Genomic DNA, 109,793 nt, shown 5'->3' with positions numbered 1-109,793 from the left:
TCAAGTGCCTAGGCGATCACGGCACAGCCGACTGTGTCCGTGACAAGGCCACAGCCACCGAACCACCGAGCTGCATACTGTGTGGTAGCCAGGGTCATCCTGCGAATTATCGCGGTTGTCCCCGGGCTCCACGCACTCAGCCGCGTGCCCCCATCCCCTCTGCCCCCAGGCAGATCAATGCTACTCGCAACTTTGCGGTAGCAAGTGAGGCTCCTAGCCTCCGCCCCAACAGGCCCAATGCTTGGGCTAGGCCTCTGGCCTACACCCAGGCTGCCAGCCTTACTCCCACACCCACCCAAACAGCTGTGGCCCCACCCGCGCTCCAGCAGGCTCCTCAACCCCACCCAGCCCCTAAGGCTACGCCAAAGGCACCTACCCAACAGGCGCCTAACCCAAGTCCCCCTGCCCCTAAGGCACCAGCCCACAAAGTCCCGGCCCCTCAGGCCAAGCCCCAGCCTTCACATTCACCTGCGGCTGACATTAAGTTGGTCAGAGACTTCTTTGGCCAAATTAATGTCGGCGAGATGTTTGTGATCGCCGCAAAACTGCGCGCGACTAATGGCGAAGGCAACATCATGGATAGGTTATCTATCCTCGCCGAACACGTAGACTTTTGCTACGCTATCTCCTCTTTCCACGCTCCGTAATGGCTAATCCCACCGCTAGGATCAAACCCCGGTCAATCACCTTAGCATTTTTCAACGCTAACGGTCTTAGACAGCAAAAGGACGAGGTTACTCAGTTCCTTACCGACCACCAGGTCGACATCTTTCTGGTTCAAGAGACCCTCCTAACACCCTCTATTCGCAATCCTAGGATAGCGAACTACAATATCATTAGACACGATAGGCCCACACGTGGCGGCGGCACGCTTATTTATTATAAGCGTTCTCTGCACTGTGCTTTAGTCGATCCCCCTTCTCTCTCTAACCTAGAAGTCTCACTCTGTCGGCTAGCCATGACCGGACACGAGCCCATCCTCATCGGCTCGGTTTACCTCTCCCCGAACAAGACTCCCTTAAGGAGCGACTTTCAGGCCCTCTTTGCTATGAATAGTGCAGTCATTCTTGGCGGCGACTTTAATAGCAAACACACTCATTGGGGTTGCGTAACATCCACTGCCAATGGCAACATGTTAAGCGAACTCTCTGAGGAACTCATCTTTGACATCTTAGTCCCTATGACGCCCACTCACTATCCTTACAATGTCGAGCATCGGCCCGACATTCTGGACATGGCAATTCTAAAGAATATAGGCCTCCGCCTACACTCTATAGAAACCATGCACGCGCTCACTTCTGACCATCGCCCGGTCGTACTCCAACTAGGCTCTCCTGAGTCTACACCCACTATGAAGACAGTTGTGGACTGGGACAAACTCAAGGTAAAACTTGGGAACTGTCAGAGCCCACAACTGTCCTCAATCCCCGACGATATAGTTTCGCCTCACGAAACTATTCACGCGATCGATGCGCTCACTAGTCACATCTCGGTCGCCATCGGCGACTCGTCTAGGCAAGTGCCTGCGATGGCTAACCACCGTCTCAGGTTGCCGGACGACGCGCGAGAACTATTGAGGGCAAAGAACGCAGCCACTCGCGATTATGACGCTTATCCAACCAAGGAAAACAGAGTCCGCCTACGTTCCTTACAGCGCGCTGTCAAGGCCCGTATCGCGGAACTCCGTAACAATCAGTGGGATGATCTACTTAAAGAAATCTCGCCATCTCACCAAGCCTATTGGAAGTTGACGAGAGCCTTTAAGTCTGACACCGTAGCGTCCACGCCACCGCTTTTACGTCCCGATCAAACGCTTGCGTTTGACGACGACGCCAAAGCCGAATGTCTAGCCGACAGTCTAGAAGCACAGTGCTCCCCCAGTACCCTCCCAGTAGACTCTGCCCACCTCCGCATGGTGGACAGCGAAGTCGAACGTAGAGCCGCCCTCCCTCCGACCACAACCCTAGACCCGACCAACGTCGACGAGGTGCGAACGATAATCAAAGGTTTCCGTCCCAACAAAGCCCCCGGCCCGGACCGTATCTCTAATAGAGTCTTACGCGCCCTGCCCGCCCCCCTAGTATACCTCTTGGTTGCTATTTTCAACGCGGCCATGTCTCACTGCATCTTTCCCGACGCGTGGAAAGAGGCAGAAGTCATTGGCATCCCGAAGCCCGGTAAGAAACTGGCTGACCCCACAAGCTACAGACCCATCAGTCTCTTAAAGACCATGGGTAAGTTATACGAACGTATAATTGTCTCTCGATTAAGAGATTATGTTTTTTCTAATAATCTCTTAATAAACGAACAGTTTGGCTTCCGCGCCTCACATTCCTGCGTACAACAGGTGCACCGCTTAACGGAGCACATACTTAGCGGCCTCACTGCTAAGCCACCCGTAGGGACAGGAGTGCTATTCTTCGACGTAGCGAAGGCATTCGATAAAGTCTGGCACAATGGCTTGATTTACAAGCTTTACGAACTCGGTGTGCCGGACAGTCTCGTGCACATCTTACGTGACTTTTTATCGAATCGCACCTTTCGTTACCGAGTAGATGGCTCCCTCTCCTCCCCCCGCCCCATAAGAGCCGGAGTCCCCCAGGGCTCCGTGCTCTCGCCCATCCTCTTTTCATTGTACGTCAATGACATCCCCAAATATCCGAATACGGATTTAGCCCTGTTTGCGGACGACACCGCACTCTACAAGTCCGGACGTAATCGGAATTACGTCATCTTGGCGCTCCAACGCGCAGTCACACAATTAGGCGAATGGTTCAGGAAGTGGCGTATCGAGGTAAATCCCGAAAAAAGTGCAGCAGTGTACTTTTCTAGGGCTTTGTCTGCGAAACGTCCTCCGGTTCGCACTCGTCCTAATGTCCCCACCCATCTCACCTTATTTGACCAAACTATTCCTTGGAAAAGTGAGGCCAAGTACTTAGGTGTCACTCTCGACCAGAGATTATCGTTCGCTCCGCACCTCAGACGCGTCTTGAGCCGTGCGAACCACTACATCCACCGACTCTACCACCTAGTTGGAAGGAAAAGTAAATTGTCACTTAGAAATAAGTTGACAATTTACAAAACCTGCATCCGTCCAGTGTTGACTTACGCCAGTCCGGTGTTTGCTCACACTTCCTGCACAGACCTTAAGAAATTCCAAACCCTCCAAAACAAATTCTTACGCCGAGCCGCGGATGCCCCGTGGTTCGTGCGTAATACGAATCTCCATAGAGATTTCGAGATCCCATCGATTGATCACTTTATGAAAGAAGCCTCTCGCCGCTACTTTGATAAAGCGATCAACCACAAGAACCCTCTTATCGTTAGCGCCGCCACGTATACACCCCAGAAAGATGTCGCTGCCCAATACCGACGACCTAGGCATGTCCTAGACGACCCGGACGATCCTATTACCGAATTTCTGAACACAGACATCACTGCCTTAAGCACGCCAACTACTCCACAACACAGTAGCTCGTTACACCGTACTCGCCGGCGAGTACGAGGCCCTGCTTTCCATTTCGGACGGTACAGACATGTACCGGGCCGGTTCTCCCCTATCCGTCCCCCGGACACGGCCTGAGCCGAGGTCCGAGCCTACCGTGGCGCCCTCAGGCCGCGTCCGTAGTCCCCTCGATCGGGCCACTAGAGTGAGCCCGCCGTAGGCTGGACTTTGGTCCAACACTGCGGTGGGCAACCCTCTAGTTGGGTTCGCCACTGATCGGGCGCCTTATGCGCTCGATACGGCCCGATCGCGAACGTCGGTCTGCGACCGACGCGGACGAGCCTGGGCTTCGCTTCGCGAAGCCCACACTCGGCCTCGTCGGCACACGCACCGACGATCGCCAAACGGCTAGAGTACCTTCTGTACTCGCCACTCTGCCCGGTGAAGCTGGAAAAGCTCCTCAAGCTACCAGCGCGCGTCCCTTCAAAAAAAAAAAAAAAAAAAAAAAAGTAATAACGCATTACAAACAAATATCTATCAAGGTGAAAAGCGACTACAGTGAAGACAGGCAGGAAAGTAAATCTACTATGAATTTTTTAGACAATTGTAATTAGCGATCAAAAATTATACTACAAGAATAAAAATCTATTCAGAAATTTTGATATCGCGGCGAAATGCGAATAGGTGAAAAGCTACAAGGATTTTTTGATTTCGAGGTATACGACTAACAAACGCTTATTCGGAGGGCTTAACGACAAATCATGTAGGTACTAATAATAATCTTACGCCCGTATTCACAAACGATGCTTGCTAATGTGAAGCAGCAAATCAAACGCACAGCGTTGAATAGAGCTTTGTGATTGGTTCGTGTGGCATTGTGAGACCTCATACTCGTAGTATTGTTTGTGAATACAAGCGTTAGAGCCTCTACAGATTGGCAAAAGTGGAAATTATTGGGAGAAGGCCTATCCTCAGCAGTGGACGTCTATTTAGCTGAAGTGACTAATAATCATTTAAAAATAAATGTTCTTAATAAAAAAAAAGCTATTTTAATGACAGTGTAACCGGGCTTTGTCACCTTTTAGCATCCGGGCATCAAAGATTTTAAAGTTTATCTTATTTGCTGAGTTATCTCGAACACCATCCGTGGCTAACGTTGGCTGCCGTCCACACGTTACAAAATTAAAGACCAACGGGAAAAACATAGAATTTTACCTCACATAATATAAATTATTTGTGTCCGGGCCGCGTAGAAAATACACACACAATTCTAGTAAATTACTCGTAATATAGAAAAAAGTGTAGAGACGATGCTGAGTTGAAAGTTGTAGAAGATGATTTAAAACTCATCGTCATAATTTCCACCACTGCTAAACATAGTCCTCCTCCAATGATTTCTACATCGCCTGATTGGTAGCGGCCTGCATCTAGCGCCTTCTTGCGCGTCAGTCTAACTTGTGAGGTCGTCAGTCTACCTTTGTGGGTGGATGACCCACGTATTTTGCATTTAAAACTAAAATACAGCCATATTGAGGATCTTTCTCATTGAATTTTCTAGTCTAGAAGATTTAGATGATGGTGATATCAGTGAGCGTCTACTTATAGGCTGATAACAATTTGTACAAAAATGATTTCAGTTCAACTCTACAGTCTACACACCGAGGAGTTTCAGTTTATTAGGAATATTCTACGTTTTATTCGTTCACTTCTCTAGACACAATCGTAATAGATTGAAAACATATTTTAGTAACGATCTAGCTTGTTTGCGAAAAGATAATTTTAGATCGTTCAGTGCAATAAATCTAGACCAAATGGTTTGGTAGGCTCTATGTGTTAGGGTTAAAATAATTTACAGCATCTACAATATCTATGTAGAGTCTGAATATCGATAACTGGGACATGGATTGATAATGATTCATATCTTCTTTGACATAATGAGACCAATCAAGAGCTTTTGGCTTCTCTCAATTATTTACGTCATAGTTTTTACGAATTTTGCATTTAATCTAATCTAACATTAATGTGCTCTACATTAATGTTAGGATTAGATTTAAATTAATTTTAGCTGTAAGTCACAAAAAAAAATCAGACTTTCAGTGCGCTGACATTGAGCATGGTTGATAAAAAAAGTTAGCCGCTTTTGACTTCGTCTATCTATTGTTATATTTAAACTCCTCCTCATAATTCTTACAGTTCATATCCCATATAGACTTTTTTTTATGTGACAGGAGGCAAACGAGCAGACGGATCACCTGATGGTAAGTGATTACCGTCGCCCATAGACACCCGCAGACCCAGGGGCGTTACAGGTGCGTTGCCGGCCTTTAAGGTGAAGATACGCTCTCTTCTTGAAAGCTTGATATCAGCTATGTGCTATAATAGAGATATCTAACACCTTAAAAGCGAAATAGGTCACTATTAATTTTAGAACACTGTTCTACACCTACCTTAGATAATGTCGGACAGGCTGAATGGTTTCAGGGTAATTTTCTTAGATTAAACTACTTTATGTTAACTTTAAAAAGCGTTCAGTGAGAAATGAGAGAACTTACTTATGCACTAGCGGCGCCCGCGACTTCGTACACGTGGATCCCGTTTTACCCTATCATGGGTGTCGTTTCGTAAAATCCGTTCTTAGTTAGCACTTAGGTTCTAAAAGGAATCTCAAATCAAAATTTGAGACTCCTAGCACTTGTAGTGTAAAAAATTTCGTGTGATGAGTGAGTCAGTCAATCAGTGACCTTTCGCTTTTATAAATATAGTTGATACGCTTTAGAATGTTATAGATAAAGAAGAAGACTTAAAAAGTACGTAAAACATCAGTCAACTATGATTATGTAAGGCACACTGAAGGCCCTCATAAAATTCCCATCACTCATCATCGCACTCAAACCAATTGCTATTGACGCTGTAGCTAGACACACCTGGTCTCCAAATCCTGGTATATTTAGCCGCATGAGTGGTGGCGGAGTGAGCCAGCTGGAGTGACTCCAGCGCACCTCAATCCATTCATAAACAATCGCATATGAGTGAGTGGTGTGTTTTGACATTACGCTCCGCTTATGACCGTAGCGCTAATGTATAGCGATAGGTGTTTTGAGTGATGTAATAAGTTATGTGATTTCCAATGATGTTCAAAACAAAATAGCTTTTACCGTTGAGAATGTAACGTGCACAGAAAATTTTTAGCTATGAAGATAAACACCTGTTTCATGTGTACTCATAATATGCTAAAATAAGCGTGTGTCTGTGTATAGTTAAGTGTTCACGCCTAGCTGAACTATCGAACCAAATAGCTACGGTGACTGGAAGGCTGAGTTGCACCACCTAACTTTGACCGTAACTATGACGATAACCGGTGTTTTTTGTATGGAGTTTGACATATTTTTGACGTTTGTCAAAGTTAGAGTAAGATGGTGCAACTCAGCCTAAGTGTTTTAACAGTGTTAGCGCTGGATTGAACCTTGAATATCGATAGGATTTTCATTATCATCATCACCAGGTCAATAAGTCTCCACTGTATGAGCACCCTCTATAATTCACCAGGGGAGATAAAAAATTGTCAATTATAAACTTTAACAGGTGAAAGGAAGAAACAAAGTGTTTTTATTACACAGTATGATGAAGACTCTCTGTGACATAGCGAAAACCACACGGGACTTTGAATTACATATGAGATTTGATTTCATTCTTCAGAATTTCGTTTCATTTATTTACTGATATTAAAATAACTTTCTGAATCCACATGATTTATGTTGACGATATTATAGTTTGAAGCATATTTATCTTGTTATTTAAAAATACTTTAATGGAATTTGTAGCAAACAGTTTTTTGTAGGTACAGATTTTAGTCATTAAGAAGTAAACAAAAATATCACTTTTAGAAGAAAACTAAAATAACACTCCAAGGTGATATTATTTACAAATTAAATTAGATCACAAAACTAAACCTTATTAATAGGGTACAATCCTGTAAACGTGTAGCAGAAAGCACCTGGATGCTCCTCGGTAGTTGTGGAAATCCTTGGGCAAGGTCTTTGTCCAGCAGTGGACGTCATTTGACTGAAACGAACGATCGAATCCCGTAAACACTCTATTTTCGGACTCGCAAACATTTTTGCTATCCCATAGGAACCTGAGATCAGCGTGTCGTAGTGTAGTTAACTGACCTGTCAAAGCGTGACTCAGACCCGGGCTACGTCAAGATCCAAAACCACCTCACAACTCCGCTTGCCAAGTCTATTCTTACGAATAACAAATTCCACAACCCGAAAAATCAACCGTGTCAACGGGAGGAAAAGTTCAATTTCTGTTGCTGCTGAAGCCCTGAAAGTTTCAAAGGAATTTGAATTTTGGGTATTCAGTTTTAGAGTATCGATTTGGGTTGGTGGTAGAAGGATATGTTTAAATTGAGCAAGTATCGCCAAACGTCACTTTATAATAGGATGTAATCGAATGTCAAGCGGTGAAAATTCTGGCAAGTTCTGGTTACCTGTGGATCATCCTTCCTACCAAGGTGTGCTGTCAGGCTTCATGAGCCTTCATATGCTTCTGCTTGACTCAATCAAATCTACTACTTAAAGTACCGATGCTTGGAAGTTGATGTCATTATTGATAAATTACTCCCTTTATGTCAGTTACCCCCTCATCAATAATCCCCTATAGCTGAGCTTGGCAATCCTTATGTATGTCTGTTTCTTGTCATAGTTCTTCTTGTATGGTTGAAATTGGATTTTTATAATGACTATGACTCTATTAGTAATAACTATTTAGTATGTAGTGACTTTAATTTATTTTGATAAGAAAAGCATCTAAACTCCGAAATGTTCCATTTAAATAGATGACTATTGTTCCCTGATAGACATTAATGTCTAATCCATGTAAATCTCAACCGAACATAAAAAGTACCAAGGCATTATACGTAGCATTAAAGAAAATGTTTCCAGTAGATACAGATCATTAATGGAAAATGATATAAGTTCTTTTTAGTTCCTTTCTGGAACTTAGATAAGTCTCTAAGCTGAGTATTATTCAATGAACTACAAACTTGGGGACGTATAAAACCATCATAAATGCAAGTTCAACAACATCGACATGCACTATTTAATTTTCTAGGAATATATTTGCAATGTACTATATTAAAATGACATGCCTTAGGAATATTTTCGCAATGTCGCAAAACAATTGACATTTGTTTATTATATACAAATTATTGTGCAATCGGTGTGTAATATGTTTTTTCACCTTCGGAAAGGGACTGTGGACTGTTACTACAAGTTTCATCACTTTTTTTATAGAGTAACCTTGCTCCAAACACTTCCCTATCACTCATCCATTCGACATTCTTATGTAGGTACAGTTTGAAATAAAATTCATTCGTTCGTTCGTTTCAGCCAAATGACGTCCACTGCTGGACAAAGGCCTCCCCGAAGGGTTTCCATAACCACCGGTCCTGCGCTGCTCGCATCCAGCAAATAAAATTCATCATCATCATCATCATTTCAGCCACAGGACGTCCACTGCTGAACATAGGCCTCCCCCAATGACTTCCACATCGCACGGTTGGTAGCGGCCTGCATCCAGCGCCTTCCCGCTACCTTTATCAGGTCGTCGGTCGGACGGATCAGCAAATAAAATTACCATGTCTAAATTAATATATGGTGTCATAAAATAAAATAAAAAATACTAAGACTAAAGTGCTACAACTTCCTTTAGAAAATTATAAACTTATGATACCCTAGATTAAAATTGTTAACTAGATGTGACGTCAGCTTCGTTCGAAAATAGTAGGTACTTATTGAAATAACTTATGATGCTAGTGTCCATAAGTTTGATGTGCCATCGCAGCTTAATCCATACGTCGTTATCTTAAGATTTCATTGTGTGTAAATCTGTCTTTGATCGTTATTCAACTTTATTATGATTCTAAAATACAAGTATTTATAACTTAGCCAACATATCTGATAATGCAGATAAATATAAACTAATTAGTTGCTATTTATTAAGATACATAAGCTGAAACTAATTGCACAGTATTAGCATTCCAATTGTATGCAATATATTTGCTACTCTGAGTTCTTTGCCAAGACCATATTGTGTGCGCGACGGCTGTACTAAACACTTCTGAAATTTACGTTTTCATAGAAACATAGTTAAATTTGCTTGTGATTTCGATAGAGAATTCAGAGTAATTGAAAGTAGAGCACAGTAAAATAAACTGTGATTTAGAATAGACTTCCAGTGACTTGATGTAGTATTTTTATCTAAGTCTCTGAAAATGCCTCATCAATTGGTAATCTTTTGTATAGTAAATAATAACCATCTAGAGGTACAGATACTTATATTCCTTTCGCATAATAGCTTCGAGGTCAGTAATGGATGGATGACCGACCGATATTTTGTGAAAATTATCACAAACACTTCGTTTGTACTTAGATAATGAACAAAATAAAAATTTTCGTCCAACATCTAATTACTCTTACTTCAACCAGCCTAAATGGTAACACTATTTTGAGATATGACGGAATTCACCATATTTGGTTCGGTGTAAGTAAAAAGGAAAACCATGCGTGCATAAACACTTGATACAAGTAATCAGTCTTGACAACACTATCCCATGCCACCTTTAATTCTCTGCCAATCGATCGCTTCAGAAACGGCCAGAACTTGCGCGATCTCAAGAAGGCATAGTACACATCTGTTGACAGACTAAATTGGCATCAGACAAATCGGTTGTGTTATTTCTGTCCCTTTTCGCTAAATATGGCCTGTTGACTGACGAAGACATTACTCTAGATTTAATCGCCATGCCACAGAGTTGTATGTTGTCCGAATGGAATGTGTGGTATGCGGAGGTGAAGTCCAGACGTTTAACGTTGAGTGTTAGATGAATTTGTTGCACATGAGAGCTGTTGTAAAAGTAGACGTGCCTTTTTATATACAGGGTGTTGATTTATATGCAATGATAACAGAGATGATGAGAGAGATAACATTGGTATAAAAATTCACTGTGAGTAGGTATGAGTACATCATTAGTGTCTAAATGTGGTCGGAATTCATGGAGATCGGAGTTAACGTTAACTACTTTTTAACCGACTTCAAAAAAGGAGGAGGTTATAATGCTTTATTTCAGCAGTAATGTTACAACACTTACAACTGTTAAAGTTGTTCGTTAGGCCCAGAACAGACGGTGAAACGCAGCTGCAACGAAACTGCAACTTTGTGATGATTCTGATGAATGAAACTGAAACTTTCAGTTTCAAACTGGTCGCGTCATGTGTGGTCTCTCAACGAACGCTATGGCAGAAACTTAGATGCAACTCAAAAGTAACTAGCAGTTGCAGTTTCGTTGCAGTATCGTTTCACCGTCTGTTCTGGGCCCATTCGATTCTTGAAATATGTAATACTCGTAGCAACCACGTACATTGAAGGCAAGGCTCAACTTCAAAAATAAAGTTTTAACAATACATAAACAACAGAAACTTTGTTTTTGTTTATAGAAACAGCCCTAAAATTATTTCGTATAACATGACAAATCGCTTGATCTTCAGTTGTTTGCGTCTAATTTAACAAGCTTAGGTGAGACGCGAGGTCTTCTTTTCTACATTTTCATTCGCTTCGTCGCGTTAGTTAGGACGTCTTGTAAACGCGCTTAGCGATTAATAATTTATATTTCTTTATTAATTATTCGCACTAGTTTATACTTAGCTAAATATACTACTGTACATATTACATTTCCATTCAATTAATTTCATTTCGTTATGCCCCCAAAATAATTAGTCAAATCAAATCAGTCAGTGCCTAGTCATGTCAGGAATTTATATTGAAATCTTATTCAGACCACTTTGCTAAATGCTAACATAGCTGGGCATTAACTCGTTAATCCGTTAATCGTTAATTAACGAAGTTAACATTTCTATTAACGGATTAACTTTTAAGTTAACTTTAAAAAATGTTAACGGACTCGTTAACTTCCGTTAAATTATCCTAAGTCCGTTAATCGTTAATCCAGTACCTATTATTTACCAAAAAGATACAGCAGGCACGCTGAAAATTACTAGAAAAACGCGTTCTGACAAGTACGTTCGGGCTTCTAGAACTTCCAGAACCCAAAACAACAGTTTTTGTAACCAGAACGAAACGATATAAAAAATGCTATTTATTTACAAGCTTTACATTGACTTCACTTGTTAGTATGGATGGAACAAATCTTACAATTGAATTTAAGACCAGTTCTCCTCAACCGATTGAGCTGAAATTTGGTATACCTACTTATGTAAGAACCATTTGTTGTGGTACCATTGAGCTGGTCTGATGATGGAGCCAGGAGGTGGCCATAGGAACTCCTAAATGAAACGGCGGAATCGTATCGAATTTGGGTTCGTTGGATTTGTCTTTTCAAACACTTTAGTACTAGATGATGTCCAGGGTCCTGATGATGGAGTCAGGAGGTGGCCATAGGAATTCCTAAACGAAATGGTGGAAACTTATCAAGTTTGGGTTTGGTGGATTTGTCTTTTCGAGCACTTTGGTGCTAAATTGTATTGCAATTGAACCAAGGCTCTGAGATTGAGATACTTAGACCAGTGTTTCCCAAACTTATTTTGTCTACTGCCCACTTTGAGAATAAATTCTTTTGAGCGCCCCCATTAAATTTTCAAGAGTCAAATGCTCAGTCGGTGTCTAAGAGACCTCCTAAGTAGATGAAATTACAAATGTCCTACCAAGCCTCTACACAATGCCCCGATTTTTTTCCGGGATCTCTTACCGCCCCCCTTTAAGCCTGCAGCGCCCACAAGGGGGCGTTATCGCCCACTTTGGGAAAGACTGCTATAGACTAAGAGCTGGTGAACGCCAGACCTACGTCATTTTATAAAAGCTGTAAGTTTGTCAGCGTATGCTCCCAATATAGGTTAGAATGTTGGTGGACTATGAAGATTGGGTCATCGTGGCTAAAAAAATTGTCTGGCAAGGTTGTAACTGTCAAAACTGTTGTTGGAACTGTCAAAACTGTCTGACTGATCTCGAAACAACTTCTAATCATTGCCCAAATACATATTATACATAAAAATCAGATTTTATGGTATAACGTAAGTAGAATTACAGTCTATTGAATATACAGAAAAAGCCACCGTAAAAGTTAGGCTTTCGTCATACCATAAAAGCTGATTTTTATATAAAATGTTAGGGCAATAATTAGAAGTAGTTTCCTCATCTGCCAGACAGTTTTGACAGTTCCAACTTCTTGACAGACAGTTTTTTTAGGATAGCTGCCAAAGCCACGATGACCCAAACTTCATGATTCACCAACATTTTATCCTATATTGGGAGCATACGCTGACAAACTTTCAGCTTTTATAAAATGACGTAGGTCTGGCGTTCACTAGCTCTTAGTCTACTACTAAAAAGTGTAAAATAAAGTTATAATAATAAAAAACTTTTTAAAAACAAGCTTTTATTCTGAAATGCAGTTGTTACTAAAACGAAAAAAATAAATTGTATGTAAGGTTCAAATAATTTCGAAAGTTTGTAGCGCAAACATAAATAAAAAGAGGAATAAATTCCATGCGCGATACAAGCTTTCGAAATTATTTGAACCTTACATACAATTATTTTTTTCGTTTTATTATCATGTGTTAACGGATTAACGATTAACGTTAACTTGCGTTAAATATTGCTAAATGTAACGTTTTAACGTTTAACGAAGTTAATTTTTTTATTAACGGTTTAACGATTAACGAAGTTAACTATTTGATTAACGGTGCCCAGCTATGAATGCTAATAACATTTATTTATTTATTTAAACGATGACAGCTGTTAATTAATAGACCCTGAATTATGTCTTGCTATTAAATAAATTCAAAAGAAATTATTGTTTCTAATAATATTCTAAATTATTCCATTATCATTCCTAACATTCATTTTACCCATAATATGCAGAAGGACACGTAATGTGTAACCCTGTAAGAATCAAGAATACAATGGGCACTCGAGTGTGGCTGTTGTAAACTAGATTCTCACGACAAATCGCAGAGAGCTGTTTTGCGAGGCCTATTTACAGAACCAGATACATTTAAGTTGAAAAATCATGAAAAATACATATATTTATTTATTTAGAAACTTATTTCTGACGTCCCAGTATGATATTAACCCTACTGCTGCCTGGGGAGAATATTAGGAACTAGTGCTAAAATGCCCACTGGAATTTTAGTCACTGCTGAACGTCTTTTGTTTAAGATGTTACAGGATATGTACGGGGCAAAGCTGGGTATTGTGACATCTTCCCAATAGTCTTGTTTACCCCCAATTTAAGCGAACAATAAATTCATTGTTCTGGTGTCCATTACAGCGATCGGTAGCGCCGGTCGCGACAGCAGAGCGGACAAATGCGTCTAAATCGGGCGCACGCCCTGCCGGCTATTTCGACCGATCTAAAAATAAAACCCGCGATGTGGGTCGAGATTCCTTTTGCTTTTCTACTTGTCGCACGTGTGTTTCGTAATTGTGCGACTTTTTGGAAGGATGCAGGATTGTAGGTCGAAGGGAGCGCATAGCTGAAATAGCGTTCTCACTGCGTTCAGCTGCTTAGCGGTGAAGCGAGATTGTGATACATTTGGAGGCGGGTTGCAACATCTTACTTTAACTTTAACAAACGTCAAAATACTGTCAAACTCCAAACAAAAAACACCGGTTATAGTTACGGTTAAAGTTAAGTGGTGCAACTAAGAGAGACACAAAAAAGTATACCGTTTTTACAAACTTACAGCCCATGTTCTGTAAGATATTTTAAAAATAATATTACAAAATTCGTGTAAAACAAATAACGAATAGAAAAAAAATATAAATAATTTCATAATTTTTATAGTACTATCAATTTTCATGCCGCAAACTCAACTCACCTTGAGTAAGTTAAAAACTTTTAAAGTTTACATATTTCTTAAACGTTTTCATCACTTTAATAAGGTTAAGAATTTGTTAAGCAAAAGAATGTGTGAATAATAATTATAATTGTAAGATTTTTATCGTTTTATTGTTGCCATCGACTCTATTTTTCCGCAGATCGCGTGATTGTCTCTTTCATTCGATCGAAGTTATTTTGTCTGCAAACACAAAACAGCTGTTCTTACATTGTTTCGTTAACGGCGCTGTAGATGGCGCTAAGACCTATTGTTTTTCAGAATTGGTAAAGAATTCCGCGAATTGATAAAATTTTGGAAATATGGAACCTATGCAGAAATCCTTGATCCTAGGTAATTAATAAGATGTAAAAGCCAAAGCATACGATCCGTTGCGACGCCGCGCCACACCGCAAAGGTGAGACACCACTCCGGCGTCGCACAGACAGCCCACAACGCATCATGTGCTTTGGCTCTAATTTGTCGACTACTTCATCATCATCATTTCAGCCACAGGACGTCCACTGCTGAACATAGGCCTCCCTCAATGACTTCCACATCGCACGGTTGGTAGCGGCCTGCATCCAGCCTCTCTACTACCGACTAATTCGTAGGGTTTGAATTAGATGGACTCTAAACCTACTCTACGTAAAGTGTTGCTAAATAGCCTGTATTAAACAAGATAAGACTCTACCGTGTTTAGCTTGATGTGCTATCGCCCTAACTATCTTGTGCAATCTGACTACAAAAATGAATAAACATACTTACTTAGTAAGTGAGCCTACATGTATTCGAACCCGCGACATTGCAGTTGGGAATAGACAGTCGATTTGTACCTTGTCTTAATTTACATGTAAAAATAGGAGTTATTTGGCGACATACAAAGCATTCAAGAACAGCTGCATCGGATCTGCTGCCGATCTTCTGTATAAGTTTGAGTGTCAAGTGAAAAGCAAGTCCACTAAGAACAATGGGTAAGTAAAACATAGTTGATATTTGGGATAACAGATGGCGCTGTGCTCCATTAGCTCGCGCTAACATTTGTTTTTTTCCTGGCTTTATATACCCCTTGGAAATGTATGCCCACCTAGGCCCAACTAGGTTCAACTATTAGCTTAGCTTGAATCTCAATAAATGATGCTATTGCCTGTAAAATAGCTTTCATTTTCCCATGCACACCTCGCTATCGTAGGGTTGTACAATACATCAAAATTATTACTCAGTAAGAGACGGCAGCTTGTACTGGAAACCACTAACTCGTATTTGTGTTTTCGTACGTTAGTTTCAGCCAAATGATGTCCACTGCTGGACAAAGACCCCAAAGATTTACACAACGACCGGTCCTGCTTTCTGCTGATTTGTGTTTTACGGGGTTTTATTTAACTTTATTTGTCCCCCCGCCCTTTTAAAAACTAAACTGTTGGCTTGAAAAATCTAGAAAAATTTATAATAATACTGCTTTTCATGAACTTTCAAGGAAAACTATAACGGTTTAGATAGTTCAGTTAGTTAGAGTAATAGTCATTTAACTCGTGTATTTATAAAAATTCTTGATTAATAATAATTCCTTAGAAGAAAATATTAAAAGTTATTTTAGATAAAGTAATTGCTTGCTTCTGAAATATATTGTGTTAACGACGGACAACTACGGAACCCTACACTGCGCGTGGCACGACACGACACGCACTTAGTTTGGCAAATTTTTCTTATGAGTAATCCAATCTTTTTAATTGAATTTGTCCCAATATGATTATGACAGCACAAAATCTATGACGCTGACATGATGAGGAAGTCACAAAAAAATTAAAACTGTTTTTGTTTATTGCCTTCTCATTTGTTTTAGAACACGCAAAGCTCAAAACTGCGGGATCTATAAAAACGCCAGTGAACTGGTAACAAACAATTTTATTCCGTCTGAAATAGCCAGCCGAGGTAAACTCGACAATCGGGCATTCTTGGCAGCGGCGAGGCGTTACGGGATTTTTGCATTATGCCCGAAGCCAACAAATTAGCTTGTAATAACGATCAATGAGAATGTTTAGTTACAGCCGTTTTATTATATTGATGGTCTTGGAAACTGAATTTGTAATGAAAAGTATTAGAATTTATATAAATATTATCTAGATTTTTTAAACAGAAAAGTTTTTATTTAATCTAAGGAACTTATATCAGTCATTTTCAGGGTAGGCTTCAGTATGTAAATCTCTGAAATGACTCAGTTCAACTTATCGATAAAATGTTACTTTCATTCAATAATTTTGAAAATTACTACAATCAATATCCAAAGTAACTGACGTAGCCCGCAGAATCTCTAAAATCAAGTGGCAGTGGGCGGGGCACATAGCTCGCAGACCTGATGGCCGCTGGGGCAGAAAAGTTCTCGAGTGGCGACCACGAGCCGGAAGACGTAGACTCCCACTAGGTGGACCGATCTAGTCACGAACTACAATATAGGTAGTTAGGTCACTTTAGGTGTGTTTATGTTTTTGCAACTGCATTTTAAGAGTGACATCTATCGCTGCAGTAATTTATATTGCTATGACGACTGTTTTACAGTGTTGCAGTGACGGATAGACGAGTCGCGCGATTAAGATGATGAATAACATTTTTGGAACATGTTGCCCGTCAATTTTATTGCAAAAAGGCATCAGCCACACCCTGAAAATAACCCATCAAATATTAAGAACTCCAAGCATGTACCATAAAATAAACACTGCACATCTTTGCACAATTATTTTAAGAATCGCGTCCTCGCTAAGGTGTCTGGATAATATAAAACGAAACTTTCAAAATATATTGAGCTGATTCATTACATCCAGTCTAGATGGAGGAAGCGAGACGTAAACAATCGATCGAATGCAATGGAATACAGGTAAGTAGTTCAAACCGCTGCAAATGTTCAGGAAAACGTTGAACTCGAGAAAAAATCACCTTTGTATCAAGCCAGCGATATTTTTGCTGCAAAATATAAAAACTACATAAGAGAGGTATGTACATAAGAGAGTGTTAAGTTTTATAATAATTATGTCATCTTCTATAACTATTAATATTGGTTAACAATACAATTCTATCCATAAGATCAGATTTATAAGACGCTTGAAGCGTCTCACATCACCCTATGTTGGAGTTTTTAAATTTTTGTAGCCCGTCTAGGTTTCCTCCGATTTCTGATGAGTATACTTTAAATAAGTATGACAGTCTCTAAATAACTAATGGACAAAGATGAAATAATTTCATATCGCAATGTTTGATAAACAAGATCTATTTTTAGATGCTCTACCATTTTTTTGCAAAATCAAAATTCACAGTCAAATAAACATATATCTGTAAGCCCCTGAAAATATCACGATCGCGATTAAACATGGCCGGTCAAGGCCAAGATTCCATTTGCCTGGACTCAACAACTGACCAGCCAATCTTGTTTATCTCATCCAAAATAACTAATGACTACAAACGCACCCGTTGATGTCTCCGCCCATTAAACGTCTAGATTTGAATGTACTTCGTCAGCGCCCGATATTGCCGATTCCATATTTCATACGGCCTTAATGAAGGTACCAGACCGCTGGCCACCGTCCAGAGATATGAATGCAAGTGTGGGGGATTCGGTAAATCTACTTTCAGATCGAAAATAATTCTAAGAAACAAAGGTCACTGTTTTTTCAATGCAAAATTAAATGACCCTCCTTCTGGCGCAGTCGGGTAAAAAGTACTTATTCGCAAGCAGAAAAGCACATTAAGTAAGTATATCGAATTCCGAGAAAAGTTTTTAATCTGGCAGCTCTTTATTTGAGCGATGAAAAGTAAGATGAAATGAAAATACAAGTTACAACATCGTGTATTTCATCGCAACATTCATTTTTACCTCTGCCTTTGTTTAAATATACTAACCTAGATTACCTATGAAAAAGATAATAAAATGCGGAATAACCAATAGCTTTTAAAAGCATCAATTAATTTGGATAGTCTCTCACGTTTCCCGCGAGCTTTTACAACCCGGAAGCTGGCGAGCTTACTGACACGCCTTCAGCTACGAATGTGTCATATCGGCCGCCAAAGATTGCACTGATTTGAAGAAATACCATATTCTAAATGAGTTTGGCAGACTGAATCAAGATTAGGGCTTAGTATCAAACAGTCTATTTGCGAATGACCTTCCTCCCGTAAGTTAGATGTCCTTCAATAAGTTCGGAATATTTTCAGGTGTGATATTGCCTTAGTTTTTTCTTAAGTAGTAAACAGGCCATCATCACCACCATTGACACTCCCAATATCTATACAGATAGATGCGTTGCTGTGTGGTTTCAAAGGAAGTCGTACGCTTTATTCTTATTTGGACCCAATTCGTTGATGGCTGATATCACCTAAAATAAACATCTAATTTTAGCCTTCTCAAAAATAATAAGAACGTCAATCGGTCGGTTGAATTGAGTCACGCTCGTCATACCTTTGGCTAAGAAAGTCTGATCAGGGGCCTTAAAACTTAAGTTGAGCTTTTGTACAGAGAAAAGCTCTAAGTTTTTGCTGTAATTGGAGCTCTGACTTATTTAATAAAGTGTTGTGGTGTCAAATGTTTTGTTTTTTGGTTATTCTCTGTTATTATAGCTGTGCCTTACAAATAAATAAATGCACACTAAGCTACTTTTGTAGAGCAACAGTTTCAACATAATGTTAAGTAGGCTTTTCACAACTTACAACCATATTATATATATTATAAAATGCACGGACTTAAAAACTGCTACCATTGCCTATTATGCCTACGCTAATGCTTGGTTGAATTACGGGATCATTCTTTGGGGTAACAGTACGGAAGTAAGTCAGTTATTTATTTTGCAAAAGAGATGCCTTAGAATTATTGTTAACATCACAGATAGGGAAAGTTGCAGACCTCACTTCATAAAGCTAAATATTCTTACACTTGCCTCAATGTACATATTAGAAATTTGTAAATTTCTCAGGAAAAATCTCCATGAATATGCCCAAGCAAAAGAGCTTTATTCACAAGAAAGAAACTTAAGACAGAAATAGACTAGTACAACCTTTTACTAAATTGCATCTAGTTAGCTCAGGCACTTACCATATGTCAATAAAATTATATAAGGGAGAGTCCGCTAATTTGGACCAGTTTTTTTCAATCCCATTTTACACATAGTTTTCTTTTGTTTTTGCTAATGTCCGTGGTATATAATAAAAGATACATTATTCAACTTACTATTTCATAAGTATTAATTAACATGATTGTTGTATATTTAGCACAAATCAACAAAGTACGAGTTCAGAGCTTCGGTCCAATTTAGCCAACCGGTTCGATAATTTGTACCACAGGGTTACTAAATTAGATTTCAATAAATTTCAAGCCTATAAAAAAACTATGGCAAAATATTATACGATACATTCTTAACAAATTAGGAAACGAAAAGGAACAGTAGTTAATAACATAGACAATCGATATTGTTTTACACGTTATCACGATTTTGAGTACAAGTTTTGTAATTCCAATTATCGTAACGCACACTTGTACCTAATCTACTTTGCCAGTCTTTTGCTTTCATTTATTGTTAGTCAAACATAACTACGCTATTATAATTACAAAATATGATTTACTAAAAAAAATTTCAAAATCCTTTGGTAAAGTTCCATACAACTTGATGTGGTACAATTTAGCCGACTAGGTGATAGTGCTTTTAAAAAATCGGTAAAAAATATAGCTTATAAATACCAAAAAATGTTTTAAATAATTGTAATCCACACTAATTTACGCTTCTAAATAATATATTAGAAACACCCTGTGATTCAATTTAACAAAATTACAAACTAAACATGTATTGTCAAAAGTTACTTGAAAACAATGAAAAAATACTTTTCAAAATAAAACACACGTGTTAATTGTCACGGCAAAAACCACATGGCCGATATTAATTGATTTTAGTTGTGTATCGCTGAGTGTTGCAATTACAGACATTCAATAAATACTTTACGAAATATGAGGGTGGTACAATTTACCCGGCGGTACAATATACCGAACTCTCCCCTAATAAGATACCTACGAATATAAAGAATATTGAAAATGATAATTTGTTTGGTAAAGAATTGAAGGAATGGTTACTAAAGAAATGTTTTTACTCTTTGAAAGAATTGTATGATCTCAAAAATTAATTAGAATTTGTACTTACATTTATTAAAATAATTTAGATTAAGCTTAATTAATATTATGTATAATGTTGCCATGCCCTCACAGGGCTCATGTTCTGGGACTATTTTATTTTTAATACCTTGTTTGTACCACATGAAGCAATAAAGATATTATGATAATGATTATTATTATGATTATTTTGTTGGATGTTCTGGTCACGACCGGCAAGTTCGGATACGATATAAAAATAAAGACCGTGACTTTGATTGTTTTACAAATCTCTATTAATTTATGTTGGAAATCAATAAAGTAATCTTATATGTGGTAGAGTCTTGGTAATTCGACCCCTAATTAATCGTTGGCAAAGAGACACATCTCAGACGCCATTTTATTCCCGACACCTGCAATTTAGTTGCATCGCACCTCATCGGCCCAGAGTTGCGTAGCCATCAATTTTCTAGTGCCACCGTGAAGTATAAATCACGGTACTCGGCATATTAACGATATTAACCGCCACTCCATCCTGGAGATGAAGGTGCATTTATTTTAAACACTTCGAAAGTGGTTTATAAAGTTTGGCTATTAATCGATGTCACATAGTGTAGAGTTCGAAACATAAAACGGTCTTTGGTACATTATAAAAGACAGAAAATCAACACTGACACAGTCATGGATTTTCTCGTGTATGATGGTCTAAATATAAGATATATAAATAGAACACACTTTATAGTACACCATACAAGACAAGAAAGGAAAAAATCTCTTTCTAGACAACCTAGAGGACAGTAGATATTTAAGAAAATGAAAATCAATCAATATGAAATTGAATACATACCTAGTTTTAGCTTCCATATTTTCGCAATGCGGACATCCTGAAAGGACGATCATGTTTTCTGAACAATAGACTCACAAAGAATAATAGCGCGTCGTTACAGACTTCCTAAGGCTGAGTTGCAACGCCTAACTTTAACTGTAACTATAACGTTAACCGGTGATTTTGTATGGAGTTTGACAGATTTTTTACGTTGCAACCCCGCCTTAAAGTCGTAGTCATATTATCTCCTTAGTTTAAGCAGTTACTTAATTTACTTAAACTTATGCTAAAACAGAGAAATCTGTAATTTCAGCTTTAGTATTTCAAGTCGCAGTTAAGGATAGGTTTACTTTAGGCATAAAACGTTTTGTGTCAATGTTAGTGGGTATTATAAGTTTTCAAGATACAACATTCCAAAAATATAATTGTAAAATACACTCTTTAATCGCAGCAAACATGTCATACGTTCAATATCAATTCTAGCTCCCAATAACATTTAACTCGAATCAAATATTTATATAATGCCTTTTCAACAACCGATGTATTTCATTTTGCTGGTGCCTAGCTAATATTAACAACATTCTTTGAACTTCACTTATGTTTACACGAATCGTAGCAAAATCAAGAACACCCTGTATACGGTGACTCATGTTTATTTTGCTCCAGCTTCTATAAATAAAGTTGGTATTTTACGAGATACAGGACTGATGAGTTTAAGGGCAGGGATCAGTGTGTTAGTAAGCATCGATTTGGCCGATTTTTATTCGCCTATTCAGTGCATTTGAATATTAAACAAATGTAGAAACTATTTTGAAAATGATGTAGCAAATCACAATTTAATCATACATCCTCATGATGCTGATATTGCTATAGAGCATAGTCTCTTGTCGAGATCGATTAACGACTCTCATCACAGAATAATGTATACTCTCTTCAACACTCGATCCGGAAGTTCTTATTTCGGATCCCAGTTTGATACAATGTGGTTAAGACAACTGTTAAAAGTAAAGGTATAAAGGTTAGCCTTCACCTTCATTCATATCATCACAATACTGATCTTGTCACATCTTCCGGTTCTGCAAATTCAGGAAAAAAAATTAGCGCAAGGTTTTGTATAGAGCAGAAAACTGTATACCAAAGTAGGTTTAACTGAAACCTGAAACATAAAGAATATCCCAATCTATTTACCATCCTGCCAATCACAATCGAAGAATTAATACACTACAATAAGACTACAATTAAGACTTAAGTATTTGTTTATAACTCTTCTTGTGTCATATTAAGATATCTCGTATGATAGAGATATGATCGAGAATGAAAAATCTAAGCACAAAAAATTTAAAGATAACCCACACTTTCAATTTATGCTCTAACACATTAATTTTTAATGTCCTAATAACATCAAACAAAATCTTTAAGTCAAATTCAATTTACCAAATCATCAGAATTAACGTTACCTTCGGCAAATTCAACGAAATCTAAAATATTTGCGTGTTGAAACCATATAATTTCTGTTACTTTTGACATGTTATGACATCTAGAAAATCCCTAGCATTCGGAGTTTAATTAAATAGCAAAATAAATGGGCCATTACAAATAATATTTGTGTCAATCCCGTGAAAAACTATGCGATTCCTGTAGCATTTATATGACATTACTGTAGTGCAGGTAGTCACTTTATTATTATGGAGCACGCTACTAATTTAGATGGAGTGTTGACTAAAGTGCATGCTATTAATAATGCTAAACTGGTGCAAGATACACAAAACTGTGAACATCTAATACCTAGCTAACATGCTAATATAGCAACTCAATTAACTGAAGCTTTGAAAGCTTTGACTGTTCCAGTAACATTCACATCCATAAACATTAGAAATATCCATTGTTTTAACCTTATCGACGTTTTAAGAATTACTATCAGTAGCCAGATCAATTCTTCCATTGATATATCAATCGTTACATAAACAGACCGGTATTTACGAGCATCGTTAAATCGGTTAAAATCTAAACGAGTACTTGACCGGTAAAATGAGGTAAACATCCTCGCAGTAACATTCATCTCGGCATCTAAAAGAGAGCATTAACGTAGCATAAAGGCTTTGAGGTGAAGAAGAGGCTCGCATGGTGGTCGAGCCCAGACTGAAGGAGCTTGAAAGGTTTCCGCGCTTAAATCCGTTCGGGCCTGGTGACGGCGGCCGCTACCGCTGAAGTGAAAGCGAAACTCGTCTGAAAGCGTAACTGTGGCCCAAGCTGGGATCCGCCTAAAATGGGGTGATCCCGAGCGATGGTGTCGTGTTCCGAGTATAAAAGCCGTCGCGGCGCCCCGCCGCCGGTCAGAACGGCTTCAAACGTAAGTAGTCGCACGCGCCGTGCGCCTAGCGTGTCAGTGGCTCGCGAGTGCATCCCTGTGACGTCGGACCCGTCAGCTGATTTACCGATATTGGATTTTGTGTGCTTGTGATCAAGTGAACGTGGTGGTGGTTCTTGGTTTTGACGCAGTTATTGATTTATAGTGTGATGCCGATTGATTGATTTATTTGATGCAAATGATACGTTGTGAACAATTTGATTGTTTTGAATGATAAATTTCAAATTGAAAGGAACAGTTTGATTTTTAACAATAGAAACGAATTTGAAAAGAAATTGACTGAAACTGAAAATGTCTGAAACGTATTTGAAATTGAATTGTAATTGAACAATAATTTGAATTTGAACAATGATTTGAATTTGAACAATGATTTGAATTTGAACAATGATTTGAATTTGAACAATGATTTGAAATTAAACAATAAAATGGAAACAGAAATGCAATCAAGTTAGATAGAAATCATTTGAAAATAAACAGTCTTTTTAAGAATTTTTGTCATAATTTTTAATTATTTCATAATTTACCCGATGATAGATCAATCAATGCAATCGAACTTCCAGACCATCGACCATCACCATAAAAGACAATAAACAATAATCCGGCGTCGGATAAATCGGTTGGCGTGCGTCCAGACCGCATTCCGCGTGACGTAACATCCGCGAAGGGCCGTTCGGGAATAAGCTAATAAAAACGCGCGCGCATAAAACTCCGTTACGCAAACGTGCGCGCGCGCTGGCATCGGTCCCAAAGCGGGCACTACTCGAGTTACAGCCACAAATAGACGCACGCTGGGCGGACAGCTCCGCTCGATTCTTCAGCTCTCCGCAATCCACTAACCGCGCTGTGTTCCGCAGGAAGGCTCCAGGGCTCGTTTTCGTGTCTCGACTAGCCCAAAGTCTCGTTAGCCCTCCGAAATGCCGAAGCCAGTGGTCCAAGATGGAGAGGACCCCGATCCGACCCCATACCTGTTTGTATCTCTAGAACAGAAGCGTATCGACCAGAGCAAGCCTTACGATGGCAAGAAAGCATGCTGGGTGCCGGACGAAAAGGAGGGCTTCCTGCAGGGAGAAATTAAAGCCACCAAGGGCGACCTGGTGACTGTCAACCTACCTGGAGGCGAGGTAATGATAACTACTGGATAAGGCATCTTAAAGTCAATGAACCCAACGAGAGAAAGTTGTTAATTGATAGTGGAAGTACCTATCTACTTCAGAAATTATACAATGATTAAAAGATAATTCTGAAAAGGAAATGACAATCCTAGTAAACAATTTCCACCTGTGTAGTGAGATGTACAAGTCTCATAAGTAAATAGTAAAAAGTGTTATTATTTTAGACGTTAAACTTAAAAGTTATTTCATAAATTATAAATACTCGATAACTTTGAAACTTAACTCGACAGAAGGTCATGGTAGAGTCAATGAAAATAAATGTTAAATTAATAAGACGATCTTTGGGTTCATTGTTGATGATTGATGCACTTCAGTTAATTACAATGGATATTCAAAAATGTAATAGTAATTATAAAAATCAAATTGCAAACAATTACTTTACAACAATTACTGTGATTGATGGAATTAGTTATTAACTTCAACTTTGTTTCAAGCCCATACTTAATCTTTCTATTGAATGAGCAGGAGAAGACATTAAAAAAGGAACTCCTCTCACAAGTAAACCCGCCGAAATTCGAGAAAGTCGAGGACATGGCTGACTTGACATATCTTAACGAAGCCGCTGTACTGCACAACCTCCGACAACGATATTATGCGAAACTGATCTACGTAAGTAGGCGCAAGATGCGCCTTTACCTTTACTATAGTACTAATGTAACTATCTCTCCCACAGACCAAAGACTTCAAGAAGGATCTTGTAGGTCAAGTCAACCCACCTAAGTACGAGAAATGCGAGGACATGTCCAACTTGACATACCTCAACGACGCTTCAGTTTTGTATAACTTGAAGCAGAGATATTACCATAAGCTTATCTACGTAAGTCAGGAGCCGGAGGAGTTGCAGCCTTGGAGTGTGCATGGCCCTCACCTCTCCAATCTCTCAACGCTGTAGACACATTTCTATTGTTGGATAGCAACCAAGTTTTAAAGTGCATTAGCTAGCCATGAACGGCGCAATTCGTCTTGGATTGATGTTTCGATTTGAGTCTAAAAGTAGTACATTGATATGCCAGCCGAATCTATTTCGGAGCGCTATTCTATTTTACTCTGTCCTATTCGATAATCTTTGTTTGTTTTCTGGCTGTATTAATATATTTGGGACAGTAAACACATCTATAATAAAAGTGTCAACGTGGACATAACCGAACTTGAAAGTTGAAACTAGTTGAGTTCCAACATAAATTGGAAATGTGTCTACAAGTGAACCAAGGTCCTGTCTCCCAACTGTGACTAATCCTTCCAAGAGCCGAACTTGAACCCTTTACACAGGACAAGTCGGTGGGAGCATCTGCAAGACGATTCTTCTTCAGATTTCTGCAATTTAGCATTAATTTGTTCTAAGTTCGTTTAGTTTTCTTCGTGTCTAGAATAGATTTCGTTGTTGTGATTTAGCATTCTTGAGGCTTCCTGGTTTCCAGAAAGCAAGGAGTTTTTCTTTCTCTGTCGGAGCACAAAGGTATCATTACTGTACCCTTGCTCTGCGTAATACATTTTTCATAGAGACCATTTTAAGTCTCAAAAATTTTTATGTTTTTGTCAGTAAAATTCTCTGATGGGAATTCATTTTGCACTCATGCTGCTTTTTGTAAACAAAATACTGTTAATTTGTGGCATTTCAATAATTGCATTTTGAGATTGATCAATTACAAAAAAATTGCAGAGAATTTTACTAATTTTATTTGCACAGAGAACAAAAGTATCAATACAATACTATCTCTGTGCATGTGTGTTTTTCTTGGTGATTTGGTTTTACATAGATTTAAATGCCATTATCGTGTCATCCATAATAATCATCCACTTACTTTCGAATCTTGAAGCATCTCTAAAAAGTAAAAAAAAAACTTTTCTTGTCAAGATTTTAAATGTCCCAAATTATTTACACATAATTTAGAATTAAAAACATTAGTAACCTTCTCAGAGTGCACCATGTTCCCCATAATTTCACCAGCAAAATTACAATCACCGTCATCACTTAACCCCACCGTTAACCCTTTCTAATCTCTCTGTTATCACCACAGACGTACTCGGGTCTCTTCTGTGTGGCTATCAACCCTTACAAGAGATTCCCCGTGTACACGTTCCGATGTGCCAAGCTGTACCGAGGCAAGCGTCGTTCGGAAGTACCCCCCCACATTTTCGCCATTTCCGACGGCGCTTACGTCAACATGTTGACCAACCACGAGAATCAATCTATGTTGATTACGTAAGTATTTTCTTTAGAAACCTTTTAGATGATAACTTAGACAAATTCGAGTCAATTTGGCGATTTAAAACATTAAAAAAGTAACTTCCAATAACAATAGAGTCAATAATGCAGATAAAGTTGTGATTGATGAACAAAGTTAAAAAACAAAGAAGATGCTATCGTCAAAAGTAAAAAGACAAATCTCAATCAATCAATCAATCTCATCAAATCAAGGTCAGTTAGAAAACTTCTAGGGTGGACTTTTCAGACTTGTAACGTAAGAAACTCTCTAATTCAACAGCGGTGAGTCTGGTGCCGGAAAGACTGAGAACACGAAGAAGGTAATTGCGTACTTCGCCACCGTGGGTGCTTCCCAGAAGAAGGACCCCAACGCGGAGAAGAAGGGATCCCTGGAAGACCAGGTCGTACAAACTAACCCTGTGCTTGAAGCCTTCGGTAACGCCAAGACTGTGCGTAACGACAACTCCTCCCGTTTCGTAAGTATCCACTTTGCTTATTTTACTTTTACTAACCAATCCAAACTTGAACAAATCTAAAGTTTAGTCTAACATTTACATTTGAAACAAAGGAATTCCAATTTCAATTGATATTTAAAAAGAAAAATCCAGTTTCAATTTATATTAAAACATTGAGTTCCAAATTCAATTTATGTTCAATTTTTTCTCCATAATTTGCGTCTACCTACGAGCATGTCGATCGAGTCTGTGCAAAAATTGTCAATACATTATCTGATCACGCTTTCGTTCTTCCCCAGGGTAAATTCATCCGTATCCACTTCGGCCCCTCTGGTAAACTGGCTGGTGCTGACATTGAGACCTGTAAGTTCCACTTCTGATGTTTGAAAATCATCTGATAGTTCTTCCAGTTTAAGTTCTATAGTCTTAAGTATTCTCTCTTTTCTCCAGATCTGCTTGAGAAGGCCCGTGTCATCTCCCAACAGGCCCTTGAGCGTTCCTACCACATCTTCTACCAGATGATGTCTGGCTCCGTCCCCGGACTTAAGGGTACGTATCAGGGATACACTAGCGAATGGGGCTAGAGGATACATCACAGTATCACATAATACTGAACATGATAACGATGATGATTTTAATGTTAAAGAACTTTTGAAAATATGAATCACCTAATTTTTAATGAGTAACGATCATAACAGATACTCGTATTTCTAGCAATTAAATATTTAATATAAAATTGTACATTATTTTAGATCAATTTTAAAATATTTGGATTTGGATCAGTTCCTTTAATTTTATTGTATTACTTGTTAACTATGTGTAACTAGCTATCCACATCAAATTCTGAAAATAACTTTTATCAATAGAAAAGTCGATAAAATTTAATTCAATGTAGTAGTGAATGTTACGTTTTTGCTAATACCTACATTTTGAAGTTTTTATTTGATGTTGATAGCTTTTTGAAATGTATTTATTTACACTACACTCTACAAGATTTTAAAACCAAATAATAACTTGCATTTCACTATTTAGAGATGTGTTTGCTGTCAAACGACATCTATGACTATTACATCGTATCGCAAGGAAAAACTACCATCCCCAACGTAGACGATGGCGAGGAATGTACCTTGACCGACGTAAGTCCAGCCTTCTTAGAACCGAAGGCACTGTCGGTGTTACCAATATTTGGGCCGCCGCCGCACCGCAAGCAACCGGGCGGCGGTGGCATCTCGCCTAAGAACAGGCCGAGATGACCATAGACTAGTTTTACCTTAGTTTTGTCCTGGATCCATCCAATGTTAGCATGTGTTTTAGTTAGTTACCTAGACTTGAGGCACCAATTATCAAATGTGACTGTGATTGGTGTCCTTTTATAGCCCAGTGCTTTTTATCCAACGACGTCATGGACTACAACATCGTGTCGCAAGGCAAGACTGTCATTCCCGGCGTCGATGACGGCGAGGAAATGAGGCTTACTGACGTGAGTCCAGCATAAGACTACTGGCTCATCTCATTCTTCGATCTGTTCCTTCCACCTTCCATTTTAGCCAACTGTTGCTTGCTGCTTCGCTTGCGGCTGACGGAACTCAGTCTCGCATGTGTATGTCAGATGCTCCTTGGTGTTCACAGAGATGTTGATGCTAAGCAACCGGGTGTCGGACTATCCCCTCATAAGTCAGGGCACGACACGGATACCTGGAGTCAACGACGGCGAAGAGTTCGAACTGACGGTCGTAAGTCACGAACTGCGCATGGAGCGTGCGGTTGATTCAGTTATCCGTAAATTGGTCTGTTTAGTATCAAAAACTCTGACATACACATGTCCGCTCCCTGCTAGTTCACAAAGGCTTTGTGCACAGGTTTTATCACGGATAGTAATAGTTACCCCGATCCAGCACAAGCACACCCACACGACTAAAATGTTGACACGACACGATTTACACACATAGGGCTGTATCGACGGGCCGCAGGAGATTCTTCAAAATTGTAACTGTTAAAATTTGGTTGATCTACAGACATGTGCTTGTTGTCCAACGACATTCACGATTACTATAACGTCGCCCAGGGTAAGATTACCATCCCCAACGTAGATGACGGCGAGGAATGTTTGTTGACCGACGTAAGTGGCTCAGAGGGTTATAGAGGTGTTCGTCATCCCCAAAAACTTGCCCTAGATGGCAGAAGTTTTGTAATTGTCACTCTGTATCGCGAAATACAGAGTTCAAAATTTTAGTTCTACCATTAAAATTGACTTTAATGGAAGGAGTATTAGCGACGATTTGTATAGTCAACGTATCGACACTGCAAAATGAACTTGTGGGCACGTTCGTCTATTAGGATATCACAGTGTATACAGTATACTGTGTACAGTATACTGTCTTGTAGAGTCACACTTTTCCCTACCTTGTGCACCTAGGAAAAAAACATCAAATGCCTAATCTGCTAACGCTGATCAACAATTTATTTTTTGCTAACAAAACTAATGTTATTCGGTAAGTCATCATATTATCACACAGTTTTTTATTTGTTGATTACAATTTGCTCCACTTTTTCACGAACATTTCCTTTTGAATCAATTTTCCTCACATTTTTTACAATAAAAACCAAAATTTGCTGATTTTAAAATGCTTTGTAGTATAAATATTTGTTTAATGTTTATGTATTCTCATCAAATTTTTATCGTACCCTGTTTTTAGTTTTTTATCACTATAAAATCATTTCTATTCAGTTTTCCCGCCAATTTAAAATCAATTTCCCAAACCCATCATATTCGAAGATATTAACGCATTTTTGGTATTATAGCAAGCCTTCGACATTCTGGGTTTCACCCAGGAAGAGAAGGACAACGTATACAAGATCACCGCCGCTGTCATGCACATGGGTTGCATGAAGTTCAAGCAGAGGGGTCGCGAGGAACAGGCTGAGGCTGACGGTACCGAGGTAAATATAAATTTCTATGTCATTTCTCTCAAAAATATGTGAATATCAAAAAGTAGTAAAACATAATCATGCAGGCAATAAAGAAGCTTATGTGAAGGAAATTACTAACAAAAATGTCATTTTCTTTTCTAGGACGGTGAGAGGGTCGCCAAGCTCCTCGGTGTCGACTGCCAGGACTTGTACAAGAACTTGTTGAAGCCCCGCATCAAGGTCGGAAACGAGTTCGTGACCCAGGGTCGTAACAAGGACCAGGTCACCAACTCCGTCGGTGCCCTTTGCAAGGGTATATTCGACAGGCTGTTCAAGTGGCTGGTGAAGAAGTGTAACGAGACCCTAGACACCAAGCAGAAGAGGCAGCACTTCATCGGTGTACTGGATATTGCCGGTTTCGAAATCTTCGACGTGAGTATTCGTGGACATTGGCAACAGATGCCCCCTTAGGCAAGATACAAGACAAAAAATAAAAATTAATAATTTGATCATTGAAAATTTTAATGACTTTAAAATGCTCTGATATACTTTTAGTATCAGAGATTTGGTTAATTTGGTTAAGGGCAGATATTATTATGTGTCAAATACCTAGCTTGTCTTGCATAAAAAAATGAATAATTGATGTTTAAAAATATCGATGGAAGTATAATGAATCTTGCCTAAGGTATCCCACTCTATAAATTGTGTAATACACACATACTGCTTTCCTTGTAATAAACTACTTAGTAAAACAATAAATATTTCTTTATTATCAATTCATTGTTGAAATAAGGACCGGCAGTATGTGTTTTTCTTTGTACAAGTATACGGATTTCATCCAAATCCTTACAGTTAATTGTTACAGTATACTAGAAATAGACTTATAGTATAGAAATAATAGATATAAGACTAGACCAGTAATAGACGGATGACAAAACTGGGAATAGATGATAAGACACTGTGATTTCCTTGATATTAATGCCAATTTGATTTCTTAGTACAATGGGTTTGAGCAACTTTGCATTAACTTCACAAACGAGAAACTCCAACAATTCTTCAATCACCACATGTTTGTGTTGGAGCAAGAAGAGTACACCAGGGAAGGAATTCATTGGGAATTCATTGATTTTGGGATGGACTTGCTCGCCTGCATAGATCTTATTGAGAAGGTATAACTAGGGTCCAAAGCCCTGGGTAGTAAAGTGTCTTTAACCCTCGATGTTCCAGATGTGATTTCTAGTTCATAGTATAGCTATAGCATCCCCGCTGACTAATGGATTATCATAGTATAGAAAGACTGTCGCTAACCGTGTTTCCTTTCATTTATCTCGGCTTCCTATTGTTTAAAAAAGTACAACGGATTCGAGCAACTCTGCATTAACTTCACCAATGAGAAGCTGCAGCAGTTCTTTAACCACCACATGTTCGTACTCGAGCAAGAAGAGTACAAAAAGGAGGGCATCAACTGGACCTTCATCGATTTCGGAATGGACTTGCTCGCTTGTATCGATCTTATCGAGAAGGTAATAGTCGTCGCGATCGTCGGTTTGCGCCCGCCGTCGATGGGGCACGAGGCGGGATTAACGAACTTCAACTTCCGTGCGCAATAGAGACTCGCACGGCCCTCACGTTCAGGAGTTAGGGACTGAACTGCGGAACGAAATCCGCAGCCAGCACAATACCCCTTAGCTTAACCCACCCCGTTAATCTTCCTGCAGTTCAACGGTTTTGAGCAACTCTGCATTAACTTCACCAACGAGAAACTTCAGCAGTTCTTTAACCATCATATGTTCGTACTGGAGCAAGAAGAATACCAGCGCGAAGGCATCGAATGGACATTCATTGACTTTGGCATGGACCTTCAAAATTGCATTGACCTTATTGAAAAGGTAGATGGCGGCAACGCAACTGAGAACGCTTGCAACTCGCCATTATCGGGGCTTTTGAACAACCACTCAAAATTTCCATTGATATCTTTATGGCCTAAATTCAAATTGGAACCACTTTGAAACGTTGTTCAAGGGCTCTTCAATGCTCTGTGTGGTTTTTGTGTGTCTCTATCTTCTTTCTAGTAATATCTCACACACACCAACACGTAAACGACTAGTTTTGTTTAATTAACACGTGTATGTTTTCATGTTTCCTCCAGATGAACGGATTTAATCAGCTATGTATTAATTTTACCAACGAACGATTGCAACAGTACTTTAATCATTTCATGTTCGTGCTAGAACAAGAGGAGTATGAGAGGGAAGGGATCCAATGGACCTTTATAGATTTTGGTATGGATCTTCAACCGACAATAGATTTGATAGAAAAGGTATTAGAAATGTATCGTTTACAGCTTAAAGTTTCGGGCCGCGTATAGTGGAGCTTCGGGCTGCCGTAATGATATGCCGCAAGGTGCTGGCTATGTCCCTCGCTCGCGGTACTGTAATTAAACAGAAACTTGCTTCTACCACACACGCACATATCCAAAACGGCAAGCTAAGCTACTGCCTACAATATCAATAATGTAGATTCAGCCAACTACCGCGCGTTTTGAATAAATTCCTAAATTCACCGCTGTTAGGTCTGCGCACGATTCGCAATGAGGATGCAATATTTTGAAGTACATAAAATAACTTATTTTTGATAACTTTATCTAATACGGTAGACGATAACAGCTTCACTGTGTCTAAATAAAGGTAAATAGGCTTCTAACTCACACCGCAAATATGGTAGGCAAAGCTCACACAATACACATTTATTTTCTGCATGAAGCTTCTATCATCTTTCAGCACAATTACTACTAAACACTATGTAGTTTTAAGTACTTACATAATCGAGCACCGATCTTTTAAACTTTAGTAGCAAAAGTAAATTTAATTGTAATTTTTGTAGCAGTAATTTGTAATAAATTTTAATAGTAATTGTAGTTTGAATATTAATAGTAATTTTGATTAAAATCATAATTTATCTTTTTGAATGAGTTTCAACTTAAAGATAACTTTTTTTGGTATTGAATTAGATAAAAAAGAAACATTAATAAGTAACAAAATAGCAATCAATTTGAGAGTAAGCAAATGTAAATTTAAATTTCAGTAACGTTAGAAAAAAATTGTCAAAAATTCCACCACTTAGGCTGTCCGTGCCGCCCCTTCGCGTCCTAATCTCACCGGTCCGATTTCAGCCTATGGGTATCCTCTCCATCCTTGAGGAAGAGTCTATGTTCCCGAAAGCCACCGATCTAACCTTCGTTGAGAAGTTGAACAACAACCACTTGGGCAAGTCTGCTCCTTACCTGAAGCCCAAGCCCCCCAAGCCCGGTTGCCAGGCCGCTCACTTCGCCATTGGTCACTACGCCGGTAACGTAAGTATCTGACATTTTCTTCTTTGTACATTATGTTGTCTTTTCAATTGGGTGTCTATCACCAAATAACTTGAATAAGCCACGTTTGATACAAAAAGATTAACTCAGTAAAAGATAGTCATTACTCATGTTAAAGCGAGGCTCGCTCGTGTCTAATTTGTCCTTTATTTTCGACGATAGACAAGTCATAGGGTCGCTGATTAACTTGCACCGTGTACCAACTTTGACATATGATTATCTTTGTGAAACAGGTCGGCTACAACATCACTGGATGGCTTGAGAAGAACAAGGACCCCCTTAACGACACCGTCGTCGACCAGTTCAAGAAGGGTCAGAACGCGCTGATCAAGGAGATCTTTGCTGACCACCCTGGTCAGTCTGGTGACGCTGGTGGCGCCGCTGGTGGCAAGGGTACGTTACTTTTGTTTTATATAGTCCCAACTGAAATACTTTTTGTAAGAACTAGAATTTTATATTATTATGATGATACTTTTTGAATTTGTAAAGATTATTTTCAATTTTTAATTAAAATGACAAGCCATTATCTAGATTTATCTGACAAATAGCTCAGGAATTTTGGACTGGAGACGAACACATACCAGGTATCATGAGCTAACTATGTCAGGAAACATATACATACTTAACACAAACTTAAACATTCAATAAAAAGGAAACTACTCCTTAGTAACATTCATTTCAACTCATCGTGGAACTTGACCCAAGAGCACAAAATACTTCAGTGCTCTTGGTCCATTATCACTTATAATCGCTGATACAACATCCAAATCAGCATATACGACTGATATCTTTTTTCCTTTCTCATGCACTTTTTAAAAAAATAGGCGCTGGTGGCAAGCGCGCGAAGGGTTCTGCCTTCCAGACCGTATCATCACTCTACAGGGTAAACTGGAAACTATGTCCACGATTTGCTTCTGTCTTCACGTGGCTTCACACTATCCTATTGTCTTCACGCTTGAGGCTGGTCTCTATAATGGCTCCTGCGTTTACTGTACTATCATTACCATTATCAATATCATCATCTTGACAGAAAGTCAAACATTAGGGGCCAGCCTTTTACGCTCTCACTTTAATCGTCCACGTCTGTGTATGTGTTTCGTTCAGCTCGTCTTCGGCGTCAATGTTTGCAGGTGTTAGCCGCGAAGTCGTCTCGCTGTATCCTTGTGGTGTCATTGTGCCGTCTTTTTTACTAATAAGTGCTTGTTAATGTACCTCCATAGGCGGTCGCGGTAAGAAGGGCGGTGGTTTCGCTACTGTCTCCTCCGCTTACAAGGTTATTAAGAGTATTTATGTAGATTGTTTTTCTGTTATTTTACAAGACGTAGAGCACTACCTGGATGTAGCCTACGCAAGTTGAACTAGACATTGAATTGTTTAATTTGTAGATGTTGAAGAGTAATGTAGAAATGACCTCCTCACATCTGATTTAGTAATTTAATTTAGTGCACTGTATTTTTCCATCGTAGACGCACAGATTACTTGTTGTGTCGATGTAATTATCACCGCTCAGCTGCAAAGGAGTCCTATAAGAAAACTATGTGTTGAATAGGAGGGCGCTGCCTTTGTTGCTGTAGATACAATGCTTTTGTTTTCTGTGTGCTGTATTCGTTAACCGTTGTGGTGTGTATTTGGTTAAAAACGCATCTTACATCAATGTACTTGTCGCAACTTTCATCCCATCGTGTTTTATTTGTTACGTAGACGATCATTTTAGTATTACAGAAATAATCGTCTACTTCAATGTATCTTGAACAAAAGAATACATACTTGAAATTATTAATGAGTGCATTTTGTTTAACAAGAAAATCCTCAAAATTGGTGTCGCTTGCTAATAAACCGTTAACATTCACAGGAACAACTTAACAACTTGATGACAACTCTGAGGTCTACTCAGCCTCACTTCGTGCGTTGTATCATTCCCAACGAGTTGAAACAGCCTGGTGAGTAATAGTTCAAACTTACAGCAAAATCTTCGCGAAAGCTGATCGTCACTTGTCGCACGAGTACATGACGTTTTTCTCCGCCAGGTCTCATCGACTCTCACCTTGTGATGCACCAGCTGACCTGTAACGGTGTGCTTGAGGGTATCCGTATTTGCCGTAAAGGTTTCCCCAACAGGATGGTCTACCCTGACTTCAAGCTCCGGTAAGATTTCATCTGATATTTTATTTTTAACCTTAAAGTAATTTCGAGCAATATTTACGAGGTTGCGACTCACTTATGATGTTTATTTTATCTTCACACCAAATGGATTAAATTTATTTCGATACATCTGGATTCTCGGTAGCTGAGTCAAAACAAAATTCTTTTGCCATGGATATCTGGAGTTTATTCTTAGTGCTGCAGCTGACTCTCTGACGTCATCCCGACACTTATGTCTATGCGTTATGATATGAGTAACATTTTCTAAAATTATTGCTATAAATTCGCACCCACTTGCGTTTGCTCAAGCTACTTTAGATATTAAATATCATGTTTTAGTTTAAGGTGTTTTTTATTTAGGTTTTTTTAAATTAGGTAGTATAATAATAAGTTGTTTCAATAAACAGTTACATGATTCTTGCGCCCGCCATCATGACTGCCGAAAAAGATCCTAAAGAGGCAGCTAGGAAGTGTTTGGAATCAGTACAGCTTGACCCCGAAAGCTATCGTATTGGGCACACCAAGGCAAGATGAGAAACTGATACCATCCTAGAATGGTGTTAGCATGATAGAGTTGTACCTAGTTGGAACATACATACAATCTCTAAGGAAATAGAGTTGTTTTATACCCTTCCAAATTTTTATACCCACCCATTATGACATTTCTCGTACATACATATACGTAGATTTGAAAGTTATTGGTTTGCACCTTTTCCATCAACACGTAGCAGTATTTAGAAAATGTAATGCGTATGTTTTTACCTCTTAGTTTGATCATGTCCAGAAACTTCTAAAACATGAAATTCAAATAATTGAACCTGACTTTGGCGTGGTGTTTTAGATGTTTCTAACAACCCTATATACCCTAGTTAAGATACATGAACAATCGTATCCACTATTTCGACATTCCCTCATTGTGTGTCCATATTATTTGATAATGTAGCTACAAGATCCTCGCCCCTCAAGCCGTCGACAAGGAAAGTGACCCTAAGAAAATCGCCCAAGTTATCCTGGACGCTACGGGTTTGGATGTCGAGTCCTACCGTCTCGGTCACACCAAGGCATGTCTTGTACCTTTCAGTAGATAGAGGATTGGACCACAGCGATCCCAAACACCCGGCGGATTGCAGGCTTTCAAACGCTTAGTCGAATTATAATCAGCACCTTCTAAGACAGGTGTTATAATTTGACCCCATACCCTTAGCCGCTTACCCCGAGCCCCTACGATACTGGCTCCTGTGTGTTTTCCTTTACCTATACACAAACACACACGTACACGATGTTTTTATATTTTGTGTGCTCCCAAACCAGATACAAAATTCTGTGCCCGCAACTGATCAAAGAACCAATTTCGCCTGAGAAAGCCACCGAGAAAATTCTCGAACAAACCGGCTTGGATTCCGAGTCTTTCAGACTTGGAAAGACAAAGGTAGACACAGCATGCTACACACACCCTAACTTCTACAATACTCTCTGTGCATGATTTTAACCCGTGTGTTGTCCTTTCGTGTGAAATATATTTTTATAATTATAAGAATTGTTATGTATGTATGTATTTTTTTAATATTTATTGTATTTATATTATTTAACAAATATTATTTAAAATTATCTTTGAATGTATTAACTGATATGAAAAGTATTTTACTATTCATAAAAATATGCATTTGTGTAAATTGGTGTACGTGGATGTTATAACTTTTGGAATTTCGTTTATCCTCCACGTCTCCGCTTCGGCTAACACTTATCGTATGAGCAGGTGTTCTTCCGCGCTGGTGTCCTGGGTCAGATGGAGGAGCTGCGTGACGACAGGCTGTCCAAGATCGTATCTTGGCTCCAGGCCTACATCCGTGGTTATCTGTCCCGTAAGGAGTACAAGAAGCTGCAGGAACAGAGGTAACTATAAATAAAACTGACTCCAAATTAGGACATGTCCATAAACGATCGAGTCTGACCAAATTTTTTTCTTAGATTGGCTCTCCAAGTTGTCCAGCGCAACTTGCGCAAGTACCTGCAACTCCGCACCTGGCCCTGGTGGAAGTTGTGGCAGAAGGTCAAGCCTCTCCTCAACGTCACCCGTGTCGAGGATGAGATCGCGGTATGTATCTATCAACACACTTATTAAAATGATTAAGCACTCTGACCCAATATTGGTGGATATAGCCGCATGATTCAGCGGAACGCAAATAGCCGACCGCACCCACCTGACGGTTACGTGACACCGAAGCACCTGTCGGAGCCATTTCTGGAATCCACGCCCCGCGCCTGCGCCGCGCTTTTTCCTTACACAATATGGATGCGGGGGCGCCTCTCTGGAGCGCTGGAAATCTCCAGCGCGCTCAGTTGCGGGGCGGTCGGCGGCGCGCGCACCCTTCCTGCTCTCTCGAACGAACCGACCAATACTGTGTTTAATTTTGATTGATGTGAAACTGATTAGTGAACGATGGCTTCGGTGCACGTGTCTGAATGGGCCGGAACGATGGATAAAGGAGAGGATATTTTACAGAAACTGGAGGAGAAGGCAGCGAAGGCCCAGGAGGCTTTCGAGAAGGAGGAGAAACTCCGCAAGGAGCTTGAGGTGCTCAACGCCAAGCTGCTTGAGGAGAAGACCGCTCTGCTGTCCAACCTCGAGGGCGAGAAGGGATCGCTGTCCGAGACCCAGGAGCGTGCCGCCAAGCTCCAGGCGCAGAAGACCGACCTCGAGAACCAACTTAGGGTGAGTAATTATTACATCAAATTAATTATCATCTAATTAATTACTTCTAATTTATATCAAACTTAAAATTTGTACGTGTCATGTCAACTTGAATTTGTCGCTAAATATTTAGCCCTTACTGAAATAGAACCGGAACTAGGTCGCATGCGACTTAAGTGGATAGGTACATATTGCAGCTAATTAATTAACGGTTGTCAAAACGCAATTAATTAAAACGAGTTGGCACAAACCGTGTTAGAAAAACTAAATCCTAACGCTAATATTACTCAAACCAAATATGTTAGCACACCTACAGTGTAGCCGAGCCGGCAACCAGATTCGCCCGTGATGTTTCTTTAAATAAACATAAGTTTGTTTATACGGGAAATAGTTTGAAGTTAAAAATACGCGTTTGCAAGCTGCACGGATTTTATTGCGAATCATTAATGGCAGCTATTATGTGCCGATAGATACGAAGCAGGTATATTTAAACAGATTACACCAATTTTTGTGTAAATATTTTTCAGTTAGCTAATGCACACTTGTCTAATTGTAGGACACCCAGGACCGCCTGACCCAGGAGGAGGATGCCCGCAACCAGCTCTTCCAAGCCAAGAAGAAGTTGGAGCAGGAAGTCTCTGGCCTGAAGAAGGATGTCGAGGACCTCGAACTGTCCGTCCAGAAGTCCGAGCAGGACAAGGCCACCAAGGACCACCAGATCCGCAACTTGAACGACGAGATCGCCCACCAGGACGAGCTCATCAACAAGTTGAACAAGGAGAAGAAGATGCAGGGCGAGTCCAACCAGAAGACCGGCGAGGAGCTCCAGGCCGCCGAAGACAAGGTCAACCACCTCAACAAGGTCAAGCAGAAGCTCGAGCAAACCCTCGACGAGCTCGAGGACTCTCTTGAGCGCGAGAAGAAGCTGCGCGCCGACGTTGAGAAGCAGAGGAGGAAGGTCGAGGGAGACCTCAAGCTCACCCAGGAGGCCGTCGCCGACCTCGAGCGCAACAAGAAGGAACTGGAGCAGACCATCCAGCGCAAGGACAAGGAGATCTCGTCGCTCACCGCCAAGCTGGAGGACGAGCAGTCCCTTGTCAGCAAGCTGCAGAAACAGATCAAGGAACTGCAGGCCCGCATCGAAGAGTTGGAGGAGGAGGTCGAGTCCGAGCGCCAGGCCCGCGCTAAGGCTGAGAAGCAGCGCGCCGACCTCGCCCGCGAGCTCGAGGAGCTGGGTGAGCGCCTTGAGGAAGCCGGCGGTGCCACCTCCGCTCAGATCGAGCTGAACAAGAAGCGCGAGGCTGAGCTGAGCAAGCTGCGCCGCGACCTCGAGGAGGCCAACATCCAGCACGAGTCCACCCTCGCCAACCTCCGCAAGAAGCACAACGATGCCGTCGCCGAGATGGGCGAGCAGCTCGACCAGCTCAACAAGCTCAAGGCCAAGTGAGTATTATACATTTCCCAATAACCTAATTTAGTCGAATCAACAATTTCAGGATATTGCAGACCTATGTCTTTAAATAAAACGCATGTATGCGTTGATGGTTGCTATTTTTAGCATACACCTGAATCATAGTCTTATTCTATCAGATAAAATTTTATATTGACTGTAAATCTCCTTGACTGTTCTTGACGAATTTAAATTCTAATTTCTCGGAGACTATGAGTGGGTAGCTATTACGGGATGTGGAAAAATCTTTATTGAAATATAATGCTAATCCAGGGCTGAGCACGACCGTGCATCTTGCTACAACGAGCTTAACAACACGCGCGCCGCTGTCGATCAAGTGGCAAGGGAAAAGGTAACATGTCCTCCTACGGCATGTGTACCGCCTGGGGTGAACCTTGCATGGGACCTCTTACTACCCAAGACACAACACAAACCACTCCCTGTTCAGGCCCTCGTCACGACGCAACTCAGGCAACATACTAAATTGTTTTAAATTCTATCCATTCAGGGCTGAGAAAGAGCGTTCTCAATACTTTAGCGAAGTCAATGACCTTCGTGCCGGACTCGACCACTTGTCCAACGAAAAGGTACAAAACAAGAAAAAGCTTTGGCGTCAGCCATTGCAGGAACAGATAGCATCGCTTCGCAGCTTTCGCCAATTAGTCGAAAATAAAAATAGACACTCAACATCAAACACATAACTCATCCCAACCATAAAAATCTTAACATTAACCTACAAATTAATTTACTTGAAACAAAAATAGATGAGCTATATTAGCATGGTAGCAATAACGCTTGGACAATAATTGTGTGATATCATTAATTACAAAACAATTGCAAAAAGAAAGCATGACAATTAAATATAACTATCAATTAGAGACTCGAAAAAATAACATTCTCACCAAATTAACAAAACAATATTTAGAATCAAGGAATGTAATTAACAAGTTTTCAATCAACTAATCTTCAAATACACAATCAAATTACAAATTAATTTTACATCATAATCTTCTGATCAAATACTAAAACCTTATTTTCAAATAGGCTGCCCAAGAGAAGATCGTCAAGCAGCTCCAGCACTCTCTCAACGAGGTCCAGAACAAGGCTGATGAAGCCAACCGCACCCTCAACGACCTGGACGCCGCCAAGAAGAAGCTGTCCATTGAGAACTCCGACCTCCTCCGCCAACTGGAGGAGGCTGAGTCCCAGGTTTCGCAGCTGTCCAAGATCAAGGTCTCGCTCACCACCCAATTGGAAGACACCAAGAGGTTGGCCGACGAAGAGGCTAGGGTTAGTATTCAATAATTCAATTCTCATTAATTATGAATTCTCAAATATTTTTCTACACTTACTAGTAAACGGTAAATGTGACCCTCTAAAACCTTTAGCACCAATATACATTCCATTATTTGGTATGGTGTGTATTATTGTTCTCATTCAATCATAGTCTATATTCAGATTTTGTTTGACTTTTGTGTCAACATTCCATAGTGAGAATTACCTAATTAAGAATCACATTTTTAACCAAAACATTTTCTTTTATAGGAACGCGCTACACTTCTTGGCAAGTTCCGCAACCTCGAACACGACTTGGACAACATCCGCGAACAGGTCGAAGAGGAGGCTGAAGGCAAGGCTGACCTGCAGCGCCAGCTGTCCAAGGCCAACGCCGAGGCCCAGCTGTGGCGCTCCAAGTACGAGTCCGAGGGCGTCGCCCGCTCCGAGGAACTCGAGGAGGCCAAGCGCAAGCTCCAGGCCCGTCTCGCCGAAGCCGAGGAGACCATCGAATCCCTCAACCAGAAGGTCGTTGCCCTCGAGAAGACCAAGCAGCGCCTCGCCACCGAGGTCGAGGACCTGCAGCTCGAGGTCGACCGTGCCACCGCCATCGCCAACGCCGCCGAGAAGAAACAGAAGGCCTTCGACAAGATCATCGGAGAATGGAAGCTCAAGGTCGACGACCTCGCCGCCGAGCTCGACGCCAGCCAGAAGGAATGCCGCAACTACTCCACCGAATTGTTCCGCCTCAAGGGTGCCTACGAGGAAGGCCAGGAGCAGCTCGAGGCCGTCCGCCGCGAGAACAAGAACCTCGCCGACGAAGTCAAGGACTTGCTCGACCAGATCGGCGAAGGTGGCCGCAACATCCACGAGATCGAGAAGGCCAGGAAGCGTCTCGAGGCCGAAAAGGACGAGCTCCAGGCCGCCCTCGAGGAGGCTGAGTCTGCCCTCGAACAGGAGGAGAACAAGGTCCTGCGCGCTCAGCTCGAGCTGTCCCAGGTCAGACAGGAGATCGACAGGCGTATCCAGGAGAAGGAGGAGGAATTCGAGAACACCCGCAAGAACCACCAGCGCGCTCTCGACTCCATGCAGGCTTCCCTCGAAGCCGAGGCTAAGGGCAAGGCTGAGGCCCTGCGCATGAAGAAGAAGCTTGAGGCCGACATCAACGAGCTCGAGATTGCCCTCGACCACGCCAACAAGGCTAACGCTGAGGCCCAGAAGAACATCAAGCGCTACCAGGCCCAGATCAAGGACCTCCAGACCGCCCTCGAGGAGGAACAGCGCGCCCGCGACGACGCCCGCGAACAGCTCGGCATCTCGGAACGCCGCGCCAACGCTCTCCAGAACGAGCTGGAAGAGTCCCGCACACTCCTGGAACAGGCCGACCGTGCCCGCCGCCAGGCCGAACAGGAACTTGGCGACGCTCACGAACAGCTCAACGAACTGTCCGCCCAGAACGGTTCCCTGTCCGCTGCCAAGAGGAAACTCGAGTCCGAGCTGCAGACCCTGCACTCCGACCTCGACGAGCTCCTCAACGAGGCTAAGAACTCCGAGGAGAAGGCCAAGAAGGCGATGGTTGACGCCGCCCGCCTCGCCGACGAGCTCCGCGCTGAGCAGGAGCACGCCCAGACACAGGAGAAACTCCGCAAGGCCCTGGAGCAACAGATCAAGGAACTGCAGGTCAGGCTGGACGAGGCCGAGGCCAACGCGCTCAAGGGAGGCAAGAAGGCCATCCAGAAGCTCGAACAGAGGGTACGAGAGCTCGAGAACGAGCTTGACGGTGAACAGAGGAGACACGCCGACGCACAGAAGAACCTGCGCAAGGCCGAGAGGCGCATCAAGGAGCTCACGTTCCAGGCCGAGGAGGACCGCAAGAACCACGAACGCATGCAGGACCTCGTCGACAAACTGCAACAGAAGATCAAGACCTACAAGAGGCAGATCGAAGAAGCAGAAGAAATCGCCGCCCTCAACTTGGCTAAGTTCCGCAAGGCACAGCAGGAGTTGGAGGAGGCCGAGGAGAGGGCAGACCTCGCCGAACAGGCTATCAGCAAATTCCGTGGCAAGGGACGTGCAGGATCTGCCGCGAGAGGAGTCAGTCCGGCGGTAAGTTGATCTCCCTTCATCCCGCTTCTTGTAATTTCATTACAATATACAATATACTAAACTCGTAATTTTTCGTTCAGGCGTCCGTTAAAGGGCGTCCCTAAGTCAGCACTGGAGTTATAAGTAAGTTGGCAACTTGTGGTTGTCCCCTACAGCACCGAGAACCGTGCTGCTCCCCTGACCATAGTTTTGTCCATAGTATAGCACCTAAGAATCCATCAACATACATAGTAACCGGCATGTCTCCTGCATGTCATGATCGTTGCAGAAGTCGCAAGGGTGTGTTCTAATGCTTTCTTTTCCTTGCAGCCCCATCGCTCGCGCCCTGCCCTGGCTGATGGCTTCGGCACCTTCCCACCTAGGTTCGACCTGGCGCCCGAGGATTTCTAAACGTTCCACTACACAAAAAACAAAACGGACTGTACAGATTTTTCGTTGAAATGTAACTCAATTTTTTATACATAGCAGTTGGATGTGTTACGAAAGCGTGAAACGAGAAACTGTAATTTTTTTAAACCACAAAAAAATATACACTAGTGATCTAATCTTTTTACGGAAGGCTATTTTGTAACTTGTTGATATTTATTTATATTATACCGTGGAGTATGTGCCGCGAGGCGGCGGCGCGCGCGCCGGCCGCGCCCCCGAGACACAACCGCCAGCCCCACACCGGCCGGCGCCCGCGCCGCCGCTGCTCGTTTTGACATCTAATAAAGCGATATCGTTGTCATAAAATACTATCCGTGAAGTTTTATTTTAGATTTCCTTCTTTCAAACCCCTTTACACCTTACACACTGTTTACACACACGAATAACGACAGCATACGTAAGAGAAACACTTGTCTTAGGAAATTTTTAAAAATCATTAGATTTCTACAGAAGTAGACTTATGAAAATAAAGAACAGATAATAGGTTGATCTCAAAAATAACAATACACAGTTGGCATGATTACTGAAAAGTAGCAGGTACATAGGAGTAGGTATTTAAGAATTCAGAAAAGAATGAGAGCGATACCATATAAAATTAGCGTATTGTACACCGCACAAAATAGAACATAAAAAAGTTTGACGCAATGCAAATTGAGTTGTCTTATCACTACACCACAAGGCCAATTACTATCAAGACAGAGAGACTGGACAAAAATTAAAATGTCCGCCTGCTAAGCCTGCTGGTAAATCCACTACTGAGTTATATCTTGATCTAATAGGTACAAGTACCCAGTTGATCCCTGAAAAATTAGACTAGTATTCCACAAATTACTAATAGCCCCGTTAGCCCATTGTGCTAAGCAAATATGCTTGTGTCACGAAAGGGCTCACCACAAATAGTCGAGCGGCAGTGGGTTTGAACCCGCGTTTTTCGGATGACGAGTCGGCCAGTCCGACCTCTTCACCTATCGTAGCTTCTAACTTAAAATGGACCAACGCTACAATTTTCTCGTTTTAAAATTGCACAATGCTGAATATTTTGTTATTGACGGATACCTAGATGAAACTGTAACTGCCAATAACCCTCTTCTGGCGCAGTCGGGTAAAAAACGCTGACATTCGATTCCCAATTAATTAAGAAATTCGTGTAAGTATTGAAAACAAGTATCGAATGGCCGCTCCACATCCTTATTATTATGCAGGTGCAGTAAACTTTGTTAAACATCCATCACAATTATTCAAGAACTCGATCTTTAAAACAATATACAGGGTGTTTTGAATTCTGTTGGTATTGCCAATTAAATATTACGAACGTCTGAATAGCACTACAATATTAAACATTTCTTATTAAGCATAATTTATAGACACATATTAAAATTTACTATTGATATTGTTTTTATCAATTGAAAGTTTCATTTCTGATAACCGGACATTACAATGTAGTAACTAATAACATTAATTAATATATCAAGGGCACGACTCTTAATGTGATCTCGTATTCAATATTTTTATTGCATGCGATAAAATTGTTAAGACGAAGTGCTCTGTAAGGAATGTTGATAAAACAGTAACTGTGGTGAATTAAACCACATAATATAATAAAATACTACGATCATAAGATCGTAATAAGTTTAATACTATTAATGAAGATAATAATATCTTCATTAATGGTCAGGGAATACCCTAAATTTTATAATTTTATCTCGGAGTGACGCACGTTGACATAATTTTGGTAAAGCAAGTGTCATCATTCTATCTGTCACCACTCGTGTCTAATGCTGAGTTGCATCATCTTATTGTAACTTTAACAAACGTCAAAAATCTATGTCAAACTCCATACAAAAACACCGATTATCGTTATAGTAACGGTTAAAGATAGGTGGTTCAACTCGGCCTTTAAAATAATAACCGGTCCGTAATCATTCACCCTGTATATTTGTTATTAATAAAAGAACCGGTGACCAAACTCAGTTTAAAAGTGAACGCACAGCACGATGTACGCGCGGGCTGTAGTGTTTTATTTAACGTTCGTGCTAGTTTGCAGTAATCGATGTTACTGGAATAATAAGTGCTCGAACAAGCATTTCGGCAGCAAAACTATATACGATGAAGTGCGAGGCGATATCAGAGATGCGCCCGAGTTGAAAGGTGAGGTTTGTTTACGTTATTCGTTCAATGCATTTCGGATAAGAATGTATGGTGAGTATGACATTTCAACTTTTCGCTGACATTATCCTCAGGCCCGTATTTCGAAATTAAAATCTACACTTAAGAATATATTCGTTTATTTTATTGTTCTAATCATTTTATAATCAAAGGATAACTATTCGGTAATTTAAGTTAGGCTTTGACCATTGGTTTTGATATTTTCGGGACTATTTCCACCTCTCGTTCTCACCGCTGCAACTGTTTGGTTGCTAAAACCCGGTTTTGTTGATATTGAATGTTGGTAGTAAAGTATTGTGTTAAGATTTAGTACATACTCGTAAGCCCTCAATGTTGGGCCAATTAAGAGAAAAAAGTACATAGGTGTTAAAAATACTTATAAAGGTATAACGTCTTGAAATATTATAAGCAATGTGTAGTTAACCTAAATCGTAACATCGTTTGGATTTTAGATTTCAATTAGGTATGTCTATTTGTTTTGTATACCGATAAATATACCGATATATCGACTAGTTTAAAAGAAGATAAATCTTCAGAAACATCAGTGTAAAAAGTCTTATTTCTCACCAGAAGACGTATTTTTGTAACTATTGTAATTCTAATAACAAAGTTGATATTCATAAGCGACATGGAACAATACATATGTCTCAAACACAAATTACATGCCTGGTACATAAATACAAGTGTTTTAGAACAAGAATATTAATTATGTGCCTTAGAATACCTACGACTATTTCCGTAAAATTAATATTTCAACTCATTAAAACTAATATTTTAAATCCTAACAACTCTACTGCCATAAATTGACGCATTGAGAAACGAATTATCTAACACCTTAACCATAGAAAATAAATGCCTAAACTATAAACTCCTCATTCACACAACAACGTTACGTCATCAAAATTACTTGGCTCAAAACACAAAAGAAAATGTAATAACAAAAGTTTGAACTTGACTGTAATCAGCCACGGAGCATTAAAATCGCATTGTTTACCGATTCCCCAAAATAATGACGAATGACCATTGTTGTTTTTTATTCAGATGCTTAGGCTGAGTTCGCATTACGGTTTTTTTACCGCAAGCGGTAAACCGCCAGACTGCCAAACCGCGAGCACAGAATAAGTAATAGTACAGGTACAGAAGGATTACTCCGCAAGACGATTTAAATAAATGCGAGTCTTGCTACGACGCGATACAGTGGAATTCAGCTCGCACAGCACTACGTACCTACAATTTTATTCACCTACAAGTTTTGTCTCTTTCTATCGCGTGCCTCTGAACTCTTCTTACGCTGCTAGGGTTGCTATGCTGTCTAGTGAAAAAATAGAATTAATCTACATACTTAGGTATTTGTAATGAGGTACGTATGTAGGTAAGTATTAGTGTTATTTTACCTTTGTAAAAATAACATTTTAAATACCTACTTAGGATAAAAAAGTACTTATTTTAATACAATGTCTTCATTCATACCTATTTTAACATAAGACAAATAAATTAAACATACCTACTATCACAGAAGAAAGAATGACATCATACCTACCTACTTACTACGCAAACACGAAACGGCTACATCCTAGAACGAGAGCGAGGCATCACCCGAAAATCATATTTGTATTTGGCTTTGCACAAACTTAATCTAATGTTACTCGCTGTACTTTGGCAACAATTTATTTTTACTGAATATTGTTGGGGTACCTATGCATTATGGTAAAAGAACTAGCTTGTCGTAATTTGGTGTATCGATGTTACTCTTCCGTTTCATTTACCTACACGGAAAGGTAATAGTTAATATTTTAACGATAAAATTCTTAAAACATCATAAATTGTATTCAAAAGAAATTATTTATTAAAGGCAAAACATCAAGTCCCGACGGGCGCGCGCGTGACACTCGACTGATATAATACCCGCCGGCGGGGCGCTTCGCTGTAGGTAATTATCGGATGTACCGCGCGGAGTGAGCCAGGCCTGCCGCGAGTTCGTCCGAAATGTACGTAAAAATCAATCGCGGGAAAAATCCCAGTAGGTACGGACCCTTGCATAGTTTTTTTTATCTACAACGAGGAAGCTCTTGACCTGTATCTCACCTGATGGTAAGTGATGATCAGGCCGAAGGTGGAAGCGAGCTTCACCCGGAATCCTCAACCACGGAGGAACTGGCTATCTTACCTCTAACTGCCGGAACACAACAATGCTGTTAGCATTGTTGTTATGGCGACAGACTTAGGTAAGATGGTGGTAGCTAGCCAGGCGGACTTAGAACAAGCCCTACCACCAACCAAACCGAACAGAAAAATCTGCCCCCACTGGGAATCGAACCCGGGACCTCTGCGTCTGAAGCAGGTGGTCTTACCACTAGACCACAGAGGCGGTTGTTTCACTTGGTTATAAAATCACGCGGTTAAAAACCGCGGCGGTTAAATAGTAGTGCGGACTCGGCCTTAACCCATTACTTCCCAAGCATCGAAATCTTTGGAATTTTTTGATCAAATCTTGAAACTAAGTTCATAATAGGCTAAGAAAAAATAATAAAAACAAAAAAATAAAAAAATAAAGTATCTTTAATGCTGAGTTAGCCTGTCCTATAAATATGACAGTGGGGACATGTGATCAGAAATAATAACACAGTATTTGAAAATTTGTCCGTAAACAGCTTTAAACATAAAGTTTTAGGAACTTATTTTGTATGGTAAGGTATAAAACAATCACTGAAGAGTGTTTTTTTCACATTTAGCGCAAAAAATAAGAGTATTTTTTACAATCTTCTCCCTGGCAATTCCTCTATTTGTCCCTCTTCGTCATATAGTCGTCAATATTGATCATATTGTTAAACCTCACAGGTTGTAAAAGGCGTTCATATGTACCTGGTGCAGGATTGCTTGCCTTGCCTCCCGATTTTTTATCCAAAAAAAAACCATACGCTTGAAATCTTTCTAGATTTCAATGTCTCATCTTTATTTACCTCGTTGTAAATAATAAATAATCCATGCATTCACTAGGGACATGTCTAAAACACGAATGACTAAGGCCAGTACCATTTTTTGCCTCTGAAGCTGAAGATAATCTATTGATTACAGAATTGGACGAAAGTAAACGATAGAAATATTTGAATTTTTGTAAACTTTTTGTTCACTAATCCCCGTTAATGCCAATTGGAGCTTATAAAACTTATAATAGGGAATAATTAACTAAAAAGTTCATTAATCCCCATTACGTTAAAAATAAAATCCTAATATAACGGGGATTAATGAACTAAAAAGTTCATTATTCCCCATTATAAGCTCCAATTGGCGTTAACGGGGATTAGTGAACAACAAGTTCACTCTTCCCCGTTGACGGGGATTGTCAATGGGGAATAGTGGAATAAGCCCATTGTTTTGCGGTATAAGATACCAGCTGGATTTCAGAATATACTGGATTACTAGAAGAAGTCGCCAGAACCTTCTTCCATGTCAGTCATGTCGTCCACTTCATCCGGAGGTAATATGGCTACTTCATTATCGTCCAACTCCTCATCACTACAGTTTTCTTTATATCTGTTCGGCAGAGACCTTTTGAGTAATCTAAACACAAGACCCGCAAGAAACAAACAATTGACACGTTTGAACTAGTGCTTATCGTTGCAGATCCGAAAATACTTTCTCGGCAAATTGTATAGACATGTTCCCAGTGTCATATCTATAGTACAGCTTATTTTGAAACATTACCACAAGTTTTTAAATTATGTTTTGTTTATGTTTAATTTTTTTTTATGTATTGGTAGATGTCTAAGAATCAGTTTTATGTAAATTGGAGTTGGCCAGTTTTTTTATTTTATTGTATTTAATATCAAAATATGATGCTTCTTTTTGAGGCAACAAAAGTGTTAATTTGAAAAAATTACATTAAAATAACGGATACACTTTTTGCAGCCGAAAAAAAATATTTTATTAGAATAACAGTGCGAGAATACGAATTTTGTCAAAAACAATAAAAATTAGTTTATTAACTTGTAAAAAAAAAATGTTGAATATGGTGTCCTAAAAATAGGACAGTGGGGAGGAATGGGTTAAAGACCTATTACTTGTCCAACTCGCTAAACGTAGGTGCACGCGCGAAACATAAAATAAATAATATCTTCATTTTATGATACAGAAGGCAGATAAAAAGTAAAACTAATGTTGTATTCAAATTACGCCAGTATTCAAAAACAATGCTTGCTTTTTTAAGTGAAACAGCAAATCGAACGCACAGTGTTGAATAGAGTTCTGTGATTCAAAATCAAAATCAAAATCAAAATCAAAAAATATTTATTCAGTTTAGACCACAAGTGGCACTTATGAACGTCAATAGAAAATAATAAAAAAAGAAAAGGTAGCCCTTATGGGGCACTTTACATGTCTCCTTATCTTTTGGGCCCTACCAGCGCTTCGAGACAAACATATGGCAAGTGCTGAGAAGAAACGCCGGAACAAACTCAGTCACCACTTATTGCCAGGAATTATCTAACGGTAAGAATAGTCAAATTTAAGTACATCAAATATGTGCAGACTGAACTGACCACGCATCCTTGTCATCAATATAGTCTCGAACCTTGTAGTACCCTTTGGACATAAGGGTATTTTTTATATGTATCTTAAATTTGTTTATTGGCAATTCGACAAGGTTGTGTGGTATTTTGTTAAATATGGTAATACATTTCCCCAAGAATGAATTACCTATCTTATGCAACCTAAATGATGGAACAGCAAGTTTATTCTTATGTCTCGTGTTAAATGAGTGGACGTCACTTTTCTTAGTAAATAAATGTATATGTTTACGGACATACATAATGTTATCAAATATGTATTGCGAAGCCACAGTCAATATATTGATTTCTTTAAAAACTTCTCTAAGCGAGTCACGTGGTTTAAGACCGTATATTGCCCGAACAGCTCTTTTCTGTAAAATGAAAATTGATTCTATGTCTGCTGCTGAGCCCCACAGTAAAAGACCATAAGACATAATACTATGAAAATAACTAAAATATACAAGCCTTGCTGTTTCAACATCAGTCAAGTTTCTGATCTTTCTCACCGCAAAGGCAGCTGAACTAAGTCTTCCCGCCAAGGCAGCAATATGGGGGCCCCATTGTAATTTACAGTCTAGGGTAATACCTAGAAAGACAGTAGAGTTTATCAGTTCAATGCGTTCATTATTTACTGTAATATTAGTATTAACTTGTTTGACATTAGGCATAGTGAATTTTAAACATTTAGTTTTTTTTGCGTTTAATAGCAAATTATTAGTTGTAAACCAGTCTAATACTTTGGAAAGAGCATTATTCACGTCGTCAAATATTTCCTGACGCCTGTCAGTTTTAAAAATTAAAGAAGTGTCATCAGCAAATAATACTATCTCACAAAGGTCCTTTGAATAAAAAGGTAGATCATTTATATAAATCAGAAAGAGCAATGGTCCCAGTATTGAGCCTTGGGGCACTCCCATTTTTAGGGGGGCGCCCGAAGAGTTAGTTCCGTGAATATTTACTTTTTGTAATCTGTCTGAGAGGTAAGAGTGTAATAGGCTTAAGGCCTTGCCTGATACGCCATAATGTTCTAGCTTAAATAACAGAGTTTGATGATCAACACAGTCAAACGCCTTCGATAAGTCACAAAATACACCAATAGCATCCTTTTTCTCCTGCCAAGCATCGAAAATGTGTTTGATAAGAGCAACCCCTGCATCGGTCGTACTTTTCCCTTTTGTGAACCCATATTGTTTTTCATGAAACAGTTTATTTAAGTTAAAATGAGACAGTAGTTGATTGAAAATAATTTTTTCAAATATTTGATTGGTTCGTGTGTCACCCTGTGCGTCCACGCTCACTGTGAGACCACATAGTAATGTTTGTGAATACGGGCGTTAATCAATTTATCTGTTGCTGTTACCTTAATTACTAACTTAATTCAAAATAAAACACTAAAATACTACAAAAAATAAGGCGCTTACCCATACAGTTGCCGTTCTTTTTCTCTGCCTCGAAAAAGGAAGAAGTTACTGCCTCACTATTTAAGGGCACACGTCATCACAAATACACTGAACACAAGATTATTTCTAAGCACTAATACAAAACAACGGTATAAAAACTTCTTCAAGAGAATGTTTCAGAAAGAAGCGGTTACTCCGGTGACGCGACGACGTCCGGAGCGAGCGACAATAATTCGTAGACTAACGCAGAAAGCAACGAATGACGAGAAATAATATTAAAGAAAATGTGGGTAGTCTAGCTAAAAAAGTAGTAGACATAAATAAAATATTATGTCAAAAATGTGAAACGGTGCGGTGACATTAGTTTTTTTTAATTTCGCTTGGACAAGGCATTGGCATAATGAGATATACAGCCTGCAGCCTTCAGTAGCCGACCAAATTATGACATTCATGTAATTTGAAATTGGAACATGGAAGATTATACCTACCTTTTAAAATAAAATCTTGCGAAAAATAATAACCTACTTAGTTGGAAATGTAACTGACCATTGCAAGCCAAAAAGATACCAACTTTATGCATAATCTAATCATAAACTGATAAATAGTTGAATAAATATATTACGAGTATGTTGAAAGCAAGCTCATGTTGGTTTTTACTTTTAACTAATTTTACCTGATGTTATGTGTTAAAAATTCTAAATTTCATAACATATGAAAACTGCACCTCACTTATACTCCTTTTCTCTTGAAATAATACGATTTATTCACTTCAATTTTTATATTGATTAAATTGAACATTCACAACTCAAAGTAACACTTGTTAGCACTTTCGTAGTATTCGTACGACTGAGCTCGTTCCGAGTCGAATGGCTGGTTATATCCCCTCCGGTAGTACAAGTCAAATCAGCAACTGTTATTTAACCGGATATAACCGATAAAATGTTTAAATATACCGGAAGTGTAATAATAAATTGTCACAAGTCAAATCAGCAACTATTACAACTTAACCAGATATCAGATAAATGTTGAAATATACCGGAAATGGATTAATAAATTGTTACAGTCGGCCATCCGATTCAAAACGAGTCCCTTCGTTTAAGAATTATAGCAAGTTCAATATAGTAATTACAATATAATATAAAAAATATTTTTTTTAATAGAATTCTACTAATATTAAAGATGTGAAAGTATGTGAACATAAAGTTTGTTACTCTTTCACACAAATTTACTCAAGGATAACATTTTGATTGAAGGATGAGAATACATATTAAAAATGAAAATTACATACATTAATGCAAATGAATACATAAGTTTCAACATAATCAGCTAGAATCTTATACATTTAAAAATAAATTTAAAGATTATAAAATAAACTAAGATGTTAAAGATCCATCTTTAACATTCAAAAGTACCTCCTGGTACTTTAAGACATGTATTACATGTTCAATCATGATTTTAATAATGTAATCATGCTCCAAAATGGTAATGAATCAACATCTAACTTAGAATAATATTTAAAACAAAGTATCTGTATTTTATTAGAGTGATTGCTTAAGCTGATCTGAACAATGGTTATTCTTCAACAGAACTATTATCACTTGATGTATTGCTAGTAGGGTCATTGTCGAAACTTAACCATGGGAATATTTTGTCTATTGATACGGTATTTTCGTAGCGTCTACCTTTTTTTGTCAGAGGAGTGTCTTCTATTACAAAACGGTCGTGAGGTAATATTTTCTTAATCCTATATGGCCCTTGACATTTTGGTTCAAGTTTTTTTGACTGTCCCGTACCCCCAGTTATGGCCCTAATTACTCTGACGAGATCTCCTTCCTTATATTTAGTGACCCTTTTTCTTCGTCTATCAAACCTTTCTTTATTTTGTTCTTGATTCCTATCTATCATACTCTTAGCTTGTTCTCTAACTTCATGTAGGCTTTGATCTATTGAACCACTACCGACATCATCAATGACGTCGCTTAAGACCCCTTGAGAAGGGTTATTCACTTTCCTACCAAATAATAACTCGGTTGGGGATTTCTTAGTTACCTCGTGTACTGTAGAGTTAATCCCCACTTGGACATCTTGAACATAATCGTCCCACTTTTCGGGACCCTTTCCGTGAGACATGGTACTCAGAGAAGACAAAATTGTGCGATTATATCGCTCGACTTGCCCATTGGCGCGTGGAGTAGCAACAGAATTCAAAATATGCTTTATACCCAATTTGCTTACAAAAGATTTAAATTTCTTGCTTGTAAAACTGGTGCCTCTATCAGTAATCAAACGAGTGGGGGTGCCAAAGTAACTAAAATAATTTTTGAATACCTTAATGCTTTCTTTTGATTTGGTGCTACGGACTGGAGTCAGATTAACATATTTGGTAAAGGAATCCACAATAACTAATAAATACGAATTCTTGTGCTTACTTCGTACAAATGGTCCAAGATGGTCAGCATGTATTGTATGGAATGGCACATCAATTTTCGGGATAGGATGTAATTCTCCTTCCTTTGCGCCAGATGGGATTTTGTGATGAGCGCATTCCAAACAAGCGGCTACATACTTTTTGGTAAATCGGCGCATTTTTGGGAACCAATAATATGAACGTAATCTTTCAAGAGTTTTTTCAAAACCAAAGTGTCCTACGTCATCATGATTGGCCTTGAGCAATTGCCATCTAACACCCCGGGGTACGACCCAGCGAATTGTGTTTTCATTTATGATACGGAACACTCTACCATTTTTCAATTTGTACTCTTTGTGAATGCTAGCAACTTTGGCCGTTGAAGGGTCTTGTAAGATTTCTTTAATTATTTTTATTTCTGCGTCACTCGATTGAACGGTTGTAACCCAGTCTTCGATATTGACTGCAAGGATATCTAATGTATGCGTTTCGACTTCCTTTTCATCGATGGGGTTCCTACTGAGTGCATCAACGTGAGCCATTTTCTCCCCAGCACGGTATTCTATCTCACAATCAAATTCTAAAAATTGTATCCACCATCTAGAGATGCGTGGAACAAGATCTCGCTTAGTGAATGTTGATCGCAAAGCGTTACAGTCTGTAACAATTGTGAACTTAATACCGAGCAAATATACTCTAAACTTGGCTAGTGAACTGACCACGGCCAAGGTTTCAAGTTCAAATGAGTGTAACTTCTGTTCATCAATAGTCGTCTGTCGGCTATAATACGCCACAGGTCTCCAGGGTTCTGATGAACTAGAACGCTGCAGTAAAATGCCCGCTAAGCCTACTTTACTTGCATCTGTATGTAATTGTGTTTCTGCCGCATGATCATACAGAGCAAGCACAGGTCTTTTGATTAGGTGGCTTTTTAAAGTCTCAAACGCTTCATCCTCCTCTGATGTCCATCTCCAGGGAGTATCCTTCTTCAAAAGGGAAGTCAATGGTCGTGCTATTAAAGCAAAACCCTTGACAAACCTTCTAAAAAAGCTTGACAGACCCAAGAACCTACGGACGTCATGAGGGTTTGTTGGAGTGGAAAACCTTGAAACGGCTTGAACTTTTTGTAAACCAGGCTTAATCCCCTCTTTACTAATTTCGAAACCCAGAAACTCAATGCTTTTCTGGAAGAAATTGCATTTTTGTTTCTTAAGAGTGAGACCGCTTTGTTGCAATACCTACATTTAGTACTTCTTCAAGGCGTGCCAATCCTTCATCAAATGAGGCTGATGGTATTAATATGTCATCCATGTAGATGATGACGTATTTGACCTTGGCTAACACCTTGTGCATTACCCTTTGAAATACTGCAGGTGCATTTGCCAAACCGAATGGCATACGAGTGTATTCGTATTGGCCATCCGGTGTGACAAACGCAGTCTTTTCAATAGACTCCTCTGCTATGGGTATTTGATGGTACCCTGACGCAAGGTCAAGGGTTGTGAACATAGACTGTCCTGACAATCGATCAAGCAAGTCCTCAATTCTAGGGAGAGGGTAATGATCTCGCTTAGTTTTATGGTTGAGAGCGCGGTAATCAACACAAAGTCTTTTGTCACCAGTTTTTTTGTGAACTAAAACAATAGGGCTGGCATATGGGGACTTTGACTCCCGAACTATACCGAACTTAAGCATGTCGTCAATCATAACCTGTACAAGTTGACGTTCTGAGTGAGACATTCTATAGGGCCTGTACACTACTGGTTCTGAATCTTTAAGCCTGATTACCATTTCTGCTTCGGTAGTGTAACCCAAATCGTGCAACCCAGTTGAGAAACAGGTTGAATAATTATCTAGTAATTTATTCAACCTTTGTTTCTCGTCAGATGACAAGTCATCTCCGCATTGGATAGTCGAATTCTCAATCTCAGTTCCTTGGTCAGTCGTAATATTAAGGTTCTGAACATGCTTTATTGCATCTAAATACAAAGCTCTAGCAATTAAGGACCCCTTTTGAAAGGTTAAAGGTTTTGTTCCTAAATTTTGCACTAATAATAGACATGTGCCTGAATGAATCTCATATTCACCCGGTAAAAGAAAATATTCACTTCCCTCGCACCCTCTTACAGAACCTCCAATGTACACATTTCCGCTTAATTTTTCAAAAGAATTAACTCGAATGGCTTTCATTTCCCTTTCCCCAATAGTAACTACATTTTCAGTCTTTAATGTTATCTTTGTATCATTGCATTGATCTACTTTCTCAAATCTTAACTCAGTCTCAGTCTTTATGATGCGTACATTTGGACGTTCTGTGAAAGTGTGCCCCAATAGAACTGGAGTGTTTATTAGACGGTCACTAACAACAAATACATCCACTCCTTTTTCGTTTACGCCCTGTACATCAATCTGAACCTGAACTTTGCCCAATGGGACATAAGGTATATTTCCTAAACCACGTAACAATGGTCCATCTACTGCTACCCAGTGCAAGTCCAAGTTTTCCGCGTCTGTTTTCCGGATTAGAGTGGCTTCACTACCTAGGTCAACTTGACAAAATATTGGTTTATTATTAATTTTGATTCCTATTTTATATTTGTTACCAGGGTTATCCACTAACAGGTCACATAATATTTTGTTGCCTGTGTCGTGAATAGGTTCACTCTCATCAGAATTATCGTTCAACAAAATCCTTAAAACACTTTTGTCTGTAGAGACCTCCACCTTGGAATTCTTTTTAGGACAATCGGAAATGAGATGGCCAATCAAATGGCAATATGAGCACGTGACAATAGGTTTTGGGCATTTAGAACATGGGTGGCCCTTCTCTCTACAGTTAAAACATATAACGCTATCGGGATATTGACGGGGTCTGGATAGAGTTGTAGAATCGCGCATTTTATATGTTTTGGGGTTGTTTACATTAGTGATTGGGGCCCTCTTATCTTTCCTAACTTCAGTGTCCCTAGTTTGTACTTTAAGAGTTTTAAAGAATTGTAAAATTTGTTCGGGTTTCTCAAAATTAGCAGCTTGCGCTCCTAATCTTACTCCTCTATCATCTACACCATGTAATATACAATCCACTGCCTCCTTGCCGAAAATTTTGCAGCGGTTCAATAGGTTTATCTTAGAAAAGTAATACAATTCTAGTGGTTCGCCAAAACGAGCTCTTTTGTTTAACATTTCTGTTAATAACTCTGCATAATTTTCGGTAGCAGGGAAGGAATCCATTAAGAGTGCTTTCCATTCTGGCCAGTCACGCTTAATAGATGGTAGTCCTTGGTACCATAGTTTGGCATGACCAGAAAGCTTTGGCAGAGCATAGTGGATGGTTTGTCTGTTATTCCAGCCATATATTTCAGCACATTCATCAACCTTGCTCAGCCAAGTGCTAATTGGTTGCTCTTTACATAACGGGTCAAATTCAGGTAAGACATTGTTCAGAACAGGAAAACTATCACGTTCACTAGTTTGCTTATTCATTACTTTTAGTAATTCTACAAAAAGATTAGATGTTGAATCATACCTGGACCTCCCGGTCTCCTTGTCCCATCCAGGGCTCCGTTTCCGAGATTGGTGTCCGCTGGACCTCCGAATTTCCTCGTCCTCCTTGGTAGAACTTGGTCTCTGAATGTAGAGCTCCATTTCTCTATATCGTGCGCGCTCCCGATCTTCCTGTCGCTCACGCTCCCTCTTTAATTGTCCTTCCAGCACTCGCAACCGTTGCCTCTCCAACTCCAATTCTTCTCGTAGTCTATCGTTGCGTAACCCGCTACGGCTACGTGTACGGGTGCGTGTGTGTCTTTCGCTGTGCCTGTGACTACGTTGGCAGGGTTCTCTGCGACTGCTTGCACCATCTCGGCGACTGCGACTGCTGCGCCTACTTGAGCTTGGAGAATCCCTCGCACGGCTCCGTTCACGGCTGGGTCTTGGTGTAGTCAAGATTCTATCGAACTTGTTACGCTGGCTACTTGTTCTTGCCCTCGGTTGTTCGTGTATGTCCGCGGTGGTCGTCATCCTCTGCAGCAGCGGACTCTTTGGAGGAATCAACTGCTCCTCATCACTTGGTGCCAGCTGCTGCCCATGATCATCATCGACGTCCATTATTTGATTTAGTCCTGAAACTTAAAACAGAAAGGCATGTATATATTTCTTTTAATTAAATCACATTTATTTATGACTCCTAAGACATGTGGACTATTTATGGAAAGATCTAATTATCGTTACACCTGCCATAACTAATTGGGGTTTAAATCTGGGCCACCTTAGCATACTATATTAAATTTTATTGTAAGTTCTTATTAATATTCTCCTCTCTGTGCTACTTATTAATTGCTGCATCGTTTGAGAATGCAAAAAAAAATACAATAGGTACATAAAAATACATGCAGGGGAAAATAAAAAAAATAAAATTAAACTGCTATCAATTCCTTGGCAGTGTTTTGATTTTAAAATTATCTATTTGAGAAAAACTTTTGATCAAATAACACTATAAATTCTCGTAAGCTTGTATAATATAATTCCTAGTGCAATAACAATATTTATAAAGTATCAATAATTATTAAAAATTGAAGTAAAATAATTTTTAAAAAATACATTAAATCTAGTTGCTAAGGACGCAAAGGATGAATTATTTCAAAGTCTTAGTACCCAAGCAGGACAGTTATTTGCAAAAGGTTAAAAAAATTTATATATAGTTATATTGATACAGGGGGATATGTATGTAATTATTTAAGTTGCATTTCTTAATAATTACTGTTGAGGAATTCTTTTCATAAATAATATAAATATCTTAGTAATCAGTTCCTTGTGATACGTAAAAGCATATTTTTAAAACTGTACCCTCAATAGCTGGTCTTCATTACAATAGAATATTATGTATTATGCTCCAGAGTGTAGCCCTGGCTAAGTAAATACACAACATTGTCCTGTATTGGGGAGTTTCAGTATTCAAGATATTACACGCACACAAATAACTGATTTATATTAATTAGTAGCAGCCAACAGTATTTTATTAAAACTTATCACTCAGCAAACTTTTTACTAGGACAATAATTTTAATTAAAAAAAAATGTATTCGTGAACTTATAGGGAGAAATTAAATAAAGAAAAAAAAATGTAAGCGTTTTTACGTACCTTTTTTGTGGGACTGTGATTCCGATCCAACTTCTGAAGTTGAAAACTGCACCTCACTTATACTCCTTTTCTCTTGAAATAATACGATTTATTCACTTCAATTTTTATATTGATTAAATTGAACATTCACAACTCAAAGTAACACTTGTTAGCACTTTCGTAGTATTCGTACGACTGAGCTCGTTCCGAGTCGAATGGCTGGTTATATCCCCTCCGGTAGTACAAGTCAAATCAGCAACTGTTATTTAACCGGATATAACCGATAAAATGTTTAAATATACCGGAAGTGTAATAATAAATTGTCACAAGTCAAATCAGCAACTATTACAACTTAACCAGATATCAGATAAATGTTGAAATATACCGGAAATGTATTAATAAATTGTTACACATACAATGTTACTTTACTTTTCAACAAATAACACCTTTCTGCTTGACCGTTATATTGTCAACTCGCTTCAAATTAAACAATAAATAGGTACCTGTTGCCAGAAATATGCCAGTTTTACACAGACAGAACAATTGCCTACAGATTGCGAGCCAGTCAGCGTGTGGGCCATGATCAGGCATGGTACCCGGCACCCCAGTAGCAGCAACTTGCCCACGATGCAACACGCCGCTGAGCTGAAGGATGATATCGTGAGGAGATACCTCGAAGGTCGAGGGGAGCTGTGCGCACAGGTCTTTCATTATTTAACTAGTTGACCCAGTGAACTTCGTAGCCCCTATGTTCATCACTAGGTGGACCGACGATCTGGTAAAGGTCTCGGGAAGAACCTAGACGTGGGCAGCGCAGGACCGGTTGTTATGGAAATCCTTGGGGAAGGCCTTTGTCCAGCAGTGGACGTCATTTGGCTGAAACGAACGATGCTCATCAAAAATAATGTACTAGGATTCTAATGGTGAAATTTTTTTCAAATCGGTCCAGTAGTTAGTTTAGAAGCTTATATTAATACAAACAAACAATCATTCTCTGAAATTAGTGTGTAACATTAAAATGGTAAGGATTCGCCAAGAAGTCCACTAAATTGACTCCATATAACACGATGTAAATTAACTTGTTTTTTTTTACTTGATCAAATTACTACGCTTGAATGGTGATCATTAATATCTTAGTTATTAGGCAACTTAAAGAAATGTTGTCGCAATCCATAAATTGTATTTTAGGACATCACAAACCTACAAGAGTGGTCCATGCATGAAATCATCGCCACCACACCCGGACACTTAACTTTTGAAGGCTACAAGGAACTTCGCGATCTTGGAGTCAGGTAAAAAATTAATATAATTTCAATATTATTAACAAATAGTTCGCGGGAAGAACCTGGATGCGGGCAGCGCAGGACCGTTAATTATGGAAAGGCTTGGGGGAGGCCTTTTGTCCTTCTTTTGAACCAACAAGATTATTTTCAGGTTTCACGATCATTTCCTGCCACTTCTCCAAGATCTGGATCAGCATCATTTCAAACCGACGCTGGAGCAGAGAACAATACAGAGCGCCAAAGCATTCGTGGAAGGCTTGGCCCAAGGGTACCTGAAGTTTGAGATATCCAACGCCACGGATAGGGATGAGATCTTGAGGGTAAGAGGATAAATCAGGGAGACAGTGACGATTATGAAAATTACAATTGATTAGTAAATCAATGCATAATCAAAAGATAACAGATTATGCATAGATAGTTAAGAAGAAGTGACGATTACGAAAATAACAAGTGATTCGCTAATCATTGCATTAATCAAAAGGTAGATTGTAGCCGTCAGACGACGCAATCTTTAAATTAACTAAAATAAACTTTAGATAGCAAAACTAAAATGCGTTTTACGTAATTACTTACTTCCAGCCATATTTTTACTGCACGAAACACAACGTGGAAGTCTACAATGGCCCTCGCTCCAAAAATGAACTGAGCAAGTACCATGAAACTCCAGAGTTCCAAAAAGTGAGTGAGTATGTACTCGTATTTAGTAAGTCAGTCAAAAAATGCAAGTTTTATTTTCTTTACCTACTAACCCTGGGTTGCAGCATCTCACTTTAACTATAACAAAAGTCAAAATTCTGTCCAACTTCATAAAAAAACACGGTTTAAAGTTAAAGTTACGGTTTACAGCACACTTATCAACCCGGTAAGGGATCAACACCGTACCACATCACCTTTCAACCGTCAACCGCGAGGCGAGGCGTTTACGTAACGGTGCGAAAAAGTGTGCGTTGCAGTACGGAATTTCTTACAAACGCTTGGAGTTGATACGGTTACGATCCGTTTCCGGGTTGATAAGCTAAGGGGATGCAACTTGCAACGTTAATTGACAGGTCTTGGAAAACGTCCAAAAGCGTACGGGTTTGGAACGGCCGCTGTCTCCAACAAACGTCAGCGGTCTTTATGACCTGTGCCGATTCCTTCGAGCCTACAGCGCGCTGAGGACCTCTCCCTGGTGTGCTCTCTTCAGCGATGAGGAGCTGCAGATTCTGGAGTACTTGAACGATATACGACACTATTACAGGTTCGGTGAATAAGTAGCTAAATGGGTTTATAAGCCGACAGTAGCCCATGTTAACATCCCAACTATCCCAACTAATATCCCAACTAATATTATAAATGCGAAAGTAACTCTGTCTGTCTGTCTGTCTGTCTGTCTGTCTGTTACGCTTTCCCGCTTAAACCTCGCAACCGATTTTGATGAAATTTGGCATAGAGATAGTTTGAGTCCCGGGAAAGAACATAGGATAGTTTTTATCCCGGTTTTTGAAACAGGGACGCGCGCGATAAAGTTTTTCTGTGACAGACAAAATTCCACGCGGGCGAAGCCGCGGGCGGAAAGCTAGTGTGCATATAAATGATAATAATATGGTGAAGCCAGAAAATTGATATTATCATTTTAATTTTTTAATTTTCATACAAATCTGATTTTATAAATTTTATTTTATATTCAAATTAAGAAAATTAAAATTATGATATCAATTTTCTGACTTCACCATACCATTTATATGTACATGTTAACATGGGCTAGTGTCGGCTTATAAACCCATGTGTTTCATAAACCTAACACGCTGTATAATCATCATCACTTATCGATTCAGTAGGTATAATTAATTATCTTCTTTAGCTTATCGTATCAATGGCAATTAAATGATCAATGATAATTAGCCTATTGAAAATGATAAGACATCCGATCAATTTCTAAAGTGTCTTGAGTGAAGTAATAGACTTTTTAACATGTTCTATCACAAAGATTTCGTCACTGTACGTTAGACTCATTTTCTATTTTCTGAATGAAACGAATACGATACGAATGCGGTACAACAAACACGTTACTTAAATTATATTAATTATCTCATCTGTTTCAGAAACGGTTACGGCTCACCCATTAATCAAAAGCTGGCTGGTCCAGCTCTGGGTGGGCTTTTAGAACAATTTGAATCCTCCGTCCAACACTCCACAAAGTCCTTCACCAGCTACTTCAGCCACGATAGCATGATACAGATGATCTATTCCGCCCTTGGCCTCTTCCGGGACTACCCGGAAATATCCGGGTTTGAAAGACTACCAGACCGAAAGTGGCGGACGAGTTATATGACTCCGTTTGCAGCTAACTTTGCTTCCGTACTGCATAAGTAAGATTTTCACACAATATTATCATCTGATACAGTGAGTTTACATGTCAAAACATCTCCGAATTTAGTTTCAACTCTTGTAATAATATTTCAAAATATATCAACATTTTTGTTCAAGCCGAATAATGTTATATTACAATTTACATTTGAGTCTAGCTGTATAAGTTCTTAAACTTTTGAAATTAGCCACATCTCTTAAAATATCTTATTCGTGGTGTTCTAGATAAACAACAGTTAACTGTATGACTGATACTAAGAAAAGATCTAATTAAGAAAGTATTTTTCTCCAGGTGTACAAACGAAACTGGGGACATCAACCATCAAGTGCAATTCTTCATCAATGAGAAGGAGTTCCACCTCTGTCAGCCCAGGACCTGCAGCTGGACGGAGTTCAAGGACAAATTCGAACAATTCAGGAACAGTGATCTTGAATTCTGCAATATTTATAATAGTAGCACCACGGCACTTAAAAGCATCATTGTTGGTCTGTGAGACTAGGAGGTAATTAGTACAATATTCTCTTGGGTCGAAGATGGTGGACCTTTTTAGCCGCTTTTGCAATTTTGTGTTGGACAAGCGTTTGGTGCCAACATCACCAATGTTTGGGGCCAGCCTCAAGATCTTGACCCGCCCTGCCATATTCACAATTTGGCATAGCATAAGTATGCCTGTTACTTAAATCAACCACTCGGGTTAAGATAGTAGAATAAAATAGTCTAATATCGTTAAGCTATGGATTGAAAAAAAACTGCATGATGGTTTCTCGTGTCTTGTCCACAAGTTTCATAAACCATGAGCTCCGAACAATTCCTTCAAATATGCGTAGACAATACTTTTAAACAGTTAATTTAATTTATAAACTAAACGACAAATATAATAAAGACAACACTTAATACTTTCTTCATTTGTTCCACCCTATTCCTCAAGGTGGCCCTATCTTAAATATACTAATGCTAAACATGCTGTCAACATCCAAGTCGTCAGAGCAATCTTTGACGCACCATCTGGGAGTGCTGCAGGGTTCTCAGGGAAGATTACTGGGCCCGTGTAGTTCATACTACAGAAGTCCAAGTTGGCTGCGGTATACCTCTGGAAGTAAGCGTCGAACTCCTCCCACGTACAGCCTTCTAGAGGACAGAGGTCAGTCACTTTTTCGTTGACGAAGATCTGGACTCTGTAGTTCTGACCGCCTGTTTCGATGCAACTGTAAATGATATTAATTTTAATAACTGAAAACGCCTTGTAAGTGGCCAGTAAATTATGAATGATAAAAACAATTAAAAGGCTAGATTAATAAGTGTGAATGTGTAAATAAATAAATAAATAAATGTGTCTTTATGAGCAGGTAAAAATATTTACGTGCTCAAAACCGCCAAGATGTTATTTGAGAAGCCTCCAATGAAACTGGTCCTCCACAGCCGATCAGGGTCTCTGTTTGATCCTTGAAGTACGAAGCTGTCTTTGTAGAGCCCCATCGCACACAGCGCCATCTCGAATAAGGTATCATGGGCGAAGTAGGCTGTTAATGTTCTGGTAGTATTTTTAGATTCCAAATAATTTTCAAAATTTTCATAAAGGTTCTTCAGAACTGGCGCACCAAGGTTCACATTCACCTAAAAAGATTAGGTATTTATTTATTTCATTTATTGCAAAATGGTAGTATTTTGTAGCACAGCACCACGGTTTGTTGCAAGTGGGTTAACTTGCATAAAATGTATAAGGTTGTATCTTAGGACTCAAACTTTTGTGCCAATAAAGAAATTCATAAGATACTATGTAATACCCCACACGACACGGTTATTTACTCGTAACTCAATTCAAAATTTGGATCGCTTTGGAAAATAACCGATCCCGACAGTCACCGTCAGTTATAATATTACTCTCACCCAAGACCCATAGCCGTTCCTATAGTAATGCTTGACGTCATCCCTATACTCCATGACCAGCAAGTCGTCGTTGCTGAAGGCAGCACACCAGGGCGACTTGAGGTTCGGCTCCCAAGAGCGGTAGAAGCGACAGAGCTCGTACAGCGAGTCGACGTCTTCAGAAGACAGCTGGGTAGAAATTCCAAGACGCGTCTGGACATTGCTTTTGACCTGTGAAATCAATAAACGACCAAAACTAAGCAGATGTTAAATTAACTTCTCATTTTTGGTTTTACACAAACAGAGATATTGTTGAGCAAACCGTACTATTTTTGAAACTAATGCAAGAATTGCAGTTACGTTAAAAATTTGACAGATGCTTAGGTAGGTACATACATTTATGAATTCGGGATTGTTAAAATAGTCCTGCAATTGGTCTACAAGCGCCTGCCCCTTTTTCACATCTTGTTGATATCTTTCGCAGTATTGGTACGGCTGAAAGAACAATGAAAAAAACATTGAGACCTGGTAAGTGATGGTTACATCTTGGTGATGACTACAAAAATGTTCAAATCAAAATCAAAATCAAAATTCGTTTATTCGTGGAACATAGGTAACATAGGTGTTGATTCTTTATTGCGCATAACTCAAAAAAAATCAGCAGGTTGGCAATTTACCTAATTAATACTCAACTCTCTGGATATTTTAATTTTAATTTGACAATCAAGTAAATAGTTAACATCAAAAGAATTAGGTAATTTACTTATGAATCATTAACAAGAAAAGACTTATTTACACAAACCTCAGTCAATTACGATAAAATGTTAAATTGAGATTTAAGAGATTGAAAAAAATAGATATTACACCTCCAACCAAATATCGTGATCCAAAGGTTCATCAACAGGAAGGCTGATCTGGCCACCTTCAGTCCAGCCATGCACGAACGCCTTGGCACTGGTCATCGTCACCTGGTCATCTCTGGATCTGAAGTAATAGTCATCCTCGTCACCTCCTGCCAGGTGCGGATACTTCTCTCGGAGTCTCTTCGCAATCTCATACAGCTCTTCGTAGCCAACTCCAGTCAAGAAAGAGATGGATACATCTAGAGTCTCGTTCCACCTCCACCGCTTCAAGTCTTCAATGTCCTAGAAACAATGTAAACGACTATAAATGAATGTTCCTTCGTGGCCTGACCTGAAAGTCCTAATTGCTGCTGGAAATTGAAATTACAATCTAATTATACGTTACCTCTAATAAAAAAAATATGTTTGAAACCGAGCCCAACAAAACTACTGGTTTATTTGGCTGCAATAATACACAAGAACTTAACTCTCTAGATTGAGATCTTAATCTTCGATTGAATATCGGCACGGTATCAGTAAATCGGCACGCGAACCACCAGGTCAGTATGGCCACAATGTGTTGTGTGTATTTTTCTCGGTTTGTGGCTGAGGCCGAGGCTGTGAACTCGCGGTGCATCAAATGACCAATGTCAAGCAGCCCCGTGAACAACCTCACAATGTCAATACATACCTACCAATAACATAGACATCGTAAGTCTACCTCTATATAGATCTCGTTCAACAGCAATTTTCTTACGTAACGGTAACGCTGTCGCCCGGGTTCCTATTGCTATGCTGGTTTACGGGACTATTCCCACCTCTCGTTCCCACCGCTGCAACTCCTGTGTAGCCAGGATCCTATGTTCTTCTGATTAATTTCGTTGCGGGTCCAATGAAAGTTTAACTTTCCTCCGGGACAAACTTGACCTTCATGGGTTGGGTTTTTATTGGCGGTCAATGCTACGCCGGTTCAGCGATCAGGGGGGCTGCCTCACCCTGCTCTGCTATCTGCTGTTAGTAGCCACAAACCTGAGCGCACAGCTGCCCTTTGCCCTCATGGTGGCTGCTGACAATCTCATGCTGCAGGTTGGCGACGGCCCGCATCCTCCCGATCACGCTCTCATCAGGGTTCCTGTTGCCGTGCCGGTTTAGCGACCAGAGGGCAACTGCTTTGCAGTCTGCAACGTTAAATTAGAGGTAGTTGCAACGGGTGAGGTCACGAGTAGGTAGACCAAATCTGTCTGATGGCGGCTGCAGTATGCGCCTGGATGCGTGCAACGTCGTCACGTCGTCGTAAAGTTTCTGTACTCATGTGGCGTCGTTGTGGAAAAACTTGGCTAGCATCGTTGATTTTAGACCCGACTGAATCACCGAATTTTTAGGGTAGCTCCCCTACATGTAAAGTGGGGATGAATTTTTTTTCATCTTTTACCCCATCGTGTTGGGTATCGTTAGATAGTTCTTTCTTTTTAAATGACTTAGGGGTTTCTAAGACTATTTTTCGATTTCGGGATCGGTTTGAAAAATATTTAAGTTTAAAGTGCCAATTTTTATTCGAGTAGGGCGTCCCACCCCACTAAAAATTAAACTTTTGGTTCAAAAAATTTGGAAAAATTGACAATAATAGTACTTTTTATGAACTTTCCAGAAAAACTATAACGGTTAAGATAGAACAGTTAGTTTAAGAGTAATAGTAGTTTAAGTCATGTATAAAAAATCCTTAAAAGAAAATATTAAAAGCGACTTTAGATGAAGTAATTGCTTGCTTCTGGCTTGCTTCTGAAATATTATAAAACACGGACTACTACGGAACCCTATACTGCGCGTGGCACGACACGCACTTGGCCAATTTTTATACTATGATAGTATTCTAATGTATCTATGATATTTTATATCATACAACTTACTTGGTGGTGTTGGATAATCTCTTATGTCTCCCCTCACAGCATCGTATGGTGTTTTTGAAGAAAACAGCTGATATGCACACCCATCGTTCCAGTAGCATGACTGGCTTGAAACTATGTTAACGAAAATAAATACTACTATCTCGTATGAGATCATCTTGTACTACTGCTGTGAGTCGTATCATTCTCGTAGTTATATATAGCCACAGCGTCCGTCAGTCTTCAAAGAATGGAATGGCATTAAAATTATTTTTCAATTATTCAGCATTTTTTTTCGACTTATCTTTTCATACAAAGTAATTAATTCGCTATAGTTAGATAACCGTGTAAAAATATCAATATCACATTATTGAATAATTTACATACTTATCAATGAATATTATGTAGCTAATGTACAAAATGACTAGATAGCTGGGTTACAATTTTGGACAAATCTCTATTAAGATTGATGATATCTTCGAAAATGTGCGTTTAGGAACCATTGAGTTATAATGTACAACCACGTACAACTTCCAGTAATATTACTTCAATGTTAGGAACACGTCATGATTTTAAAATAACTAATTTTTATTCATAGAATATACTCCTAAAATTTCAGGAAATCAAAAAGAGCACGTTGTATAGATGATTTACATATTATTTAAATAAAAAAATAAATTCTTTATTGACATAGAAGTGTTACACTTAAAACGCTTAAACAATCGGAATGAAACAAAATGTTACAACATTTTAGTGTGTGTAATTTTATTTTTTGGCTCTCGCTAAATCACCATTATTGGAGGTAACACTTATACATAATGCGGTTGACGATATTAATACAGTGTGTCCGGATTTTGTATTTTTTCAGTCTTAAAGTAGCCATTAATTAATTCATCTACTTCGATATTACTGTATTCAAAATAATAACTTCTAATACTTAATTTAATTCACTTTTTAATTTATAAATACTGTATTATTTAAATAAAGACCAAACTTATTAATACTTTTTTTATGGGACAAGAGGCAAATGAGCAGACGGATCACCTGATGGTAAGTGATTACCAGCGCCCATAGACCGTAGTCCCGGGGGCGTTATAGGTGCGTTGCCGGCCTTCAAGGTGTAAATACGCTCTTTTCAATAGAATTCGTTCGTTCTATTCTTCAAGGTGGCCCTATCTTAAGGTTCGATCAAACCAACGCGATCACACGCGATCAGCCGGCGTGCAGCTGTGGTGGCCAGACTTAAATGCATTGATCGCCATCGCTGCACGCCGGCTGATCGCGTGTGATCGCGTTGGTTTGGCCGAACCTTTAAACATACTAAAGCTAAACATTTGTCATCATCCAAGTCATCAGAGTACTTCTGGGCCCGTGTAGTCCATACTACAGAAGTCCAAGGTGGCTGCGGTATACTTCTGGAAGTAAGCGTCGAACTCCTCCCACGAACACCCTTCTAGAGGACAGAGGTCAGTCACTTTTTCGTTGAAGAAGATCTGGACTCGGTAGTTCTGGCCATCTGTTTCGTTGCAACTGTAAAAAAACAGTAATTTAACTGAAAGTAAGTTGCCAATAAATTATGAATAATACATAATAATATGTGAAAGTCTAATTGAGCATATCTTTAATGCTGCAATACTTTTTCGGTGCAAATCGTTTAACTGAAATTGAAGATTATTATCTAAAATAATCTTTAGTGCAAATCGTTTAATTTTAAATTGAAGATTATTAAAGATAGGTACTTTACCTACTCGTAATCTTCAATTTCAATTAAACGATTTGCACCGAACAAAATTATTATCAAATACCTACCTATGTTATTTTGATTGATACCATCAAAATCCAATGAAAGTGATTAATCAAAACTACCTACTTATACGATGACTAAATAAATATACTTCATATTTAGTTTAGCAGTTTTGGTACAATAATAAATGTCTAGTATTTGAAGTGATTTTTGGGTGAATATTTCATTATTCAGCTGTGCTCGCGACTTCGTACGCTTGAAAATTGTTCGAATAATATTTCCCGTTTTTGCATCATTTTTCCTTACTGCCCCGTCCCTATTAGCTGTAGGGTGATGTTATATAGCCTTTCTCGATAAATGGGCTATCCAACACAATGTTGTTATTTAAATCGGACCAACGGTTCCTGAGATTAGCGTGTGATGTAGCGTAGCGTGACTGTTCAGTTTTAAAATATTTAGGCTGAGTTGCACCACCTAACTTTGACCGTAACTATAACGATAACCGGTGTTTTTTGTATGGAGTTTGTCAGATTTTTGACGTTTGTCAAAGTTAAAGTAAGATGGTGCAACTCAGCCTAAGTATAGATTAGCAGGTAAAAATATTTACGTATTCAAAACAGCCAGGATGTTCGCAGCGAAGCTCCCAATGAAACTGGTCCTCCACAGCCGGTCAGGGTCTATCTTCGACCCTTGAAGTACAAAGTTGTCTTGGTAGAGCCCCATCGCACACAGCGCCATCTCGATCATGGTGTCATGGGAGAAGTAAGCCACCAATCGTCTTGCAGTATTTTCTGATTCCAAAGAAGCTTTGAAATTTTCATAGAGATCCTTCAGAACTGGCCTACCGAGGTTCACATTCACCTAGAAAGAAAGTTTTTAGCACAATGTTCTAGATTATGATGTGGTTTTAATATTGTAATTTGATTTATATTAATGTAACGTAATAGAGTAAGACAGAAATCTACTAGTTAGCAATGTGAGTTTTATTACCAAAGATGTAAAACTGAGCTGTGACTTTTTTGGAAAAATAAAAGTTTTAAACTTTATAAATTATTATTGAACCCAGCAGTAATCAAACAGCTATGTAGTTCCTCTCACCCATGACCCATAGCCGTTCCTATGGTAGTGAGTGACGTCATCTCTGTACTCCACAACCAGCAAGTCTTCGTTGCTGAAGGCAGCACACCAGGGCGACTTGAGCTTCGGCTCCCACGAGCGGTAGAAGCGACAAAGCTCGTACAGCGAGTGGACGTCTTCGGAAGACAACTGGGTTGAAATGCCAAGACGCGTTTGGACATTGTTTTTGACCTGTGAAATAGTGTTCTATGTTTTACAGTTCCAATCTTTGCCATCCGATAAGTACAAAGTTATTATAGAGATCTTTACGTTTATAAATTCAGGGTTGTTGAAATAGTCTTCCAATTGGTCTACAACCGCCTGTCCACCTTTCACATCTTGCTGATATCTGTCACAGTTTTCATACGGCTGAAAGGAAAATTAAATAAACATTGAAAACGCAAATATTTGAAAATAAAAATTGACAATCAAGTCACTAGAAAAAACTAATGCTTACTCTGATGACATCATCGTGCTCCCAAGGTCCATCAACAGAAGGATTTATCTGGCTACCTTCAGTCCAACCATGCACAAACGCCATAGCACTGGTGATCGTCCTCTGTTCATACGTGGTTCTGAAGTAATAGTCGTCCTCGGTACCTTCAGCCAGATGCGGATACTTCTCTCGGAGTCTCTTCCCGATCTCATACAACTCTTCATACCCAACTCCAGTCAAGAAGGAGGCGGACTCATCTAGAGTCTCGTTCCACCTCCATCGCTTGATGTCTTCGATGTCCTATAAACACAATGATAAATTAATCTTATTCTATGTTCCTTCGAGGCTTAGTTTTAATTTAATTAACTTGTCCCATTGAGGTACATTAACTTCTAAGTGCTACTAACTAATCACAATTGAATCACGTTTAGTATAAAAAACGTTTTGAAATCAAGTACAGCAAAACTACGGGTTTATTTAGTTACTGCAACATAGACAAAACTACAGAGATTACATCTTGAATAGATAAAAATGCGATAGGATGAAATATGGGATCGGATGTCAGTAATACAGTACGCAAATCACGCCAGTCGGCCTTCAAATAGACTGGTTGTCAGCGCAGCTCAGTTAATACTGATATGAGTTGCCTAATGGCAACCCCATTTTTGAATCGGCCATAATACAACTACGTAAGCTGCCACAATGGAGAGGCATTGCTGTATTATACAGCACCGGTCGTACGCCAAGGTACCTGTCGCCTACCACAGACCTGAGCACACAGCTGCCCTTTGCCCTCATGGTGCTCTCAGTCACGCTGTCAACCTGGGTTCCTGTTACCGTCCCGGTTCAGCGACCAGAGAACGACTGCTTCACAGTCTGCAACGTTTATAGCCACTTACCTGAGCACACAGCTGCCCCTTGCCCTCGTAGTGACTGCTGACAATTTCTTCTTGCTGTTGGGCGATGGCGCGCATGCTCGCAGTCACGCTGTCAACCCGGGTTCCTGTTGCCGTGCTGGTTTATCACCATGCCGGTTGAGCGACCAGAAAGTAACCTTCACCTTCACAATCTGCAACGTTTGTAGCCACATACCTGAGTACACAGCTGCCCCTTGCCCTCGTAGTGACTGCTGACAATTTCTTCTTGCAGTTGGGCGATGGCGCGTATGCTTGCAGTCACGCTATCAATCCAGCTTCCTTTTGCCATGCCGGTTCAGCGACCAGAAAGTAACCGCTTTACAGTTTGCAACGTTTGTAGCCACTTACCTGAGCACACAGCTGCCCCTTGCCCTCGTAGTGACTGCTGACAATTTCGTCTTGCAGTTGGGCGATGGCACGCATGCTTGCAGTCGCGCTGTTACCTGGATTCCTGTTGCCGTGCCGGTTCAGCGACCAGAGAGCAACTGCTTCACAGTCTGCAACGTTTAGACGAGAGAGAGAGGGTTGTTGAAGGAAAGATAGGTTGGATTCTCGAATCATCATCATCATCATCATGTCAGCCATAGGACGTCCACTGCTGAACATAGGCCTCCCCTAACGCTTTCCATGTTGATCGATGTGGGACGACGTCCACCTACAAGGTGGACCGACGACATCGTAAAGGTAGCAGGGAAACGCTGGACGCAGGCCACTACCAATACCAACCGATCAACATGGATTCTCGAATACTTGGATATTAATATCTTTGAATACTTGAATTAGTAGTTTAGAAATTAAAGACTCGTGAAACGATTTGATCTTTAGACATATTTTTTTAATTACCCGACCAAGGTGTCTTTAAATGGTCAGACGACGATAATGGCAGAACCAATTTGATTCCTATTATATACATATATATTTTATAATAATTATAATTGTAATTTATAATAATGATTTTTTATGCACAAATTCACATGCCAGCTACGCTGGTGAGATAAGCTGCACCTCTTTTTAATTTAAGACCACATATTTTATTGTACCACATTATCTCGGTGTATAAATAATCTTTGAATCTTTATTCAAACTATCCAATATTATACAAAATACCGAACTTTTTGCCGAAGTCTTTTGGCTCCAAAGTAGGGTTGTTAGCAAATACTTCTGAATTGCGAATTTACTATTTTTTAAACCAAATTTTAATGATAGCTACATATTTTTTCTACTTATAAAGAACTTACTTGCCGGTGTTGGATAATCTCTAATGTCTCCCCTCACAGTATCGTATGGTGTTTTCGAAGAGAACAGCTGATATGCACACCCATCGTTCCAGTAGCAAGACTGGCTTATAGCTATATTTACTAAAACTAATATTACTAGAGCGTGTGACATCATCATGTTTTTCTCTACTACTGATGGGAGGTGTATCATTCTCGTAGTATATTTATGGACGTAGTTATCTAGTTCGAGTGCCCCCACTTTAATTAAATAAAGCTGTGACCACATAGCGAGGAACAGTCACAGCACACACACTATCGGCCATAGTGTTAACTATCCATTTCCGTTTTTGCTCTCGTTCTCATCAAATGGCGATTCTTTGCGATAGATCGAGACGATGACCGGCAATTGGTAGTTAACACTAAACACGGTTGCCGACAGTAATATACATAGTAGCAATATAATTTTACCTACATATAAATTGTATTTGGAATACAAAAGCTGACAAGTTTGAATAACACGTGAAAGATTGAATTGATAACTTTTCACAAAATTTCTACGTATTTCTTGTGGTTACAACTAAATATTTCCCGCGGCTTCTGCATGGAATACAGTGTGCCATAAAAAGACCAACTTATTTGATGCTTAACATTGTTCCTTCAAATCTTTTTTACGTGCAAATCCGTCCATCCATACTCTCAAACTTTCACATATAATTTTTAAGCAATTGATTAGTGTAGGTAAATAAAAAATTGTATTTTAGCTCGCCAGTGTAACGCGTCCTTACTGGAATACAGATTAGGTACGTCTAGGGTTGCCATACCCAAAAACACAAGAACCGGACTCGGTGCTTAATTTGGACGGACATCTAACCCTAAAAGCCGGAAAAGTAGTATCACACCTCATGACTGACTACCAACCATCATCTTCGAATCGGTAGCCCAACATCAGGATACGCCCATGTGTGCTCGATATTATTATGTGCCTCAACTTTCGACTGGCGCGGCAGCCACATAAAAAGCCTAACAAAAGCCGGACTGTCCGGACAGGAAAATATTTGGCCGGACAAGTCCTTAAAAAGCCGGACATGTTTGACAACCCTATAGGTACGTCGCATTTGGACCCAACGTAGTTCTTAGCGATGGTGATATGACAGCTCGCGGTGATAAGGTGATTGAAATAATGAATAGAATAGGTACCTACATTGATCACATCTTATCATAGTAGATAAATATTGGTAATCTAGGATAGACAACTAAACAAACATCTGAATGTTTATCTTAAATAATAGAACACTTCATTGTACACTAGCGATCCGCCCCTGCTTCGCACAGGTATATATTAAACTTAAAAACCTTCCTCTTGAATCACTCTATCTATTTAAAAACCGCATCAAAATCCATTGCGTAGTTTTAAGATCTAAGCATACATAGAGACAGACAGAAAAGCGACTTTGTTTTAAATAATAGGAGTATGTAGTGATAGTGATGATAGTGATCACACAAAACAATTTCAAATTCAATTATTTATTTGGACTTAGTCCCCGTTGCAACGTTATAAATAAAATCGTAATATAACGGGGATTAATGAACTTTTTAGTTCAATCCCCATTATAAGCTCCAATTGGCGTTAACGGGGGTTAGTGAACTTTTTGTTTGATTGGGACGGGGTTTGACGGGGATTGTCAATGGGGAATAGTGGAATAAGCCTTTATTTATTTGCTAGAATACAATATCACACAATACAAAAAACATATTATAGCGCAATCTATATTTCATCTCTGCAATGCTGTAATCTTATGCAATTCCTTATCAATATATTCAGTTAACACTGAGCCAACTGTAATACCTACTTAGTAAAGAATTCATTTTACATAAGGTCCATCTCTACGAGTACATCTGTCCACACCTAATAAGTCGAAAGAATTTAACAATGTCCATTGAAGTTTGGTCCTAAATTCACTTTAGCATATGAGTGTCCATACACAAAAATGTTGCAAATGACCTGTACTTAACCCCTCACAAGATTATGCTCTAATTCCAAATCACCCTGTATACTGAGTGAGTAATTTATCTTCAGAACGCCTGATTGATTACTACGAACATTATTATAAGCATATACAACGCATTCTATCGCCCATATTCACAAACATTACTATGAGGTCTCACAGTGCGCGTGGACGCACGAACCAATTACAGAGCTCGAATCACTTAAGCAAGCCTCGTTTGTGTATACGGGTGTGTCTTGACCGCACACGGCACACGTCACCAACATCAATTTAAGTTTATATCTGCCCACAAATATTATCAGCTGCATATCTTTAATCTATGTGCAATATGTTTATCTAATTTTTAGGGTTTTTTGATGTTAATGTAAATGTTACGGTCAAAGTGATAAATGTGAAAATTATGAATAACAACTGTCTACAGCATTTTTGCGCACGGGTTATGCATAGCTTATTTTTATTGCTTTAATACCTAGAAATAAGAATAACAACAAAAAATTGTTCTGAATTTGCTTTTATGTGTAAAAAATAGAAAAATTCATATCAATGAATGTATGAAACACGAACATAGAGATGATTTAATTTGTTGCCAAATATATTTTTTTCTTTCTTTCTTTCATTCTTTCTAATTATTAAAATATACCAAACAACCATTTAAGATTCATTCTCACAAGAGAAAATTTAAAATAGAGTCCAAATATTTATTAAAAATGAAAAGTTCTAATTTCCTGTCATGTTCCATAGGGGATTTTTCTCATAAAAATCTAACCCTATCATGCTTTCAGTTTACTGGCCTTGGTAACGTCGTCTCTCAAATCCCACTATATTTTGATGAAAGCGTGCCCCTTTTTCTTGCGAATAAGCCCCCATAATTATCTATTAATATATCCCAATGAGAATGTGACGTGCATCTTTAGAGACATTCTACTATGAAGATGGAAAATTCAAATCGCTATAACTCTTTAAAAAGCAAATAAATATTTTCGATTTGTAATCGCACTTTTTTATATAAATTTGCTTATATAATCAGAATATAATAAGTAAAATGCATGCGCAGAAAAAAAATTTTTTTTTGTTGACCGGTGTAATCGCCGGTTATTATGAATAATTACCGCATGATTTGGTAAATGTGATTAATAAGAGGTCATTTATGTGTGTATAAAACTAAATAGGCGGCTTAGGGGTGGCCCAAGGGCCACCCCCGCCGAACCTTAAACCTATTTTTCACTTTAAATCAAAACATTATGTTATAGGCATCATGGAAAAGTAATATTATGCAAGAAACATTCCAAACTCATTATGCCAAATTATATTAATAAATGATATCAAAACGTTCAAAAGTTTGGCTGTACACGAGCACGTACACAAGAATCAGATGTTGTTCTCTTTTATGGTTAGTACTAAGGTTGAATTATTAATAATCACTGTTAAATGTGATTAATTTATCACTTTTACCGACAGTCGCGGTTATTTTAATTATTCATAATAACCGGTTATTGTTAATAATTTTCAATTTATCACATTAACCGTAACATAAACATCAAAATACTCGTAGTATATTGTAGACTAGCGGCTGTAGCGGCCGCGACTTCGTACGCGTGGATCCCGTTTTACCCCCTTACTTAGGCCTGAAACTGCGTTAAGCGGACGCCCGCGCGGTTTCATACGAAAGTCCCCCGCGCGGGTGCCCGTGGCGAAGCACTTTGTATGAAACTGCGCCGGTGCCCGCTTAACGCAGTTTCTGCCCTTAGGTATGGAGTTTCATAAAATCCCGTCTTAGTGAGCACCACCTACGTTCTAAAAGAAACCCTCATGTAAAATTTGAGATTCCTAGCACTTGTAGCTTCCGATATTTCGTGATGAGTGAGTGACCTTTCGCTTTTATACAGATTAAAGATTGATGTTGTTGAAGGGCACTATTCAGTGGGAATTGATCTAGTCATTTGACGCTACGTGAGTTCGTTCGTTCGTTCGTTCAGCCAAATGACGTCCACTGCTGGACAAAGGCCTCCTCCAAGGTTTTCCACAATGCACGGTCCTGCGCTGCCCGCATCCAGGCTCTTCCCGCGACCTTTACGAGATCGTCGGTCCACCTAGTAGGAGGCCTGCCCACGCTACGTCTTCCAGCTCGTGGTCGCCACTCGAGAACTTTTCTGCCCCAACGGCCAGAGAGAGCTACGTGAGTATCTTGTTTTAAATTCCCATTTTCCTTAATAAGTAAGTATTTACTTATTTAAGCAAACCATGATAACTACGATCTGGGATGCTCACCGATCGTGAACTCCCACCCATATTTCACAGATCCACCGTATTTCCACCCTAGTCTATGCCATCTATACTATCTATACTATTCTATACTAACTAATATTATAAATGCGAAAGTAACTCTGTCTGTCTGTCTGTCTCGGTTTCACACCTAAACCACTGAAACGATTTTGATGAAATTTGGCATCGATAATAATATAGTTTGAGTCCCAAGAAAGGACAGGATAGTTTTTATCCCGGTTTTTGATATTGGACGCGCGCGATAAAGTTTTTCTGTGACAGACAAAATTCCAAGCGGGCGAAGCCGAGGGCAGAAAGCTAGTTTCCTATAATTGACATTCTAAAAGACAAAAAACATAATCCTCTTCCTGTCGCAGTCGGGTAAAAATATGCTCATTCAAAGCTATTTGTATAAACACATAAAACAATGATTACCTACAAGGAAATAATTTTAACACAACATGTTGATATTATTTTATTGTGCTCCATAATCTACATAAAGCTACCTACTCTTATAATAAAATCACGATAGCTATTAGGTTTCTACAGATTTTCTGATAGACTTTGATAATCAATATTTATAATTGGATTAAATTAAATTTCATGTAAATACCTAGGTATATGTTTAAATTTAAAAAACATCTCTACAGGTTTTGTTGCGACTTGTGAGTCTTGTGACTTAGGGCTGATTTTTAAATTATCAGATATCTTTTAACTGAAGAATAACCTTGTCATTTTGGCATATTATTTCCCATATTAAAACTGTCAATGTGTCAAACTTATTCTTCAGTTAAAAGTTATCCGACGATTGAAAAATCGGCCCTTAATAATATTATTTTGATGTGAATGTGCAAACAATTTTTTGTTTTTTAAAACTACTGACGCAATACATATTTTTATGAATATTTTATTCAGTCTTCTCTTTGGAGCACCGTGAATAAAGTGTATGATGTTTTGATTATCTGAAATAAAAATCACATTTTAATTGAATACAAAACAAAATCGATGTAACTACACTACACGCATGTAAATACATTATCTTGTATCCCGTAGGTAAGATAGGTATTTCAAGAATGTCCCAATTGCCATGATTTTGGCTGTCGGCGGGTTTGGTGTAGATTCATAACATCATCATCACCATCCTCTCAGCCACAGGACGTCCACTGCTGAACATAGGCCTCGCCCAATGCTTTCCATGTTGCCCCGTTGGCAGCGGCCTGCGCCCAGCGCCTTCCTGCTACCTTTATGATGTCGTTGGTTCACCTTGCGCAGCGTGGAACGTCCACCCACAAGATTCATAACGCTGAATAATATTTTTCTTTTACAACTCACAGCCATAAAAGTGTTCAAAGAGAGAGTAGTGAAGCCCCCCGCTGTGATCTTGATGACCCGTTGCGAGCGAACCATCAGTACCAGCAGGTCCCTCCTCAAAGGGGCTGACATCTCATACCAGAGGGACTCGTATACCGCATCCCCCACTTGACTGCTCTGCAATGTAAACTCAACTTTAAGAATTTGTCATATGGGCGCAATTTTATTTATTAGGCTACCAACAAGACAGCACATACAAGAAAATTAGTTATTGCAATTAAAAAGGCTAAAGAACTAAGGCTGGGTTGCACCACATTCACCATGTTACTTTAACAAATCAAGAGTGTCAAACTCTATACAAAAAACTCCGGTTATGATTAAAGTTACAGTTAAAGTAAGGTGGTGCAAGTCAGCCTAAGTGTTGTCTTAAGGAGAGTCCCACATAATCCACTGGCCGTCCCCATCGATCAGTGGCTACGCGCAAAGCATTTACCGGCGGTAAAAAAAGTGTAGTCTTAATTAAAGGCTGCCACGGCATGCATTGTGGCCAGTTTAATAACAGAGATAAATAATATATAAAACAAAAACTTTGTAGGTCCTATCCTAGGTCTGGGCCTAAGAATTAAATTGTAGCTTTACCACAGTCGAGAGCTCGTGGGCCTGGTAACAGTAGAGGAACACTTGCATCAACATGCACATGAAGTATGTGGTCATTCCCAAGATGGTCATCACGTTACTGGATACCTACAAATAAATACACGAGATTATAAACCTTGTTCGTTTTATTGTTCCGTCCTTTTTATTACTTCAAGACAACATTTATATATGTTACAGGAAATGTATGAATTCTAGGAATTGTATACTATTCCTAGGAAATGTATACAATTCGGAAGCTATTTAGGAAATGTATAAAATATTGCTTCAGAGATTTTTTAATACGCACATATCCTAGGAAATGTATACTTTTCCTAGGAATTTTATAGAATTCCAATATTGTATTAGGAAATGTATAAAACTAATCGGCACAAGCACGGTCGCGTGATCTGGTGCCCCTCAGTACGCCTAAAATTTCATTTGGCCAAACCACATTGAACTCACAAATTATTGTTTAGCCTGACAGTTGTTTTCGCACTATTATACTTTGGCCGAAAAAAATATTTGCTTAATTTTATTGGCATACCTTTCTTTCGGCATCACGCATATTACGCTGAAGTATTGGAAATCCCTAATTTTAACATCTCTTTTATTAAACTATTATGGTTTTAGTACCTACTCCAGTAGCTGGATAACAAAGTCTCGGTTAGGTTAGGTTAGACTTGCGACCTTTCACACACACAGCTGCCACGGCGCGGTAGCGCCATTTAAGTTTCGGAGAACAAAAATGGGCGTAATAAAAATAATTTTGTGTAAAAAACATTATCTTAATTACATTTCCGATTGCAGTTTAGGAAATGTGTAATTTTCCTAGGAAATGTGTCTAATATGATTTACATCACACATTTCCGGGTGATTTTAGGACTTATACACAATTCCTAGGAATTGTATACAATGACGGATTTCATACATTTCCTGTAACATATATATTATCGACTGATCCTGAGAAGAAGTGGCGAAAGAAAAAAAGAAACTCCAAATAAAATGAGGGCGTGCATTGACGCCCTAAAAATAACACAAGATAGGTTTAGCTTCATCATCATCATCATCATCATCAACAGCCCTTTACAGTCCACTGCTGGACTATGGGCCTCCTCCATTATAGTGGCGGGTTTTGCCATAATCCCCAAGCTTGGCAGGTTTGGAGATTTAGTTTAGATTAGCATTAAAAAAAACTCACAAAAGCCAACTGGTACGCCGTTACGCAGATGATGACCAAGGACACGGAGAACTGCGCCAGGATGGAGGTGGAGAAGTACTGCTGGAGCAGACCAGCCACCTGCAGAACGGACCGGTGCTGCTGCACGCAGCGCTGAAGCTCTTCTCTGATGGCCCGCTCCTGCTCTGCCTCGAACATGTTCTGGAAAATATATCTAGATTATTCAAGAGTATATTTCTGAGAGCATCGCGATCATCACACACATCACATCGTTCGTTTGTTTCAGCTACATGTCCTGCTCTGCGCCATCCGTGTCCATGCTCACATTCACAGTGGCAAAAAAGCACACTGCTGTCACTCATTGCAAAACACATTTTGACCTCGTTTCCACTCTACAGAATCAGCGGATTTGCAGAGTAAGCCTAAACTGCCGAAAAGGCTAGCAGGCTATGCAATTTTTAAGTAGCTATTTACATTTTGCAGGACCCGGCAAGAATGCCGAGCTCAGCATAACTTTCGAGGCGTTTTCAGCAGAACGTTCGGACCATTGTAATATGAACGAACTCGCGCCAGTATCCTGTCATTTATTTATGCCACTTGCTCACAATACCTTCACCTCGCTAAAGTCATTTCGGCGTTCAGGTGAGAACTAGTCTCCAGTTTTTGTCGGATCCGATTTTATGTGAACCCCAGGATTGGGTGCCAGTTCCCAGAAAATCCGCCAACCCAGCAAGTGTGGGAATAAAGCATCATCTCTCCTACCGTGACCAGCATATCGCCTCCCAGCATCCTCAGCGCAGCGGCCAGCAGCCGCAGCCGACATGTGCACTGCGCCATCAGCGAGATCACCACCGTGTCCAGGCTTGCGTTCACAGACGCTCCCAGCAACACCGCTGACACCTAGCAAAATATAAAAAAAATTAAAATAGGGTAAACCGTATAGCTATTGCCCACTTAAGAATTTCAAAAACATTGAGATGAAAAATTAAAGAAAGTATTTTAATTATCGACCATTTATGACTTTTTTCTTATAACTCCATAAACTGTTAAACAGAATATTAACAGTTTTTAGTTAAAACTTACGTAACTTAGAAAATATTGAAATAAATTTAAAATCCTCCAAAAAGTACAGTCATTGCCCATTACTTACACCAATTGCCCACATCAAAGCACAGTAATTGCCCAGTATCTTGAAACAAAATAATCAATTTTAAAATGACAAAGTAGGCTTTAAATAAACATAACAAAACATTAAACTTAAATTCTAGTTGTACAGTCTTCAAAAATTTCAAAATAAATTGCGTTTGGCCTTATTAACAATATTATCAAATATTTCTTGAGCTGATGTTGATGAGTCAGAATTGGTAGAGACAGAATCATCTACTTCAAAACATAGATGACGCAAAAATTTGAATTTTACATGTATTTATTTTTTTATCTTCTTTGATATCAGTTCAAGTGGTTGCTCAGAATGTTCAATTAGCTGTTGGTTATTCTTCCCTAAAGTTGTATCTATTTCCTTACAATTAACATTTTCACTAATAGATTTAATGTAGGATTTTCAGTTTTTGTATTTGCGTTTGAATTTTTATCAATTTTTTCAAGCCAAACCATATTTTTCAGCAATTTATCTTGTAGATAAATTGTTGGATAGGTACATCTTGTACAGCTTTGATCGCTTTTTGCAAATGTTCTATGCTATATTGAACTTTTGGAGTCTTTGGCATACTGAAAATGAAACATTAAAAGTCATTTCAATATTTATGCCTGTAAATTGCAAAACAAATCTAGCAATGAGCAACTTAAACACTGCTACTGCATGGTGGCAACACTCTAATAATAATTGCCCTGGGCAATAACTATACATTAACATATGGCAATAACTGAAATTATGGTGGGCAATCACTAAAAATATACAGATTTACGTGCAGTGATTACCCACCGTTAAAATGACTGTTACAAATCAAATTTTATCAGTTATTTTCATTGATAATGGAGAAAACACTTATAATTTCATCATGACTATACACCATTAGTTGAATATTAAATAACTTGCAAAAAAAAATTAACCTCTAAGCAAGTAATTCCTTAGTAAAATTGTTAAAGTCTTTACCTGTCTGAGTAACATTTTCACCCGTCTTGACAAAATCCGCCATAACTGTTTTTTTTTTAGTGTTTCCTATTGTAAATTTTAAATCTACTGTTCATTGATCTCGGAGCCATCTACTTAGTAAATTCAAATCTAACTAGAGTGATTCAAAGTCAGCACCTGACAATATTATTCTTAAAGCGGGCAATCACTACCAGTGGGCAATCACTCTCTGGTTTACCCTATTTATTGCCTGATCAACTACGAGTAGGTATGTAGGGGAAGCCCGGGCAGCACGGGTACCTTAAAAAAAGTGGCAAAAAAAACACATAAATATGCAATCAACAACAGTCTATTAATTAATAATTTATATCTTAAATCATCTTTGGAATTGTAAAGAATAAACTTAGAAACTTAAACAAATTCTACAATAAAAATGTCATTAAAAAAAGTTCCAATTATCCATTTTGCCTGACCCCCCTGGGCAAGACGGATATGTACAGTAATAACTGCTTTAATCATTGCAATCATCACAATAATAACTGCCTATGCCTGAATAGGTACAATCCTCGTGTGCCCACTTCTTGCATTGATTGCACTCTATCCAATCCTCGGTAGGTGGTTCAGTGTATTCTTCTAAGCAGACAAAATAAATATTTTGTTTTCTCCATCTGATTTTTGTTTTTGGTCATATTTCCTTTTGACAAGTCTTGTTTGGAAGTTCTTGTTTTCAGATGTGTGGTTTTGCTAGGACCTGCTAATTCAGTTATGGCTGTCTTTACCTATCCGTTCTGCCCATATCCATCTTGCCCAAAGCACCAATATTTAAAAGTTTTATACCCACCCGTTAAATTTCCACCGGTGAAAAAAGCAACACACACAAATTAAACTTAAATTAACATGAAATCAACTAAACAGAGTCTATAAGTCAACACTTAATACGTAATACAAGAAATCAACACACATACCTTGCCAAAAATCGTAAGAAAACAGCCAAAAACTTTTGATTTCGAATTGAAAAAAAGTTCACGCACGTATTGTTTTGGTGGAACTATCATGGCGTGGCTGTGTTGCTGTTTTACAGACCCGCAAACGTCCAGTAGCGCCATGTGTTGTAGGTTTTTAGTAAAATCGAGTATTCGTCTTACCCACCCTATGCTTCTTGCCCGGGCTTCCCCTAGCACAAACTAAAAGACAGACCTCCACACTAGGCATTGCCTGTCCTGTGGAGGAAGGAATCACAATTTACAGGTAGTATTAGTACGGCTAAGCAGAAGTGTAATTATAATGTTTTACTGGACTCAAATCAAATTCAAATCGATTTTGACTAGTATTTTGGTACATAATGAACATCAACGATAATAAAAAGGTAGCCCCCAAGGGACACTTTACATGTCTCCTTATCTTATCATTTCCTTCGTCTTAACTGCGTACCTATACTTCTCAATTCCTTCGTTTCAACCAAAGGACATCTACTTCTGGACAAAGGCCTCCCCAAGAAGGTTTCGTTGCGGTTATGGTATTATTATTATACATAAATACATACGGGACTTATCCCACCACACTTCCCCACCACTACAAGTCCTGAATAGCTTGGCCTCCAATGTAATTCACTGGTTGGGTGAAACCAGTGAAAGTTGAATTTATTGATACGCTCTAGAAGCACTAACCTGGTGCAGGTATGTGAGCTCGTAACCTGGCGAGGAGGTAGTATTATACGGATACCTGAAAAAAACAATTCAATTAACCTGTATGTACGTACAACCCGGTCGAGTTAAGTGCGCACCTGGCAGCCGTGACGTCACATCGACGCGTTCGAGTAAGTGGGAGGGAGAGTCGTATTCTTTTTTTTATGTGACAGGAGGCAAATGAGCAAATGGATCACCTGATGGTAAGTGATCCAGCGAGGTACGCAGTTAGCTCGATCGGGTTGTAATGGAGTAAAAACATAAAATATTAACCCCCTTACTAATAAAAAGTTACACAGGTGTTGATCACTGTTTTAAAATGACATTTCCATACTAAACGTCACTTTAAAACACTGATCAACGAGCGTGTAAGTTTTATTAGTAAGGGGGTAAGTATTTTACCCAACAGTCGAGCGCACGTCAAACTATAATGTTTTCCACAATATAGCATCTATCATACTGCTTAAGATTAGAGGTCTAGCGCTAATCTTCCTTTCCTTTCTGTTATGTTATTTGTTTGGTGTGCAATAAAGTGTATTATTAATCTTAGTCAGTGCCTGAGGTAGGAGAGCGGCACGAACGGGTGTTTTTGAGATGTCAAACATAAGAGAGACTTCAGATATGCTTCAGATTTGTATGCTCTGTCACATCATAATATGTCAATGTCACCCCTCCCGTGCCGTTTCCATACCTCAGGCACTGACTGAGTTAATTGGCTAGACATATACACTCAACATCAAATAAACCGCACCTTCCGCGACGCGAACTTAAAGATTTTCTTCTGACACAATCATGGTACCCCAACAATATTGGTGTTATTTGAAAGTCTGTGGCGACATCTACGATACGCCACTACAAACGTGTACCAACAGATGGCGCTGTTACGACTGCACTATGGCACACTCCGCCGCTCATACAAACCTGCATCGCGGTGACGGAGTTTTCTACCCTGCCAAGTACATATAGACAAACCAAGATGGTGTAAATCGGACCTTGGTCCCCGAGCATAACACCCGCTCGGAAGGAAGCACTAACATCTAGCTTCCTTATTGTGGTTGAGCATCATATCCCACAAGTCCAATAAATATTCTTAAAGAAAAATACGTTTCATCTATACTTATAATAAATCTGTAGAGAGATCAATTCTGTACATGAAATATATCTTCAAAATAACTATCAGGGGGTGATTAGTGATCGATACTGATGCCAAAAATGCAATCAGTAAAATTTTTGTCTGTCTGTCTGTCTGTCTGTCTGTCTGTCTGTCCGTCTGTATGTTCCTTATAGAAACAAAAACTACTCGACGGATTTTAACGAAACTTGGTACAATTATTCTTCATACTCCTGGGCAGGTTATAGTATACTTAGGAATTCCCACGGGAACGCAAGTTAGCGGGAAAATCTTTTAGTATGAAAAATCTAAACCGCTTAAGTTAGACGCTTGAAATTTGGCATGCAGGTATCTTAGTAAACTTAAAGCTTAGTTACAACAGGATATTGCAAAATTCCCACGGGAACGGGAGTTAGCGGGAAAATCCTTTAGTATGAAAAATCTAAACCGCTTAAGTTAGACGCTTGAAATTTGGCATGCAGGTATCTTAGTAAACTTAAAGCTTAGTTACAACAGGATACTGCAAAATTCCCACGGGAACGGGAGTTAGCGGGAAAATCCTTTAGTATGAAAAATCTAAACCACTTAAGTTAGACGCTTGAAATTTTTCATGCAGGTACCTTAGTAAACTTAAAGCTTAGTTACAACAGGATATTGCAAAATTCCCACGGGAACGGGAGTTAGCGGGAAAAAACATTTGTATGAAAAAATCTAAACCGCGTAATATAGATGAAGGGGGTAAAACGGGATCCACGCGTACGAAGTCGCGGGCGGCCGCTAGTTTCTAAATAAATGATTAACATATACCATAAATGTGACTTGAAAATAGACCTCACTTTGGGCCTACCTCTGGGATCAATTAGACCAATTTTTATGGTTATAAAACCAAATAAACATCTCACGTGTCCTCTTTAACAGATGGATAGCGATTAATCCCAACTTAACAGTTTTATAGTCATAAAAAATGGCTATAGCGTAACTACCTATTTTTTGAAGAAGTGACTCTGGATCCTTGTAAAGACACATTTTTGGGATAAAAACCTTTCCTTTAATGAAATGAAGTTTAGAACTAGGCTTTCAAATGGTACCGATGTTGGTGGGAAGTGGGGATGCATACGTTTGATAAGTGCTTGTCGCGGGAGGTGCGATTTATTTGATGCCGAGTGTAGCTACTTAGCTTAATGTGCTGTCGATTGTTTTATGTATTGACTATTTACCAAGCTCGCGTAGGTAGCTCGCCCTTTTCAGGACTGATGGCCCAACCAAAGACGGAAATATTGGCCAGGAATGTGTAGATTGAGAATAGCAGAAAGGACTTACGAATACCGCTGAAAGGAATATCAGTCTTATTAGAAAATTAGTTTAAAATACCCGTTGAATTCTGCATGTGTTTACATTTAGCAAAACTACCTTTATGCACCGCAAACAAAAGCTGAATACCCAGGTTATTTACTAACTAAATTGCATTATTGGCTGTCCCTGAAATTGGGACAGTCGACATTTAATTCTTAAGTCTACCTTTTCACTATCTCATGTCCCCAAGATGTATCCACAGCACGCAGCACCTGATCACAGTCCTCAATGATAGCTCTCACTTCTTCCCTCTTCCACAATATGTTGAACATCTTCAGGCCAAAAGAGATGTTTGTGAAGAGGAGGAAGGATGAGCTGGTCATCAGGGATACGTCTCCCCAGACATGTAATAAGTCCACGAATTGCACTATGATGGATATTCCTGGATAATTAAATGATTTTACAAATCGTTAAAAGAGCTTTCAAAGTCATTATTGTATAATTAGATTTAATGTAGCCCTGTAAGCGCACTTAGTTCGATATACTATAAAATAATCGCATATTTACTATTAAAATCAAAGTAAGTGAACAGCGTGTATTTCCGATGTTATTTGATGAGGTGCAGTCATCATTTGATATCTATCTTCAAAAGTAAACGGAACGACAAAGCTGTCCCGTATCTAAATTACACAGGTACCCACCTACGAGGCTACGAGTACATGTTTGAAAAAAGCATTCAGCTTTGTTCGATAAAGCATTCGCGGTTACGTAAATACCAGTTTTGTTTGCTTGCACTTGCAATGACACATGCTACGACAGTTTATAGTGCTACGGCAGCTAACAGTGCTACGTCAATTTATAGTGCTACGGCATTTTACAGTGCTACGGCATTTTACAGTGCTACGAAAATCGGACATCTTACCAGCCATAAACATGAACGTCAGAAAAGGATAACAATAGCTCAAAATATTCGTGACTTCTTTCTGCCTCGTCCAAAAACCAGTGTACAGTAGAATGGTTAAGGATATTTTCAAATCTGTGTACATATTGACGACAATAAACTTCATTTTTATGTTCTGTTTGGAACCCTCAGTGTTTTCATTAGCGAGAATGACGCAGAACTGACGATTTTAACGTGTAATTAGTTACCGTGCGATTGGTTTTAGGGAGTGTTCACAGTAGTATAACCGCAGATTACAGTTGGAATAGATGCTATAACTTGCTAGTTTCTTGTTGTTCTCAGCTTAAAACTGATGATAAGCTCGTCATCAGCTGTTACTTGTTAATTTTGTTATCTTAATAATTCAAAAGTATGCATAAAAACAACAATGTAAATATACTTTTTATGACTGATACAAACTTCCATCATAGATTTTTTGGAGTATAGCAATAAATAAATGAAGGGACGTGTGCACCAACTCTTTACTTTTTATAGATTTCAAAGAAATAAAAATGATTTTCCCTAAGTAAGTACTCTTTGGTAACCTTTTTGATATTTAGGGTACTACCTGAATATAAGTTGGTACGAGATTGATCGAGTTCTTTGCGTTCAATAAAATTACATTTAGATTAAAATGTTTTCCTAAATAGTTTGTAAAACCAAAATGCAAACTCCTCAGCCGCATTGTAGTCCAAAACTTAAACCATTAAGCTCACAGCGAGGACAAAAAAATACACACAAAACTTGTATGTGCCCTACCTTTACGCTAATTTTATGTTAAACTGTTAATTGGTACAATCCAAGCAATACATTAATTAAGTTGTCCTATTGATTGTCATTTGTCAATACAGAGTACTAATTGCTGGCAATCGTAAATGACATGTTAATGAAAGGGAAACGTTTCGAGAAGCCTTGGGAAATAAACGACTGAGGGTCTAATTTCTGTTAGGTATTAATGTAGTTGTCCACAATTGCCAAAATACTGGTCAAAATTGAATAAAATATTTTTGTTTTTGTGTCAGGTAAACTACGATAAACTACAGGTTTTCACAGGTCACTTGCTAGGTCTCAGATCAACTTTATTGGGTACATAATAAAATAAATAAATAAATAGTAAGATTTGATAATAACTTAACTGAAATTTTATCAAGAAACACCATGCATACATTTGTTAGGTTTTATATTATGTATGTACTCGTAAATTAAAAATAAATATGTTAATATCCTTGTACATTATGCCAAACTAAGCAAAGCTTGCACTATTATTGTGTGGACTATGCGTTTTCCTACTCAAAACTACTTGTAACATAAAGGAGTTATTTTATTTTTTCCCTTCCACTTGCTGCAGCAGTGTAAATAAGGAATACGATGCTTTTATTATCTGAAACAAAGAAAATAATTTGATATTTTATTGTCGATAAAGGTGCAAATATAAACAACGTTTTCTAATCTTAAGATTACGAACTTTTCTTACTGATAAACTCGATGGTATTTTTTGGTAGCGAAGACTTATTTTAATAAAGAACGCTATTTATGTTTCACACTACAGTTCCAGCGCATTTATAACTTAGAAGGAGATTTCTGTGACGTCACACTTCAGCGAAACTTCAGCTGGGTTTCAAACTTCTATGCTCTGTCGCGTCATAATATTTCACCTCTCCCGTGCCGCTCGCAAACCTCAGGCACTGACTCAATTACATATGTGTTACACCTATAGTATGTAAATAACACAATAAGTACATACCGCCATAAAAGAAGCCAGTGATAGCGTAGTGAAGCCCCCAGCGGTGATCTTGCTGATGCGCCGCGTGCGGATCATGACGATCAGCAGCGATCGTCGAAGCGATATCGACATCAGGTACCACGGGCACTCGTACGCTGAACCGGCTATCATAGCACTCTGCGAGAAGTAAATAATGATAGAGTTGACCGAGTTATTTCATCGAAGTCCTTACTGAGATATCTAACGGTAGTTAAAGAATCACTATTTTGTTTATGACCTACACTGAACTGTTCCACTAAACTCATTGATAGGAAGGCGCCACCATCGTTCAACTACATAGTTTCCAACATGGCAAAAATCGGAACCAGCGATCCGGTATCGACGGTGATGCCCCCTGTCAATGTCACTGATGGGACGATTCGTTGTAGTTGGACTGTGCATAAAAAATTTGACTGGCTGAGACTGAAAAATTCTTTGGTTTCAAGGGGCTCATGATCCAGTTTGAATTTCAGGCGATGACACGTTGTAGTAATTTATGTAAAAATAACACTCAATACTCAAAAGTTTATTGCCAAACTGCGATGTACATGTGGTGACACGAACCTCTTCTGAAAGCTGGTTGCCCTGGTAGCAGTATAGAAACACCTGGTACATCATGTTCACCAGATAGGTGCCCATTGACATAAGTCGGACGAGATTTCCAGTTTGCTGTAACAAAGCACATAAACATTCACATTTATCATATTACTTGGAGTAGGATAGGAAGAATGAACATGTCTACTTTGCTCAGCGGTAGGAAAGGTAGCAGGGAAGCGCTGGACGCAGGCCGCTACCAATCGATCAACGTGGAAAGCATTGGGGGAGGCCTATGTTCAGCAGTGGACGTCCTATGGCTGAAATGATGATGATGATGAGGAAAGGCAGCGGACCATACGCTGAGGACAAAAGATTGCCCTCAGCCGCAGTAGAAGTCGAAACAGATGCTTTCTCGGTGCAGGCGAGGAGAGCCCCACATAACTCATCGGCTCCCCCGGGCTGGCGAGTATGCAGTTTCATGCATTTTTAGGTCGAAAAAAAACATACCGTATTTACCGATACAAGCTGGAACGCCGTGACACAGATGATGACCAGCGACACGTTGAACTGGGCGAAGGTCTGCTCGGAGAAGACGTCCTGGATCTGCTTTGCAGCCTCCAGCGCCGCCTGGTGTTCCCTCACGCATGCGCAGAGGCGGGTACGTACTATCACTAAGCTCACTACTTTATATATTTCTTGCTAGACTATAAATCTGAGCCTACATCATTTTGTCACTAGAAAAAAACCCTAGTGATCTTTTCTATGTGGTCTCATGATACACCAGAGTTGTGATTTAAATTGTAACCACACTGTAGAGGTCCCAACTCGCTCCGTGATAGGCTGCCCCACCAGAAGATACCTGGTCGCCCAGGCAAATTTACAGAGGAAGAAATTAGCGACACAAGAGCCTATAAGAGAGTCTGCTAGCAGAAAGCGTTTGTTCAAGAGCGATTAAAAGAAAAAGCTCAATATTTACCGACACTAACTGGAACGCCGTCACACAGATGATGACCAGCGACACGTTGAACTGGGCGAAGGTCTGTTCGGAGAAGACGTCCTGGATCTGTTGTGCAGCCTCCAGCGCCGCCTGGTGTTCTCTCACGCAAGCGCAGAGGCGCGCGCGTACTATGGCCTCTTGCTCGGCGGTGTATTGCTGACAATATACAGTGTGCTTGGGATAGGGCTATCGATAATTCAAGGCGATGTTGTGATGTCAATTTTATCGACAAAATGCCCCCATAGTGGGCCCTCCTCTTGGAATGGGGGGCTTAATTTTTTCTAAAAATTGTTTGTATTTCTTATGTCTTACAGATAAATAAAAAATTGCATTTGTAAGCCAATAATATGTGCCATTAAAAAAAACAAAAATGAAAAATAATGACTAAAAAACTTAAAAAAAAAAAATTGTATTTAAGTTTTTATCAAAAAAATACAGTTTTGACGGGCACGTTTTTAGGGGCATTTTTGTCGATAAAATTGTCATAATAGCATCGTCTTAAATTACAACTGTCTACAGCATTTTTGCGCACGGGTTATGCATAGCTTATTTTTATTGCTTTAATACCTAGAAATAAGAAAAACAACAAAAAATTGTTCTGAATTTGCTTTTATGTGTAAAAAATAGAAAAAATCATATTAATGAATGTATGAAACATGAACATAGAGATGATTTAATTTGTTGCCAAATATTTTTTTTTCTTTCTTCCATTCTTTCTAATTATTAAAACATACCAAACATCCATTTAAAATTCATTCTCACAAGAGAAAATTTAAAATAGAGTCCAAATATTTATTAAAAATGAAAAGTTCTAATCTCCTCTCACGTTCCATAGAAGATTTTTCTCATAAAAATCTAACCCTATGATGCTTTCAGTATACTGGCCTTGGTAACGTCGTCTTTCAAATCCCACTATATTTTGATGAAAGCGTGCCTCTTGTTCTTGCGAATAAGCCCCCATAATTATCTTTAAATATATCCCAATGAGAATGTGACGTGCATCTTTAGAGACCTTCTACTATGAAGATGGAAAATTCAAATCGCTATAACTTCTTAAAAAGCAAATATTTTCGATTTGTAATCGCACTTTTTTATATAAATTTGCTTATATAATCAGAATATAATAAGTAAAATCCATGCGCAAAAAAAAAATTTTTTTTTGTTGACCTGTGTTATTTATCGCTAGCCCTATCCCAAACACACTGTATAAGACATAAGTTTTAATTAACTCAAATACTGGCTATAGATTTCTTTATATCCTAAGGCTGGGTTGCACCATCTACTGTAATTTTGACAAACGTCAAAAATCTGTCAAACTCCATACAAAACACCGGTTATCGTTATAGTTACGGTCAAAGTTAGGTGGTGCAACTCAGCCTAAGCGATGTGAAGAAAGACTATGCAATAAAGCATTGGAAAATTTCAATAAGAAGGTTTAAATTAGATACGCATTTATTTTACTTACTTTATTACACCCGTTTACTTTTATTACAATTGGAAAAAAAATAGCGCATATTATTTTATTATCGAATTAAAAAAAAGTCCTATACAGTATAGAAAAATATTGTGTCAATACAATTTCCAAATCTTAAATCTAAAAAGCGCCATCTATGAAATGTTGGGAGTACTGAATGCGCTACGAAAACTCGCTACGAGCCTACGAACTTACGACTACGCGAGCTACACCGCTACGAAAGCTCGTAGTTCTCATCCGTAGCCGCTGTCGTAGATGGCAGGATTTGCTACGAATTCCTAGTATATAGCCTACTAGGCTATTATTTAGTTCTTTTGTATTGTTCAAAATTAGTAATAACGCATAAAAATGTAGGTACGATTATGTGAAAATAATACGAATATAATGAAATTAACTTTTCCCGTAGTATTTGATCCAATTGAAGTTACAACTTGCAAGTATAACTTAAAAACCATAATAACTATGTTATATTACATAAATAATTTCTAAAAGCTAAAAATGGTCCTGGAGGTTATTATAATAATAATAATAAATAAATATAAATATCCTTGGACATTTTACACTACGCTTCTAGTCCCAAACTAAGCAAAGCTTGTACTATGGGCACCAGACAACTTTTTTTTTTTTGTTATCCACTACGAGGAAGCTCTTGGCCTGTATCTCACCTGATGGTAAGCCGATCAGGCCGAAGGTGGAAGCGAGCTTCACCCGGAATCCTCAACCACGGAGGAACTGGCTATCTTACCTCTAACTACCGGAACACATCAATGTTGTTAACATTGTTGTTATTTTGTTCTTAAATGCTAATATCGTACCAAAAAAGCTTCATTGTGCGCAACATCTATCTTAATTTCTTCTATCCTATTCAATCCACGTTACCTTTCCAGAAGCATGCAGGTCCTTGCACAGACTCCTCAGCGATAGACCCAGCAGCCTCAGCCGACAGCGGCACTGCGCGATCAGTGACGTCACCAGCGAGTCCTTGCATACGTTGAGGAAGGCTGCGACGCATAGCGCCCCGATCTGGTGCATGTAGGTCAACTCGTAGGCTGGAGATTTTGATGTGTTGTATGGATACCTATGATTTGAAAATTATAAATAACTTGAAAAAATCGAACTGCCTAAGGCGGGAATTGAACCCACGACCTTCCGCTTGCCGGGCGACTGCTCTTCCAACTGAGCTACTTAGACACTGGATGAACCCTAAAATTAACGCTAAAAATTAAATACCTATGATTTATTAGTACAACTGTAAAATAAGATAATACTTAGGTATCGTGAATAGTGATTCATTACGTCAAAATATGATGGGACAATAAGCTTGTAGAAAATCACTGAGTAGTAAAGTTCACCGCATCACTTTACAGAACTGTAGGCAGACCTATAAATCAATCACTGATGTCTTAATATGCACGCTGAAGTATATTAATATAATAATAATAAATTTCTTTATTAATTGTAACATAATACAGAGACTTTAAAAGAACTCTGATTTCCGAACTAGGTATAGAATACCTGTATCTCAGAAGATCAGCGCCCTCTTCCACAGATCATAAACAAAGAAAAATTAAAAGTGTTAATAAAGATTGAATCTTAAACAATGTTCACAAACAAAAAAACTGATAAAATAGTACATTGTGAGGTGTATGAGTTTAAGGTGTATCGGCGTGTGTGTGCGTGTGTGTGTGGTGTGTGTGTGTGTGTGTGTGGGTGTGTGTGGTGTGTGTGTGTGTGTGTGTATAAGAGCAAATTATTTCTGTGTGAGCTAAAAACGTACTTTTAAAAGTTCCTCAGTCTTCTGGTAGTCAAGCGTAAGCAGCCAGTTTGTTACTTTAATTTTGCATTCATATACAGTACCAGGATAAAAGTTCAGAAGTTTGTTGGCTTGATTATATAAATAAATGGATAGAAAGTAACTTTGTCGACTGGCCAATGCAGTTCGACACTTGGGCACTTCAATTACATTCTTGATTACACGCCTCCCACTAGTTCTCTCAGCGATGTATGGAGTGAATTGATGTTGTCTGGTAATAGTCCGCAAAAAGAATAGTTGCCTTACAGTTAGGACAGAACACTTTTGATACAAGGCAACAGTCGAAAATCTGAAGGGGCTAAAAGTCATTGTTTTTAGCAAGGATCTCTGTGCTCTTTCAATTTGGATCATGTGAGATTTGCAGGCGCCTCCCCAAACGACAATACAATAGCCAAGAACTGATTGTGCTAATGCAAAGTACACTTTTCGCAAAAGGTCTAAATTGGCCGCATACCTTAGCCTCTTGAAAACCCAAATGAGTTTTCGAGTACGTGATGTAAGTAGCTCAATATGTTGTTGCCAGTTAAGTCGGTAATCTAGTAAAACACCGAGATATTTAATGGAAGAGGATTTTACAATAGAAAGGCATGTGCACGAATTCTCAAATTTAACGTCACAAGAGTGAGCTTTGATGAATAAATCACTAGATTGCACCTTAGAGGCTGAAAATTGTAAGAAGGTAGTTTTGGAAAGATTTAGTGTTAGCAAGTTTCGATTAAGCCATTCAATCACCTTGCGCACACCAACCTCAGCCCTACCCCGCACCTCGTCCCAAGTCAATCCATGAAACACAAGTGCCGTGTCATCAGCGTATGTGATGACTTTGCCAGAATCAAGCGACATTTGGCATAGATCATTGATGTATATCAAGAATAGACTCGGACCCAGGATACTACCTTGCGGGACTCCATAGGATACATACTCTTCCCTGCTGATATATCTTCCTATCTTGACCTGCTGGACACGGTCACGAAGGAAACTAGAGTAAATAGAAAGCGCGTTACCTCTTATTCCAATCCGCTCTAGCTTGTCCACAAGCCCAGGAATCGAAACAGTGTCGAAAGCCTTGGCGAGGTCCAGGAATATACCAATACACTTACGTTTGCAATCCAAATTATGAGAAACAAAATCTACAAGTGTACGCACAGCATCTTCCGTACTTTTTTTAGGCCTGAATCCAAATTGACAATCTGATAAAATTCTGTTATTTTCCAAAAACGACATTAATCTCCTATTTAACATAGTTTCAAGAATTTTTGACAATGAGGTAAGTACTGATATTGGCCTATAATTCGTAACACTGTCTCGACTCCCACCCTTGTGGACTGGTGTAATAAGCGCTTTCTTAAAGGCTCTGGGGAAGACACCATGATCGAAGCAGAATCTCAGAACAATAGTGAGTGGTGGAACAATAATATCCTTTGCCATTTTTAAGAATTTATTAGGAATTGAATCATACCCCACCGCACAGTCAGTCTTTAGATTTAAAATGATTGATTCAGTTTCAGCTTCATCAGGTGGTAACATGCCCATAGAATTGGTCAAAAATGAAGCTCTAAAAGAAGTTAAATCTCCAGTATCCCTCGGGCGTGCAATTTTATCAGCCAAATCCTTACCAATGCTTGCAAAGAAACCATTGACACAACTAACAGATTTATCGGGGTCATCTGACAGGCGTAAAAGTTCGTCAAGATTTGATTTTTTGTTAGGTGCGTCAATAATTGATTTGATAGCAGACCAGGTTTGTTTATTATTCTTAGCGGTATAGATCAAAGATCTGTCGTATTGGGTTTTGACTTTCTTAATGAGCGAGTTACAGAAATTTCTGTATCGCTTATAGCAGGTTTCCGCTTCGGTGCTACTAGGATGGGCCCTGGCCCTTTCATGTAGTTTATCACGATGTTTGATGCATCTAAGCAAACCCGGGGTGATCCAGTTCTTTATAGTTCTTTTTCTTCTAGGGATTCTAATTTCCCTCGTATTACTAGTTACAGCAAAAGAAAGCTTATCGACAAATGATTGTGCAATCTCTTCAACACTTGAGAATGATGTTACAAATGAGAAATCCACCTGTTTAAGATGATCTAAGGCGTCCACGAGGTTACATTTAATGGAGTAAGGATTACAAGACATTTTAGATTTTTCCCTATCTAAATTGAGTATAATTGAGGCGTGATCAGTTATTGTGGAATTAATTACAATTACTGTTGCTGACATACGGGATTTTATCAATATGTGATCTAGGCAGTTATTTAATCTTGTTGGAAAGGAATGTCCCGGAAGTAGACCAAGCTCAGCGGAAAGATTAAGATATGAGGAGCTATTTCTATCGCTGCTACCTATCTTTATATCAATGTTAACATCGCCTATCAAGACAATATTATCTGCACGTATTGGCATAATTATGTTTTCTAGCGATTGAAGAAAACCATCAGTGTTATATATAGATGGTGACCTATAAGTACAAACTATGACAATATCTGGGACAATATTTAGCACCATGAAGTTAGCACCAATCGGGTCTGGTTCTTCAACAGTACATCTGAGATCTTCCTTTATGTATATAACAATTCCATCATTTTGGTTCAAATATTTTTTAGAATAGTAACATTTATAGTTATCAAGAGTCGGTGGCAATTTGTATTCACTAAGCCAGCATTCCGTCAAAACAATGACATCATTTTCAAAATCAAGTCTGGCAAGGTGAGCACAAAAGTCATTGAAATTCCTGTAAATACTACGAATATTTTGAGTGATAATGTTTAAAGAATGATTACCTCTTGCCTTAATTATTTTACTGCATGAGTCAGTGTCACAAAGATGAGCTGTCGCCACAGTAATATTATCAATATCCTCAGATATATTGTTCGTCATTTGTTCAAGGCCTGTTACGATTAATATAACTTTCATCACATACATTAAATATCAGAGAAGAAATGTGGTGGAAACTGAGATGCAAGATGACCCAGCAGATTATAAATATTTTTATCGATCCGCAAAAAACCAAGGCTATACCTAAGATCAGCTTGAATGCAACTGGTATAAAAGCATGATTTGATTTTGAATAAGTTATAGACCAGAGTGTGTGCAAAAATATGTCCAAAGTTACAAGGTTATTTGTTATTAAATTTTTTAAATATAGCTCATTAGTGTTTGTGTAAATAAGTGTTTTGGTGTGTAAAAATTGTATCTTGTTATTTACTAAGTGTGTAATAATGTGGTAAATTTGTGTTTGGATGTGTAAAGTGTTGGTTTTAATGTGTGGGATTAGTGTTTTCATGCGTGTACTTAAAAAAATTATTGAATCAAAAACAATAAATGTTTCCAAATATAAGATAGGTTGGTATGAAAGTAGCGGTTGAGGTGAAGCAACTAGTCACTTTTCTAGACGTAATTTAGAAAGAGCATCCTCGGAGTCCACAAGTATAAACCGTTCATTCGAATCCCGTCGAAGGTAAATTTTCCCGTATGATATCCAGCAAAATTTATAAGAATTTTCAGCAGCAAAGTCACGAGCCAGACGAAACAGCTGATGTCCTCTCGGCGACAGGCTTTCAGAAATGAAAATCGGTTTCTCAGGTCCATCAAATGAGAGAAGTTTAGTATTGAATTTGTTTGAGCTGTTTTTGCGATTATATTCGCGGGTTTTTTTTATAATTTTGTCTCTCTTTACAGCACTAACAAAATCCACCACCACTGTGCCTGGCTTATCTGACTTGCTTCTGGTGCGAAAGACTTCTTTTATCTCCTGCTGCTGAACCTGAACGCCCAAAACATTTCCCGTTTTTATTATGACATCGCATAAATCGTCCTTAACTTCGTTCTCTTTCTTAGGAACATTTTTCAGCTCCAACCTTGTCGAATAAAGAGTGCGCTCCAGAGTCTCTATCCTTGACTCCAGTTGCCTGATATACAAGCGGTCAGTTTTTCTCTCATTCGCGGCCTCCTGCATTTGAGATTGGAGTTCATCATATTTTTTAGAGACGAATTCGATCGATGTCACAATATTATTATTTTGGCTAATGATTTCAGTCATTTTAGATTCAATTGAGAGGAATTTCTTATTATTCTGCTCCGCTGATTTGTCAAGCATATTGCGGATCTCTTCCATAAAACTTTTTATGCATGATATATCGTCATGTTTTCGTTTCCGTATATTATTATCTTGTCCTATTGTACTCAAATCAGGAGCCGAGCCCGAGGCCGGAAGCGACTCAATACTCAAAGTCTTGTCAAATGCGTCCCCTGCGTCAGAGTGAGCCCCTTTCGGCGGTGTGCGTTTAAGCGGCATGTTGCGAACTTGCGATGTGAGATCGAAGTACCAGGATCACAGGAAAGTATAAGCAGTCGTACCTGTAGCGTGCCGTAGATCGCTTCGTAGCACTTGCTACGAGGTGGGCGGAGTCAGCGGTGAGTAATGCTACGGCGCGGAGTAGTCACTTTCCGGTAGATGCTTGCTCGGTGGTGATACCTCCTGACTTGTTATGCACTCCTATTTTTTAAGTTGTGATTTAAATGTTAAAAATATTGATTTTTCTATTAAAATTACACTAATTTCGAGACGTGTTTACTTGACGGCGGTCCGGGAGGAAGGTGAAGTACGATGAGATGATATTTTACAGTTAATTGAAAACTTATTGCGGTTTCAGACCAGAAATGAAAATCATGCTATCTAGATTAGTTAATAATTATGAGTTGTATTAAACGGATAATGTTATTGTTAAATCTTCCTATAAAATAAATAAATGAATGGGCTATTAAGATGTCTTGAATTGCACGGTTAATAGTGTCAACTACCCTGATGACGAAGCCTAGGCGCAGACCACCGATTTTTAGTCGGCCGATGGTTGGACTCGATTCTAATTTGTATGTAAAATCAATCGGTGTACTTAATGTGCGCACTTTCATAATACATCTCCATACTGATTAACAGCCCGACCCAACTATCGGCTAACTAAGAGTAGGCGCACACCGTTGATTTTTCGTCGGCCGATAGTTTAGTTGGGCAGTTGATCAGTATGGGCATGTATGGGAGTGCGCACACTACGCCGATTCGATTTGGCCGATTCTTCATACAATTTAAAATCGGGCACAACTATCGGCCAACTAAAAATCAACGGTGTGCGCCTACTCTAAAAGTCGATGGTCTGCGCCTAGGCTAATACAAACCAAGCTCTCAAGGGTAGCTGGTTCTTCTCCGCACTGGTTCCCCAGCCGACCATCGTGACCAGCGTCAAGCAGTTGTAGACAATGTGCAGAAACGTGGTCTCGCGGCTGCAACTAAAGTTACAGACAACATAATGCTCATAATACCGGTGTTCAATACAGGGTGATTTTTGTATCAGTATCCAAATTTTCAGGATCGACTCAGAATCAGTAACTTAATTGATCTACGTAAAGAAAACAAAACTTTTTTCTCCATATTTAATTATTTTCATCCGCTGCGCGCTGTTTCCAAATTGACTCACGTGGAAAATTTGCTTCGTTTGTGGAAAAAAATGTACACACAGTTAACTGCAAAGCTTAATAGACAGAATGGTGAGCGAAAATAAGCAATAACCTTTAAAACTTAAGATATAGGCACCCGCGAATTAGACTGTCAATATTTTTTTTTGCGAAAAATACCACAATTAAAAATAATTACGATAAAGTTGTATTGTCAAATTGTTCTAACGAGCTTATTAAAAAAATTTGGATACTGATAACAAAGTCACCCTGTATACAAAATACTCGTACATTAAGGATAGAGCTTTAAAACGTTAACAACTACACTGGCCTGTTTTTTAAATTACAATAACTTTAAAGGTAGGTAAGGTACACAAGATAAATCCTACTTTAGAAATAAAAAGGCCTAGAACAAAAATTCAATTTTGTTACAATAATTACATAGAAAGCTAATAAAATTTACTATAAAACCTGTAAAACTTAAAAAACGAGAATAGTGTATCGATCTGAAGCGTGACGTCACAGTACATACTAGCATGGCACACTGAGCTGTTCTAATGTGTCAAGTGACGACACGCATTTTAAAATATCTATACAAAATTTCAGAGATATTTCATGGCTTGAAATACCTTTTGACAATAGCCTTCGCTTCATCACTGTCCACAGCTCTTAACACTTCGTCCGCTCCCCTGATGATGGTCAGGACCTGCTTCCTCCTCCACACCATGAAGAAGATCTTGGTGGCTTGTGCCAGGTTGGTGAAGAGGACAAACGCTACTCCAGTCATGAGGGGAAGGTCGCCCCATATCATACACATGTCCACGGCTTGGATGATGAGGTAGGTCCCTGGATTTGTATAAGGACAAGTTTTATCTAGACTACCTACCTAAATTAATTTGGTTCTAAGTATTTGAACGTTCCGTTGAAACATACAGAAAATTTAAATATTTCTAATACACACTACGATATTTCTAAGCTTTTGTGTTGTTACTCAAACAATATTTACATAGAAAGATATGAGACTAAATGAAAGAAACGTTTAATAATTTAATAAGTACCTATTATGTATAAAACCAAGAATCAAGATATTATAGCCCGACCAGGAACATAAAAACCCTCGCCATGTTGCGGAAAACTAATGGTACTAATTTCTTTTAATGGCAACAGTAACTGAAAACTTCATTGACATGTCACCTTGCATGTCAGTCTATTGCTGTCAAAGTGTAAACAAACTTTATTTTAAATGTGCGCAATTGATTTTGTGAATTAAAATGCTAAAATCTTTTTATAGTCGTGAAAGAAAAGTGGTTCACAATGTGTTAAAGTATTTGTCGAAGAGAAATAGTACTAAGGGTTCGGACAATATTTTCATTGAAAATAATGTTTCCGACAAAGGTTGTCAAATTGACTAACATGTTTATCGCATAGTACAGTCCACTATGAAAATTAGCTGTGGTTTGTTTCAACTACCTATTTTAAATTTTTTTTTCAATTTCTAAGTGTTGAATTTTATGGAATTGGGAAAGAAGTACCCAGTTTGAAGCGTTCATGAGCAAACATTGCAGTTGAATATTCAAGTTCTGAATTTGATTATTGATGAATAATAAAATAAATCCTACAAGCTCGATTGATGGTTTCATTTAATTTATTTAAACCAGGTTACCTATAATAATATTTTTTCGTTAATTTATGAAAATATCAAATTAGCCCGTAATCCTGAAATCTGATACATAAAGTTAGCCTATTAATTTAACACAGGTACGACTGTACTCAGTGTTGCACTATCAAATGCAATTGACGCGCCTCTATGCCAGGGTTTTTATGTTCCTGGTCAGGCTATAAACGTTAAGTTTGTACATACAGAACAAATACAATTCTGTAAATTACCTGTGAAAATACTTAGTACAAAATTCGGAAAAACATATTCTTGCAGTTTATGGAGTTAAATATGCTATTTTTTAAATCATTAATGGTCATCTTCTTCTTTTCGTGTCGACAACAAACCTACACAGTGTTAGCCCAAAACTCCGCCACAAGAGTGGCGTTGTCAATAGCACTCATCAAATCCTCCTGAGTGCAGTTGCTTGGGCACATTGTCATTATCATAGTAAATTACTCAAACGTCATGCGAACAACATTCAACGAAATCTGCTGCTTACCTAACAAGAACATGAAGCTGAAAAAGCCGTAGCAATCGTACAAAATCCTCTTGTTCCCTCCAAAATGCTCTGGCATCCAGAAACCAACGAGCCTCAGAGCAGTCAGAGACATGCTCACAGAGGTTGTGCTATTTTTTACGATCATTTTTGCTTTTAAAGACCTTCTGATCCTCTTATACTCTTTTGATTGGTTTCGTTACTGGACTAATGACAGTTAAACTTTCCCAAGGCACTGACGTAGCCTATTCACATATGATGATCCTGTGATCTTGACTACACAGGATTGGTAGAAAAAATGGGCATAAGCAAAAGCAGGTCTTTTGCTGGACCTGCCTTTTACTGACTGTACGAAGAAAGACAGTCACTGGTAAAGAATCAAAGACAAATGAAGCTTAATTCAACCAAATGACGATTTTAGTTCGAATGTTTTAATTGCAGTTTACATTGGCTGTCAACATTTTGTTCGGTTACAAAGTTTTACTAATAGTTTTTGTTTCCTGAAATAACATTGCCTTCCATATAAAATGCATATCGTATATTATGCTACAGCTTAATAGAGTAACACTGTAATAGAAAGAAACTTAATCTACTCTTAGCCTGTCTAATCGAATATCTCTAATTAAACCATGAGTTATAATTTTTCCAGTAATTATATCAATGCAAATTTTTGATTTCCTTGGTGAAACCAAATATCGAATTTATGAAAACTTACAGGTCCCCAACCACTGATTCCTCCGCACTCGATAATTGCCGGTGTTATGTGGAATTACACACACAAATATAATTATGTTATTAGGTTATTACCTTAAACATCGCCTTCGATTCGACTTCAAATAAACAACTCGCCTTTAATTCAATAAACACTGAATTTCTGTGTTTATTGAATTAAATGTGACCTTGGGACATTTTAGGGACCGTCATTGAAGACTATACTGGGGTTTAGGTATTCGTTAAATGATATAAATATTTTAAAAATGAACAGTGTTAGTAAGTATTATCACAGAATTATACAGAATAATACTGGAAGTAATATTACATCTTTTTTAAGCTTCATGTATTACAAATAAGTTACATAGTAGAGTGTTCATGACTGACTTGATATGCTACCGCTTTGTAAAATTTGTTGAAAAATGTACTTCCAGCTTCATACTTTATGCAAATGCACTGCTTCCTTGTAAAACACGACCTTTACGATTAAAAACAGTGTGAAGTGAACCCACAACTGAGATTAAAACTTATTTTTTTGAAATTGCATTGAAATTCTTGAATTTCTTCTGGCAAATCTTGATACTCATCGTAATAATTGTATTAGATAATAATATGTTTCTCGTTATGTTAAACAGGGTAGTAGATTAACATGTGTATGAGCGATAAGCAACCCGCATGTCCCGTCAAACCTATCAGATGGGCTCGGCGACTGACCCACACTGACGCTACCATTGTACAATTGAAAGATATAGTAAATTAAAGTATACCCATCATACTTTTTTTAGAGCATAGTATTGATGAGAAGATATTTCACACTCCTAAACGTGGCCATGTTACGATATATCTGTAGGCCTAAGATGCGCGCCGTGATAACTTTTATCGACGTCAATTTGTATGGGAAAAATCGATAAAATGGCGTGATAACCGCCTATCACGGCGCGCATCTTAGGCCTACAGAAGTGTAAAGATGTTTCAACAGTCATAAGATAATGAACTGCAGTATGAGTTGTTAAGTAATAAATAAGCTTTCTTTGTAGGCAATAAGCACAAGAAAATGAGACACAGCTTAGCGCCTACTGAATTGTTGGTGAATGTTTATACTCGTATTTATTGGAATTCTGGCACTATAATCGTCTACTGACCACCACCATGTCCGTCCATAGCTACACAAAAACAAGTTTTTTTCCCAAATCGTTACCAGAAACTTGCCTTGGTGATACGTTATCTACTTCATCGGTTATGAGTTTTATGACTTCTACAATGAAGCCGGATGAAAAGGCGTGTAAAACATTGAATGAGTATTTTTTACTGAATTGCATCCAACTAACTTAATTACTATTAAGTTTGCTAAGCTTTACTCGCCATTCGAAAAGCTTACGCTCCGTGATTGTATATTGTAGTCAAAATAAAAAGTTGTTCAACAGAAAAAAAATCTAATTTTAAAAGTTGTGTCGCTATTATTATGAAGAGATTATGTTTTTTGGAAGTCTCATGTACACTTAACGCTTGTCAATTTTGCAAATGGACGTAGAGTTTGACTATCGTGAGCGTTCAAAAGCAGTGTTTGCTTAAATGCACTGAATGCGTAATAAAAACAAAGGCCTTTAACTTGCCGCTGCCTTAAGCAGAATTGTATACTGAAAGCTATTAAATCAGAAGGTTGTTAGGTAAGTATTCTCCGTCAATTTAGTTCCATTAAAGCTGCCTAACAAGTGGTTAGCTGCGCCAGCTATACTTTGCTTTCTCAGCTCGCAGTTAGTGATGATCGCGGGCAAAAAGTAGGATGATTGGTCAAATCTAGGAAGATCACAGCTCGGAGGCGTGTCTGCTCCAGGATTTTATTTATTTCAGCCGATATTATAAAGCTTGGTGCAGGTTAAAGGGATTAGGATCACGAATTAGTGACACACCCACTTTTTTAAGATCAAATACTTGGCTAGATTAAATGCCACAGATTTGCGTGCTAGTTTGGGGTCGCGCGAAGTTGTTCACGTAATCCACGCTCTGATTCCATCTTTAAATACACGATGCTGTTACCTGAGAATGAATACTAAAATTACTATTGGGCCTATAGGATGCACGTGCCCATACTACCCAGTAAAACATAAAATCGTCTCACTGATTAGACAATCATATATATAATAAATTCAACCCTACCATGCAAGTACAAAGATTGACGTTTGCCTTTATTAGTCACGGCTTCAGGGTCTCCAAATTTTAAGTTTGTCTCAAGTAAGTAGTTCTGATCTACCAGACTATCTATTTGCCTGTGTCGTATGGTCTACTCCGATATAAACAGTCCTTCGAACAGAACTTCAATGGGAATGGGAGATATTTGTTAGTTCATGTTGTGTCTCATCTGGAAATTGAGCCTGTTACTTCCAGGTCAAGAGAGTCTAATTTTCTAACACCGAAGGAGATCACAGCTCATCCGAAACTCTTTTCTGTAAAGTACCACCAAAACGCCAATAGATGCGGGTAGCACAAGACCGGTCGAAGGAAATCCTCGGGGAGGCCTTTGTCCAGAAGTGGACGTCATTTGGCTGGAACAAACGAATGAACCACCAAAAAACTTTTGCAAAACTAGTGCCCATGAGCACTATCCCTTAGTGCTGCTAGTGCGTCACTTGTTGCAGTGGGCGGGGCAGACTCCGCCCCTGATCGCAGCGGAGCCTCCGCCGCAGTCAGCCCGACACCTCCGAAGCACCATGACCCATCGCCTGAGGTTCGACTTGCGAATGCTGTCGCCGGAGCGCTGACGTCTACTTAAACGGAAGGTACGTCCACTGATTCATCTTTGAGAGCCACTTGTAAAGTTTTTCGTATTTTTTCCTGTGATGAAAACTTTGCTATTCAAGTTTCAAAAGTTTGTAAAGTTCTCTAGAGTTCAGTGAAAAGCCACAGGCATTTTTTTCTGTGAGATATCTAAGTCCAACGATTTATCTTTGAGAGGCATTTCTATTGTTATTCGTAATTTTTCTTGTTTACTTTTTTATTCAAGTTTCAAAAGTTTGTAAAGTTTAATGTCAAACAATGGTTTAAAATATCCAACCGAGAAAGCGCTCAAAATATTTTGAAAATCAGTATTGAGTACATTGTAAACCTTATGTAATGTAAATCGATGTAATTCCAGCCATTTTCAAAATACTTTTACCTACCTACTGTACTAACTTTACCGTAATATTAATAATGCTAAAATTACCATCAAAAATAGTTCAACGAAATCACATTTTTTTTCGTTTCGTTGACATAAAACTACAGAAACATGTGAGAAAGATGGACTGTTACGTCTACTGTCGTTACGTGGTTCTTTGGGTGGTTTGAAAGTTAACCCTTTCAAAAGATGGCAAACGTTACTTGCTCTTTATCTAGAACCAACTGAACTTTTCCCAAAGTTATCAGGCCCTTTCAACGTTTGTTCCCTAAAACAATTATTTGCCAGTCCCAATAATTAACTTCGAATTTAATTTCATCGAGATTTCAACAACGATTTCTATTTTAATTAAAATATAATAATTAATATGCCAGATGAGGCTATGAAACGGTTTTCAATAGCACTTTTAAGTATGCATACTTCGAGTTTGTTGGTGGTAACACAATATTACATTGTGTTTAGAACTATTAGAAAATATCGCTTAAAATTGACCGTAATGGGAATCAAATCCAAGATACTCGTAGGTACCTTTTACTCGACGCTATTTACCACACTTACACGCTCTGGCCGGCATAAGTACAAAAGAGCTTAGTTTAAGTTTCAGAAGAATGTCTAATCTTCTAAAACTAAAATAAACTGTGTAACAGTAGATACATAACCTGGGCCAAGGTTCAAGAGTTTATCAAGTAATTCCAAATTGGATCGAATTATAATTAAGTATTGTCCTAAAAAGGCTAAGGCAAAACAGAAATCTACTCGTACTTTCAACGCATCTTAACTGATCTCCAATACAGAAACAGCCGACCTTTGTATCTTTCATCCCTTTTACTACACATTCTGCCCTTAGAATACGGAGCTTCCTGTTACCCCGTAGACAAAGCTAAATATTTACGAAAGCTTTCGCGCTAATGATGTGTAAAGCTGCGAACTATCTCGCCCTAGCCTAGTTTCTTGTGGTTTGCTTGTTTCATTAACATTCTTGCCATAAGTTTAATCTTAAATTTATATTTTTTCCAAAAACATGAAAACTATAAAACTAATTAAAGAACTAGAACTCAAACATAACGATAGATTAAGCCGATAATTTGGTATTACAAAAAACTCATTTTATTTTAGCAAGAAGACTTTAAAGAGGCACTTTTACACGTCCCAGTATTAACCCTACCAATTTTTCTTCTTCTTGTCGTGTCGACAACAAACGTACACAGTGTCAGCCCAAAACTCTACGTACTACAAGAGCGGCGTTGCCAGTAACATTAATTAAATCTACCTACCACTACTAACTACTACTACTAATAATCTGCTGAGAAGTAGCAGCGCAGGAAACTCAATCACTGTAATTTAATATCAGTGTAGTTTCACTATGTTTCATAGGTTACTAACAGCTGGTAACTGAGCTCCATGCAATGCAAGCTGCTTCTTAATACCTGAGTACTTACTGATCGATGGTATGGGGATTTCCCCACAAGGGCATCGCGCCCTTTTCTTTCCAACCTTTTCAGTTGTAATTAACTAACTTGCAATCGCTCGCTGCGAAGTTTTATTGCAAAAACCAATAATGAACAGAACAAACTAGCCGGTTTCTGCTGTTCCAACATTTTTCAGACATGGAAACGATAGCATTTCAAATGTAGAAAAAATCACCAAAGTAATGTAATCTGAGTTGCTGAAATATCGAATTCGATTAAAACATATGCTTTGTTTTAAAAAATATATATTTGAAAAATGAGATATTCTTATTGTAAATTATTTTGCATTCATGTAACTTACTTGATAAATTACTACTTCAACTATAGTTAGGTACTTAGGCAAGACACGAGTACCAAAAAAAAAATACTATAAAGATGAGACGTTTATAAATTTCACAATCACAAAATAACAAAATTACACAACAAAGTAGAGTGAAACAAATGAAGTTATGCCGGCCGCGCCAAACATTCCATTTCACGGGACCTACCCATGGCTTTCATGTTTCCTGTAACTACGAAGCCACGAAGATTTAAGAAAAAGGCTAGATTTTTTAGAAGTTTAGGCATTGTTCTATAAAAATGTTTAACCTAAAAGTTACATTACTTTGTTAATTGTTTCTATAAGTAGTTTCAAACTTTTTCGTATTCAAATAGCCTCTTTATTTATTGAGGCATACCAACAACATTACATATTTTCTCTAAAAATATTTTGCCTCTTTTCAATACATAAAACGTTACTAAAGTACTGTTTGAATTTTTTTAAACAGTTTTGCACGTGCTTTCGAAAAGTTGCATTACAATAACGACAAGGTAACCAATTCTTCTTTGGCTTAGTCACCTGAAAAGAAAAAATCGTTGCCTTTTTGAGGAAAAGTTGCAGATTCAATTCAAGAATCCTGATAAATCATTAACGCTAAAATGAGATGATCCTAACTACAAAGATGGCGATCTTGCCAAAGTTAAATTGTGACCCTGATCTCGGGTCAATTTCAAGGGCGTTTCATTAAGAGCCTAATCAGATAGATATACTGCAAGTTTAGCCCAACTTGGCTCGATAGGGTTGTCCACGTCTGTAACGATAGAGAGGTCGAGTACTTGGTACGAAGCCAGTGACCGCAGGTCAAATCCTATAAGGGTCAAACGTTTGACAAATAGACTCATCATAATATACCGCATATTTTAAAATTTTATCCGATTAATGTCGTGTTATCGAGTAGTTTTTTAATGTTTAATTTTACCTACGAAAAGAGACTGAAGGTAATTTCATCATCATCATCATCATGTCAGCCATAGGACGTCCACTGCTGAACATAGGCCTCCCCTAATGCTTTCCACGTTGATCGATTGGTAGCGGCCTGCGTCCAGCGTTTCCCTGCTACCTTTACGATGTCGTCGGTCGCGAAGGTAATTTAAACTCATAATTATCATCAACGGAACATCGTTATCAATTTTTTTTTGCAAATGTTATGTCGTTTTTACATAATATTTTCGTTCCAACTCATGGGTGAATGAAGCCCTTTAATGATAATACTTTATCGACGTCAAAATGTATGGGAAAAATCTATAAAATGGCGTGATAAACGCTTATCGCGGCGCGCATCTTAGGCCTACATGTTTCATGTTTCATATAATAATTTATTAAATCGTCGAATTTGAAGAAGAATTATTTATTTGCTAAAACATTGTCATTACAGATATTAAATTAAATACACTTAAGTCCTCATCTACACTAATATTATAAAGAGGAAAACTTTGTTTGTTTGTTTGGTTGTAATGAATAGGCTCAAAAATTACTGGACCGTTTTTAAAAATTCTTTCACCATTTGAAAGCTACAATATCCACGAGTAACATAGGCTAAATTTTATTTTGGAAAAAAAATAGGGTTCCGTAAAATATGTAGATAATGTAGTCCACGCACGCGAAGCCGCGGGCGGAAAGCTAGTGTTTGACTATAGTCAGCCATGCAAAATTTGCCTATTTCTATTGTCACAACATTAAAGGCCGATATTTGCCAGCCCTGGCCGGTGAAGTTCTCACCACCAGCACATTGGCTAGAGATTCGGAGGCGAACCGTGTTACCAACTACATCTAACTTGGGATGACAACCTGCGCGGACCATTGCTATGTATACGACGTGTTAAAGCGATTGTTACGTATTACATTAATTCTATACAATACAGGTATTGTACTCATTAATTTGTCATTTGCCTACCTCGCCCTTAGGCATTGCCTCCTTTCCTTATTGATTTGATTCTTTCGATCTGAAGATCTAAGAGATTCACATTTAATAGAGTAAGTTAATATTTTTCGTGGGATTAATAGCACCCTGCTTAGTTGTATGTCTCGTTTCCGCGAAAACAGAAAGTAAAATGAAGTTTTAAAATTGTTCTGAAAACCCTAAACAGTGGAATAAAGTCTTTCCTGTTGCGAGGTTCAATTCACAAGCGGGGGGGAGCGAAAGGTTTATGAAACAACTTTATTTTCTAAAGGCTAATATCTAAAAATAATCGTCGTAATTATACATTACAAACATGAAAATATCGTAGTACTTAGCGCGACTGAAGTTTGCGGATTTCTGATGATAATCGGTTTTACCGGACTGCGCCAGAA

The 109,793-nt window shown here is 38.8% G+C and overlaps 7 protein-coding genes across 47 annotated transcripts; 2 read left to right on the top strand and 5 right to left on the bottom strand.

Annotated features, from left to right (window-relative positions):
- The first annotated feature begins 24,418 nt into the window (after positions 1–24,418).
- LOC135075669 (myosin heavy chain, muscle) lies at positions 24,419–44,173 on the top strand. Of its 41 annotated transcripts, XM_063970117.1 has the most exons (25): positions 24,424–24,776; positions 25,501–25,644; positions 26,846–27,030; positions 27,314–27,509; positions 27,788–27,851; positions 27,939–28,037; positions 28,865–28,968; positions 30,291–30,428; positions 30,561–30,830; positions 31,751–31,921; positions 33,571–33,750; positions 34,002–34,161; positions 34,593–34,651; positions 35,621–35,708; positions 35,796–35,913; positions 36,854–36,971; positions 37,667–37,803; positions 37,879–38,005; positions 38,414–38,623; positions 39,159–40,045; positions 40,561–40,639; positions 41,097–41,342; positions 41,598–43,433; positions 43,514–43,556; positions 43,743–43,933. In XM_063970117.1, the coding sequence occupies exons 1-24, from the start codon at positions 24,570–24,572 to the stop codon at positions 43,535–43,537; spliced, it is 5,847 nt and encodes a 1,948-aa protein (XP_063826187.1). In that variant the 5' UTR covers positions 24,424–24,569; the 3' UTR covers positions 43,538–43,556; positions 43,743–43,933. The 41 variants fall into 41 exon arrangements, with proteins under 41 accessions (XP_063826193.1, XP_063826185.1, XP_063826187.1 ...); XM_063970123.1 differs by lacking the exons at positions 25,501–25,644; positions 28,865–28,968; positions 34,593–34,651; ... (1 more) ...; positions 40,561–40,639; positions 43,514–43,556 and adding exons at positions 25,293–25,436; positions 28,521–28,624; positions 34,989–35,041; positions 37,222–37,339; positions 40,326–40,404 and having other exon boundaries at positions 24,419–24,776; positions 43,743–44,173; XM_063970115.1 differs by lacking the exons at positions 25,501–25,644; positions 28,865–28,968; positions 31,751–31,921; ... (1 more) ...; positions 36,854–36,971; positions 43,514–43,556 and adding exons at positions 25,293–25,436; positions 28,521–28,624; positions 32,117–32,287; positions 34,989–35,041; positions 37,222–37,339 and having other exon boundaries at positions 24,423–24,776; positions 43,743–44,173.
- Positions 44,174–45,631: 1,458 nt separating this feature from the next.
- LOC135075503 (multiple inositol polyphosphate phosphatase 1-like) lies at positions 45,632–63,863 on the top strand. The gene is made up of 8 exons (XM_063969940.1): positions 45,632–46,010; positions 60,051–60,199; positions 60,686–60,789; positions 60,932–61,100; positions 61,360–61,458; positions 61,830–62,020; positions 62,865–63,131; positions 63,422–63,863. The coding sequence occupies exons 1-8, from the start codon at positions 45,857–45,859 to the stop codon at positions 63,621–63,623; spliced, it is 1,335 nt and encodes a 444-aa protein (XP_063826010.1). The 5' UTR covers positions 45,632–45,856; the 3' UTR covers positions 63,624–63,863.
- An 84-nt stretch (positions 63,864–63,947) lies between these two features.
- LOC135075502 (multiple inositol polyphosphate phosphatase 1-like) lies at positions 63,948–67,900 on the bottom strand. The gene is made up of 7 exons (XM_063969939.1): positions 67,746–67,900; positions 66,868–67,016; positions 65,863–66,141; positions 65,393–65,491; positions 65,018–65,227; positions 64,491–64,744; positions 63,948–64,335 (listed from the first exon to the last, which is right to left on the bottom strand). The coding sequence occupies exons 1-7, from the start codon at positions 67,897–67,899 to the stop codon at positions 64,065–64,067; spliced, it is 1,416 nt and encodes a 471-aa protein (XP_063826009.1). The 5' UTR covers position 67,900; the 3' UTR covers positions 63,948–64,064.
- A 1,164-nt stretch (positions 67,901–69,064) lies between these two features.
- On the bottom strand, positions 69,065–70,321 carry LOC135075501 (uncharacterized). The gene is made up of 2 exons (XM_063969938.1): positions 70,073–70,321; positions 69,065–69,251 (listed from the first exon to the last, which is right to left on the bottom strand). Exons 1-2 carry the CDS (start codon positions 70,210–70,212, stop codon positions 69,074–69,076), a joined length of 318 nt encoding a protein of 105 aa, XP_063826008.1. The 5' UTR covers positions 70,213–70,321; the 3' UTR covers positions 69,065–69,073.
- Positions 70,322–70,545: 224 nt separating this feature from the next.
- On the bottom strand, positions 70,546–73,362 carry LOC135075400 (multiple inositol polyphosphate phosphatase 1-like). Its single transcript, XM_063969845.1, has 5 exons — positions 73,173–73,362; positions 72,283–72,431; positions 71,039–71,317; positions 70,852–70,950; positions 70,546–70,773 (listed from the first exon to the last, which is right to left on the bottom strand). The coding sequence occupies exons 1-5, from the start codon at positions 73,360–73,362 to the stop codon at positions 70,546–70,548; spliced, it is 945 nt and encodes a 314-aa protein (XP_063825915.1).
- A 4,713-nt stretch (positions 73,363–78,075) lies between these two features.
- Positions 78,076–87,183, bottom strand: LOC135075500 (odorant receptor 4-like). Its single transcript, XM_063969937.1, has 8 exons — positions 86,950–87,183; positions 86,649–86,759; positions 84,303–84,357; positions 81,306–81,443; positions 80,565–80,744; positions 79,370–79,474; positions 78,752–78,907; positions 78,076–78,381 (listed from the first exon to the last, which is right to left on the bottom strand). The coding sequence occupies exons 1-8, from the start codon at positions 87,105–87,107 to the stop codon at positions 78,331–78,333; spliced, it is 954 nt and encodes a 317-aa protein (XP_063826007.1). The 5' UTR covers positions 87,108–87,183; the 3' UTR covers positions 78,076–78,330.
- Positions 87,184–88,872: 1,689 nt separating this feature from the next.
- LOC135075668 (odorant receptor Or1-like) lies at positions 88,873–108,452 on the bottom strand. The gene is made up of 9 exons (XM_063970081.1): positions 108,435–108,452; positions 101,852–102,023; positions 100,322–100,538; positions 99,417–99,527; positions 93,314–93,512; positions 90,940–91,116; positions 89,991–90,095; positions 89,409–89,564; positions 88,873–89,045 (listed from the first exon to the last, which is right to left on the bottom strand). Exons 1-9 carry the CDS (start codon positions 108,450–108,452, stop codon positions 88,986–88,988), a joined length of 1,215 nt encoding a protein of 404 aa, XP_063826151.1. The 3' UTR covers positions 88,873–88,985.
- Positions 108,453–109,793: the final 1,341 nt, after the last annotated feature.

This window comes from Ostrinia nubilalis, chromosome 10 (genome assembly GCF_963855985.1).
Source record: "Ostrinia nubilalis chromosome 10, ilOstNubi1.1, whole genome shotgun sequence".
Classification (NCBI taxonomy): Eukaryota; Metazoa; Arthropoda; class Insecta; order Lepidoptera; family Crambidae; genus Ostrinia; species Ostrinia nubilalis.
Note: the sequence above shows the minus strand (reverse complement) of the source record. Positions and strands in the feature narration are given on the sequence as shown.

Coding starts and splice junctions, on each gene's coding strand:
- LOC135075669 (XM_063970098.1), top strand. CDS start 24,570: ATGCCGAAGCCAGTGGTCCAAGATGGAGAGGACCCCGATCCGACCCCA. Junction 34,652..35,620: donor CCGTATCATCACTCTACAGG/GTAAACTGGAAA, acceptor TAACATTCACAG/GAACAACTTAACAACTTGAT. Junction 40,405..41,096: donor ATCAAGTGGCAAGGGAAAAG/GTAACATGTCCT, acceptor ATTTTCAAATAG/GCTGCCCAAGAGAAGATCGT.
- LOC135075503 (XM_063969940.1), top strand. CDS start 45,857: ATGTACGCGCGGGCTGTAGTGTTTTATTTAACGTTCGTGCTAGTTTGC. Junction 60,790..60,931: donor CTTCGCGATCTTGGAGTCAG/GTAAAAAATTAA, acceptor GATTATTTTCAG/GTTTCACGATCATTTCCTGC. Junction 61,101..61,359: donor ATAGGGATGAGATCTTGAGG/GTAAGAGGATAA, acceptor ACTTACTTCCAG/CCATATTTTTACTGCACGAA.
- LOC135075502 (XM_063969939.1), bottom strand. CDS start 67,899: ATGATCTCATACGAGATAGTAGTATTTATTTTCGTTAACATAGTTTCA. Junction 67,017..67,745: donor AGATTATCCAACACCACCAA/GTAAGTTGTATG, acceptor TTAACGTTGCAG/ACTGCAAAGCAGTTGCCCTC. Junction 64,336..64,490: donor ATCTTGGCGGTTTTGAGCAC/GTAAATATTTTT, acceptor TATCATTTACAG/TTGCATCGAAACAGGCGGTC.
- LOC135075501 (XM_063969938.1), bottom strand. CDS start 70,212: ATGATCGAGATGGCGCTGTGTGCGATGGGGCTCTACCAAGACAACTTT. Junction 69,252..70,072: donor ATCCTGGCTGTTTTGAATAC/GTAAATATTTTT, acceptor GTTTTTTTACAG/TTGCAACGAAACAGATGGCC.
- LOC135075400 (XM_063969845.1), bottom strand. CDS start 73,362: ATGATACACCTCCCATCAGTAGTAGAGAAAAACATGATGATGTCACAC. Junction 72,432..73,172: donor AGATTATCCAACACCGGCAA/GTAAGTTCTTTA, acceptor TAAACGTTGCAG/ACTGTGAAGCAGTTGCTCTC. Junction 70,774..70,851: donor ACAACCCTGAATTTATAAAC/GTAAAGATCTCT, acceptor ACTATTTCACAG/GTCAAAAACAATGTCCAAAC.
- LOC135075500 (XM_063969937.1), bottom strand. CDS start 87,107: ATGACCAGCTCATCCTTCCTCCTCTTCACAAACATCTCTTTTGGCCTG. Junction 80,745..81,305: donor GAGGCGATATGCTGGTCACG/GTAGGAGAGATG, acceptor TATATTTTCCAG/AACATGTTCGAGGCAGAGCA. Junction 79,475..80,564: donor CGGCGTACCAGTTGGCTTTT/GTGAGTTTTTTT, acceptor ATTTATTTGTAG/GTATCCAGTAACGTGATGAC.
- LOC135075668 (XM_063970081.1), bottom strand. Junction 99,528..100,321: donor GCGAAGGCTATTGTCAAAAG/GTATTTCAAGCC, acceptor CTGTAACTTTAG/TTGCAGCCGCGAGACCACGT. Junction 93,513..99,416: donor CAGCTACCCTTGAGAGCTTG/GTTTGTATTAGC, acceptor TTCAAATCATAG/GTATCCATACAACACATCAA.